The 142,535-nt window shown below is 51.9% G+C and overlaps 4 protein-coding genes across 19 annotated transcripts; 2 read left to right on the top strand and 2 right to left on the bottom strand.

The window, feature by feature from the left end:
• Nucleotides 1–2,870: 2,870 nt before the first annotated feature.
• Nucleotides 2,871–6,647, bottom strand: LOC122365484. Its single transcript, XM_043336742.1, has 2 exons — nucleotides 5,775–6,647; nucleotides 2,871–3,382 (listed from the first exon to the last, which is right to left on the bottom strand). Exons 1-2 carry the CDS (start codon nucleotides 6,292–6,294, stop codon nucleotides 3,294–3,296), a joined length of 609 nt encoding a protein of 202 aa, XP_043192677.1. The 5' UTR covers nucleotides 6,295–6,647; the 3' UTR covers nucleotides 2,871–3,293.
• A 7,384-nt stretch (nucleotides 6,648–14,031) lies between these two features.
• LOC122365483 lies at nucleotides 14,032–16,897 on the top strand. Its single transcript, XM_043336741.1, has 2 exons — nucleotides 14,032–16,712; nucleotides 16,806–16,897. Exon 1 carries the CDS (start codon nucleotides 14,037–14,039, stop codon nucleotides 16,554–16,556), a length of 2,520 nt encoding a protein of 839 aa, XP_043192676.1. The 5' UTR covers nucleotides 14,032–14,036; the 3' UTR covers nucleotides 16,557–16,712; nucleotides 16,806–16,897.
• Nucleotides 16,898–51,336: 34,439 nt separating this feature from the next.
• Nucleotides 51,337–129,840, top strand: LOC122365481 (active breakpoint cluster region-related protein-like). Its single transcript, XM_043336722.1, has 16 exons — nucleotides 51,337–53,432; nucleotides 70,570–70,736; nucleotides 98,733–98,818; nucleotides 103,291–103,386; nucleotides 115,219–115,404; nucleotides 118,984–119,190; nucleotides 119,755–119,874; nucleotides 120,579–120,701; nucleotides 121,058–121,258; nucleotides 122,614–122,799; nucleotides 123,546–123,738; nucleotides 124,428–124,624; nucleotides 124,911–125,077; nucleotides 127,239–127,378; nucleotides 127,678–127,918; nucleotides 128,691–129,840. The coding sequence occupies exons 1-16, from the start codon at nucleotides 51,676–51,678 to the stop codon at nucleotides 128,917–128,919; spliced, it is 4,296 nt and encodes a 1,431-aa protein (XP_043192657.1). The 5' UTR covers nucleotides 51,337–51,675; the 3' UTR covers nucleotides 128,920–129,840.
• Nucleotides 129,841–130,870: 1,030 nt separating this feature from the next.
• On the bottom strand, nucleotides 130,871–142,136 carry LOC122365482 (DNA-binding protein Ewg-like). Of its 16 annotated transcripts, none has more exons than XM_043336727.1 (12): nucleotides 142,037–142,089; nucleotides 140,927–141,106; nucleotides 140,167–140,375; nucleotides 139,553–139,677; nucleotides 138,786–138,902; nucleotides 138,232–138,427; nucleotides 136,153–136,265; nucleotides 135,208–135,420; nucleotides 134,722–134,865; nucleotides 133,960–134,095; nucleotides 133,469–133,575; nucleotides 130,871–131,762 (listed from the first exon to the last, which is right to left on the bottom strand). In XM_043336727.1, the coding sequence occupies exons 3-12, from the start codon at nucleotides 140,342–140,344 to the stop codon at nucleotides 131,667–131,669; spliced, it is 1,425 nt and encodes a 474-aa protein (XP_043192662.1). In that variant the 5' UTR covers nucleotides 140,345–140,375; nucleotides 140,927–141,106; nucleotides 142,037–142,089; the 3' UTR covers nucleotides 130,871–131,666. The 16 variants fall into 16 exon arrangements, with proteins under 16 accessions (XP_043192662.1, XP_043192658.1, XP_043192663.1 ...); XM_043336723.1 differs by lacking the exons at nucleotides 136,153–136,265; nucleotides 142,037–142,089 and adding exons at nucleotides 136,409–136,521; nucleotides 141,618–141,705; XM_043336728.1 differs by lacking the exon at nucleotides 142,037–142,089 and adding an exon at nucleotides 141,618–141,702.
• Nucleotides 142,137–142,535: the final 399 nt, after the last annotated feature.

Genomic DNA, 142,535 nt, shown 5'->3' with positions numbered 1-142,535 from the left:
TATTGGCCAACAATGAATGAAGAAAACATGTCACTGTTCAAATGGCCAGCCTTGAGTCAGGTTCACTCACACCAAATAACGGCTCCGAAGGCCACTGCTGGTCAGTGCCCAGTGCGCCGTGCAAAACCTCCGGATAAAGAGAGACACGCTCAATGGCCTCGCAAACCGTTGGCAAAGGATTCCAGTTAGAGAGACGGCTCAATTTACCTTTTATAGACGGCTCTTATGCGGATCGCAGCGAATTTTACCCCTTAAATGGTAACAATTAGCGATGGCTAACAAGTGATTCTTCATATTCTTAGCGGAAGTTTGGTAGACAATCACTTAGTGGCATAGGTCAAGGCGCGGTACTGTTGGCCATTGGCTTTCCAATATCTGCACGGTACAATTCTGCAGTGGGATATGGGACTACCATACCTACGTTGTGCGGCGTTAATAGCATACCCACTGAATGTTCCTCCCCGCTTGAAACTGAAACGCATCTTATAATTAAGAGGATATCCGAACGGTGAAAACATTCCATCAAGCATATTTTAGAAGTCATTTTACAGCCCATCTGTGTGCTATTTTTTTCAGTCGTCCTGGCCTTGAGTGCTTTCTGGTTAATGGCGTAGGCCATAATTCATTGGATGCCGTTTTTTATATAGTTCCCCAATCAATGGGCCTATATAGCATTTGTCATTTACACGTTAGCACAACAATAACCTTCAGATCTCATTCATATATCCAGCCGCGCTTGTATAATTCAGGTCCTCTTCACAGGATCAGAACATTCTGGGACCCGCATGTCACGTTGTACGTGCATCATTTAAAGAGAACATTTTTTTCTGATAAGTTTAGCTTACCGAGAACACTGAAATGAAACACACTTAAAAATTGATACAGCAAGTCAACCTAAGCCTTTCAAAGCCTTTCAATCGAAGACTTCACAACCAAGCACTAGCCGAAGTACGACCAATTCTGGAAAGCCCATTTGCAATATTAGTTAGATGAATACAGCAGGGGAGCTGTATGGGTGGGTTTGGCCTTGTCGAGACATCACACACTCGTCAAACATGACGTTTTGGAAAGGATAAGCGTCTCATAGACACCATGGTCGATACAACGTGTATAAATCAAATACTGTTGAGCCGCCAGGCGTGTAACGCCAGGCTGAAGTTCTTACTCGGTCCTTTTATTCATTGCGTATAAAACAGCAAACTCTCATACACATCTTATGCAAAGCATATATTCCAGAGGAAGGGGTAAATAATGTAGATAAGGATGAAAATAAGTGCTTAGTACAATTCTTTTCAAAGTTTTAAAGTAAAATGATCACACCCAAAGTCTGCACATGGCCAAATCTAGGCAGCCGTGACAATAGTAAGGACCAAAATCCACACGCATCATTTACAACCTCACCCCGACCGACCAGGAAGCCAGCGCATAATCTTTGCCGCAACATATCTCCCTCCTATATCTCACAGCAGCACGGCTTAGGGGCGAGTCCGGTTGGCGCACACGGTCCGGGGGTACCGGGAGGACAGGCTTAGCCAGCGGCGGACTGAGCCGATCAGCCCGTCTGTGCAGTGGTCTGATCCCCCGACTCGACCGGCTCACACCTGAGCACACCGCGGCGACCGGATCTCCTGAACCCTGAATGGCCCATCGAGCTGCGCGTAGGTGTCACAGACAGGTGCCGAGCGCCGTAAAACGCGCATAATCAGTTCCCAGAGTGACGACAAAGGTGAGAGCCGGGCCTTTGGCAGTCAAATCAGAGGTGCAGGACAAAGCTGCACTTGTACGGACTTGGGGAGCGAATGTGCGTACGCTTCCAGTATCCGGGAGAAGAGTCGTGGGGCGTACTTACATAGAGTCTCAGAGGTTGAGATAGGTCCTCAGGGTTTCTTGCTTTTGAAAAATCCGGGTCCGTGATTAATATCAAATGCATTGTTTTAGTTGCGCTCAATTTGACGTTCAAATTTGAGGGAATATTCAAAAAGCTCATTAAATTAAAAATGTCGAAAGGCCAGCATAAAGTAACTGACAAAGGATGACATGCTTTGGAGTTCGTAAAATTGGGTACCTAACTACTCAATAGGTCAATGGAGTAGTAATTAGGCACTGATGCAGATTGCAGGACAAATCGACTGCACCCAACAAAGAGGCTTAACCCGCGAGTTGCTGGGGGGGGCGTTAAACGCCCCCACTTTTTTCGCCGGGCCATAGCATAAAAACGGCGCGCCGCAGGCGCGCCAAATTTTGGGTACCTGTAGAGAATTGATTGAAGTTTATTGTGACAAAGTTTCAAAAAAAAAAACGGTCGGAAAATTTTTGAGATATCGAGGTTTTAGTGACGTCATGATTTCTGAGTTTTCGACCAAAAACGGCATATGTTCAAAAAATCATATAAAATCACAGAATAGACATACAGACATGCCGTAAACGCCATTAGACTGCCAATACCTTGAACAATCAAATGGCTATCTTCGATTATTGATTATCGTTCCGAATTTTCCAAAATCTTGAACTGAATCTTGGCAATTTCTCGTGACTTCTTCACGACCATGATACATGCATTTCTTAAATTGAACTTTTTTAGCCAAACACGTACACATATGATAAAATGAATGTCACCATCGTGTTCTACGCCCCAAAATACTCATAAAACATGTGTCACAGGCTGCGAATATCAGTTTTGATTTTCGGGGATATGTGCCTACCCGGTTGACCTGACCTTGATCCTGACCTATGCTTGACTGACCCCTACAAGGAGCTGACACTCTTGTAGGCCTTATATGATGGATTGTGCACCGTTTTGACAGAGTTTATGACGAGAGGCGCCCATTGCGAAGTTCTGAAATCCATGCTACTTGTTATAGACGCGGTGGTGCGGTTCAAACTGTGTATTCGAGACTGCGCAGAGCCAGCGTGACCGCCAGCTGCCTCCAGGCGGTCACGTGGTATAACGGAGCGGGGCCTCGCCATATAACGTAAATACGTAGCTACGCCCCACGTAGTACACAGGCCAGCAAGTAGAAACTACGCCAACCGCCAAACTACATGTGAACCTATCACATTCCTCCACCTCGGATAACAAAAGCAAACCGATCAGACGAGCAACAAACGACAACAAACACTGTCAACGATACATGAGTCGATTGGGCTTCTGTAAACCACTCCTGTCGCGGAGACTATATCGGGGCGACACAGCTGCCCTCACTGGGCTCGGGCCCGCCGCCCCAGCCCGCCCCAGACCATCGGTGCAGCTTGTGTGACCGGCTGAGTGATCTGCCGGGGCGTCCGGGAGCGGCTCAGCCTCGGGCGACCGGACCGGCAGCTGCGTCGCCTCCGTCACAGGAGTCTCCGGACTCGCAGCCGTCTCTCGCACGGGAGTTGGCTCCTGCGGGCGACGGTTGACATCATGAGACACGGACACAGCACAATATCGCTTCCTGACACGATCCGCATGCCTCACAATAATTCTTCCATCCGACAGTTGGACAGTGAGTTTTAGACCGTCACGACACACCACATGACCCGGGGCCCACCGACATTTGTCCAATCCTCGGAGATTGTCTACCGCAGACACAAACACTTTGTCACCGACTGACACAGCCCTATCCTGACTGCCCTGATCCTTGTACCTCTTTTGAGACTCCTGTTTTTCCCGCACTCTAACCTCTCTACCTGGGATGAGAGAATCCAGATGCGTACGAGGGACTCTGCCTAAAAACAGCTCCGCCGGGGTGCACTGTGTCGTGCTCTGGGGAGTCGTGCGGTACCGGAACAAAAAACGGGATACCTTTGTCTGAACAGACCCAGTCCTCTGCTTATAGAGACCTCTCTTGAAAATGTCTACCGCTTTTTCAGCCGCGCCATTGGACTTCGGTGACAGACAAGGCGTTGTCAAATGACGTATGCCATTTACCTTACAGAATGTTTCGAACTCTGTTGACACAAACCCCTGGGCATTATCTGACACCAGAACCTCGGGCACGCCCCAGGCTGCAAACGAAATACGTAACTTCTCGAGCGTGGTACCAGTGTCAGCTGAGTGCACTGGAAAAACATCAATCCACTTCGAGTGAGCGCACACCAGCACTAAGAAAAGTGCGCCGTTGACAGTGCAGTGATCTATATGAATGCGCTGCCAGGGACGTGTGGGCCACACCCACGGGTGCAGCGGAACATCGGGAGCGCGACCCCGACACTCCTGACATTTTTCACACGCTCTCACCAGCTCTTTTACATCGTCATCGAGGCGCGGCCACCAAATATACATGCGTGCTAACATTTTAGTCCTCGTCTCCCCAGGGTGGCCTTCATGCAACATCTTCAGCACCCCGGCCGACCCTGAGGAGGCACCACGACACGTGCACCCCACAGAACGCACCCATCTTCGATACTGAGCTCACCAATTCTAGACTTGTACGGTTGGAGCTCTAACCCGAGAGACTCGTCAGCTGGTGGCCAGCCGTCACGCACATACCGGTACACCCGCGACAAAACAGGGTCCACGCTGGTCCAGCGACGGATCTGGGCCACACTGACAGGGGACGAGTCTAGAAACTCCATTAAATGGAGCGTCTCCGCCGGCAGAGGCACGGTCTCTGGCGCGGCAGCTCCTACTGGGAGCCTACTAAGCGCATCACAGTGCACCTGCTTTGAGGCCGGCCGGTACTCAAGACGGTAATCGTACGCGCCGAGCATCATAGCCCAGCGAACCATCCGGGGCGAGGCCATCACCGGTAAGGGTTTTTGCTCACCAATGATCCCCAGCAGTGGTTTGTGATCCGTGTGAATTTTGAACGAACGACCGGCGAGGTAATAATGCCATTTCTTAACGGCCGTGATCACTGCCAGTGCCTCCCGGTCAGTCTGAGAGTACCGAGCTTCCGTCTGACTGAGTGTGCGCGAATGGAATGCCACGGGCCGCTCGCCCTCTGGAGTCAACTGGCTCAGCACGCAACCGACAGCCTGCGGCCCGGCGTCACATGCTACTACGACCGGCAGAGTCGTGTCAAAATGACACAGAACGGGTGGGTGCACCAACAGCGACTTCGCCCGCTGGAAAGCGTCACTTTCCTTCGCCGTCCATCTCCACCGCTGCCCAGAACGGAGCAGCCGATACAGAGGAGACAGGTGAGTGGCCAGGTGCTGCAAAAACCTACTGTAGTAGTTTATCAGTCCTAACCACATACGCAGCTCCTTGACGTTACGAGGCTCTGGGGCATTCAAAATCACGTCTACTTTCTCGGATGTCGTCTGCACGCCCTGACTACTGACTTTGAAGCCCAGGTAAGTGATTTCACTCACCGAGAACCGGCACTTAGCCCGGTTCACACGGAGGCCTGCCTCCTGCAACCTGTGCAGAACCTGACGGAGCGCTGAGTCATGCGCCTGCTGGTCCCGCCCGCCACACACGATGTCGTCCAAAAACACACCCACCCCGGGCACACCCGCCAACACGGACTCCAGAGTGCGCTGGAACAGAGAGACAGCGCTAGCATAGCCAAAACTCAGGCGACAGGGCCGCAGTAGGCCCCTCGGTGTGTTTACCGTGAGAAACACGCGGGAACGCTCATCTAACACCAGCTGGTTATAGGCGTTTTTTAAGTCTATTTTTGAGAACACGGTGCAGCCAGATATTTTGGAACACAGCTCCTCGATGCGAGGAAGAGGGTACTGTTCAACATGAGCTGCTTTGTTAACAGTCAAGCGGTAATCCCCACAGATGCGGACTGAAGACCCGCCATCTTTAGGTACGACTACCAAGGGCGCCGCCCACTTACTGTGTCTGACCGGTTCCCATAGGCCGTCCTTGATCCCCTTCTCCAGCTGGGCGTCCACCTCCTCCCGGTAGGCCAGGGGAACGGTGCGTGGCTTGAAGAATCTCGGCTGCACCCCCGGGTCCACGTCGATGCTGACTTCTCCGCCGGTGTAGCAGCCCAGTTCTTCCTTGAAGACGTCCGGAAACTCCCGTAAGATGTCGTCCACTCTGCGGGTCTGCTGCCCGTCGAGCGACTGCGAACGAACCTGGCAGATGGCCGGCCAGTCCAGACGAATGTACTCCAGCCAGTTCCTCCCGAAGAGGCACGGGCCAGATCCGTCGACCACGACGAGAGGAAGACGGGCCGACTGGCCCGCGTAGTCGATGTCGACCTCCACCTGGCCCAGGACTGCGATCGGTTCCTCGCTGTACGTCTTGAGCTGCACCGAGCAGGGCTGCAGCACAGGACCACGGTCCGGCCACAGTCGATCGAAGTCTGCCACAGAGCAAACCGAGACGGCGGCCCCCGTGTCGACCTCCATCTTCACGGGCTGTCCATCCAGAGTCAGGTCCACCAGCAGCGGAGGTCGTCGCTTCCCGAGCCCCGTCTGCAGATGAAACAGGGAGTAGACCTCATCCTCCGGAACTCTGGTGGTTTCCCGCCGGTCGTCACCGCCGTGCTCGTGCCCCAGAGTCTCGACATCGACGGCCGGCTCGACGTCGCCCTCCAGCTGATGCAGCTGCTGCTGGGTCCACCTGCTGCACACGGCCCTGATGTGCCCCGTCCGACCGCACCGGAAGCACTGCTTCGTACGGAACGGGCACGACTCGGGCCGATGGCGCCGCAAACACCGAGTGCAGGCACCGGCCCGGCCGCCGCCGCCGCCGCCGCCGCCGCCGCCGCCGCCGCCGCCGCCGTCGCCGCTGCCGCTGCCGCTGCCGCCACGAGCGGCCGGCTGCTGCCGCTGTGCTGGACGGCTGACGCTCTCCACTCGATGAACTGCAGATGTGTCGGTGCTGTCCGCGGCCAGAGCGGTGCTCAGCTCCGCAGCGCTCGCAGCAGCCGACTCCTGCGCCATAGCCAGGTCTACCGCCGACTGGAGTGTCAAGTTGGACTCGCTGAGAAGCCGGGACTGCAGCTGCTCATGTCGGGTGCCACAGACGAGACGATCACGCAGCAGCTCGTCCAACAGCTCCGCTGGAAACCGGCATGGTTTGGCGAGCTTCCTGAGACGGGCCAGAAAAACACTCACCCGCTCCTCTTCACCCCGTACACAGGTGTGAAAACGGAAGCGTGCGACTATCGCCGATGTCCCAGGCTCAAAATGCTTTTTGAGCACCTCCACCAGATTTTCATAGCTGTCGTCTTCCACTGAGCAGGGCGCGATCAGATCCTCTAAAAGACCAAAAGTTCTCGCACCGATAGCGCACAGAAACACGGCTCGCTTCTTCGCGGGATCACTGACATCACTCGACACAAAGTATTGTTGAAGCCGCCGAGAATACGCACTAAAATCCTCTAGCGCCGCGTCGAATTCCGGCACTCGCCCCGCCATCTCCGCGTTCGAGAGCCCTCGTCGCCAATGTTATAGACGCGGTGGTGCGGTTCAAACTGTGTATTCGAGACTGCGCAGAGCCAGCGTGACCGCCAGCTGCCTCCAGGCGGTCACGTGGTATAACGGAGCGGGGCCTCGCCATATAACGTAAATACGTAGCTACGCCCCACGTAGTACACAGGCCAGCAAGTAGAAACTACGCCAACCGCCAAACTACATGTGAACCTATCACACTACTGAAAGCCCGATTTCAGGTGTTTGACCTGACCTTGACCCGACCTGTGACCTCAAAATTCAACTTTAAAGTACTCATCTGAAGCGTCTCGTCGCGTTCTTTCGTTTGCCGCCTCGTGCGTTTCGCTGCGCCTATTGGTTCTCGAGTTATCGGCTGGGGGCGTCTAACGCCCCCCCCCCCCCCCCAGCAAACGGTGGGTGGCGAAATACCCCAGCAACGGGTGCGTATTATTTAGGCCATGGTTCATAATGTCCAAGGCACAATGTGTCCAGTGCTCGAAATGGCCAGTGCCTTGAATTGGCCCGTGCTCACATTGTCCAGGGATTACATGGTCCAAATGTGGCCAACTGGCTGCAGATAGGGTATATTCAAAGAGGCCAGGGTTCATAATGTCCAGGGCACGATGTGTCCAGTGTTCGAAATGGCCAGGGTTCATAATGTCCTGGGTACGATGTGTCCAGTGTTCGAAATGGCCAGGGTTCATAATGTCCAGGGCACGATGTGTCCAGTGTTCAAAATGGCCAGTGCCTTGAATGGGCCAGAGTTCATAGTGTCCAGGGATTACATAGTCAACCCAACCCAACCAAACCTAACCTAACCTAACCTAACCTAACCTAACATAACCTAACCTAACCTAACCTAACCTAACCTTACCTAACCTAACCTAACCTAAGGTAATGATGTTTGCCTACCGGGGATAAGGAAATAGTTTCTCGCATGAATAGATTGCAAGCAATAGTAAATCAAATATTTTTAGGTTAAGTGGTTATGCATCAGGCTTCAGGCCTTCGGCCTGAAGCCAGATACATAACCACTTAACCTAAAATATTTGATTTACTATTGCCTGTAATCTCTCCTAAGGCATTGCCTTCGGCACTGCACTGCTTCGCATTGAGCTGGTTCCGTGCTTTTTACATAATGACGTCACTATCAGTGACTATGTAATCCCTGGACATTATGCACTCTGGCCCATTCAAGGCACTGGCCATTTTGAACACTGGACATATCGTGCCCTGGACATTATGAACCCTGGCCATTTCGAACACTGGACACATCGTGTCCTGGACATTATGAACCCTGGCCATTTCGAACACTGGACACATCGTGCCCTGGACATTATGAACCCTGGCCTCTTTGAATATACCCTATCTGCAGCCAGTTGGCCGCATTTGGACTATGCAATCCCTGGACATTATGAACTCTGGCTCATTCAAGGCACTGGCCATATCGACACTGGGCATATCGTACCCTGGACATTATGAACCCTGGCCAGAATGAATGCTCCCCCCAGCAACTGCCGGGTTAACCAGCGCCCCAGTGGCGGTCTCAGCCAACTTCGCCCTAGTGGGGGGAGGCATATGTTACCACCCACCTCTAACTCAAAAGCTAAGAGGGCTAGAAAGACGCAGTAAATAGCAGTCGATAGCTCTCAATGAGTACGTTTAAAATTATTTCAGTCATTTTTCATCTTAGAGCAATATTGGGGTCACCAGAGGTCAGCAAGGGTCAAAATTTGCCAATTGCCGTTATATTTTTCAGAAAACATGCCGTTATCTCAGGAACTATGGTAGCTAGAAAAGCGCATGGAAAAGCAATCGATAACTTTTAAACTCTTCTTTTTATAAGGTCATCATCAAAATTGGCCTCAGGTCAACGGTTTAGCCTCCAGAGGGCAAAAACTTTAAAAATAGCTGCTTTAGTACGGAAAGCGTTTTTCGACAACAACTTTCGACTTAAAAAAGCCACGACATTTCTGTTGCCAGAATCGTATTCCTCTCGCCGAGACAAGTCGAATGAACTATAATTTGACCTTGAAAGGTCAACTTGAAAATTTGACCTCAGGTCAAGGTCATGACCTGACCGGAAAAGGTCATGTTGCATATCAATCGATGCGTCTCAACAAGACAAACACAACGAGGTCATCCCCAGCGTTCTATCTCTTTCCAATCGAGAGTTATTGGCAAAAATCTGTTTATAGCCTCAAATGACCTCGGATGAGCTTTCTAAGAGGCTATCAGCAAAACAGACACCTTGGTCGTCACGGGTGGTCCAAATCATTGTGATTCTGAAATATTTGGACTGTTCATATGCTACACACGGATCTAGAGGCATTTTCATTTTTCTCCATTGACTTATGATGGAAAGGTCACGCCACTGGCCTGGCCTTAGTCACGAATATAAAAAATCCGAGATATATCAATTGTAGGCGCCCATAACATCATGCAATCCACCAACTTTAACCCGGCAGTTGCTGGGGTATTTCGCCACCCCGCCGTTTGCTGGGGGGGGGGGGCGTTAAACGCCCCCAGCCGATAACTCGAGAACCAATAGGCGCAGCGAAACGCACGAGGCGGCAAACGAAAGAACGCGACGAGACGCTTTAAATGAGTACTTTAAAGTTGAATTTTGAGGTCACAGGTCGGGTCAAGGTCAGGTCAAACACCTGAAATCGGGCTTTCAGTAGCATGGACCTCAGGACTTCGCAATGGGCGCCTCTCGTCATAAACTCTGTCAAAACGGTGCACAATCCATCATATAAGGCTTACAAGAGTGTTAGCTCCATGTAGGGTCAGTCAAGCATAGGTCAGGGTCAAGGTCAGGTCAACCGGGTAGGCACATATCCCCGAAAATCAAAACTGATATTCGCAGCCTGTGACACATGTTATATGGGTAATTTTGGGCGTAGAATACGATGGTGACATTCATTTTATCATATGTGTACGCGTTTGGCTCAAAAAGCTCAATTTAAGAAATGCATATCCGAAGGTTGGGACTTTTCAATTAGACAATCACTATTCTTTAGAATTGTGATTTTCTATTGAAAATCCCAACCTGAGCTACCTCTCTAGGGGGGTGTTTAGCGTTTCTGCCGCGATTTGGGTCATTTTGAATCCCTCAAAAACGGCACGGTAGATTTTTTTGCCATTTTCAGCGTTTGGTCCCGTATGGGGGAGCTACCGGCTGGTACCGGTCGCTTGAAATATAATTAACCCGTTTTGGGGTAATCCGCACGTGCATTTTCCCATAGGGTTAACCCGCGAGTTGCTGGGGGGGGGTGTATTGCAAGAACTGCAATAGCGAAAAGCGAATGAAGAGTATCGCACGAGAATATCATGTTTGAATTTTTACGCAAGATTTGTCGTGACTTCTTGGTCCACATATTTTGAATTTTGGCTGCAATGAAGTAAGGATTATTTTGGTGAATATGTGTCATTTAAATTTTCTGGCTATATTAATTTCCATTATTTGTGCTGATCAATGTCTCGTCTTGTTTCAGGATGAAATTTGTTACATAGCAAGAACTTTGATCCGAAGACAATTTGTTCTGTTTCTTACTTTGTGTTGATACAAATTCTACATCACATTGCAGTTTTATTTTGAGTTTATACACGAATATTACATTTCATCTTCAATGTCATAACGACTTCTTTGAAACTTGAACAAACCTTGATTAAGAATAACGTAATTTGAGTAAAGTAACTTAAAATTACCAAAAATGAACAAGAAGGAAGAGGAGGAACCACGATCATCGGATACAACGAAGGACATACGAACAGCGAAACAAGAACGAGGAAACGCAAAAAGGAAGTTTACTAGGAAAATGTTGGGCTTCCGCGACATGATTGAAAAGGATGGTCCACTAATGGCGATCCAAGAAAAATTTGAAGACATAAAGGACTCGTACCGCCAACTCGAAAAGTGTAACGACTTTGTCAACGCAGCAATTAATGAAACTGGGCCACATCATTTGATTGATAAATTATTGGAAGAAAGTGACGAATATATGACTGATATTGAAGCAAACATGGATGAAGTCAGAATGCAATTTGCAACTAAAAATCAAAAGGAACATGCTAAATTTTCAGAAATAAAAGTCAAACCTCTAAATGCGCCGCAGTTCTCTGGCAATATCCGGCAATATTCCAGTTTCAAGAAAGATTTTGATAGGCTAATGAAAAAACAGTTTGGAAAAGACGCGTATGCCTTACGACAATGTTTAACGGACGACGCATTGGAGACGATCAGAGGAATAGAAGACGATTTTGACGAAATGTTTCGGCGACTAGACGCGAAGTACGGGGAGCCACGAAAATTAGTTGATTCAATCATACACGAAATTAAAGTGTTAAGACCTATCGCTGAAGGAGACCACGTTAAATTTATTCACATGGTGGATATAGTAGAGAAGAACTGGTTGGAGCTGAACAGAATGGGAATGGGAAATGAGATGGACACAACAACAATGGTAACGATGATAGAAAGGCTACTTCCGATGACGCAGAAACGGGAATGGGTCACATTACTGGACCGGCGAGAACATTTAGATGCACCAGGCGGTTCGATATTTCTAAAACTTTTATCATATTTACTTCAGGAAAAAAGGGTAATAGAATATATGGAAAATGACGTACGAAATCCAACCGCTTCTAAATCGAAATTCACCAGCAAAACAGTACATAACGTTGAAGTCGATACTGCGAAGCGGAACAGCGAAACGAACGACGATTCCAAGGAACCAAACGAAATGAAAACGAACGATTCTCAGAACAACATGATTCAACTATGTAATCAAGTTCAAAACATGACCGAACGCATTGAACATTTATTTAACGATCGAACGAAACGAAACCACGAACCCAATCAAAAGAAACAACTCTCCAGTGCCGACAACAAGATTTGTTGGATACACAAGACAGACGCACATCCAATTTATAAGTGTAACGCATTTTTAAAATCAAGTCATGAAGAGAAACTTTGCAGTCTAAAACAAAATGGAGTATGTTTTAATTGTTTGAAGCAAGGACATATAGCCATGGCATGTCCTTTTGTCAATCAATGTGACAAACTAAATCATCTGCGACAAAAATGCGGCAAGCGCCATCATCCCTATCTACATCTTGACAGAGCTCAAGCCAATGATAACACAAATCACAATGCGATTCACATGGCTAGAAGGAAAACACAAGAGCCATTACTTGCAGTTAGCCATGTCATATGCAACGAGAGAAAAATTGCGGTGTTATGGGATTCCGGAGCGAATGTGTCACTTATCGATCGGAAAACTGCAGCTACATTAAATCTCAATGGTATAGAGGTTGAATTATCGATCACGAAAATTGGCAATCAATCTCAGGTATTGACCACTAAACGATACGTCGTTCCTCTATATGACGAAGACGGAAAATGTTGGAAAATCCATGCATATGGAATAGAAGAGATTACAGCAGAATTAAAGGAAATCGACATGACCAATATTGCAAACATGTTTCATATTCGACCAGATGACATCCAAAGACCACACGGTAAAGTTGATATGCTTGTTGGGACGGATTGCTGCGTCCTTCTACCAGAAGTTGTCAAAACGATAGAAAATATCCAATTACTGAGAAACCAATTTGGGTTTTGTATACGTGGTTGCGTCCACTCTGATGCAGGAAACACGTCATCTGACATGAAGAATGATGAATCCAACACTGTCATGAATTTTTGCGATGTCAATAATATTCGTATTGACTCAATCACCACTTTGAAGAAGAAATTAGATGAGTACTTCACAGTAGAAAATCTCGGGACGTGCTGCACACCCAGGTGTGGCGGATGTAAGTGTGGAAAATGCGCCACGGGCAACGGAAATTACAGTTTACAGGAAGAAAGAGAACTATTACTTATCAAGAAAGGCCTAACATATGATCAAGATCAAAGAAAATTCATTGCTCACTATCCGTGGATAAAAGATCCAATGCAACTTCCTAACAATTTCACAGCTACATACGCGAGATTGAAAGCTACCGAAAGAAGACTAAGCAAAATGGGAGAAGAACATGCAAATGATTATGCCAAGCAAATGGAAGATATGATTACACGAGGAATAGCTCGAAAATTATCAGATGAAGAGATAGCAAATTTCACGGGTCCCGTACATTACTTACAACATCATGAAGTGATCAAACCAGATTCTTCATCGACTCCACTGCGCATTGTTTTTAATTCATCGGCATCATTCATGGGCCACGTTTTAAACGACTACTGGGCAAAGGGTCCGGATTTTATCAACAATCTGTTTGGCATATTACTGCGATTCAGGGAAGAGCGCATTGGTTTGGTAGCGGACATTAGCAAGATGTTCAATTCCATTCTATTAGCTGAAATGGATCAGCACGTGCATCGTTTCTTGTGGCGAGATATGGATTGCAGTCGAGAACCGTCTCATTACATTTTATTAGCCGTTACCTTCGGCGACAGACCAAGCGGGACGATATCAATGGTAGCTTTGAAAACAATTGCGGAACTGAACAGGAACACACACGAAAAAGCCGCTGATATGATAATAAGAAATAGTTATGTTGACGATTTGATTCAGTCAGTCCCTCAGGAGAAAGATGCTTTTAGTTTGGCCGAAAATGTGCAAAGCATATTGAAGAAAGGTGGTTTCAACATAAAGCACTGGATCATGTCCGGTGATGACAGCCTAGCGTCAACTTCAAGTGTCAAGATGGTAACCGTTCATGAAGAAAAGATATTAGGAATGCGTTGGCTTCCAAAGGATGATTATTTTGCTTTTCAAGTCAAAATAAATTTTTCTCCGAAACGCAACAAAATTCCAACAGGACCAGATTTGACCGAAGAAAGCTTTGATAAAGAATTTCCAGAAATTCTTACAAGGCGAATGGTTCTTAGCCAAGCAGCGCGCATTTATGACCCTTTCGGGTTCATAACACCGGTAACTCTATCTGCTAAGATCTTACTGAGAAATCTGGTGTCACAACCTACTGAAGGTCGCACGGAAGCAACGTCAATAAGATGGGATGATCCAATACCAGATGGTTGCAAACAAGCATGGAAACAGTTTTTCAAAGAATTATACAAGTTAAAGGAAACAACATTTGCTCGGTGTCTGAGACCGGAGAATGCTGTTGGTGAACCTATACTGATTATTTTCTCTGATGCAAGTATTCAAGCATACGGAGCTTGCGCGTATGTACAATGGAAACTGAATACCGGTGAATATGAAACTCGCCTTATTGCGGCCAAGCAAAGAATAGCACCAACAAGACAACTCACTATCCCCCGTCTTGAACTTTGTGGTGCAGTACTAGGGTGCCGACTGAGAAAAACAATCCAGCAAGAAATGAATTTCATTTACAAAACTGTTATTCATGTCGTGGATTCTGCTATCGTGAGGGCTCAAATTCAAAAGGAATCGTATGGATTTGGCTCGTTTGTCGCGACGAAAGTTGCAGAAATTCAAAATCACTCGGAACCAAATGAATGGTGGTGGATAGCAACTGCTGACAACCCAGCGGACATGTTGACCAGGCCCACCCGACCATGTCAAATCGGCCCGGAATCTGTATGGCAAAGAGGACCAGCTTTCCTGTCGCTACCTATCGAGCAATGGCCTATCAGCCAGGCTCTGCAAGTGCAAGAACGGGATTTACCTGATCGTATCGGGGTGCATATCGCTCAAGTGACAAACCTGTTCGAAAATTATGATATTGGAGACGTAGTGAAGCTCGAAAATTTTAACGGCTACATCAAGTTACTCAGAGTCACGGCACGCATCATTCGAGTCAAGAAGCAAAAGACGTTTGGAGCAACTTTGGAATCTCCGACAGCTATAGAGTTACTGGAAGCAGAAATACATTGGGTGAAGCATGCCCAAAGAGAATTGGTTACCACCGATTGGGAAAACCGATATAAACGCTTGGGACCCAGTCTCAATAGTGATGGTTTGCTGGTTGTTGGCCAGCGGATGAAGAAATGGTTAAAGGATGATTGGAACCAAGAGTTGTTCATCCTCCTACCTGCAAACCACCGGTTCACGGAACTCTATATACGATATATACACGCGACGGACCATGCCGGCATAGAAGTTACAATGGCTAAAGTTCAAAGAAAATTTTGGGTACCAGGGGCACGAAGAGTCATCAAACAAGTAAAATACCAGTGCGTCACATGCCGAAAGCTTGACAAAAAGTTACAAACGCAAATGATGGGAGAGCTGGGACCAGAGAGACTACAGTCGTCGCCTCCCTTTCATCATACAGCACTAGACCTTTTTGGGCCCTTTGTGATCCGCGATACGGTGAAGAAAAGGACGAAAACAAAAGCATATGGGATCATTTTCAATTGCTTGGCGACAAGAGCAGTCTATTTGGACTTGGTTGATGGCTATGGAACAAATGACTTCCTTGTTACTTTCAGACGCTTTGTCACTATTCGTGGATTCCCAGCGACAATTCATTCAGACAGAGGATCGCAGCTGACAGCCGCAAGCAAAGAACTGAGAGAGATGACAAAATCTCTACATTGGGAAGACATTTGTCAATTCGGTGTATCAGAGGGCGTGAAGTGGACATTCAATAGGTCAGCCGATGCACCATGGCAAAACGGATGTAGTGAAGCCTTGATACGATTGGTCAAAAGAGCGCTAGTTTGTGCCGTTGGAGACAGCGTGTTAACGGCCGGAGAGCTACAAACTGCATTATTTGAAGCTGCCAATTTGCTGAACCAAAGGCCCATAGGACACAAACCTGGAGCCGACCCAATGCTAGGTACCTATCTGTGTCCTAATGACCTACTGTTGGGACGATCGGACATAGCTGTTCCCCAGGGCAACTGGGATGAGTCCAAAGGGTTCACCAAAAGGATACGAACAATACAGCAAATAGTGACAGTGTTTTGGAAGAAATGGCAGCGTGACTACTTTTCGACGTTATTAGTACGACAGAGATGGCATGTTGCCAGAAGAAATTTGAAGATCGGAGACATTGTGCTGATCCAAGATACAAATGCTCTCAAAGGAAATTGGAAATTTGCAGAAGTATTAGAAGTGCACGTCGATCAAGATGGCAAAGTCAGGAACGTCACTCTGCGATACAAAAGCCAAGCACCTCCCCGAAATGCTACCGATGCAAGGAAGTACAATGGCCAGCCCGATGTCATAGTCAAACGTTCTGTGCATCGTCTTGTACTTCTACTTGAATCACATGAAGATGACGATGTCGAATGATGATGACGATGACGATTCGTGGGGGGAGTGTATTGCAAGAACTGCAATAGCGAAAAGCGAATGAAGAGTATCGCACGAGAATATCATGTTTGAATTTTTACGCAAGATTTGTCGTGACTTCTTGGTCCACATATTTTGAATTTTGGCTGCAATGAAGTAAGGATTATTTTGGTGAATATGTGTCATTTAAATTTTCTGGCTATATTAATTTCCATTATTTGTGCTGATCAATGTCTCGTCTTGTTTCAGGATGAAATTTGTTACATAGCAAGAACTTTGATCCGAAGACAATTTGTTCTGTTTCTTACTTTGTGTTGATACAAATTCTACATCACATTGCAGTTTTATTTTGAGTTTATACACGAATATTACAGGGGGCGTTAAACGCCCCCACTTTTTTCGCCGGGCCATAGCATAAAAACGGCGCGCCGCAGGCGCGCCAAATTTTGGGTACCTGTAGGGAATTGATTGAAGTTTATTGTGACAAAGTTTCAAAAAAATCGGTCTGAAAATTTTTGAGATATCGAGGTTTTAGTGACGTCATGATTTCTGAGTTTTCGACCAAAAACGGCATATGTTCAAAAAATCATATAAAATCACAGAATAGACATACAGACATGCCGTAAACGCCATTAGACTGCCAATACCATGGTCAATCAAATGGCCATCTTCGATTATTGATTATCGTTCCGCATTTTCCAAAATCTTGAACTGAATCTTGGCAATTTTTCGTGACTACTTCACGACCATGATACATGAATTTCTTAAATTGAACTTTTTGAGTCAAACACGTACACATATGATAAAATGAATGTCACCATCGTGTTCTACGCCCCAAATTACCTATAAAACATGTGTCACAGGCTGCGAATATCAGTTTTGATTTTCGGGGATATGTGCCTACCCGGTTGACCTGACCTCGACCCTGACCTATGCTTGACTGACCCCTATATGGAGCTGACACTCTTGTAGGCCTTATAAGATGGATTGTGCACCGTTTTGACAGAGTTTATGGCGAGAGGCGCCCATTGCGAAGCCCTGAAGTCCATGCTACTGAAAGCCCGATTTCAGGTGTTTGACCTGACCTTGACCCGACCTGTGACCTCAAAATTCAACTTTAAAGTACTCATCTGAAGCGTCTCGTCGCGCTCTTTCGTTTGCCGCCTCGTGCGTTTCGCTGCGCCTATTGGTTCTCGAGTTATCGGCTGGGGGCGTTTAACGCCCCCCCCCCCAGCAAACGGTGGGTGGCGAAATACCCCAGCAACTGCCGGGTTAACATGGGGGAAAATTGGAAATTCGATTTGCGAAAAATTTCGTCAATTATATTTGCTGATATTTTTAGGATCGGATCTCGGGCAGGCACCCCAACTGACGGTGGTAATTATTTAAAATATAATTGACAAAATTTCGGGTAATCGTCACGAACAGTTACCCCATGTTGAGCCTATGGCGAATTTGAAAAATTATTTTCAAATCGATTTTGCAAAAAATTTCCACGTTAGATTTTGAAAATGTTCCAATATGTTGTGCCCCGGGGTGTCGGCTACCACATGGTATGGGTCAGATATGGGGCGATTGAAAAGCACGTGCCACGTGCAAACGTGTTTGATGGGGTAACCTCCGGGAAAATCCGACATTGGCCAACTGGGGGTCCTATGGCGTGGAAACCACTCCACCTAGCGACACCAAATCAACGCAGCCGGTGAGCAGATGAGTCCAGCTTGTCGCACTAGTGGTCACGTGGCGCACGTGCTATTGCACGTGCCGTGGCACGGGGTCAATTTTGGTGCTTAAATATACTAGCATTGTGAAATGCAAGGAATGGGGGAAATAGCCGTCAGGCCGTCAGTTTTTATGATAGGGTCGAGCTGAAAACGGGTATAGGCACAGAATGAAGGGGGCTAAAAAACTGCTATCTCGGATTTTTTGTAAAATGAAAAATTCAAAATTCTGGGGAAATTATATATTCGAAAGGTGAAATTTCCCTAAATTTTCCCGTTTTTCGAGTTTAGCCGTCCACTGTTCAGGGACGTTGACACCGGCCGGGGTCATCTTTTACATGCTGATGGCCACGTCGATGGGTCATCACGTGGCGTGAACGGTGAAGCTATCAAAGGTCCGGCACGTGCCACGTAGCCACGTGTTTGAGTCGCGTACCTCCCAGATTATCGTGTGTTTGCCGATTTGTGGCCTTATAGCACGAAAACAGCACAAGCCAGGAACACTGAAATGGTGCAATCAGTGAGGGGACAAGTCCTGCTTGCACCACCGGTGGTCACGTGGCACACGTGCAAATCTGGGCACCTCCGTTGCGGAGATATTTTATAGTGAAATATTCAAATGTACGTAACTTTTTCAGTTTAAGTCCGATTGGGCTAGAATTTGGTGGGTGGATGAATTGTTAAGCGACACGAACGAATGCGCAATGTTTGTTGCAGTGCGCCACGTTTGTCTCAAAGCGTCATTTTTGCCGCAAATCACAGAATGTGCGCAGCTTTATCGAACATGGGACGATTAGGATGCTCTTTGGTTGAGGGATTGCTAAACGGCAGATATGAATGCACCACACTTGCCGCAAGGCGCCATATTTGTCTTAATGCGTCAGTGTTTACGTTTAACGGACGGCGTGCGTTTTGCGGCGGTGTTTGCGTTTTTTCGGTGTTTGCGTTTGGCGGCGGGCGGCCGATTTTGCGTTTTTTTGTGGTGTTTGCGTTTGCCGGCGGGCGGCCGTTTTTTTGCGGCGTTTTGCGGTTGGCGGCGGGCGTGCGTGCGTTGCGGGCGTTTTTTTGCGGCGGTGTTTGCGTTTTTTGCGGTTTTTGTGTTTGGCGGCGGGCGGGCGGGCTATGCGGGTGTTTTTGCGGTGTTTGCATTTGGCGGCGGGCGGCCGTTTTAGCGGCGGTTGGCGGCGGGCGGCCGTTTTTTGCGGCGTTTTGCGATTTGCGGCGGGTGGCCGTTTTTTGCGGCGTTTTGCGATTTGCGGCGGGCGGCCGTTTTTTGTGGCGTTTTGCAGTTTGCGGTGGGCGGCCGTTTTTTGCGGCGATCTTGTGGTTTGCGGCGGGCGGCCGTTTTTTGCGGCGTTTCGCCGTTGGCGGCGGGCGATGCGGTTTGTTTTTGCGGCGGCGGTGTTTGCGTTGTTGCGGTGTTTGCGTTTTGCGGCGGACGGGCGGTTTTTGGCGGCGTTGTTTTGCGTTTTTTTTCTGCGGTTTTCGGCGGGCGGGCGATTGTTTTTTTTTTGCGGAGTTTGCGTTGACGTTTTGGTCGTGCGTTTTGCGCGTTTTGCGGTTTTGCGGCGGGCGGGCGGTTTTTCACAATTAAAGTCCCAACCTTCGGATCCGCAGTGCTGTTCGACAAGCGCTGCCCGGGTATCCGAAGGTTGGGACTTTTCAATTAGACAATCACTATTCTTTAGAATTGTGATTTTCTATTGAAAATCCCAACCTGAGCTACCTCTCTAGGGGGGTGTTTAGCGTTTCTGCCGCGATTTAGGACATTTTGACTCCCGCAAAAACGGCACGGTCAACTTTCTTGCCATTTTCACCGTTTGGTCCCCTATGGGGGAGCTACCTTGTGGCAAAGTTGCATAAAATATAATGGGCCCGTTTTGGGGTAATCGGCACGTGCATTTTCCCATAGGGTTAACATGGGGAAAAATTGGAAATTCGATTTGCGAAAAATTTCGTCAATTATATTTGCTGATATTTTTAGGGTCGGATCTAGGGCTGGCACCTCAACTTTTGGTGTTAATTATTTAAAAATCATAGGATACAATTTCGGGTAATTGGAACGGATAGTTACCCCATGCTGAGCCTATGGCGATTTCAAAAAATTATTTTCAAATCAATTTTGCCAAAAATTTCCACGTTAGATTTTGAAAAAGTTCCAATATGTTGTGCACCGGGGTGTCGGCTACCACGTGGTATGGGTCAGATATGGGGCGATTGAAAAGCACGTGCCACGTGCAAACGTGTTTGATGGGGTAACCTCCGGGAAAATCCGACATTGGCCAACTGGGGGTCCTATGGCGTGGAAACCACTCCACTTAGCGACACCAAATCAACGCAGCCGGTGAGCAGATGAGTCCAGCTTGTCGCACTAGTGGTCACGTGGCGCACGTGCTATTGCACGTGCCGTGGCACGGGGCCAATTTTGGTGCTTAAATATACTAGCACTGTGAAATGCAAGGAATGGGGGAAATAGCCGCCAGGCCGACAGATTTTATGATAGGGTCGATCTGAAAACGGGTGTAGGCACAGAATGAAGGGGGCTAAAAAACTGCTATCTCGGATTTTTTTGTAAAATGAAAAATTCAAAATTCTGGGGAAATTATATATTCGAAAGGTGAAATTTCCCTAAATTTTCCCGTTTTTTGACTTAAGCCGTCCACTGTTCAGGGACGGTGACACCGGCCGGGGTCATCTTTTATATGCTGATGGCCACGTCGATGGGTCATCACGTGGTGTGAGCGGTGAAGCTATCAAAGGTCCGGCACGTGCCACGTGGCCACGTGTTTGAATCGAGCACCTCCCAGATTATCGTGTGTTTGCCGATTTGTGGCGTTATAGCACGAAAACAGCACCAGTCAGGAAGCCTAAAATAGTTCAATCGGCGAGGGGACAAGTCCTGCTTACACCACCAGTGGTCACGTGGCACACGTGCGAAGATGGGCACCTTCGTGGCGGAGATATTTTATAGTGAAATATTCAAATGTACATAACTTTGTCAGTTTAAGTCCGATTGGGCTAAAATTTGGTGGCTGGATGCATTGTTAAGCGGCAGGAACAAGTGCGCCACGTTTGTTGCAGTGCGCCACGTTTGTCTCAAAGCGCCATTTTTGCCGCAAATCGCAGAATGTGCGTATCTTTGTCGAACATGGGACGATTAGGATGCGCTGTGATTGAGGTATGGCTGCCTTAACGGCAGATATGAATGCATCACATTTGCCGCAAGGCGTCATATTTGTCTTAATGCGTCAGTGTTTGCGTTTTGCCCACGGCGGGCGTTTTTTGCGGCGGTGTTTGCGTTTTTTCGGTGTTTGCGTTTGGCGGCGGGCGGCCGTTTTTTTTGCGGCGTTTTGCGGTTGGCGGCGGGCGGGCGGGCGGACCACTCCACCTAGCGACACCAAATCAACGCAGCCGGTGAGCAGATGAGTCCAGCTTGTCGCACTAGTGGTCACGTGGCGCACGTGCTATTGCACGTGCCGTGGCACGGGGTCAATTTTTGTGCCTAAATACACCAACAATGTGAAATGCAAGGAATTGGGGAAATCGCCATCAGGCCGTCAGATTTTATGATAGCATCGATCTGAAAACGGGTGTAGGCACAGAATGAAGGGGGCTAAAAAACTGCTATCTCGGATTTTTTGTAAAATGAAAAATTCAAAATTCTGGGGAAATTATATATTCGAAAGGTGAAATTTCCCTAAATTTTCCCGTTTTTCGAGTTTAGCCGTCCACTGTTCAGGGACGGTGACACCGGCCGGGGTCATCTTTTATATGCTGATGGCCACGTCGATGGGTCATCACGTGGCGTGAACGGTGAAGCTATCAAAGGTCCGGCACGTGCCACGTGGCCACGTGTTTGAGTCGCGTACCTCCCAGATTATCGTGTGTTTGCCGATTTGTGGCCTTAGAGCACCAAAACAGCACAAGCCAGGAACACTGAAATGGTGCAATCGGTGAGAGGACAAGTCCTGCTTTCACCACTGGTGCTCACGTGGCACACGTGCAAAATTGGGCACCTCCGTTGCGGAGATATTTTATAGTGAAATATTCAAATGTACAAAACTTTGTCAGTTTAAGTCCGATTGGGCTAGAATTTGGTGGGTGGATGAATTGTTAAGGAACATGAACAAATGCGCCACGTTTATTGCAGTGCGTCACGTTTGTCTCAAAGCGCCATTTTTGCCGCAAATCGCAGAATGTGCCTAACTTTGTCGAACATGGGACGATTAGGATGCGCTTTGATTGAGAGATGGCTGCTTAAACGGCAGATATGAATGCACCACATTTGCCGCAGGGCGCCATATTTGTCTTAATGCGTCAGTGTTAGCGTTTTCCCTACGGCGGGCGTTTTTTGCGGCGGTTTTTTAGTTTTTTTTCGGTGTTTGCGGTTGACGGCGGGCGGCCGTTTTTGCGTTTTTGGCGGTGTTTGCGTTTGGCGGCGGGCGGCCGTTTTATTGCGGCGGTTGGTGGCGGGCGGGCGTGCGTTGCGGGCGTTTTTTGTGGTGGTGTTTGCGGTTTTTGTGTTTGGCGGCGGGCGGGCGGGCGATGCGGGTGTTTTTGCGGTGTTTGCGTTTGGCGGCGGGCGGCCGTTTTAGCGGCGGTTTGCGGTGGGCGGCCGTTTTTTTTTGCGGCGTTTTGCGGTTTGCGGCGGGCGGCCGTTTTTTTGCGGCGTTTCGCCGTTGGCGGCGGGCGATGCGAGCGTTTTTTTTGTGGCGGCGTTGTTTGCGTTTTTTGCGGTGTTTGCGTTTTGCGGCGGAGGACGTTTTTGCGGCGTTTTTTTTGCGTTTTTCTGCGGTTTTCGGCGGGCGGGCGATTGTTTTTTTTTTTTGCAAAATTTGCGTTTGCGTTTTGGGCGTTTGTTTTGCGGTGTTTGCGTTTGGCGGCGGGCGGGCGGTTTTTCACAATTAAAGTCCCAACCTTCGGATCCGCAGAGCTGTTCGACAAGCGCTGCCCGGGCTATCCGAAGGTTGGGACTTTTCAATTAGACAATCACTATTCTTTAGAATTGTGATTTTCTATTGAAAATCCCAACCTGAGCTACCTCTCTAGGGGGGTGTTTAGCGTTTCTGCCGCGATTTAGGACATCTTGATACCCTCGAAAACGGCTCGTTAGATTTTCTTGCCATTTTCAGCGTTTGGTCCCCTATGGGGGAGCTACCGGCTGGTACCGGTTGCTTGAAATATAATTAACCCGTTTTGGGGTAATCGGCACGTGCATTTTCCCATAGGGTTAACATGGGGAAAAATTGAAAATGCGATTTGCGCAAAATCTGTTCAGTAATATTTGTCCACATTTTTAGGGTCAGTTCTTTGGCTGGCACCTCACCTTCTGGGGGTAATTATTTAAAATATAAATGACAAAATTTCGGGTAATCGACGCCGACAGTTACCCCATGTTGAGCCTACGGCATTTTCGAAAAATTATTTTCAAATCGATTTTGCCAAAAATTTCCACGTTAGATTTTGAAAATGTTCGAATATGTTGTGTCCCGGGGTGTCGGCTACCACGTGGTATGGGTCAGATATGGGGCGATTGAAAAGCACGTGCCACGTGCAAACGTGTTTGATGGGGTAACCTCGTGGTAAATGCGACATTGGCCAACTGGGGGTCCTATGGCGTGGAAACCACTCCACCTAGCGACACCAAATCAGTGCAGCCGGTGAGCAGATGAGTCCAGCTTGTCGCACTAGTGGTCACGTGGCCCACGTGCTATTGCACGTGCCGTGGCACGGGGTCAATTTTGGTGCTTAAATATACTAGCATTGTGAAATGCAAGGAATGGGGGAAATAGCCGTCAGGCCGTCAGGTTTTATGATAGGGTCGATCTGAAAACGGGTATAGGCACAGAATGAAGGGGGCTAAAAAACTGCTATCTCGGATTTTTTGTAAAATGAAAAATTCAAAATTCTGGGGAAATTATATATTCAAAGGTGAAATTTCCCTAAATTTTCCCGTTTTTCGAGTTTAGCCGTCCACTGTTCAGAGACGGTGACACCGGCCGGGGTCATCTTTTACATGCTGATGGCCACGTCGATGGGTCATCACGTGGCGTGAGCGGTGAAGCTATCAGAGGTCCGGCACGTGCCACGTGGCCACGTGTTTGAGTCGCGTACCTCCCAGATTATCGTGTGTTTGCCGATTTGTGGCCTTATAGCACGAAAACAGCACAAGCCAGGAACACTGAAATGGTGCAATCAGTGAGGGGACAAGTCCTGCTTACACCACCGGCGGTCACATGGCACACGTGCAAATTTGGGCACCTCCTTTGCGGAGATATCTTACAGTGAAATATTCAAATGTGCATAACATTGTCAGTTTAAGTCCGATTAGGCTAGAATTTGGTGGGTGGATGAAATGTTAAGCGACAGGAACAAATGCGCCACGTTTGACTCAGTGCGCCACGTTTGTCTCAAAGCGCCATTTTTGCCGCAAATCGCAGAATGTGCGTATCTTTGTCGAACATTGGACGATTAGGATGCGCTGTAATTAAGGGATGGCTGCTTAAACGGCAGATATGAATGCACCACATTTGCCGCAGAGCGCCATATTTGTCTTAATGCGTCAGTCATTGACCTCTATAATACCTAATAGAGGTCAATAGAGGTCAATGGCGTCAGTGTTTGCGTTTAACGGACGGCGGTCGTTTTTTTGTGGCGGTGTTTGCGTTTTTCCGGTGTTAGGCGGTGGGCGGCCGTTTTTGCGTTTTTTTTTTGCGGTGTTTGCGTTTGGCGGCGGGCGGCCGTTTTTTTGCGGCGTTTTGCGGTTGGCGGCGGGCGTTGCGGGCGTTTTTTTGCGGCGGTGTTTGCGTTTTTTGCGGTTTTTGTGTTTGGCGGCGGGCGGGCGGGCGATGCGGGTGTTTTTGCGGTGTTTGCGTTTGGCGGCGGGCGGCCGTTTTTGCGGCGGTGTGTGGCGGTTGGCCGTTTCTTTTGCGGCGTTTTGCGGTTTGCGGCGGGCGGCTTTCTGCAGCGTTTTGCGGTCGCCGGCGGCCGGCCGTTATTTGCGGTGTTGCGGTTTGCGGCGGGCGGTCGTTTTTTGCGGCGTTTCGCGGTTGGCGGCGGGCGATGCGGTTTTTTTTGCGGCGGCGGGGTTTGCGTTTTTTTGCGGTTTTCGCGTTTTGCGGCGGACGGGCGTTTTTTGGCGTTTGGGGTGCGTGCGATGCGGGCGGTTTTGATTTTTTTGCTGCGTTTTTTGAGTTTTTTTTTGCGGTTTTCGCGGGCGATTTTTTTGCGGCATTTGCGTTGGCGTTTTGGCGTCCGTTTTGCGCGTTTTGCGGTGTTTGCGTTTGGCGGCGGGCGGGCGGTTTTTCACAATTCAAGTCCCAACCTTCGGATCCGCAGTGCTGTTCGACAAGCGCTGCCCGGGTATCCGAAGGTTGGGACTTTTCAATTAGACAATCACTATTCTTTAGAATTGTGATTTTCTATTGAAAATCCCAACCTGAGCTACCTCTCTAGGGGGGTGTTTAGCGTTTCTGCCGCGATTTAGGACATTTTGACTCCCGCAAAAACGGCACGGTCAACTTTCTTGCCATTTTCACCGTTTGGTCCCCTATGGGGGAGCTACCTTGTGGCAAAGTTGCATAAAATATAATGGGCCCGTTTTGGGGTAATCGGCACGTGCATTTTCCCATAGGGTTAACATGGGGAAAAATTGGAAATTCGATTTGCGAAAAATTTCGTCAATTATATTTGCTGATATTTTTAGGGTCGGATCTAGGGCTGGCACCTCAACTTTTGGTGTTAATTATTTAAAAATCATAGGATACAATTTCGGGTAATTGGAACCAGGGATGCGGAGCCGGAGCCGGAGTCGGAGCCGGAGCCGCCGGAGCCGGCATATTTTGCCCGGAGCCGGAGCCGGAGCCGGAGCCGTGAAACAATATAGCCCGGAGCCGGAGCCGGAGCCGGAGCCGCCAAAAAAGGGGGCGACTCCGGCTCCTTTTTATTTTTTGAAGAGGAAAAAAATAATTGACCTAGTTCGGTTTGACAGTACAAGGCAGTAAAACATATGGTAAGTACGTCATGGGCCATCAAGTGAATGAAAAAAGCCGAATATCCCCAGTATCCCACAGTACGCAATCAACTTCCTGTCTGTTCCTCCCCCTCTCCCCCCCCCCCCCCCCCCACGTCTACTGCATCCCCAGAACATGAGGACCGGTCATCAGGTGACGGCCTTTGTTTTGAAGCCAGTGCAGTGGACTGCGACTCCTAGCACCGTCTCTTCCCCCCTCACCCCCCCCCCCCCCCCAATGCAGCCGAGACGGGTGTCAGCTTACGATGGTTCAGTGAACTCCGATTCGCGGCGACTGCGTTTCCAATGCCATCGCTTCCTAGTCCTTTGTTCTGCCAGTTCTCTCCGAGGTGCGTTTGCGCGGGGACGCGGTGAGCCGGTCATGGCAAAGAGTAACGCGTATAACCAATCCAATTTTTCTTCCACCCGTATTTAATTGATTGCATAGGGAATGTACTGAGTCGGAGCCGGAGCCGCTGGAGCCGGAGGCGCCGGAGCCGGACTATTTTACTCGGAGCCGGAGCCGGAGCCGGAGCCGCCATAACATTTCACCCGGAGCCGGAGCCGGAGCCGGAGCCGATTTTTTCTCCGGAGCCGGAGCCGGAGCCGGAGCCGTCTGAAAGTTCCACGGCTCCGCATCCCTGATTGGAACGGATAGTTACCCCATGCTGAGCCTATGGCGATTTCAAAAAATTATTTTCAAATCAATTTTGCCAAAAATTTCCACGTTAGATTTTGAAAAAGTTCCAATATGTTGTGCACCGGGGTGTCGGCTACCACGTGGTATGGGTCAGATATGGGGCGATTGAAAAGCACGTGCCACGTGCAAACGTGTTTGATGGGGTAACCTCCGGGAAAATCCGACATTGGCCAACTGGGGGTCCTATGGCGTGGAAACCACTCCACTTAGCGACACCAAATCAACGCAGCCGGTGAGCAGATGAGTCCAGCTTGTCGCACTAGTGGTCACGTGGCGCACGTGCTATTGCACGTGCCGTGGCACGGGGCCAATTTTGGTGCTTAAATATACTAGCACTGTGAAATGCAAGGAATGGGGGAAATAGCCGCCAGGCCGACAGATTTTATGATAGGGTCGATCTGAAAACGGGTGTAGGCACAGAATGAAGGGGGCTAAAAAACTGCTATCTCGGATTTTTTTGTAAAATGAAAAATTCAAAATTCTGGGGAAATTATATATTCGAAAGGTGAAATTTCCCTAAATTTTCCCGTTTTTTGACTTAAGCCGTCCACTGTTCAGGGACGGTGACACCGGCCGGGGTCATCTTTTATATGCTGATGGCCACGTCGATGGGTCATCACGTGGTGTGAGCGGTGAAGCTATCAAAGGTCCGGCACGTGCCACGTGGCCACGTGTTTGAATCGAGCACCTCCCAGATTATCGTGTGTTTGCCGATTTGTGGCGTTATAGCACGAAAACAGCACCAGTCAGGAAGCCTAAAATAGTTCAATCGGCGAGGGGACAAGTCCTGCTTACACCACCAGTGGTCACGTGGCACACGTGCGAAGATGGGCACCTTCGTGGCGGAGATATTTTATAGTGAAATATTCAAATGTACATAACTTTGTCAGTTTAAGTCCGATTGGGCTAAAATTTGGTGGCTGGATGCATTGTTAAGCGGCAGGAACAAGTGCGCCACGTTTGTTGCAGTGCGCCACGTTTGTCTCAAAGCGCCATTTTTGCCGCAAATCGCAGAATGTGCGTATCTTTGTCGAACATGGGACGATTAGGATGCGCTGTGATTGAGGTATGGCTGCCTTAACGGCAGATATGAATGCATCACATTTGCCGCAAGGCGTCATATTTGTCTTAATGCGTCAGTGTTTGCGTTTTGCCCACGGCGGGCGTTTTTTGCGGCGGTGTTTGCGTTTTTTCGGTGTTTGCGTTTGGCGGCGGGCGGCCGTTTTTTTTGCGGCGTTTTGCGGTTGGCGGCGGGCGGGCGGGCGGACCACTCCACCTAGCGACACCAAATCAACGCAGCCGGTGAGCAGATGAGTCCAGCTTGTCGCACTAGTGGTCACGTGGCGCACGTGCTATTGCACGTGCCGTGGCACGGGGTCAATTTTTGTGCCTAAATACACCAACAATGTGAAATGCAAGGAATTGGGGAAATCGCCATCAGGCCGTCAGATTTTATGATAGCATCGATCTGAAAACGGGTGTAGGCACAGAATGAAGGGGGCTAAAAAACTGCTATCTCGGATTTTTTGTAAAATGAAAAATTCAAAATTCTGGGGAAATTATATATTCGAAAGGTGAAATTTCCCTAAATTTTCCCGTTTTTCGAGTTTAGCCGTCCACTGTTCAGGGACGGTGACACCGGCCGGGGTCATCTTTTATATGCTGATGGCCACGTCGATGGGTCATCACGTGGCGTGAACGGTGAAGCTATCAAAGGTCCGGCACGTGCCACGTGGCCACGTGTTTGAGTCGCGTACCTCCCAGATTATCGTGTGTTTGCCGATTTGTGGCCTTAGAGCACCAAAACAGCACAAGCCAGGAACACTGAAATGGTGCAATCGGTGAGAGGACAAGTCCTGCTTTCACCACTGGTGCTCACGTGGCACACGTGCAAAATTGGGCACCTCCGTTGCGGAGATATTTTATAGTGAAATATTCAAATGTACAAAACTTTGTCAGTTTAAGTCCGATTGGGCTAGAATTTGGTGGGTGGATGAATTGTTAAGGAACATGAACAAATGCGCCACGTTTATTGCAGTGCGTCACGTTTGTCTCAAAGCGCCATTTTTGCCGCAAATCGCAGAATGTGCCTAACTTTGTCGAACATGGGACGATTAGGATGCGCTTTGATTGAGAGATGGCTGCTTAAACGGCAGATATGAATGCACCACATTTGCCGCAGGGCGCCATATTTGTCTTAATGCGTCAGTGTTAGCGTTTTCCCTACGGCGGGCGTTTTTTGCGGCGGTTTTTTAGTTTTTTTTCGGTGTTTGCGGTTGACGGCGGGCGGCCGTTTTTGCGTTTTTGGCGGTGTTTGCGTTTGGCGGCGGGCGGCCGTTTTATTGCGGCGGTTGGTGGCGGGCGGGCGTGCGTTGCGGGCGTTTTTTGTGGTGGTGTTTGCGGTTTTTGTGTTTGGCGGCGGGCGGGCGGGCGATGCGGGTGTTTTTGCGGTGTTTGCGTTTGGCGGCGGGCGGCCGTTTTAGCGGCGGTTTGCGGTGGGCGGCCGTTTTTTTTGCGGCGTTTTGCGGTTTGCGGCGGGCGGCCGTTTTTTTGCGGCGTTTCGCCGTTGGCGGCGGGCGATGCGAGCGTTTTTTTTGTGGCGGCGTTGTTTGCGTTTTTTGCGGTGTTTGCGTTTTGCGGCGGAGGACGTTTTTGCGGCGTTTTTTTTGCGTTTTTCTGCGGTTTTCGGCGGGCGGGCGATTGTTTTTTTTTTTTGCAAAATTTGCGTTTGCGTTTTGGGCGTTTGTTTTGCGGTGTTTGCGTTTGGCGGCGGGCGGGCGGTTTTTCACAATTAAAGTCCCAACCTTCGGATCCGCAGAGCTGTTCGACAAGCGCTGCCCGGGCCTATCCGAAGGTTGGGACTTTTCAATTAGACAATCACTATTCTTTAGAATTGTGATTTTCTATTGAAAATCCCAACCTGAGCTACCTCTCTAGGGGGGTGTTTAGCGTTTCTGCCGCGATTTAGGACATCTTGATACCCTCGAAAACGGCTCGTTAGATTTTCTTGCCATTTTCAGCGTTTGGTCCCCTATGGGGGAGCTACCGGCTGGTACCGGTTGCTTGAAATATAATTAACCCGTTTTGGGGTAATCGGCACGTGCATTTTCCCATAGGGTTAACATGGGGAAAAATTGAAAATGCGATTTGCGCAAAATCTGTTCAGTAATATTTGTCCACATTTTTAGGGTCAGTTCTTTGGCTGGCACCTCACCTTCTGGGGGTAATTATTTAAAATATAAATGACAAAATTTCGGGTAATCGACGCCGACAGTTACCCCATGTTGAGCCTATGGCATTTTCGAAAAATTATTTTCAAATCGATTTTGCCAAAAATTTCCACGTTAGATTTTGAAAATGTTCGAATATGTTGTGTCCCGGGGTGTCGGCTACCACGTGGTATGGGTCAGATATGGGGCGATTGAAAAGCACGTGCCACGTGCAAACGTGTTTGATGGGGTAACCTCGTGGTAAATGCGACATTGGCCAACTGGGGGTCCTATGGCGTGGAAACCACTCCACCTAGCGACACCAAATCAGTGCAGCCGGTGAGCAGATGAGTCCAGCTTGTCGCACTAGTGGTCACGTGGCCCACGTGCTATTGCACGTGCCGTGGCACGGGGTCAATTTTGGTGCTTAAATATACTAGCATTGTGAAATGCAAGGAATGGGGGAAATAGCCGTCAGGCCGTCAGGTTTTATGATAGGGTCGATCTGAAAACGGGTATAGGCACAGAATGAAGGGGGCTAAAAAACTGCTATCTCGGATTTTTTGTAAAATGAAAAATTCAAAATTCTGGGGAAATTATATATTCAAAGGTGAAATTTCCCTAAATTTTCCCGTTTTTCGAGTTTAGCCGTCCACTGTTCAGAGACGGTGACACCGGCCGGGGTCATCTTTTACATGCTGATGGCCACGTCGATGGGTCATCACGTGGCGTGAGCGGTGAAGCTATCAGAGGTCCGGCACGTGCCACGTGGCCACGTGTTTGAGTCGCGTACCTCCCAGATTATCGTGTGTTTGCCGATTTGTGGCCTTATAGCACGAAAACAGCACAAGCCAGGAACACTGAAATGGTGCAATCAGTGAGGGGACAAGTCCTGCTTACACCACCGGCGGTCACATGGCACACGTGCAAATTTGGGCACCTCCTTTGCGGAGATATCTTACAGTGAAATATTCAAATGTGCATAACATTGTCAGTTTAAGTCCGATTAGGCTAGAATTTGGTGGGTGGATGAAATGTTAAGCGACAGGAACAAATGCGCCACGTTTGACTCAGTGCGCCACGTTTGTCTCAAAGCGCCATTTTTGCCGCAAATCGCAGAATGTGCGTATCTTTGTCGAACATTGGACGATTAGGATGCGCTGTAATTAAGGGATGGCTGCTTAAACGGCAGATATGAATGCACCACATTTGCCGCAGAGCGCCATATTTGTCTTAATGCGTCAGTCATTGACCTCTATAATACCTAATAGAGGTCAATAGAGGTCAATGGCGTCAGTGTTTGCGTTTAACGGACGGCGGTCGTTTTTTTGTGGCGGTGTTTGCGTTTTTCCGGTGTTAGGCGGTGGGCGGCCGTTTTTGCGTTTTTTTTGCGGTGTTTGCGTTTGGCGGCGGGCGGCCGTTTTTTTGCGGCGTTTTGCGGTTGGCGGCGGGCGTTGCGGGCGTTTTTTTTGCGGCGGTGTTTGCGTTTTTTGCGGTTTTTGTGTTTGGCGGCGGGCGGGCGGGCGATGCGGGTGTTTTTGCGGTGTTTGCGTTTGGCGGCGGGCGGCCGTTTTTGCGGCGGTGTGTGGCGGTTGGCCGTTTCTTTTGCGGCGTTTTGCGGTTTGCGGCGGGCGGCTTTCTGCAGCGTTTTGCGGTCGCCGGCGGCCGGCCGTTATTTGCGGTGTTGCGGTTTGCGGCGGGCGGTCGTTTTTTGCGGCGTTTCGCGGTTGGCGGCGGGCGATGCGTTTTTTTTTTGCGGCGGCGGGGTTTGCGTTTTTTTGCGGTTTTCGCGTTTTGCGGCGGACGGGCGTTTTTTGGCGTTTGGGGTGCGTGCGATGCGGGCGGTTTTGATTTTTTTGCTGCGTTTTTTGAGTTTTTTTTTGCGGTTTTCGCGGGCGATTTTTTTGCGGCATTTGCGTTGGCGTTTTGGCGTCCGTTTTGCGCGTTTTGCGGTGTTTGCGTTTGGCGGCGGGCGGGCGGTTTTTCACAATTCAAGTCCCAACCTTCGGATCCGCAGTGCTGTTCGACAAGCGTATCCGAAGGTTGGGACTTTTCAATTAAGACAAATCACTATTCTTTAGAATTGTGATTTTCTATTGAAAATCCCAACCTGAGCTACCTCTCTAGGGGGACATTTGCGTTTCTGTCGGAAATTGGGTCATTTTGATCGCCGCCGAAACGGCACGGTAGAATTTCTTGCCATTTTCAGCGTTTGGTCCCGTATCGGGGAGCTACCTTCTGGCAAAGTTGCAAAAAATATAATTGACACGTTTTGGGGTAATCGGCACGTGCATTTTCCCATAGGGTTAACATGGGGGAAAATTGGAAATTCGATTTGCGCAAAAACTCCACGTTAGAAATGAATTATATTTTTAGGGTCGAATCTCGGGCCGGCACCCCACCTCATGGTGGTAATTATTTAAAATATAAATGACAAAATTTCGGGTAATCGGGACGGACAGTTACCCCATGTTGAGCCTATGGCGAATTCGAAAAATAATTTTCAAATCGATTTTGCAAAAAAATTCCACGTTAGATTATGAAAATGTTCCAATATGTTGTGCCCCGGGGTGTCGGCTACCACATGGTATGGGTCAGATATGGGGCGATTGAAAAGCACGTGCCACGTGCAAACGTGTTTGATGGGGTAACCTCCGGGAAAATCCGACATTGGCCAACTGGGGGTCCTATGGCGTGGAAACCACTCCACCTAGCGACACCAAATCAACGCAGCCGGTGAGCAGATGAGTCGAGCTTGTCGCACTAGTGGTCACGTGGCGCACGTGCTATTGCACGTGCCGTGGCACGGGGTCAATTTTGGTGCTTAGATATACTAGCATTGTGAAATGCAAGGAATGGGGGAAATAGCCGTCAGGCCGTCAGATTTTATGATAGGGTCGATCTGAAAACGGGTTTAGGCACACAATGAAGGGGGCTAAAAAACTGCTATCTCGGATTTTTTGTAAAATGAAAAATTCAAAATTCTGGGGAAATTATATATTCGAAAAGTGAAATTTCCCTAAATTTTCCCGTTTTCCAAGTTTAGCCGTCCACTGTTCAGTGACGGTGACACCAGCCGGGGTCATCTTTTACATGCTGATGGCCACGTCGATGGGTCATCACGTGGCGTGAACGGTGAAGCTATTAAAGGTCCGGCACGTGTCACGTGGCCACGTGTTTGAGTCGCGTACCTCCCAGATTATCGTGTGTTTGCCGATTTGTGGCCTTATAGCACCAAAACAGCACAAGCCAGGAACACTGAAATGGTGCAATCAGTGAGGGGACAAGTCCTGCTTGCACCACCGGTGGTCACGTGGCACACGTGCAAATCTGGGCACCTCCGTTGCGGAGATATTTTATAGTGAAATATTCAAATGTACATAACTTTTTCAGTTTAAGTCCGATTGGGCTAGAATTTGGTGGGTGGATGAATTGTTAAGCGACATGAACGAATGCGCCATGTTTGTTGCAGTGCGCCACGTTTGTCTCAAAGCGCCATTTTTGCCGCAAAGCGCACAATGTGCGCAACTTTGTCGAACATTGGACGATTAGGATGCGCTGTAATTAAGGGATGGCTGCTTACACGGCAGATATGAATGCACCACATATGCCGCAGGGCACCATATTTGTCTTAATGCGTCAGTGTTAGCGTTTTGCCTACGGTGGGCGTTTTTTTGCGGCGGTGTTTGCGTTTTTTTCGGGGTTTGCGTTTGATGGCGGGCGGCCGTTTTTGCGTTTTTGGCGGTGTTTGCGTTTCGCGGCGGGCGGCTGTTTTTTTGCGGCGTTTTGCGGTTGGCGGCGGGCGTGCGTGCGTTGCGGGTGTTTTTAGCGGCGGTGTTTGCGTTTTTTGCGGTTTTTGTGTTTTGCGGCGGGCGGGCGGGCGATGCGGGTGTTTTTGCTGTTTGCGTTTGGCGGCGGGCGGCCGTTTTAGCGGCGGTTTGCGGCGGGCGGCCGTTTTTTTTGCGGCGTTTTGCGGTTTGCAGCGGGCGGCCGTTTTTTTGCGGCGTTTTGTGGTTAGCGGCGGGCGGCCGTTTTTTACGGCGTTTTGCGGTTGCTGGCGGCCGGCCGTTATTTGCGGTTAGCGGCGGGCGGTCGTTTTTTGTGGCGTTTAGCGGTTTGCGGCGGGCGGCCGTTTTGCGGCGTTTTGCGGTTCGCGGCGTGCGGCCGTTTTTTTGCGGCGTTTCGCGGTTGGCGGCGGGCGATGCGGGCGTTTTTTGTGGCGGCGGTGTTTGCGTTTTTTGCGGTGTTTGTGTTTTGCGGCGGACGCGCGTTTTTTTGCGCATTTTGTGCGTTTTTTCTGCGGTTTTCGGCGCGTGCGTTTTGCGCGTTTTGCGGTGTTTGCGTTTGGCGGCGGGCGGGCGGTTTTTACAATTAAAGTCCCAACCTTCGGATCCGCAGTGCTGTTCGACAAGCGCTGCCCGGGTATATCATAGTCGTGAAGTAGTCACGAGAAATTGCCAAGATTCAGCTCAAGATTTTGGAACATGCAGAACGATAATCAATATCGAAGATAGCCATTTGACTGCTCATGGTATTGGTAGGTAGTCTAATGGCGTTTACGGCATGTCTGTATGTCTATTCTGAGATTTTATATGATTTTTTGAACATATGCTGTTTTTGGTCGAAAACTCAGAAATCATGACGTCACTAAAACCTCGTTATCTCAAAAATTTCCGACCGATTTTTTTTTTTTGAAACTTTGTCAAAATAAACTTCAATCAATTCCCTACAGGCACCCAAATTTTGGCGCGCCTGCGGCGCGCCGTTTTTATGCTATGGCCCGGCGAAAAAAGTGGGGGCGTTTAACGCCCCCCCCCCCCAGCAACTCGCGGGTTAACCCGGCAGTTGCTGGGGTATTTCGCCACCCACCGTTTGCTGGGGGGGGGGGGCGTTAAGCGCCCCCAGCCGATAACACGAGAACCAATAGGCGCAGCGAAACGCACGAGGCGGCAAACGAAAGAACGCGACAAGACGCTTCAGATGAGTACTTTAAAGTTGAATTTTGAGGTCACAGGTCGGGTCAAGGTCAGGTCAAACACCTGAAATCGGGCTTTCAGTAGCATGGACTTCAGGACTTCGCAATGGGCGCCTATCGTCAGAAACTCTGTCAAAACGGTGCACAATCCATCATATAAGGCCTACAAGAGTGTCAGTTTCATGTAGGGGTCAGTCAAGCATAGGTCAGGGTCAAGGTCATGTCAACCGGGTAGGCACATATCCCCGAAAATCAAAACTGTTATTCGCAGCCTATGACACATGTTTTATGGGTAATTTGGGCCGTAGAACACGATGGTGACATTTATTTTATCATATGTGTACGTGTTTGGCTCAAAAAGTTCAATTTAAGAAATTCATGTATCATGGTCGTGAAGTAGTCACGAGAAATTGTCAAGATTCAGTTCAAGATTTTGGAAAATGCGGAACGATAATCAATAATCGAAGATAGCCATTTGATTGTTCATGGTATTGGCATTCTAATGGCGTTTACGGCATGTCTGTATGTCTATTCTGTGATTTTATATGATTTTTTGAACCTATGCCGTTTTTGGTCGAAAACTCAGAAATCATGACGTCACTAAAGCCTCGATATCTCAAAAATTTTCCGACCGATTTTTTTTAAACTTCGTCACAATAAACTTCAATCCATTCCCTACAGGTACCCAAAATTTGGCGCGCCTGCGGCGCGCCATTTTTATGCTATGGCCCGGCGAAAAAAGTGGGGGCGTTTAACGCCCCCCCCCCCCAGCAACTCGCGGGTTAAAACCCCACTGACAACCACTGCAGGCTGGACATGATTGCAAACTTTTTTTAGGCTTGGTCAGTTAACTTGACCTGGTGACCTGACCTGGCATGACCTGGGGTAAAAAATTTCACACATTGTCCAAAATTGATGTACGGAAAGCTACTCCAAGCAGCGCGGCGCTACGCGCCGCGGTTATTTATTCACAATTTCACACGCAATAAACGCGACAGGTTGGTAGCATACATATTACATATGCCCCCCCCCCCCCACTGGGGCGAAGTAAGATTAGTACCTAATCGAGTATAGTAGGTCAGTATAATGAGGAAGGTAATCTCTGAAAACCAGATCTGACAAAGCAATCACTTCTCACTTACCTTGGATAGCTGAGCAGAGCATCGATGACAATGATCGACATTTCAAAATTGCGCGTCAGCGTCAGTCCGTCAGCGGTTGCCGTCACCACTGATTCACCTTCAACGCCTCACGGTCACCACTCCTAACCTCTTAAGGTTCCCTGTAAAACTGTGTGTATCACTGACCGACACTTCAACACTCGCGAAAACAAACAGCCACCGCCCACCGCCCACCACAATCCACCCCACGCACGACGCGAGCGACGCGGCTCGTAAACAGCTGACTGCCGTCTCGTTCCGCTCGGTCACGTGACCGGCACTCGGCACAGTCACGTGATACCCGTCTCGGTGGCAGCCAATCACAAAACAGAACACGGGACTGACGATCGCGATCGCCGTCGGTTCAAGGCCGTGGACCACATGGGAATATGCAGCAACCCGAACCGCCGGTATAGGTTGAAAAGAGTCGCTCTGTTTTGTCGGTTTTTTGTTGAGTTGATTCAGTTGCAGGCTGCTCTGGGGCGATATTTCATTCGATGACTGCAGTTAGAATAAGAAAGTCGTATGCAGAAAAAAAAAACAGGAAGAGTATTTCGTTGAGTGGCGTAATCGTCAATTCTGTTTCTGACTCGATCACTTACGATGTCTATGGACCCGAGGCCGCCAGAATATGGTGGTACCGTTGAAGTTTCGTGCCGTGAAATCCACTCAGAACATTGGTAGTAGATAGTAGCCGTTTTCACGACGGCCATTTGGTACACATTTGGTGCACATCTGGTGCAGATTTGGACTTAGGTCAAATTAGGTTCAGTGTGTCTCTTAGTAGCTATCAGCTAGGTTTGCACTAACTGCTTATATGCCTGCTTTGTCATATTATTAACTCTCGCCGGACCTATTGGTTTTCTACATACGCGCCGGCCGAGGGGGGGGGGGGGGCGGGTTAGACCTCCCTCACCGTTTCGCCCCTGGTGGAGCTAGCGCGTTGCGGAAAAAACGAACGTGTGCGCCGTTACGAGACGCAGAGATTGGTACCCGATTTTAAGGTCCTAGGTCAACCGGTGACCTCTGAGGTCAGGTCAAATGCCCCAAGGTACGGTTCAGTTTTTGGTGAATAACTTCGCAAAAAACGGCCGCAGAGCCGCGATTTTGGCAGCATCGTGTTCGCCTTGCTCAGGCGCGTCGAATGCTATACTTTTTGTTCGGGTCAGGTCAACTTAGGGTGTTGACCTCAGGTCAAGGTCAGGTCAGCACCCCCAGGTCACGAAGTTGGTCGAAAGAGGTCATGTCGCATATCATTCGATTCGGCAGGTCTTCCTGAGTCCATTGGTGGCTTTCTCGACTCGCTAGCTCAATTTGATCGGGAGTTATTGACGAAAAACTAAAATGGCCTTGATGACGTCATAAATGACGTCACGCAAGGTCAACATTGCAAAAGTAACGCATCTAACATTGCAAGGAGTGCATCAAATCATGATTTTGTGTGCTTGAGATAGTTGGAGATCGTTCCCGGCGCCAGAATAGCAGTTTTTATTTTTTCCCCATTGACTTATAATGGTGACTGGTGAGGTCACGAAAATGACCTGACCTCATATGACCTTTAGGAAAAATCCGAGATATACAAGTTGTGAGACTCATAATGGATACTAGATCCTAAGTTTCATTTCCCTGTGACATCTCCCCTGGCAGTGAGGGCGTTGCGAAGTTGCGATATCTGAAGACCGTGCAGAGGTTCACTTATGACGTCATAGGTCAGTGACCTGACCTGACCCAAAAATGCGGTTGAGGTCAAAAGATGCGGCTTGGATCAAAGGTCAGGTATGCCAAGTTTCAGCTCTCTATCGCCAGCGTGTTCGGAGCTATCGCGAAAAAAACCTAGGGGGCGGTACCCGCCGCCCCCCCCCCCCTCGGCCGGCGAGGGTTAGAGAGCATCATCGATTAAAACACTGAAATAAATTCATGAAATAACGACATTTGCTGTAAAAGAGATTAGGTGCAGATTTGGTCAAATTAGCCGTTTTCACGACGGCCCATCTGGTACACATCTGGTGCACATTTGGTGCCGATTAGGTTCAGATTTGGTCAAATCAGGTTCAGTGACTCTCTTACGCTCTATCAGCATATGTAGGGTTGCACTAATTGCTTATATGCCTGTTTTGTCATATTATCAGAGAGTATCATCGATGAAAACACTGAAAAATAAATTCATAACATGCAGGTATTTGCTGTAAAAGAGATTAGGTGCAGATTTGGTCAAATTAGGTGCAATCGCCGGATAGCCCGTCGTGAAAACGGCTTATAGATACTTATTAATTACCCTCCTCGGCTCTATTGAATCGCATGTGACAGTATGTGACCGGTGACGACAAATGCGCTTACGGCTCGCTAAACAATATAAAGAAGTTCAAATTAACAGAGTTCGACTATACCTGGCTCTTTAAAATCGCATGCGCTCAAAACATCGAACAGAGCACCGATTGAACTGACATCATCGCGTGGGCCGCGGCTATTCTGAGGTTCCACAATATCCCGGTTTGTTGGGCTGGTGGCGTCTGATGACAATAAATGCCAGACTAAAGTGGCAATATATTACTGCGGCGTCGAGTGGCCGCCTGTGCCGACCCGGACGCGAATCATCGTCCTACTGATGCCTGAGATAGCCTAAGTCCCAGAAAATGGGCCTCCCTTCGTGATACGAGTTTTGAGGCCATGCAGCCAGCTTTATTTTTGCGTTGAAATGAGATTGATATGTGGAATATTGTTCAAACACTTACATTCTCTTCCTCTCCCACGTTTTTGTGCAATTACCTCAGAATTATTAGCTCATCATGATTCCAATACCCATCAACTTAGTAACATTTGTCTTTCTCATAAGAAATACACTTGTCGTACCTATAAATGTGAAAATGATTGCAAAAAAGTTGATTTGCAACATCGTCTTGCAGTCGATGACGGACGGTTGATCTGACTATATAAATTGAAGTTGAGTATCTGAAGCCAACATTTTATTTTGGATCAAAATTGGATCGCAAAGAAATAGGTATGCGCTCCAACAGCACGCAATGGAGATGTTATATAGTATTGGATTATTAGGAAACCGAATACCGATTTCAAATCAAATAAAAAAAGAAAGTAAACAAAAAGTAATTTAAAGATGCAAAAACGATCAAACCGCCTTAAAATAAATGGGAAACTCAGGTTATGATGAACTTCAAAGTAATTTATGTTTGTTAGGATTCATAAGGCCCATGCACAATACCAAATGCATTAAACTTTAAAGACCAAATACCAAATCCATATTGTTTAGCATGAGTATGCCAAAGAGAAAAAGTTATCACCCCATTGATATATCATCTCCAGCACTGCAGCCCTGGCTCATAGAAATAGGTACTGGTGAGTTGGTCTGTTCAAAGCTGGTATAATTCAGAGCATACCAGTCTTCCTTCAGAAAAGATCGAGCATGAAAGGTCTGGAAAATCCAGAGGTCTTAGTTGGGGGCGCAGGCAGCCAAACTATGCATGGATTGTTTCACAAATCGCGTGCAAGAATAGGCCCAGGTAAGATCGCACGAGTGGTTCATGACATCCTAATTTGATTGATGCGTAATAAGACGGCATTGCTTTTTGGGGCCCTTCATGCTGTGAACGCTATTTTTTCATCAATTACACATACCTCGACGAAAACCGGTTTTTGTAACAGCCTTAACTAGCGTTAGATCTTGACCAGTGCAAAACAACTGGTTCTTAAAATGCAACATGTCAATACCGTGAACACTACATAGACGCGTCTACTGAGGCCCTTCTTTGATCCACCATCAGTCAAGGGAATCATTTAACATGTGTTTCATGTTTGGGGAAAAAATTAGAAAAGAAAATATTTAGAATAAAAAATCAAAGTGCAATCAATGCTTGGCATTGATTGACATTCGCGAACTTGCCATTTGCTAAAACTTGATCTTTTTAGGTGTATCGGACGGTGTGCGCCTTTGATGAGCACGGTAAACTCTGGCATCCGGATTCTTTCGAGCCCATCCGACAGTGTCTGGCCGCCGATGGGAAGGTAGGGTCGGAGTCAATGTAAGAAGTTCGGCTTAGCGAGCTTCGGGTCTGTTGATCCGTCCGTTTAAACAATTGTTCTTAATTTATTGGAAAAATATTAATTAACGATTGACTAATGATCTGAGAAATGTGTGATTTATATTTGCTAATTGCTAGCATGATGTTGTAAATGTTATATTGCAATCATGGGTAACAGTAGACCATCATATTAAGTATTGATGTTTATGGTGCAATAATGTCAGTTACTCTTCATATCTATTTCAAAGCTTAGCAAGTATGAGAAAAAGGTTGAAATATATCCATTCACGCGTCACAGTAGCAACAGGTTTAGCCAAGAATACGCTCGAAGACAAATTCACCATTCTATTTAATTAATAAATAAAAAAAACACTGCCGCCATCGCGCCGACTGGGCTGCGGTGATGCCAGCCATGCAATCCAGCCGTACAGCTTGGTGCAGGCTCGATCACGGAACCATCACCACGCCAGCAGCAGTATCGTGGTCAGTGGTGCAGTGGTGCACACCATGAAACAGTGACACAATCCTGGCAGACTGCAGGGAGATGTCGCCCAGACTCGAGACAAAGGAAGAAGACTTAATTCCGGCTTCCCAGACACGGAAGACGTCACCCCAGCCCCTTCCCTTGCCTCCGTGACACTCGGAGACATCCCCAGCCCCCGAGACACGGGAGACATCCCCAGCCTCCTGACACACGGAGCCGTCAACCCGGCCTGCGAGACACGGGAGAGGTCACCTCAGCCTCCCAGCCTCTTCCCCAGCCTCCGAGACACTCGAGACATCCCCAGCCTCCGAGACACGGGAGACATCCCCAGCCCCCGAGACATGGCCGTGAGACATCCCTAGCCTCCGAGACACGGGAGACATCCCCATCCCCCGAGACACGGGAAACATCACCCCCAGCCTCCGAGACACGGGAGACATCCCCCAGCCTCGGAGACACCTTTCCGAGAGTCGCCGACGGCACCGGACCTCGTCTCGGAGACGCGGCGACGGCAAAATTAATCGCCAGAGTTTATAAGTCACGCTGGCGGCCGCCGGAAGGGCGGAGACCGTTCCGGGAATGGGACCCGGAGGCGGTTGACTGGAGCTACTGCTGTAGACAGCGGAGGTGGCTCGGCCCGGGAACCTGTCTGAAGTGGACAGTTCTGGTCACTGCTGGTGGCGGAGCAGGGGTTCGAGGACTTCCTCTCCAGCATGGAGACCTGTCTGAGTGGTGTGGTTGGGTGGACGGAGGCGAGTATATTGAATTATGTGGGAGGATGAGTGGGATATTAATTTTTAAATAGAAAGAAAACCGTGCATGCAGATTTGATGACTAATGACCTGTATCGACGGCTTGATACATATGCACTTAGAATTTAGCACCGCAGCATTTTTAAACTTTTATTCATCCATAGTTTTATTTAGGTATAGTCGGTTTTCACACCTGTGTCTACTAAATTCGAATTAGGATGTGTCATGGGACACTTGCCGCCTACTCACCGTTAATACTATCTACCTATGGAGCTTAACAGCATGATTCGTGATTGGCTTGGCTGTAGCAAGTGTTACCTGCCTGTACTCAGTGAATAGGCACCGCTATCGCCGGTCCATCGGCGCCGCGGTCGGCTTTCGGCGAACGGCAGCCGCCCGACAAATAAGGAAGGCACGCAAACCAGACCCTCTTGGTCCTGTGAAGATTCCCCAGGAGGGACCGGCGGCGGCCGAAAAATGTCACTCAACCGCACGCGAGCCTGTGTTGACAGTGACGGGCCGACAACTTTCGCTGCAGGCCCCGCTGAGTGAAGGACAAGCTGCCGGCGGTCCGATGAACAACTAACTGTGATCGTTTGCATACGGCGCGTATTTACCGCTGGGAAATACTGCCGCGCGCAGCTTTGTCTTCCTTAGATCAACGAACCCGTAATGCATCACAAGCTTTGTCATGATTTTGTCCTTTGTTTTGTGGATAATCACAGTGGCTTCTGATTCCAAACATGCATGAAGACCCTTCATGGAATCATTTGTATACCTACGTGTGCAATCCCATGATGAGGTGGCAGCACGGGTGCTCCCCGTCACAAACAAGAAAAATCAATTTGCGGAGACGACAATGAGCGGTCGGTAGTCGGGGCAGTCGTGGATGGATGTCGGCAGCAGTCATCCCGCAGCCAGACAGGCTTATCGTGGAGTGGCGCAGCGGCCGATGTGGCAGCGGTGGCCCAAACAAGACGCCGGCCACTGGTAAGCTGGTGGCAGTCGCATCTCATCCGACTTCCAGCTCACGGATGAGCTCATCATCCCATGTTGGAGCCGGCGAGGTGATGGTGACTGTTTTTGGTGGGGCAGCCGAGTAGTCTCAGATATCTGGCAGAGTTGGTCATCTGTGTTACGATTTTAGGGGTTCTTCTTCTTCCTAACCATACCTCAGGAAGGGATATGAGTGTTTTTTTATCGTGTTTCCTTTTACCGATGCAGACGAATGAGTGCTTATTTCCGTATTTGATTTTGAAGCTCACAAAGAAAAGCTATGAGTATGACCTATGTGACATCAATCAAGTTACTATCGGCTTGTGTTTAGCCTAATGATGCGGCTCGGCTTGTTTGGGGCCTTTTTCCTGTCATATTTTCCTTCGCCCACCAATTCAGGTATCACGGTGTTTCGCTCTCTACCTTCCGGAGGATATCCGATTTCGCCGTCCACAACGGGACTTGATCGCCTAACACACGGACAAATATTCATCACTAAATCCGGCAAACTGTTATATTTACGTTATTTATAGTCACCGTGATAATTAACTAATAAGCCGCCGCCAAACTTGTCCTGCCGGCGAAAATTATAAAATCTTACAACGAATCGGCAACCGTCAGTGCGCTGTCATGTGATCCCGCTGCACATTTGTTCTGCAGCGTTATCTGGACAAATCACCTGCTAAAGGATCCCTCAGCGTACCCCCCCCCCCCTCCTGACGACCTCCCAGTGCCTCATCCCCCCTGGTGACCCGAATCCGGTGACCTCCGCGTCTGCCACCTGCCTCAGGAAGTGCCGACGCCGCCCGTCACCGAGGCGCCTTGCAGACACCTTGAGGCGGCATTAGTGTCCTCAGTACGTCCGTCACGGGAGGGATGGACTGCTCGGACCATTTCTCATGGCGCTCTCGTCACCCATGGAGCAGCAGAGTATATCCGGCAGACGTCTCAGCAATGTTAAACACACCTCCCACCGCCGCTGCCCAGACCTCTGGCAGCGGGATGTGCAGAGAAGGATGGTCTTCACCTCGACTATTCACCGGGTTTGCCTTTTGAGAGCTAACCAGGTCAGTCGCGGCTGGCTACCTGCTTCGTGTGCCACCTGCTTGGTGTGGCATTGTTCAATACACGTGTCGTTAATCCACGACGGAAGGCACCATGGCCGTTTTTAGCATCTGTTAACTTCCTCTGAACTGAATAAAAGACACGGCACACGGCCTAGACCTGGCATTGGACTCCACCCCGGTACTTACATGGCAGCGACGGTGGGCGTCGGTCGCCCCACGGCCCAAAACCTGCGCGCTCAGGGGCGGGGCGGACAGACTTCAACTGTCGGCCAGTTAAGACGTAGCGGTGCCTTTGAAACTCGCCCCGCTGACACCGACTCCGATTACGGCATGGGCAGAGCAGCTGGAGAGATGTCCCTGTCGCATTTGCATCCACCCTCCCCTTCGCCCTCTGGGAATCCGCCCCCCCCCCCGTCCCGCCGCCGCCCCTGCCGACAGGACACGCAGGACTGTCCCAGGACAGGACATGACAGGGCCGCGTGACAGGCGCGTCGAGGTCGTCCATGACACCCCTTTTCCCTGCAACCACGTCTGTCACACGCAACCACCCGTCTGAATATGGTGCTCGGCTGCTGATTTAGGACTGGCGCAGGCCATTGTGACGAATTTTGCGTCCTATACCCAAGGCCGTATAGGTGGGAGGGGTAAATACCAGACCATGAAATTGAGCAATGGTTATGCTTGTGAAACATGCATCGTGTGTTGCTGATGAGCGGAATGAACGTTAACTAACGTTTTGCTCGGATTAATTCATGTCTCCGAATGTCATGTTTAATCTATTCAGGAAATCTCCCATGGGCCTGGCAACGGCCGTGCATCCACTAAGGAATCTCCCCCAATGCTCTCACCGACGTGGAACGTGGACGGCGGTGGACTGGGGTCGTGAATGGCCGCTGAATCGACCACCTGCACCTGCGCGGACTCATGCAGCTGGACGTCTAGCGTCACGGGCGCTTACAGAAACATTCTTCAGGGACCGACGCTAGTCTGTGTTGTGAATACAAATCGGCAAAACCAGCGGTGCTCCGTCTAGAGGATTATGCTGTCGCCTTTTGTGGGAGAAGGGAGTTTTTGATATGCATGTATTTGTGCCGATACCATAAGTGAAGGTACTTTCTTTATTTTTCAACTAGTCTTCGATGATGAATGGTGGAAAAATTTAATTAAGGTTACTTGCTGCAGTCATCATTGACGTAACAGCGGTTAGTTGGCGGTAAATCAGTGTCTAGACAGCATTCTCGATAAAAACAGCCTACTTTTATCAACAATATTTTGTCTATGTGATCCTCATCGATGAATTTCAATTAACCAAATGATTACTTTAGCCTTGTCCCTGTCCAGTCCTGATGCCCACAACCGCCCTATCTTTATTGATGAGCGCTGGTTGATCCATCCTGTACTCTGCCATTTAGTGTTTAGGCACTAAAGGCTGCGCCATTCTATGCGGCGCCATTTTCGCGGAATTTCTGGAGAACCCGGAGACGGCGACCACCTGTGTTGCTGTCAGAATGTCAGTTACCGCTGCGTCTCGACTGTGATGGATGCCCTTTGGTCATCAGGATATTCACTGCGTACCTATAGGTACATGAAAGTCTCTTAAAGAATATCGTAAGCATTACAAATTACGACCGCATAAACGTAATACGTTACCTCAGCTAGAAATAGAAAACACGTTTCAACTGTAGGTGAGACATTGAAACCGATTCTCGCAGGTTCTTCCATCGTGACGTCAGTATCGTACTCCAGAACTCGGAACACACTGGAGCCGGCGTGACCTGACATTCAAACAGTGTGTGCTGACACGCCACCCCACGACATCACGTATACGCCATCCGCGCCAGCACGTATTCTAGACGTCACTCTCGCGTGTCTTCCGAGGTCCATGAGGACGCGGTAGAGGTTCATAGGAGCTGCGTCACAACTGTGCCCCAAAACGGCTAAACACTTGCTGTTTGACTCATTCCAGTTTTGCTTACCTGGCCTGATATCGGCACCATTAAAAGGCTGAGAGAGTGGTGACATTTCCTGTACCCAAGCCAGTCGGGTGATGTTTGGTATAAATGAAAATGTCTAGTGACGTCATTGTGGCGTGCTGTTATGATGAACTGGGTTTGTTGCACCATTTAACTAGTTGAGGCCAAAATGGCCGGTATTTGACGATATAGTATTTTATCCGTGCGTAAAATGTTGATAGTTTGCACATGCCGCTGGTTAGGATCAATGCTACCATAAAACAATCGCCTGGCTTTTCCGAACACTAAGTGCATATCTCTTCCTCGAACAACAAAAACCTACAATAATGGAAAGAGACAAATAAGGATGTGTTGCAAAGAGGGTTCAGTATTTTCTCAACTGTATAGTCGGTCAAATATGTATCTTTCCCGGCCGCCAAGTGGCGCTACGGTCTGGATTCGATAGTTGGCTGAGCCCACACCCCAGCTGCCCTGGCGGCTCTGGCGGCCCTGTGACGTCACGCGCGGGGGGCGGAGCTACACAGCGGCCGGCTGGAGAGTGACCGCAGACCAGCACTGGACGGCCTCGCCGCCGGGTGCTCCGGCGGGTCTGGCCGGGAGAGGCGAGCAAGCGGATGCGTTAGGAATCTAACGAATGTGAGGGCAGCGCGATGGTCTAATGATGGCTGTGCTTTCATGCGCCGTGTAAATTGTAGACTGAGTGCTATGAGCTATCAAAGGATTATCTGGTGTTTCAACAGGGGTCGCTGACCTAAAAATTAAGATGGTTGCTCTTGATACGATCGAATGCTTGGTGATATGATGATTAGCGCAAGAGAAATATTTAATCGAATTATGACCGGTTATTTTTTGATAAAGCAAAAACTTTTTTCATTTTTTTTTGGCATTAACGGGAAAGCGTTAAGCCATATCTACTGAAAATCTTAACCTGCGCCGGGCCGGGGGGGGGGGGGCGATTTGCGCCCCCCCCCCCAGGTTTTTCGCAGATAGCCGAAAAACGGCGGCGTGCAGCGCCACCAAATTTTGCATACCTGTTTTTCCATCTATTGCGCATACTGTGTGCGAATTTTGACCTTATATGACTTAAGGTCAGGTCAACAGGTCGGTTTGAGTGACCTAACGTCACAAAAAGTTTGAACTTGCACCAAAGCTACAACTGTTGACCGATCGATATGAAACTTTCAGGAGTTAGTAAGGGTGACAATATCCACAAAATGTATGTCTCGGATTTTTTTATCTATGACCTGAGGTCAGGTCAATCTCACAACCTCCCCATTATAAGTCAATGGGATAAATTTCAACTTCATCTGAATGCCACCCGATCCACACAATATATTCAGGATCATGGTGTTGCAGGTCCCTGGTCCCGGCATCTCAAACCTAGAGCGACTACACTCAAGTTCAAGCTAACGGTCTCCACTCTCCAATTCAGATACCTATCGAAACCTTTCCGCGACCCGGTGCTGTGGCTCAATCAGTGGGCCAGCTGGCCGCAGACCATACCCGCAGGGCATGAACCTTTGACCATATTAGGTCAACACGCCGTGGCCCCAGCCCGCTCGCCAGGTCCGCGCTCATTGGCCGACGCGGCAACCGCACAACCTGTCCCCTCCCCTCCGTAGTACTCGCAGCGGCCGGCGGATTCAGCCAAGTTACCGACCTGCCCAGCGAGGGGAGGGCCGGCCGGGAAAGATACATATTTGACCGACTATACATCTTACCATTCATTAACCGCTTACTTTTGAAAACCAAAGCACAACATTTTGTGTTTACCTACCGGATCATTGACAATTTCCTAAATTTGGTTAGTCCTTACTATACCTACTACCGTCCAAATGAAGAATATCATCACTAATCATCACTCTTGAACATCCTTTGAAAAAAAACACAACTGGTAGGTAGGTCTTGACAGGAATTCATCAAATATACGTACATACGTAAATATACGTACATCAAATATACGTGGAAGCAAAACTTGTTTATTTTTGTGCAACCAAAGACTTATGTGAAGTGTGAACCCTACGACGTTTTAGATTTTATTCGGACACTAACTCCACTGCTGTGAAAACTCTTAATCGTTTGCGTGACGGTTTTAAATATAATCAAGAGTAAGGACTGCACCTTAGAGGTGCAGTCCGCGCAAGGGATATCGATTCTGTCTCCGCACTTCTGCCATTTTATCCACAATTTGCTCTAAAGAACGCCTCTCGATCTGATCCGAAATAGATAAGTGAATCATATAACGATAGGAGATATTTTCAAGGAGGCTTCGATTTAGTTCATATTTCCACTAATTTCTGAATGATGGGATAACCGATCATTAGCACGGTAAGCTCACTCGTATTTTCTAATAAATTTGACTTCTGTCGCTCAAGCAATGAATCCACGGACTTCCAGAACCAGGCACCGAATACGGTCAATGTCCTTCCAGTCGCAATGTTTCTACATGCGGCTTCACATTCCTGCCACCGGTCTTTGGACGTTTGACATTTGCTCCGTCACCCAGTGCATCATGAAAATTAATGACATGGGCTTAAAACGGCATGGTTTATTCATGCAATGTGATGGTCCAATGATATTGATAGACTTGTTAAAATACCTATCTTATGCCAGTTAATTAACAAAAGGATGATTTGACCGAGCATAGATAACAGACGAAACGTATTTCCCAAGCCGTCACAGATTATGAATTGTGCATTGGCATAGTCTGCCAATCGTATGTTCTGCTAGGCAAAATGAACATAATGACTCTGATAGCCTGTAAAAAAGAATTGTTTTACATGATTCCACATATTTAGATTTATAAATAAGTAGGTCCATCAACACAAGTAGAGCCAAAGTATTGATTTCAGAACTTATTATGCCAGAGCCATTTGTCTGCTGCATGTGTTATCAATGTTCAAACACGACTATAATGGAGTCAGTGACATTGGTACGTCATGCAACGCACACATCTTCACATGCCTGCCTTCTTTTCTTCGATGGCGAAACATAATTGTTTCAGATTGTACAGATCGCTTCGATACAGATGTGTGACGAAAGATATAACTGCAAACATGCGGAACTTACCGCGAAACTTGCAGCAGTGCACTGTGCGTGTGAGTGGCAAGGTTACTAGTTACATTGCATAGTTGCACATGCAGCGCAATCATGTGCGTATAGGCTGTGCGGCAACGGGTGTGTAATGACGTCAGTGCTCGCATAACGGGCTCAGGTGTCAATGCTCGAAGGAAAGTGCATCTGTCACGTTCTCTCAAACGGCGTGAAGGTAGAGACATGGCATTAGATGCTTACTCATAGGTATGGGAGCCTTTGTCCAATGTGGGTATTAGACGGAGGTCTAAGAATCCCGCTGTGGATGCAAATTGAGATATTTTTTGTGGCTATAAAATGTCAGTACAATGTAAAAAAGATACCCCATGACACATTCGACACTTCTACATTTCTCTATGTGCCACTAGCCCTAACTATTATTTCTATTGATCCGTTCCGACTTCCGAGTGAAATTTTGCGACCTGATTGGATCTATTATCTCAGTTCCTTTTTTAGCGTGCATTCAGTAACATATGTGTAAAGAAAAACATATCCTTGGCACCTACCTAACTACAATTTAAAGACACTATCCCTTGCAAATTGCAATAGCTGAAAAAATAACTCTAGGCTATAGACTTATGACCGGTATTGCTAAAAACAAAACTGACTCAGCAGTGAGCAGCATCCCAAATATCATAAACGGTAAATAACTTATCGTGAAACGTGATAATCTGGTTCAGTAGTGACAGTACACTCGCAAGGTTGACAGCTAGCTCTGACCCGTATTGTCAATACGAGCACACCAGTAGCGTCGTGTGACCGCCGCCTGAATGGACTACTAAAGAACGTCAGCGTCGAAAACATCCGGAGCAAAAACAGACGTCCTTCACCCAAATATGTAACAACGCGGAATGCCCCACCGAAGTGATTGATTCTCTGCACAGCGATTGTCTGGTTTTGGACCGTAAACCGTCATTGTTCTACGTCATTCAGTTCAACTGGAGCCCCGAGTACCCAGCAAATCAGGTCACAGCATCGACCGAGGAGCACAACAACAATGACCGTGAGAATCGCCGGGCGGAATGACGGGTCCGAAAGGCGCTCCAGCTATGCAGGGTGACGTTGGTCTGACCGCTGACGGTCAAGAATCTGCCCGCTACCCTGCACGCACGGAGTACCTAATACGTTTATTCGACACAACTAGAAGCATCAAGTGGTTGATTTGCCAAAAACGTATACAACATCATGGATTTTTCGTTACAAGTAATGATCAATTTGCATTGAAACTAATAAGCATTGTCACACAACTTGGGACCGACCCGATCAGTGGGACGGCGCCCGTGTCCAGCCACCCCAGCCGGACCTTCCTTGGGTAATTTCCCAGCCTTACGGCATTCTTGGCTGAGCTGGATTGGGACAGATAAAAATGGATCTACTCGTTTACTTTAGTGAATCGACGTGGGCCGATACCTAATGCTCTTACACCTATACCAGTATACCATAGCAATCCGAATGTGTCTTGATTGTAAACAACATTAAACATTCATCAAAAACCTCGGGTGAACGGATCTGAAAAAAAAACTGGTAGATATGCAGGTGAGATCAAGGTGACCCCAAGCAGCACGGCTCACCCTGGGCCGGAGTCCCCCAGCGCTTTTGAGTGTACCTATCTATCGCCTGCGGGTCCACGCCTGTCATTCACCGCTGCATGCCCCAAACAGTTCCTCAATTTCACATTTCATTCATCCCACACTCAGCTGTGTCATTATTCCGCGATACCCGGCCCCGTCCGCATCCCCTTTGCTGATCTGAATCATCCTATCCACAACTGTCACCTGCAACCACCATTTAGACCACGGAGGAGTCATCGTCTCAGACCCCAGCGGGCGGCGTGAGCCCACCCCATGCAGTCCAACCTCAGTCCTCAGTCCTCAGACCCCGCTCCCTGCAGCGGCCGGCCGCCCGGCAGACGGTCTCCACGGCCGGTACGTGTGGCTCAGGCTCGACCACCGTGCAGATCCGGCTTCTTACTGATTGATGGCCCTCTCCCACCACCTCCGCACCTCACCGCCGGGCACCAGATTAACGATTTTTGTCCGCATGACGGATATTGAGTTGCATCAGACAGCTTAGCGGTTTCGTTCAAACCCGTTGTCGGCTATTTGGCGCTTTGGCTTCTGGTCGGTCGTGTTCCTCCATCACACTGAGTGATTTACGAGCGTTTTTTGTCAGAAGCGTGCTGACCATGGGCGAGAATCCGCACGCGTCGCTACTTTTCCGAATCCTGATGAGATGTGCCTGATAATGGCTGCTTAGGTTACGTTATACGAAGAGCGCGTCAAGCATGTGCTGGGAGGATAATATTGCTTTCATGGGACAAATATACGCTGGTGGCGTCATCTATAGCAGACATAACATGGCACTGAGCCTTGTCAACTCAAACCTGTCCAACGCTGGGATCACTGGCTCCGTAACTAGCGCCATCAGGCACCTCGCGACTCAGCTCGTGTGGCTATAGTTGCCAAAACACTCTCTAGGTGGCAGCACATGTATGACTCGTTCCCACGCCGCCTCCGGGCACAGCTGCGGTGAGTCGGCCGGTGCGGCGGCGGCGGCGGCGGCGGCGGCGGGGCCGCGGGCCGAGTACGGTTAGTTTCGCAGCCGGTGGGGTCGTCGGTGGGTGCTTGCGGCGCGTGGTGAGGGGAGGACGCGACGCGCCCGTCAGTGTTGATTGGACCGTCGGGGTAGACGGTGGGCGCGTGTCCTGTGAGAGCGGTGCTGTGTGACGGAAATTGTGATCGGGGTGTTTTGGTGAAGCGGTGGACGACAGACACACGCCAAGGTGACACAGGTGTGCCACGGAGCACGGTGTGGAGATACGCTGCCGCACCGGCTGCGCGCCGACAGAAGTGTGACTTTGACCTGTCCCGTCAGCCAGAACTGGGTCTCGTCTCCGTTTAGCCATCGTGCGTGACATGACCTAATCGCTGGTCTCTCCGATATCATGGGCGACTCGAGTGAGTTGAGTTCGGTGCCGGGCCCGGCCGCGGAGCTCCCGGAGGCATGGGAGGAGGATTTGGAGGCGAACATCGCCAAACATCGGGAGCGTGCCGAGCAGCTGAAGGCGCAGCTGAACAAGGAGAACGCCTACGTCCAGTCGCTGGAGAGACTGCTGGCCGACGCCAAGAAGAGGAAGGCCAGCCGCGATGAGACGGCTGACTTTGCCGACAGCTCTGTGACGGCCGAGTCGCAGATGATTCTGGACTCGGAGTCGGCGTCGGATAGTGACTCGAGGGACTCTGAGCCGGTCTCCCCTACTGAGTCGACCGACGGTAAGCCGCCGGCGGAGGCCAACAAACCCGGCTTCGTGACGGTGATTTCCGTGACGGCGGCCGTTACAGAGCAGCGTGGTGACGTGGCTCCTTCCGCGCCCGCCGCCGCGGAGTCCCCACAACCGGAGCCGGACACAGCCGAGGACAGGGAGCTGACTACTAATGACAAACCCGAGTCAAAGTCACCTGAAGCTCAGACGCCTGAAGCTGCAGCACCGGAGGTTACAGCTTCAGACCCGTCTCCCCCGGAGGCAGACGCCGGTGACGACTCGTCCCTCATCCGTAAGAAGGTGCCGCCCAAGCCTCCGCCGAAGACTTTCCGTCCCCGTCCGCGGTCGTTCCAGCCGGAGCCTCCGTCAGTCCCTCGGGTCGCTAAGTCACAGAGCTTCGGCTCTGGGCCGGCGCGACCCGAGCTGATTGTTGAGAAGCCAGAGAGGAAAACTCACACGGCGCCTGGCGTGCCCAAGTACTGGCGCACGGCATCTCTGGCTGAGGCGCTGGAGGCTGTGGAAGGACCCGAGACGCCATCACCGACCACGGAGAGGCCGAGCTTGCTTCAGAAGCTGCGGGAGGACCCGGAGACTTCTGCCGAACCGCCAGCGCCTGCGGCAGCTGATGGTGTCGACTCTCCGCCCTCGGCGTCGGCGGGGGCGGCGGCGCGAGAGGATGACGGCACAGACATTGACGCCGTGCCCGATGACGGGTACGGCAGCAAGGACCGGCCAACCCGCTCGAGCGACCGACGGCAGCGGGTGCCCCGGCGCATCGAGCCGCCCGTGGTGCCTGTGCAAAAGTCGTTCTCGCGCGATAGTATCGGCGTGCAGAAATCACACTCGCGAGAGAGTTTGGACCGTTTTGTGTCGACCAAGGACAATCTGGGCAAGTTCTCGTCTCGTGAGAGCCTCACCAACTTCCCCTCCAGGGAGAACCTGGGCAAGTATGCGTCCAAGGAGAGTCTCAAAGACTCCGGCACGTCCAGTCCGCGAAACGCCAGTCCCAAGTTCTTCGAGACGAAGATCAGCAGGTCTGCTTCTCAGAGTTCGTCGGGATCGCTGCCGGCCGCCAGCACCCCGCACCGGGACTACATGGAGGGTATTGAGGAGCCGCTGTATGACACGGTAGCTCCCGATCCTGACGGAGATGCTGACGCCGATGCTGATGCCGAACCTGACCTCAGCTCGGCCTCCGAGTATAACGGAGACACGTTCAAGTCTGCCAGCTCTGGCGAACTGGAGCTGAAGTCGGCTGCCAACGACACGATGCGTTCGGAGATGTCTCTGCGCTCGCAGGTGTCGCAAACGTCGGTGGCGTCGGCGGCTTCTCTTGCGTCGGTGGGCAGCGTCGAGAGCGGCAGGGGCGAGGGCAAGTCAGCGCGCTTCCAGCCGGCCGGCCGGCCGCCCAACTATGTCAACATCGACTTCTTCATCAAGTGAGTACCGAGCTGAATGACATCTCACAATACACACACTGACGGCGCGCAGTGCACCCCACAACCACATGCGCAGTTGCAGTTGTTCCTTCCTCCCTGCATTCCTAACTCAGTGGTCAGTCACCGGCCGGGTTGTGGCCCCTGGAGCTTTGCGCTGCAGCCTCCGCCGCCGCGGCCGGCCCCAGTACAGTATAGCGGAGCCGGGCGCAGCGCCGGCTGCGTGACCGCGGCCCGTGCATTACAATCGGTCGGACCACAGCACAACGGGACCGAACCGGGCCGGACCAAGATGGAGGCGGGACCGTGGTTGGTGGGTGGTGCGTGGCACGCTAGGCATGCCACCGCCCGTCTCGGCACAGAGCGCCTAGCCGCGGCCGCCTCCCCGATCAGAGGTCAATGGTCGGCGACTTTTTGTCCACTCCGATGGGGCGTAGCTCATCCCAAGTCGCGCCCCGTTTTTATAACGTCCCCAGATCGACGCCGATCGCGACAGGAGAACAGTTTTAGAGCCGGTTAATTACGCCCAAAGTGTCCCAGTCACGACTCTGAGATCGGGGCGGTGTTCAGTTCTGTATCGGCGGCACGGCGTGAGAAGCGGTCGGTGAGATATTGACGTCACGCATTGCCGTGACCGTGCCAAAACTGACCAGAATGGCCGACCAGATGACTTTCTCCCAATTTTTGTTGTGGAATCGAGGCATATCGGTTTGCAGATCACTCGACGGTGACAAAAATGATTGCGTTCGGGCGCTGGTGATGTAGAAATAAACCACAGCGCGGTCGACTCGGTTTGCAGCAGCGTTGCAGCGCTGCGGTAAAATTCCCCGTGTGTCGCCGCGGCTGCGTCACGGTCGGGATTTCGGAGCTGTGAGTGTGTCTGAGAGCTGGGCGGCGCTGCCCAGCCACTGCCTAGTCACCCAGGAAACTGACTGACCGGTCTGTGTCCCACATCCTTCTCCGGTCGTCGAGTGGGCTGTCCTGGATCCGTGTTTCTGCTGGAAACGGGACGCTCAGCTGCGTCAGTCGTGTCATCAGCTGTGTTAGTCGTGATATCAACTGAGTCGTCATTGGGCTAGCCAGTCGGGTTCAAACGCTTCACACGATCGTCTACGTTACTAGCTAGCTGATAGCACAGCTTCCAGTCCCTTTTATTCCGACTGGAATCCTATGTTGCGATAAGTCTCCCTCGCCGTCGGCAGACCTCAGGCACCCTACTCCTTATCCACTCCCTCTTTCATTCTACGAACTCCGCTCCTACATGCGAGTCTCCCCGCAGTCTCACGCAGCGAGGAAGTGGGGTCGCACGGTCGACCGAACGCCTAGCACCCAGAACCGAGGCCGCTCGCGCTGGGCTGGGCTGGCCCAAGAAGGCCGCTTTGTCCCGGACACTAGAACGGCCGCGGGCTGACGCGGGCTCCCAGCAGGGTGTGGGCGGTCGAGGTCGTAGCGAGGTCGCCCCGACCGCCCCGGCCGCCCCTCTCGGCCACCTGGAGAGTGGGCGTGGCTGGTCGGAATTCCGGCCTGTCAGCGGCAGTTGAATCCGTGAGATTGGTATTCGTGATCCGTGATTTTACGATGCCTCACGGTAGTGAGTAGTCTGTATGCTGTGCGGTATAGTCTCTTGTCGATGCTGGTTTCTGCGAAAATGATATGATGCCTGTTCTCACCGTGATATTTACCAAGCTCTCATAAGCATAATAGCATTGGTGATGGCACATCATCACTAACTGTGACCCACCTACGATCAATCGCTCATTACCACTCGTCTGTCAGCTCGTTTGTCTTTCTGCAACGCTTCTCGACCCATTCCGTGAACAGCCGTCCGCGCGAAGCGCAGACAAACGTCACTGTTCTACGAACACGTTATATCTGCACTCTGATCTCTATCAGTCACTGCCCAGCAGGTAGCTACCAGTGGCGGCGGATTCGATTTTGGCGTGGGGGGGCAAGATCCCAGTCGAGATGATGTCATAGGCGGATCCAGAAAGGCGTTTTCGACACTGTAGGGGACATACCCCCCCCCCAAAAAAAATGTCCCAAATCCAAAAACTCCTCGGATTTCGATTCCTTACGGACCTGCTGCTGAACAGTATAAAGCAAAAAATTACTGATGAAAGTTTTATTATTAGGAAACATAAGGTACCTACGTTTTGTCTATTTCGGGCGATGCAGGGGGGGGGGGGGGTATTTGCTTTAAATGCCCGCTCCCTGGATCCGCCAGTGGACTATGTAACGATTTTCGTATTGCTGTATTAGAAAAAAGCTCCAATGGGAAAAAATATGCCATAACCCGATCGCATATCAGATGTTGAAGAACGGTGCCAAACCTTTTGAAGTAGGCGAGCGCTATTCTTCAATGAGGTAACTCCTTACCTCATTGTTCGTTCCTCATTTCCTCTGCTCCTTTTACGTTCGATTTCCGTTTAACGTTCCCTTAAAAAGTATTTCTGAGACAGATATCAACTGAAACCAGCTCACAGCGGGAGGAGACCGCTTACCAAACATTCAGAGACAGTCAGTCGCATCTAAACCTATTTGGACAGCGATCCGCCAGAAACCCACCCCAAGGCAGTAGTTCGCCAACTAAGCTCACCGAGACGGGCTGTCTCGATGGGTTTATACAGTAAGCCTACAGCAAGGCTTAACTAAGGCCCAAACGCCCGTCAAGCTGGGAACGGCGGGCTGAGGCTAGGGTGAAGGAACGGTGGACTGGAACGAGGATCCAGAAGCTCTGGGTGGGGCATTTCTTTAGTAGGGCTTTATAGGTGCGCTGACTGCGGTAAGGTCCAAATTATCACACCAAATTTTGCCACGACATCTGCCGGTTCTGGCACTCAAGAATCACTGGGCCTAATGTGGGCCTACAATGCCGAATGACCTCATCCATTGACTTTACAACCAGGACTTTGGTGTGACCCAGGGAAGATTGAAACCTATAGAGGGCGTCTGTTTGTCGCATGATCGCGGAACGGTGAGCGTTTGATCTACAGATTGCAATCTGTAGATCAAACTGAAGCATGCTTCAGGAAAAGCGATCACGAGATCCATTCGTGTTTCCGAATGAGAGGGAGACCCACTAATGATCAGTGCCCTAACCCTCCAAAGTTTCCAACTTTAATTTTTACTTATTTAATAGTGAAAACTGAAATAAATCGGATACTGAACTGTGAACATCCAGTTTTTACACTGGCCCCACACAAGCCTCCGAATGCCCAAAGCAGATCTCTGATGACTGGCCTTTGGGTGTCATACCCGTGCATTGGTCAATGTGGTCAATGTGTACGACCTCGGCGTTTACCATTTTATGCATTGGAAACTGTTGCGCTCGAAAAAAAATCAGGGGTGTGGCTTATTATGAACGCTCATCAGTCCTAACTACCCGCAAGCGAATGGCTAGCCCTTCCGTCTCCGCTCGCTTGCGATTTGGCATTTATGTAGGTACAAAATCGCGGCAAACGACCAACTGAAGGTATGAGTTGGGTCTCTTGCACACTTAAAATATCTCTAAATCGAATCTGAAAAGACAAAAAAATGTTATAAAGCGGAAATGGTTAGCATTTACACATATTCAAAAGGCACCGTTGGACAAACTGTACGAGCGCATAGCTGCAATATCAGGTTATGAAAAAATTTCCCCATGTTTAGGGCACAAATTATGGAGGGGCAAGAATATACGTTTGCCCCTCCTCCAAAAGTTTATTAGGGGACGATGCCTCCTCTGCCGCCCCTGTAAGCGGTCACTGAAGGCCTGGGTTGCCGCTGCGTCACGTTGACGCTTATAATGCCTCCAAAACTAGGTTGAAGAGAGGAAAACTCCAATTGAACGCGAACGCTTGTCATTTAAGAAAGGCAACGTATGATAAAGTACATGGGCATCTGGTTACATCTTCAGATGATCGAACAGAATAATTAGGTATATGGTTTCTTGTCTAACTTTTATGTCACAAATTATGGGGGGGCAAAAAGATACTTTTGCCCCCCACGAGTTTGCCAGGGGGGGCAGCTGCCCCCCCTGCCCCCCCGAATCCGCCGCCCCTGAGCTAACCCGTGGTGTATGTGGTGTCAAGCGTCACTTTATAGCGGACTTCAGGAAATACCACGTGATATCCTGGGTCGGTTTAGTTAACAATCGATACAGCGTGCTTATTATTCTGCTTAATATTTCACAAGATTTTAACTATGTGATTTTTGTGTTTCAAAATTCCAGCTTACACTTCAAGTCATCCGACAGTGCAGCGTCACTCATTAGTCATTCCCCTCCTCCTCGCCCTACCCCTCAGCCCTGCCACCGTCATCTCACGTGGGGCCTCAGCCAGCGCCGCGCGGCGCGTTGGTCGTTGGCACAGTGCCTGTTTGACCAGTCCACAGCACGGTTCACCTGCGTCCGACCAGCACGGCCGTCCGGCCAGCACGACTCGGCCCGGCCCGGCCCGGCTCGATCCAGTGACCTATATCGCCCAGCGCTGTCCTCCTGTGTGTCGCCGAGACATCTGCGAGACGGGTGACGCCGCGGAAGGGACGAGATGATAGGGATGAGGGGAGGAGAGGGGAATGTAGCTGAGAGTGGAAGAGAAGATCGGAGGCATAAATTTAGACTGGCATTGTTTGCTACTTAGTGGATCGTTTTGTCGTTTTGTAGTTCTTCGCCGAAGGTCAAGTGAAATTGGACTACCGTTTTCCCGTCAGCATTGTAAACCACCCTCTCTGCCATATACAGACTCTTTTGCCGCCGTCCTCCATCCATCACCCACCGCCCACCGTCCCCCATCCATCACCCACCATCCACCGCCCACCGCCCACCGCCCACCGCCCACCGCCCACCGCCCACCGTTCACCATCCACCGCCCACCGCCCACCGCCCACCGCCCACCGCCCACCGCCCACCGTTCACCATCCACCACCCACCGCCCACCGCCCACCGTCCACCGCCCACCCGCCCACCGTCCACCATCCACCATCCACCGTCCACCATCCACCGTCCACCGTCCACCATCCACCTACCACCGCCCTCACCTCAGCGCCAGAAGCGGACCGACCGCTATCTCGCCCGTTCCTGAATGTAACACGGTCGGACATCTACATATTCACGCGTCGTCACCCAACATATGCCGGCATATGGCAGCATATGGCAGCGCTGACCGCCAGTCCCGCTATGCTGATGGCGCTCGTGTGGCGAATACAGCGGATCCGCCGCCACACAGCGGCTGGTCGCAGCGGTTCTGCGGTAGGGCTAACCAGCTCGGTTCGAAGGATAACTCGCCGATGTATGCACCGATCGATTGCGAATTATGGAGTGTGGTGGTTTTGCGGAGTACCGCTGTCACGACGATTTTCCATGATGTTGCGAGTGGTCAATGGTTGGTGACCAATGGTCAGTAGGCAGTGGTCAGTGGACACTGGAGAGTGGTCAGTGTTTAGCGCTAAGTGGTCAGTGGTCATTGACCGATCGTCAGTATGTAGTCAGTGGTCAGTGGTCAGTGGTCAGTGGTTAGCGATCAGTGGTCGATGGACAGTGGCCAGCCGACAGCGACCGCCGGTCAGTTGGTCAGTAGTCAGCACCACATGACTCTCAGCCGTTTATGCATGTCATCCCATTCTATCCCATCCGCATCCCATCTGCTCCACCACCCGTTCCTCCGAGCGGTCGCCGGGCGATCCAGCCTACTTTTCACGCCGGCCGCCCGGCCCGACCCGGCACTGGTGCATAAAGGAAGCACGCGCCGGCCTCGCACGTAACGGCCCGGCCGCGGCTCGGTTGTGCAGCGCCGGCGCTACCGCTGCCGCTGTGCCCGTCATCCTGTCCGACCTGGGGCCCGTCTCACGTAGATCGATCGACAAAAGTACGCGGCCGAAATGGATGTGTTGACGTTTCGCGCACGCGGGACTTGCATGTGGTGATGTGTAGATTCTAAAGAGTGGAAGATTCGTATGCGATCTGCGGTTTCAGGTCGGCGGAACTTCATATCTCGTGTATTTGTTGATCCAGCTTTATGAGACTGACTCGCCTCCGTATGACGAATGGGCTGTCTGGGCACTCAGTGGTCGTGCAACTCGGACGGCTTTGGCTGCAGCAGGACGCGCAATCTGACATCTCCGCCCTTAGACCTGTCATCCAGACGGGTACGTCTGTCGCCCTGCAAATATACTACTTCTCAGATGCGCGAACAAACCGGTATTTCTGGTGGGATTCGGCACCTGCCGTGTGGCGGTTTTGGTCTTCGGTGTCAAGGAGTAGAACGCTGTTGTTTTATCGGTGATTTAAGTTGAACGTACTGTACCTACGATGGTACGGTTCCAGCCTCCAGGAGTTGCTGCCGTCATGACTCCAGTTTTGGCGATGATTTTCGCTCAAATGTGTGGTATTTTGCACCCTTAATAAACCCTTTCTTCTTCCCTGGGTGATTCAGTGAATGTCGAAAGTGAATGGAGGAACAAACCTTGTGTCATTCAGCCGGATTTAAAACGCAACGGTGAGCATTACGGCTTACGCACCACTTTATTTCGACGGCAACAATCGTGTATTCAAGCATTTGGAAGTGCATCGGTGTGATCAAAGATAAGATACGAGTATCTACGCTACAGCCCAGGGTTACTTACGAGCCTTTCGAGTGAGTTGCCGCTATCAAAACTAGGGACATTTACTCACCGCTTTTCTGTTGAAGGCATTACGTAATAGGAAATATGAGCGATGAATAGGTATCATGCTTCCATTGAATGCTGTCACATTTTGTTTTATAGTCCTAGACTTCAGGATTGAATATTCATTTTTCAACTCAGAGCAGATATTTCGGTGCCATGCACAACCAGCACTGCACCACACTAATTGCAAACTGTATCAGTAAACTTTTTTTTTGCTGTAGGTACTCTGTTGTTTCATTGGGCCTGCTCCTCTCTCCTCTCTCCCTCTCGTTTCGTCTCGTCTCGTCTCACGTCATCTCGCCTCGTCTCTCCTCTCCTCTCCTCTCCTCTCCTCTCCTCTCCTCTCCTCTCCTCTCCTCTCCTCTCCTCTCCTCTCCTCTCCTCTCCTCTCCTCTCCTCTCCTCTCCTCTCCTCTCCTCTCCTCTCCCCTCCCCTATCCCTCCCCTCCCCTCCCCTCCCCTCCCCTCCCCTCCCCTCCTATCTCCTCTCCTCTCCTCTCCCTTTCCCTCCCCTCCCCCTCTTCTCTCTTCTCCTCTCCTCTCCTCTCCTCTCCGTCGCCCGGCAGTCGTTCCGGCAGCACCCTGCGACTCGCTCGGGGAGCTATCAGTCGTCTCAGACATGTTTGTCACATGGACTGACTGCAAATAAACACCCGGCATCCATTGTGTTTTCGTTGCACCAATACAGGCGAGGCTGGCTGGTGCCATTGTTGCATCAGCTCGCCCCAACAGATTCTTCTTCTTTCATCTGGGATGTTGTGAATGTAAGCTCTTCGTATTTTTGCATCCGTTCACTGCGCATGTTGCGATTGGTGCTGAACAAGCTTTGCAGCCCTCTGAGCTTGTCTTCCTGCGAAGCTCTCCGAGTGTTGAGTTGTTGACACAGGTGCCCACCCGACCAGTCTCCTCGACCGGCCGGTCTGACCGTTCTGACCGTCTGACCGTTCGCTGGGCCAGCGGGCTGGGCCGGCCCAGACCGCAACCAGCCTCAAACACAAACAATGGAACATCGCCAGTGCTGCAGCGTTGACCGCAAAGCTGCCACCGAGGCATTCGTCGGACTGCAGAGGTCGCTAAGACAGTCGGTGTGGGCGCCGAGGCGGGCTCTGAACGGGCTGTCAAGGCTGTCGATTGTCGAGTGTCGAGACTATCGAGCTGTGGAGCTGTCGAGGCTGCCGAGTGTCGAGTCTGAGGTTCAGGGGGTAGGCTTTGATGTGGGCGGGGGCTGACAGCTCGACGGGGCGCTATGCCGGTGCTCGCTGCCACGCACGCCGGCCGCATGACAGCGGGCCGGCCGGTATGCAATCTCAGGGTCACCGGTGGCAGGTGAAGCCGCGGCGGCGGGGCAAAAGTGCCCGACTGCAGTGCGCGGCAGCGGGCAGCTCGGCGTCGTGTTTTCCTCGCTGGCCGCCGACCGGTCCGACGAGGCGAGCAGCAACGCACCGAGGAAATGTCGCCACTAACTGGCGCAGAGGCGGCGTCAGTGACGCAGTGCCGGCCTGCCGACTCGGTACGGGTTTGTTGTTCCAAACGGATGACTGATGGCGTGTGTGGTGGGTGACGAGCGCTGTGTTTAAGCACCTGTCGGGTGGCGTGTCGAGGGTGACGGCTGACGGCCGAGCCGGTGCTGACAGCGGCGGGTTCATGGCCTGACGCATGACTCGGTACACCATTTCCTTGTTTCTCTCGCGGTGATAAGGTTGCCTCGTTAAGCGGCTTACCGCGTGCTCGAGATTCGATCTGCAGTCTTGGCAGCCTGTCTTGCCGACCTCCCCGCGGCATTGTCTGTGGCCGCCGCTGGCCGTCCAAAAGTCCAGCGCGGCGGAGGCCCAGTGACTCAGTGCCGCCGCCGGCGCCGCGCCGCCCGCAGTGCGATGACGCCCGGTGACGCGCGGCGCCTGCACCTCGCCGGCGTCATCACACCGCCTCGACCGCCCGACGGCTTCCTCGACGAGCTCCGGTCAGTGCCAGCCCTCCCTCCCTGCCCCACGCCGCCCCTGCCCCGCCGCCGCCCCTGCCCCGCCCGGCCCGGCCCGGCTTCGTCCGGCGACCCGTGCCGTCGGCTGGATCCCAGCGCTCTGAATCAGCGATACCCCGTATCCGCGTCCGCCGCTGGCACAGGAAATCCACAGCGCCTCGAGTGTCGCCACTGCTCGCGGTCGGCTGGCAGTCCTGGCGTCAGCGTTGGCGAGTAATCCAGTGCACGTCGCGCCCTCCGCGCCTTCGTCGTTCGTGGAGCTGCGTGTGTGCGTGTGTTCTCAGTACTGATATCTCCGAGTCTGCGGACTGTGTTTGATGGTGTTCCGTCGCGCCGCCATGTCCGAGGGCTCGTCAGCCTCTGTGAGTGCGCCGCTGCGCCACTCGCTTGGCTCCGTGGTGGACGTTACGGTGCGTCCTCTGTTCGTGGCCAGCCAGTCGTCGGTGGACGACCATGGGGATGAGGAGGTGGCGCTCTGGCTGGACGCCATCATCAGCCCCACCAGCAGGTAGACGGCGCGGCGTCTCTTATTTGTTTTTCTCCTTCCTCTGGTCGCTTTCTTCCCTCCTTCACCCTCGGCTAGCCGACTTGACGTTCTTTCGTTGCCCCTATCCTATCCCACTTCCTTTCCCAATCCACGTGTTTCTACTCACTTCTCATCCAAAGGTAGTCAGTGTGGCGTTTTCCGCCCCTCCCCTCCCTTTGAAGTAGCTTCTCCCTTCTCCCTTTCCTCCCTTACTAGCCTGCACGGCGCTCGTCCCTCTCCCTCCGACATCCCAAGCGCTCACTGCCGCTCCAGAGAGGCACGATAGCCCGAGTACTGGAGCGTGCAGCGGCCGGACGGCCCTCGGAGCCCGGCACGGTCTTGTTGACGTGATCAGGTCAAATGTCCGTGTCGGACAGAGCACGGGCCGGCTCGTCTGTCGGCCGACTGGCCTGGAGTCTGGTGTGATTGACTGACACGCCCCGCTGAAGATTCAAAGCAGGAACGTAGTTTGTATGCCGGTCTGTCAGGTCGGTGATAGGTGCATTAACATGCATTTGTATCGGGTCTTACATGATTTCATCATACATGGATAATAAGGTTTGGTCATGATGACCGTCTGGCTGCTTAGGGGCCGAATGGTCAATCATGCTAATTATTTGAGACTTGAGTTCAGTACGTGTGGAGTCTCTGTCTCAAGATATGAGTGTGGATATTGAATACTAACATACTACCACTGCACTGGCGTGTGTATAATCATCAGTGGTTTATTTTTTGTCACATACTGTTTATGACATCAATGACATCTATCCTCCTTTGCTTTATTTCGTCTCTGTTGCGTCCGTCTCTTCTCGCCTCCTCGCTTTTCCTCCTCCCTCTCGCCCTCCTCTTCCGTCTCCCCTCCTCTGCCGTGCCTGACGCCGCCTATTTCCAGCCTTACGCAGAGAGCGGACAATGACTCTGGCGGACAGTGCGTATCGCCCGCTGTCCCTGCAATGTGTCTCCTGCTGTCAACACTGCCGGCTGTCACTGTCAGCATCGCTCCGCTGTTGGTCGCAGCAGACACAGACGTACCAGCCAGCCACGCCCGAATAAACACTGCGACGCAGTTGGTCTGGAAATAATGACCCGCATTGGGCTGGTGTGGATGACAGGACCCGTAGTACCTTGTAATGACGCTTATTCAAAAGCTCTCAGTCTCAGCTCACCAGTCGATCGGTGTATTCTGTCCTTGACCTCGATCTATCAATTCTCCCATGCCCCTCAGTTTAACAGTTTCATCGCTACCGTCTAGTGTGCCTGACAGTGTATCGGATTCTCTTGAAGTTCTAGTGAAACGACCACTCAGTATCTCAGCATCTTATCTCGTAATAACCGTCATCCTCAGCCCGAAGTCTGGATACTGATGAATCGGAACCATCTCCAACCCTCCAGTCAATTCACACCCTGCTGCTCGATCCCTCATCACCTCAGTCCCTGAATCCCTCAGCCCCTAACTCCCTCAGACCTGCATGGAAGGGTATCACCTAACCCCGGTGCTCTCTCGTCGGACGGGGAGTGCCGACGGATGCGTCCCAGGGGACTGGGAAGACACGCGGCTCCGGCGCTGCGCCCGTCAACATCACTGACAGGGAGGCACGCAGACAGAAGCGGTACGCCGGGATGAATCCCAAGAGAGCTTTCCTGCCTTTGTGTGGGCGGACTTGAAGTGCTTTGTTATGCGAGTTTTTCCAACAAGTGATGAGCTTTATTTGAACTTTTTCAGCTGACTTCTGAGATAGATTTAATTATTTGCACACGAAGAGTCGCTTCCCTTGTTACTAAGGCAACAAACTAATTATTAAGACAATTAGTTATAATAAAACTAAGAAGTTATTTTTTTGTTTTCTCGCGGGCTGTCGGCTTCATGCACGGTATTATGTACTGCGGCACAGCATACCTTACGGCGCGTACTACTAGTGTCATCTAGCGGCTAAAAGTTAAATGATGCCCTTGCCCTCAAGCCAGCGCTCGCAGGTCGTTGCGCGCGGAGTGCGGACAGAGCAGGCTGTGTTTCTGTTCTGTGCACCCCTACACTAGCGCCCGCATGTGCCCTGCAGGCTGCAGGGGGATGTGTGCTTCGCAAATCCACGAGTTGTCGATTGACGACTGTCCTGGACTCATGCTGTGGATTGATGAATGTCCCGCTGCCGTCGGTGACATTCGTCTGTCCTCAGCCGTGATAGTAGCCTCCAAATATCACATCTGGCTGGTGACAGATTGGGGTTCTTATCATGTATGTAAACTTCACCGTCTGATCTCTTATAACAAGCGCCGTTTGGTAGACGATCCTCAGCCGCTCAAACCAGGATTTTGTCCAGTGGTTTTGGGGAGAAGGGCAACTTGGAAACGCCTTGTTGGATGTCGTCTGCTATTCTCCCCTTCCGAATCCCAAAGCTGCTGGAGCAGGGGCGAGATCTCTCAGTCACGGGTTGACAGCAGATACAGCTGCCCTGTTGGTCACCTCAGATCTGGCTTCTCCCCCTTCCCAGTTCTAGTGTCTCTCCCCGTCCCCAGCTCTGGCGTCTCCGTCCTTCCCCTGTCCTAGTGTCGCTGGCAGAGACGGATGTCATATCCGTCACCCCAGCTCTGGCGTCTCTCTCTGTCCCCGGCCCGCCGGTGTCGCCGGATATGGCATACGTCCGGTGCGACGTCTGTGGCGCGCTGCTGACGCCTGCGGCGCAGGTGGCGACAAACGCGGCGCAGCGGCGGCGCCGGGCAGGAGTGGAGGTCAGAGGTCACGCCCGGGTCAGCCCCGGAGGCGGGTGCCGCCGCTGACGACTCACCTGCTCGGGTTCAAGTGCGCCCGGTGAGTGGCAGAGGGTGTTTGATGTTATGGCCGGCCATCACGCAGCGCTGAGGCGGGCCATCGCGGAAACGAAACGGAGCTGTGCGGCACAGATTGCCTCGCGGAACTGGAGGCAAGGTCAATGGGCCAACTTTTACTATGGCGAAGACGTGAATTGATCCGGTTGTAAACGCATTTTATGTGCGTGATGACCTCTAACAAACCACAACGAGGAGGCTTCAGCCATTAGTTGGTTACTGAGGAAAGAAAACTTGTCAAGTCACCGTCTTACCTGACTTACTTAATGAAATGAAGGATATTTGAGCTTCCGCTAGTAATTAGGTCCGCATTACATATTATTTAACGACATCCTATAGAAAGCTGGCCACAAGCCCTTAACTCTGACGTTTTTATATCTAGCTGGCTTCAGCTGGGCAGGACACTACAATTCAAGCTGCTAGTTAGATTTTACGCACCGAGGCAGTTATGATTCATCCAACACAATCCGGCCTCCGGGCTAACTTGCCTATCGACGGAAGGATCACAGGATGACCTCAACACCAGTAGCCGGGTATTGCTTCACTCGCTAGTGACGTCATTTTATTCATATCCGTTAAAGAACATGCGATACCGTGCCTCCCTTATTGAAGCTTGTGTAGTTCCGTTAGGGAAGGCTTATCAGTTATCTTTTTCAGGCTGATAGCTACAAATACATATGCTCCTGATTGTATATATTCAAAGAAGTATCGGTGCGTCGGACTTTTTGTTTCTTTGTCATCAATCAGTCTCGCTTACCTCGCCATCTGGTGGCGTCGTGTCTCCGCCCTGCGGCAGGAACTGTGCGTTCCGGTGCTACCATTTGTGACACCTCCCCTCATCTCCCCTCTCTCCCCCTCCCCTCCCCGCATGGTGGTCTGACTCAGCCCGTTGGCACGTGCGGCGTCCCCCTCCCCCTCCCTCATAAATCAGTTGCTGGCAGCTGCGTGCCCCGACGCACCGCCGGAGGGGGATGGGGGGGTCTGGTGGTGACGGGGTCGCACCCCCCCCCCTCCCACACTTCCCGTCACATTGGTGCCAGCTGTCGCTTCAGAAAGTCATATGACAGCACGCAGTCGCTTCCTTCATTCAAACTCACACACGCGCGTGCGCTGTCGTCTCTCGCTGCCACTGCCGCGGGGCATGTCATCAGCTGATTGCGGGTCGCCCGATCAGCTGATCGCACAGGTCCTGTTGACCCAATGAAGCGGACATGACCCGGATCGTGTCCGGATGTGAAAGGCGTGAGTGGGGCTGCGTGGAGACATGCCGCGGACTAGGAGGGATTTATGGGGGTTCCGGACAAAGATTTATGGTGCTAGTTATGACGTAATGAATCACCACGACTGTGTGTTGAGGGTAAAGGTCTCGCTAGTGCTCTATTTTTAGATCTTGTCATCGGTGAAACGTTGAAGTTCATGATGAATGTCTCTTGAATGGGATGTTTCATAGCAATTAGATCTGAAAGCTGCAGGCTAATGTTGGGGTTAATTCCAATGCGAAGCTATCCCAAGTTTCTTTGGAAGGCTGGCTGCTCGGAAGGCTCGCCTCTTTGTGCTTGGTGTCTAGCAGAATGTAGATGACAGGCCTCTTACCACCGGCCTTCTCTGTAACGTATTGCGTGTAATTACACGTTAATTGTCCGCGATATGCGGGTTCGTATCTGGGTCGGCAGCGGCCCTCCCGGGCCACTGTATGGCCTCTCACGCCCGGTGCCAGCATTGGCGTTGTTTTCCGGCTCCGGCTGCGGCTCCGGCTCCGTTTTCAATTAGAGCTGCGTCGGCCGGCCTCCGACGCTGGCGGCGGTGACTGCGTCTCGTTAGCCTGGACCGCGTGCTGCGCGCGCTGCGCTGAGGCACGCGGCCGGCCCCGCCCTCTGCTCTGCTGCTGCTGGCTGACCCTTCGTTACCCCTCCCCCCTACCTGACCCAGCCCCGGCTACCTCCCCACTGACCGCGTCAGCTCTGGCCGATCCGACCCGGCAGATGCCGCTCGACTGTTTGGAGCCCGGCTTCATGTTTAATTCAGTGGGGTCGAAGCCGGGGTTGGAGGGTGTTAGTCTAGCGGCTGCCGGAGGAGCAGAGTCTGGGCGGTTCCTGGCACCCTCGGCTGGCGGAGGGTGGGGAGGGTGGAATGGGGACATAGGATGTTCCAGGAATTCGTGGAGCTCCAGGGTGTTATGCTTTCCTCCATTTTACTGCACATTTGTGCCTCCCCGGAACGTTCTTGTTCGTCCTTCAGCGTGTCCTCTGCTGACCTCCTCAGTATTCTGTTTCTCATCCTCCATTTTTCACCGCCTTCCCTCCATCCGCCGCTCCATCCCTCCCGTCCCTGCCATGTGCCGTCGTATGTATGTATGTATGTATTGACGTTCAAGAGCAATCCACAATCGGCGTGGCGATTACACACGTCGTCCCCCGTCTCATGGTTGGTTAGCCGCCAGCCACGTGTCCCGCTGTCGGGGAGGCCAGGAACTGGTGAGCTCGGTGGGACCGACCGATCTGGGACAGAGGGAGACAGTTGATATCAGCTCCTCGCGCTGTGATGATAGATGACGTCTCCAATCTTTTGTCGTGAGCTAGGACCTGTTGGACTCGTTCTACAGCTGGTGGGAACCCAAGGACCCATTTCTCATGACTTTTTTTATATTACTACTATCAGGCGGCTTTCTCTTTCTCAGGAGGCTTCCTATCGTTTGATTGTGGTCATTTGAGAACAATAAGAGTGTGTTGACTTTCACGACGGCGTTCACGGCTCACGGTTTGATTGGGACGTGACCGTGACTCTGTGGGCTCGCCGTGCCGCCGCGGTGCGGAGTACAATCGGTCGGGACGGCGCCGCCGGATCCGGCCCGGCACCTGGCCGGTGTTTTCTCTTCCTGCGCTCACGGACTTCCGTTGCTGGCACCGTCTGGTACCGCCGCGCCGCCCCTGTGCCGGTCGGGGTTCCCACGCCGGTTAGATGCGTGGTAGCGGGTCACCGCGGGTCAGCACTAACGGCAGTCCTGAGCCGACCTTCACCGGAATCCAGCGGCGCCGGCCTAGTTCCCCCGGCCGGACGTGCCCCGCTCTGCCGAGAAATGTCCGCCTCAGTGTGGTGGCATTGTGGGCTCCCAGCCGACTCAGAAGTCAGAGGCATTGGGACGGTTGACGAATGAATGGATGCTTGATGTGGGCTATGTCGGCAGGGTGTTCCCCTTCTTGATCATCCGTTTTATCGCTATCTAACGCTACGATGCATCAATGCTTTACGTCGAAGAAGCACACAATCACTATCTTACCCTCTTGATTGCCTCGTTGCCTGTGACATCATGAATTTCATGGCAATAGTGCCTACACCACAACCTTCACTACGTGCAGTCGGCTGATTCACAGGTCTGACGTCACGAACTCGGCTTCTGGTCTATTCCCATGGCGCTCAACACAACAGCAATGGTGTTTTCCTCGTCCGTGAACGTTCTGAGTAGGTATCCCTCCCGTATCGGTGGATTGAATATCCAGCTTGAGTCAGAGTCAATCAGAGGACATGTGATGTCATGAGTCAAAAATAGACATAACTGCGTATTTATTCATCAGATGAGTTTAAATAGTTCCATTGTATAGTGGATAACGTTGAATTAACGCACGTATAACTTTGGCCTTGGTTATATTGAATAGCCACATGCCTACGTATGTCTCCGATTTCGGTATACATGTGCTCTTACTTTGTCATTCATTGATCGGTCAATTGTTGCCCTCGCTGGGTGGATCCGATCCATATCGCCCCTCCCACCTCCGACTTCTTTGAACCGTCCGGAAGTGCCCTGCGAAATGACATCAGCAGTCTTTCTGGATGGCTTCTGTCGGTCTCGACGCCACCTTGCTATCGTCCTCGTGTGTTATCGATCGTTTCTAGGACGTACCGAGCTCGCTGGCGGAGCTGCGCAGGTGACTCTCCGTCTGCAGGCTCGGTGTTCTCTCCTCCGAAGTGTTTACAGTTCGGACACGGCAGGTTTGTTTGAGCTTTACCCAGAAGGTCGGGTTTATTTTCAGCCGCAGAGCTTTGTCTAACAAGTCACCGTCAGATCTAGGACTGAGGTGTGCTCGGGGATTGCACTGCCATGGTGGAAATGCATGTGAAACTGCCCGGATGTCATGTTTCTAATAAGGATCGTGGGGAACATGCTCCACCGTCGTTGAAAAATTTCGCACTGGTTTTCTGATCTGCTTGTGGTGCGCTATGACAGACAGTTGCCCGAAGAAAGTATTCCTGAAGTCGTTTCTGAGCTACTCTCTAAGTTTAACCCTGGGACTTGTGGCTGAATTTCCCTGGCATTAAGAACTTCGAATCAGCTAATGCATCTGCCTGTTCAATTTATTTGATGGCTTAGTGCTAACAACCTTCTGTCAGAGAAATCCATTTTACCACCGCGCCCTGTCTCATCACTTTAACTTTGTCTATTTTTATCAATCAACCTCTCCCCAAATCCCGATGCAGTGGCCATGGTAGCGCATATTTCCCCTGTCATCACGCCGTATGTTCGATCCGTCCTTCCGTCCGTCTGTCACTTTTTGCCGCCGCAGCGGCGCGTCATTGTGCGTCGGTCGCCGCGCGTGCGCCGTGCTCGTCACGCCCGTCACGCCTGACTCGGCGTCACGCTGAGTCACGCTCCGTGACCCTCTTCTGTGCGCGCTGCGCCGGCCTACCTCTAACGGGAGGCGGGCCGAGTCACTGGTATATCCGCGTCGCTTCCTCGGTTGTGAAATGGATAGGATACGGGATACCCCGAGTGCGTGGCGGATGGTGACTGGTCTGCCGTGTGGTTTGCGGGAGTTTGCGGGATTGTGACGGCTGTCACGGACCTACTTTGCCGCAAAATAACGGGAGCTTTTTGTTGTGCAGTGACGAGCCGTTTTCCTGATGTTTGGCTCGTGGTGTCAGGGGAAGCTGAATAACTCGCTAATCGTGTAATCACGGATTGATTCATCCACCGAGATGCATCGTGCGTCTCGTCTGCACTGTTCGTATTTCTTTTGTGACGTGTGTATTTATCTTCATCATATCGGCTAACGGGAATGTCTCTAAAAATGATCAATGATCAATGATCGCCCTTATTTGAAAACAACATCTTTATATATATTTATGTCACTTTTCATCGATTACCCCTGATCTAACCGGTGCTTCTCCTCTTCGCAGAAGGAAGACCCGTGAGAAGACTCGCGAGTCGTCGGGCGGCGACTCGGACGAAGATGTGGTGCCCCTGCTACGCACCATCTCGGTGGACGACACCCCTGAGCGTGAGCTCGACCCGCGGGCTCGCACCAACAGCATCGATCCAGACGAGGTGTTCACGGCCAGCTCAGGTCAGTTCCGGGGCGTGATGATAACTGGGAACAGGGGAAGCAGTGCGCACATGGCACATGAACAGGCACAAATAGTCCATTATTGAGAGGTAGGCTAAATGCATGCAATGCACGGTTGAATGATACAGTTACGCCTGCAGCTCAAGTGCGGTTTCTGCGCTACAGTCGTCGCAAGGGACGTTCTAACACAGTTTGATAGCTCGTGGTATGTCGTGGTTGATCACCACGGTATCTTAAAGATGCTAATTGTTTAGCCGGACTTTGTGATCAAAATTGTCAATGTCTGTCGTTCCAAAAGACCGACATCGAAATCGAGAACTTTGTTTAGTGCCTGAACGGACGTTTAAAATGTTCTGCGTAGGATAGATTTCAACGCCAGTTAATTATCGTGAGAGAAACTCGTGCTGCGGTTTTCTGTGGCGCGTTAATGGCTCTCTACCTGTCTTATCGTGCCGTGCCGTAGCCATTACCGCGTTGTTTAGAGATGTCGACGTCCTCTCCAATGAGCTATGTGGACCAAAACGCGATCATTACGTAATGGAGAGATCATTCGTTTTTAGAAACGTGTCCCCTGGTGAGTAAATATATTGGTAACACAGATAACGCAGTAACGCAAGATGACCCAACCGTCCAAAGTCTCCTTCTACTCCGTTTCGTCAGACTTTGACCGTTGTTTCCGTCGCCTTCGCTTCCCTTCTGAGGACTTATCTCCCATTGCGGTCTTATCCAACTCAGCAGCATCCCACTCCCCGCGGTAATCCCTGGCCATACCCGTCACCGTCACACCGACACACTCCATCCACTGATAGCAGCCTCAGTACACAGATGACTGTGTCACAGTGACGTCACGTTGACGTCACGATATTCGCGGTCACCGGGCCGGCTGCTGTGCGGGCGCCAGCTGCTGTTCCCCGATGTTTCCCGTCACGAGGCCAGATTAGATACAGAGAGACAGACCGCAGCTCTGTGGAGAGGCAGCTGACGGTGGACTCGCTGTGTGTGAGAGGCAGTAGATGGTCGCTTTGGCTTTTGACGTATAGTTTTAGAAATGTTAGGGACATGTTTTGAAGGATCGATTGTATGACAGCGAGAGGACATTTTCCTGTTAAAATATGCTAGTACGCCTATTCATGATATGAGATGACGGAGAGTTATAAGGAACTATATAGAACGGAAAGAAAGGTCAACGTCATAGATGCTTAGCACCGCGATACGACATAATTCTAGTGATTTGGAGTTATTGTACGTGGGTGTGGAATGCTGGTTAAGCCTTTAGGCTCTCGCGTTAGGAGGAAATGGCCAGCAGTTTACTCGGTGTCAAGTTCACGACCATTAGATAACAAGAGAACACGTCATGTAGTTTACTGCCATGCCAGTTAGTGATCAATGGCCTGCGCACTTTATCCCATACACTGTAAAAAAAAGTTTAGCACCCATGTCAAAAACCAGCACCCTATACCTGCTTATTTTAAGCAGGCTAAATGGGTACTAAATTTTAGCACCCTTTTCGAAAAACAGCTCCCTGTGCCGGCTTATTTTAAGCACCCTAAATGGCTGCAACCATTTAAGGTGCTTAAAATAAGCCGGCACAGGGAGCTATTTTTCGAAAGGGTGCTAAAATTTAGCACCCAGTTAGCCTGCTTAAAATAAGCAGGTACAGGGTGCTGGTTTTTGACATGGGTTTTTACAGTGTACAACGCAACTGATTGCTTCAGTGCACTCCTGGCATGCCGGCCTGCATGGACTGTGCACTGAGCAGTGCACGCACCTTGCACGCTCGCCGCAAGTACCGGGCAGTCGTGCACGGCATATCGTGCGGATAAGTGGATCACATAAGGTCACGATGCAAGAGCCGGCTCAAGACTCGATCCCGGCCGCCGCACCCTCTCGCTTCTTCGGCTGCCGGCTACCATTCGGTGATCTCATCTCGTGCAACTCCCAGTCCATCCCACGCCCCAGTCGCGCCGACCGTTCTCCCTCGTGGGCTGATCGTTTGTACCGCGCCCTTCCCAATTGGTCCGTCTCGACCGCCGGGGTCCAAAATCAGTCCTTATTTGCGGAGCACGCCGGTCCGCCTTGCACAATGCTGTTTTCGTCGGCGTTGGCTGGTGCTGAGTTGCCGGTGTTGTCGGTCGATGTTTGTCGCTGTTTTTGCCTGCCAGCCGTCACTTCCCTGTTGACGGGTCTCATTTGCACGCTAATTTGGCTCTCGGTCGGGTGCCTGGTAGACTATGTGCACGTGCGAACCTTGACGATCGGTGAGCGTGGGGGTGGTGAGGGCGACGGACCTGCGGTCTGCCCGGCCGGTCGGCGTTATCCGACGCCCCAGGTGCTGGCTGGGTATGGAGCAGCTGTCCGCCGGTCCGTGCCCCGCGCGTGCTCGCCGAGCACCACGTCCTGCACACCATGTGCACGGTGCAGAGTGCAGAGAGTGCAGCCGCCCGCCGTCCGGTGACCGGCTGAGGCGGACCTTGGGCGGCGGCTCGTCAGCCATGCGTTACCTCCGGCGCCCGCGGCCTCGCCGCTGTCGGCCCCCTCAGCCCCCGCCCCGTCTTGCTCAACTGGACAGCTTGACCGCGATCCGACCCCGGCCCCGTCCCGGCGGCGGCGGCGAGCTGGAGTACTTTCACAAGTGTTGGTCAGCTCTCCGGCTCGCTCGGCCCGCGGCAGACTGGGTCGCAGCCCCTGACCTTGGCTCGGGTGCCGGTGTGGGCGCCCGGCGCCGCTGGGAGTCATCCACCACTCGAGTCCCGCCCACGATCGCGCCCACGGTGGGAGGATCGGACAGATGATGGACCCCATGTGGGCTTCAGGCGAATGCCGTATAGGGGCTGGGTGTGTTAGATGGTTACCTATAGTAGTGGAGCCTCAAGTATGACCGGTTGGGAAACAATGCGTTCTGTCTTTCGAACGCTGTGTGAAATTGGCTGTTAGCATGCAGGGCGGCCACTAGTGTTGAATAATGGAGTATGTGGGGCCGTTTTGACCCGACTCAGGAAGAGAAGGGCGTGATTTTTACCCGGTCGCGTGTTCCGGTCACGGGCGGTTGGACCGACCCCCGACTCTGACTCCTTTCACTTCCCAAAGCGGGAGAACGTGGCGACCAACGAGCTGGTTATCAGCTGTTCGAAAACGCTCGAAATGCGAGGCACGGCGGACCGGACAAATGACCAGAGACATATATTTCTCAATTCTCCCTAGTGCCGCAATAGCCACACCACTAGGCAGGTCTGAAGCACCGTTATCTTCGCGGGATTTGTCAGTGAAGGCGAACCCATTCAAGCTGTATTGAGAGTGGATAGGTCCTCGTTTGATATAATCTTCGCCGTTTATCAGTGGATGTTTAAGGTTTATCCATTCCACGCACGGCTTCGATCAGTATCATATAGGCAGGCCATCTTTCGGAAATAGGAAATATCAGCGGAACAGGCTGCAATTCCCTATCCTGCCTTCATTGCTACTCAAGAGCGATTGAAGTCGCGCCTCGAATGCGATCATCACAATTGCAAAGCTGTGATATCTGATCCTAAAGCGGGCGGTGGAGCAATTTGCCTTGGTATTGTGCTATGGTTTGGTCGAACTCGTCCATGACAATACCGGTAGTTTTGGCGTCAAATGGTTTCAAGGAATAGTCTGCTCAATCGGATGGCGAAGGTCGAATGCATAAGAGCTATGAAGCGTAGGCCGATTCGTAATGCGATTTGTAGTTTGTTCACTTGGCCTTTCGAAGTTCGCGTGCTTAGGTGATAGATATGTATGTGTGCTGTTTAATATCTGCTGAAATCATGGCTCATTTTCAATGGTGAGTTCGAGTTGATGTATTTTTCCATGCATTGCATGTTTTAAAGTATCGGGTATTATTAATAATTCACCTGCGAAGGACATGCTGATTTTTTCTAAAGGATAAAGTACAGCTGGTTTTAATTTATGATCCACGGGATATCAGCCACCGCCACCAGATCAAAATGCAAATGAACCAGATGCTCCGTATACCTTACCTCTGGAGCTGATTTGCAGTGGACGAGCCGTGCTTTAATGTGAGTGGATCTCGGCTTTAATCAAACCGGTAAGGCGTTATCATTTTCCTGGGAAGGCTGGATTAACCCGGGCGGCGGTCTGACAGCTCTCAGCTGCCAGAGCCGCTGCTCAGGCGTCCTATCTCACTGCTGGGGTGTCTGGGCCTTCTGCTGGGTAGTTTGTGACACGATAGCGCTCGTCACTGAAAAGTGGTCGGGTCACTGAAAAGGGGTCAGCCGTCAGGAAGACAGTGCACCATTCTGTCTGAGTGTGGAAAAAATGTGCTCACACTCAAAACTTTTTTACTACCTCCTGGAGGGTTCATTTTCATCAAACCAGCAAGATAAGAGTATATTGAAAGGGTAACTCTTTGCTACCATTATGTGCATAGTAACGGTACGTGGTTAATATGACCTTATTCGCCAGCGAAGAGTATTATTACCATGTAAATATCAATATTACTCTCGCGATCCAGAACATCACGAAAATTCTTTCCTTCTGGGTATCGTGACTCGTGTACAGATAGTCGTTTCATGCGTGAATCTTGTTTACCCTCGTGAAGATGATATTTGAAATGGAATCACTCAGCCAATCAGAAACGAGATCGGCCGTTTGCGGTTTGAAGGCCGCGCGCATCTGTCAGTTTTCGGCCGTTGGTCTCCGAGAGAGGATGTGAGCAGTGTCGGTGCCGCGCGGCGTGGCCGTTGGTGATTGTGCTTGCGTGTTGTTCATCGCCTATAGAGCCTCTGTGGACATTTTATTGTAAGTACCGATGTGCTAGAGCATTGCATGCCGTTGAGTGGTGCTAATTTGACCTGGTTAACAGGACCCCGTGCACGGCCACGTGGCCTAGGTTGTGAGTACGTACATTAATTTTGTTGTGATGCTACAAGTTTATGCATTTTGTTGGTGACTTTGAAAAAGCCTTGCACTGTAGTGATCCAGTCTCATTATCTCACGCAGACGGGCGACCACCCAGGAACGCCGTCGCTCTCTTCAAATATTGTGCGCTGTGCCTTATCCAATATGAGGGCGCTGAATGTCTTGTATTCACATTCAAAGTGCATTCAAGTTGTATCGTGGTGTTTATTGACCGTTTGTGCATTGCTGAACGCTTCGTATAAATTCGTATGCATAAGTGAAGAGTCTCACAATGTTCATGGCTGGTGTGCCCCTCGTATTGTTTGTACGGAAGCCAAATATACATTGTTGCTCTTGAAGCATGTTTTTTTTTTAGTTGGTGAGCTCCGGTTAACAGAAGCTTCGTGAAGCTTCTGAAGCAAGCGTCTGTGAGTCTGTTACCATCCTCTGGGGGGTTTACACTAAAGGAAAGAGTAAACATTACCATGTGACAAAGGGTAGGCCAGAAGAATATACTCTCTGTAGGAGGGTAAAGCACAGAGTAGATGATGCGTTACTCCCTAGAAAAGGGTTCCGTTTAAGATTTACCCTTTCAAAGAGTGTAACCCAAAAAATGTTACACTCTAGACAAGAGTAAATCAAAAGAGTTAACCATTCAGAAGATGGTAAAAAACGTCTGTGTGTCATGTTACCCCTCCCTGGCGAGTTTACTCTTCATGAAAGAGTAAAATTTACCATCTGGAAGGTGGTAAAAAACGTCTGTGTGTCAAGCTACCATGCTATGGCGGGTTTACCCTTCAGGAAATGGTAAAAAAGTTTTCAGTGCAGCAGAGGGCTATCTAGTTCTACCCTTCGACATCCGATGCAGGCATAAGACGCGGGGGCATGGTAACAGTTATCGCACGGAGACGCTGTCACCGTTCATCGATGCCACCTCGCTGGCCGCCTAGCCGCTGATGGTCCATCTGTCGGGCCAGCCGGCGCGGCGTCTCCGGTACCGTCACCGTTACGTGAAGTGACGTGATGTGACCTGACGTGACGCCATGCCCGACGCGAGTAACGCTGTAAACAAAACGCCGCCCTGTCGGTGTTCCTCACATACCTACCTACAGGATCAGCGGCACCGGCAGCGCACGGTTGGTATTGGAACGTGTGACTTTTCAAACTCAGATAGCCGGTGTTGGTGCAGATAGTTACGAGCCAGCTGATTGATTTTGGCTCTGAATCAGAGCCGCCGCACAGGCTCAGATGCCCGCAGTGCTGCAAACGTCTCTCCTGGCGTCCGTATCTTGCTCTGGCTGGACCTGGCAGGACATGTGTTCGGTGTTTGGCTGTGGGTCGGCTGGCTGGCCGGCTGGCGCGAGCTCTAGCGGCTCGGCCCACCGCCGCTGCCGCGTTACCAGCACATTCCAGCGTGGTGCTCCCGGCGGTGGTGCGGTGGTGACCGAGCACCAGCCTCCGATAGTCGGTCGGCCGGCGCTGTCGGAGCAGTCACGACTATGACCGACTGAGGTCAGCCGGCGTCGAGCGGGCCAGCGGGCTGGGTCGGCGGGCGGGGCTGGGCGGTATAGCCGACTGGGTGGGAAGGAATTCGTCGCCGAGCATAGCTGACTGAACACTTGGCTTGGACTGCATTGGGCTGGCTCGCTTCACTGAAAACAGTTTAACCCAGGGCCGGCGAGTAAACCGGTGTTTCGCGGGTACCCCTATCCGCAACCATTTTTAACCACCCTCCCAGGAGTACAGTAAGGTCCCATTGCAGTGTAGCCGTATCTGCCTCAGCGGTTATATCCGCTCAGAGCATATGACTAAAAGGGGTTACCCTCCACGCCTACCCTTCGCCGACCAAGTCACGAGGACAAAAAAAAACTCCCACGCCTGACCATATTTGAGGGATATTATCTAATTATCTATATTATGACAATCTCATACCTAGAAAACATCGGTGAGAAAGTTTCACGTTGGTGGGAACGGTCCAATCGAATTCCCATAGAAAATTCGACATGACCCAGTCACAGGTAGTCGTACAGACCACCCGAGATCAAGAAGATGTGTCGCTGCTGCTTTCGTGACCTATATAAGAATCAAAATGGTCTCACTTGGTAGTTTCGGAAGAAAAAGCGTTGCCAATCGTCCCGTGATGAATATTGCAGAGGTTTTAAAGATGCACCCTAACAATTGTACTTTCGCCCCCACTTGAAACCGCCAAACAATGTGCCAACATATCATTGGTGCAAAAAAAAAGTTAAAAAATTGCTGTAATTCAAAACTGTATGAGACAACGCCATCTAGTTGTGCCAGTAGATCCAACTCCTTCAGGGCAGGTTATGTAAAGGTTCGCCATCCACGGATACGCGTTTACGATATCTCGAGTAGTTCCAACTCTTTCAGTGAGGGCTATGCCAATGACTCGACACCCGCGGGGACAATATCCGGTGCTGAGTAGCTACCTTACTGCAGACTGTGGGTACGGTGCATATTTACGAGTAATAAGACAGGCAAGTCTGCTTACCCTCTAGCTAGAATCTGGACATGGCGAGTTAATACACATATACCACCCGCAGAGCAACGCTTAATTCGCCAGCTTCGGGTAAAATTGTTTTCAGTGTTGAGCTCTGCGATGCCTGCTTGTCCGACATCCGTGCCGTCCTTCCGAGGGTTCGTAGCTCCGTATGATTGTTTCTCCCATGCCTATCAAGCATGTGGGAGATGGGCAGGGGAAGGGACGGAGTACGAGAGCTGAGAAAATTAGGGCTGTCAGTCTGACAAGCGAGGCGGTTGTAGGGGCGTCCCTCCCGAACAAACACCTCACCTCCTCACCAACCGGCCGCAGTGACGTCACCGACCACGTGACGTCACCCGCCAGCTGACGGCGACGGATGTGTTGTGGTCGCCGCAGCCGCCCGCGGGGCACTGTGTGTCCCTGCTGACGGCTCAGATGGATCGGTGGCAGCGCGAGCTACCTCCTCGAGTGCATCGCTCAGCTGAGAGGGGATGGGTGACACGGCTCTGGTCAGGTGTCCTAGGGGAGGGGTGGGTCGTAGGATGGTGTGAGAAAGAGTTATGGTGCTGCTCACGTTGTGCAATAAGAATATGGGAACTGCGAATGTTGTTCAAAAATTGAGCTATAATTACAAGCATTCTTTACCCTCGTCCATTATATTTTTCCTGCTGAGCAAACGTGTCTTATCTGGGTGACCTGGGTAGTGCGTACGTGGTCTTATACATACTTAGGCTTTCCAGTCCTTACCGTCCAAACAATCTAATTCGCTGTTTGGATGCCCGCCCCAACTTAACATCAGCTGTATGATCATTACCGTACCACCATCCGCATACATTGCGGGATTGCATTCCGGGCTCAGTTGAGTCAGAACTCGAGTCACGCACCGGTCGTTAGTGCCGTGGGCTCACCTCCGAAGCTCGCCAGGGGCCGGGCCGAACGGGGACGCCCTGCTGGACTCCCACGGGGGATCGGGACAGCGGCGAAAACAGTAATTTGGCGGTAATGAGAGCGTGGGCCGGATTCAGCGGATGGAGGCCAGAACGCTGCCTCTGGTACTCGAACAAAGAAGGGGTTAAACAGAGCAAGTGAGAGGTAAAGAGAATCGACAGATGAATGACAAGCTGAACGAAATGTTGCATTAGGTAAGACCAATTCGCTCGTTTGGTACTGTAATAGGATTGCTCGTGAAGTGGTGCTGTTGTGAAGGCTTAAATCTCTTTTCAGCTGCAGTCGTTGGATTGTAGGTGATTTGGTGTTCACTTAGCAGAAAGGTGACTATGGGTTTACGCTGCTCACCAACTATTTTGCTAAATATTAAATAATGTTACTATGAAGAACATAATAGTCTATGTGCATTAACCTCAATGGTGCGAACGATCGAAGATGGGCTTTAAACACCGTTTGTCGCTGGAATGGATCGGTAATGGTTACTTAGTCGCTAATGGATCCGTTCCTTTAATGGCAATCGATGTGTACTTTGAAACCGTTTTAGCGCCATTCGGGTCGAGATGAACTGCTCTTCGTGTGACCTGATTTCAATGGATTGTCGAGCGCGTTCGACTGTGTTAGGCAACGCATGCGGCGTCCTGGGGACTCTTTTTTGTCATTTTCGCAACGCGTGATGGCTCGCAAGGACGCGCTCGACGGTCTTGCTTTGTGTTTGATTTCTCCTCGTCACCTTCGTTCACCTTTCGCTCATGGCTCAAAATCCATTCTCAATGGCTTTTTGTCACCAGGCCTGAGGTTTATTGGCTCCAAGGCCGTCACTTGGAGCCTGTTTAATCTCTTAGCAAGCTGGAAAGTTCGATGATGATCCGATAGCTTTTTAATCCTGGGAACCCTAGAAACAATATTCTCATGTAATATTTCTGTCCCTTGATTTCATTGTGATAGGCTTGGACTTCTCAAAGCCCGCACCCATCATTGTTTCGCCTTTCTTTTCGGAACATGCATTTTATCTCGCTTTCTTTGGTTGTGTGCATCGAACTGCCCATTATTCCGTAAAAGAAACATGCTATACCACTTGTAATTTGCATATCAGCCTGCTAAGGTAAAAGCGTGACTGCTGACGAGGTGGAATACCAACGCAAAGACGGCGATTATTTTCACTTTCGGATCCCTCTTGAAATGTGCCTGTCAGCCTCGGTGTGACAGTTCATAAAATTTCAGAGCCATTGGGAATTATCTTGGGGCGACGCATTTCGATTTACCAATCAATCCAGGCGCGCTGAAGCGTATCATTATGGGACATGTCTTCTCGCTTTCATTCCGGGTCTAGTTTGGGGCGACTTTCCCGCCTGACCGGGTCTGTTGGGACGGGGTACAAGTCACCTAGCGATACGAGAGAGAGAGAGGACCAAAGGCCGCAGAGGCGTCACAGTTCGGGGAATAAGTGAGAGTAAGCTGCAGCCAGCGGTGGCTGCGGTCAAATGCTCTTACGTGGTCCTGTTGAACCCAAGCTTTAGCGCTGGTCTGCTGCACGTGACCGGAACGATCTCTCGTCCGCGACCCGACACCTCCGCGCTGTGTCAACCCGGGACTGACGGCGGGTCGACCGCAACAGCACCGCGTCACATGCACTCGCTGTCACACTGTCACCGACCGGGCGTCACGGCACCCGTCACACTGTCACCAGCCGGGCGTCACGGCGCCTGTCACACCGAGATCCGCGCTGCCGAGCCGTCACAGTGTTACGTCGATAGTCACGACCCGTTACACGGAGGTGTAACAGAAGCCGGACCAGAAAGCTGTCTGATTTCAAGCCGCCTTCATGGCCTGTTCGATCGCTCACCAAGCTGACGGTCGGGACGAGGTGGTGAAGAAAAGAAGCGAAACAAAGCCTCTTCATTTACGGTGGAATATTTAACTATAGCTAAGTGGCTTTCACCGTACTTCATCACCTGTTGACCTATTTCGGCGCTACCTGGCTTGTTAGCCGGTCGCGGGCATGTTCTTATGGAAGCCTCCACCTGTTCCAAACACTGATCCAGCCTGTTTTGTCTTCGGTCGGCTCCTCGCAGGCGTTGATCGGCTGGTCAGAGGAGAGCGCGTCGTTTTTGCCTCGGAGCTGGGAGCGCCGCCCGCATCCTTGGCATATGCTAAACGAGCGACCAGCCTGTTTGCTGGCCCAGGATCGGGACGGATGATGGGATGAAAAATGGAAATTCTCGGATGTTTGGGATGGCCGACTGGGACTGTACGCATAAGAGTCAGCTCTGGCATCGCGTCGGGTGGACGACCTTCGAAGTGCGGCTGTAGAAAAACCAACACATTGATATGCGTTCCATGTTATGGAAGCGCATCAAGGCTTCTTCAGACGGGCATGGCTTCACTGAAAGGCATGTTACCATGAGTTACAAGGCCATGCGTTGTTTTGTCAGTCCACGGTTCTGTGATTTGCCCTGAGTCGTGACGGTCCCATTGCTGTGATTTGACTGGGCTTGGACAGAGAATCGTGACTCTGTTATGCTAGTGTAGCTCGGATATAACCTGGAACCTGCAGAGCTGAGTTGGGGCTCTGCGATCCGCCTGGTTTCACCCAGAGCTACCGTGTGGTGAGTGGACTCACAGTTCGTGGCTCAGATTCATTACGGCGAAAAGATGCCGGTCTCACGCTATGCGAGCTGGTATCAGCTGTGGTTGGGAAACATGAGACTGAGAGGAATGTGCGGCCTCTAGACCAGTTCTTAGCGTAAGAATGAACAATGTGAAAACGATTTCGGTGGCTGCTGCTATTAGTCCACAAGAAGTTGTTACATACGAACACCGTTATAATTGTAGCGTGGAATAATACGTTCGGCTCGAGCTTGGGCGATTTCTCAGCTACATTTGGGTGCGCACGCTGATGGTCGTGGTCCCCATTTTATTGGTAATTTATTCAGTTCCGTGTGAGTTTGCGGCTCACCACAGGAAGTCGTTGCGGTCAGTCGGGCAAGTCGAACCGAGTGTCGGCCTCAGCGCTGAACGACAGAAGCAAAAACCGGTAATCGCCCCTCAGTGCATTTGTAACCAGTTATAATGTAATTGCTTGTGGGCTATCGCGTGTTGCTCCATAGCAAAAACTAATGCTAGCTTAACTGATGTCAAATGAGCTATCTCTTATGTCTCTGAAAGCACTATGCCTTTTTACAGTCCATCAAACTGTCTTCTTCTTTCTTTTTTTTTGCCATTTCAATACCCAAAGCTCCTGTCAAACACACTACGTCAATGTGCTCCTAAATAAGCACAGCTCTATTACCGCATACATTCTCGACGCTTGACGGACGAGCAATTATGGTCCTACGATCAGTCTCTTAGACAGTTTGCCCGGTGACCGGTCACTCCGGCCTAGAGCTGCCATTAATTTCGTCCTACGAGCACGCCGTCGCGCGCGGCACTCGAAGCTAGACCGTCACCTCTACCTCTCTAGCCAGCGGGCCGGGGTGCGACCTGTGACCCCAGAACAGGAACTGTTGGCCGCATAATTAATGACGTGCCCTGCCAGTAGGCTTCTTCGGGTCATTGCGCTAGATGGTCGGATGGACGGGGGGGGGGGTGGAATGGAGGTGGCGGTGACGGTAACGTAAGTGACGGCAATGTTGATGGTGACAGTAAATGATAGTATGAGTGGCTGTGGTCGCCGTGAATTTCTGGATGATGAATGAAGACCGCACCATTTAAATACAAAGCTCCACTGTTACATCTTGGTCTGTTTCTGTTCGGCGGCTAGGTCCTGTGTACCCGCCGCTGCGTGTCGACATGTGCAGATGGCTCCGTATGCGAGTCGTGTTCAGTGACTGTGGTTGCGCCCCTCATCCGTCCATCTTCCCATCGACCGCTCACGAGCGCTTACATCTTCTTTCCACGCGTCGTGAGCACTTCTCCGACCTCTCCACGCACGCCGCCGGGCGCTTTGTGTGAATAGGTGAGAAATTGAAGGGCCCTGGAACATCCTCTTCCATGTCGGATTATCTTGATGGGCTACTTGTTACCGCGGCTGTGTTGTGAGGCGGCAGATGGTCTGAATAGAAGCGGCGAGTGTCTGTAAGTACGCAGCAGGCCAGACTGGGGATTGAGGCAGACGAACTACGTGTAATCTTCTGCCCCATCGCGGGCGACGAACGGTGCTAAAGGTTTTCATGACGTGTCCTAAAATGTAGCAGAGATGTAGCCTACTTTTAGGGTGAATTGATGGATATTATTTTGACGGCGCCAGTCACCAACAATGGTGACCCCGCCACGCTGTGTGTAGCTGTCTCGGCAGCTCACGTCACGTAGTCTGACTCGACCTGCTCTGGGCTGTCGCCGACTGATCCGTCCCACTCTGATCTGTCACTATCTAACCCTCCTACTCTCAGCTGTCGGCGCCTGTCAGCTGATCCTACCGCCCCTGCAGACTGAAGTCAGCAGCAAGCTGAGCACCGAACACTGAGCAGGTTAGCACAGCGCTGGCTGAATCAGCTCCTCAGCAGCTCAGCACTCAGCAGCCCCTGCACGCTGCCGGCGCGCCCCTCCCCGGCCCTCCAGATTTGGCCGACCTCAGCGCCGTACAATGCTCCCTAATGGCGCCTGTCATCAGCGCTGTAGCACTGACTCGGTGGTGCAGGACTGCAGAGTGCAGAGAGCTCTGTGATGCCGCTGTCTCGGAGGGATTGTAAGGCTTCCGAGCGTGTGTCATGTGCACCGTGATCCTCGCAACAGCGGTAGGCCTGGTGGTGTTTGGAAGTCGGGTGTCGATCCCAGACTTCCTGAGACTCGAAATAGACTCAGTTGTACTCGGGTAATGAGACTAGTAAATAAATTCAGACACAGACTCCGGATGGCCACCCTTTCCAAGCTTGAATAACATACTTCCTGCACTTCCTAGCGTCGAGGAAAACAAACGACGCTATTGAGGTCATTGAGCTATGGGCCGGGGTCACTGAGCCTTCGAGCTGAGGTCGAGACTCAGACGTGGCGACCCGGCGCCACTCGTGTGACCTTTGGTGGCATGCGGGGAATGTTTGTCCCAGCGCGACTTGTGCCACTTGACACGCTGCAGCGATTGGGGAACGCGTGTGTTCGTGTGTTTGAGTATGTTTTCTCACCTTCCAGCCGCTAGTTTCGTTCGCTCACTTCCGTTGTAAGTAGGACGAATAGTAAAAGGTTGAACTCCCCGAACGCCCTTTGATTGGAATTGGCTCGATCGAATCGTTCCCGATAAGTCATTCCAGTCTTGAACTGTGTCGATCGAATGGAGGCTGGCCGACTGAATTATAGAGGGAAATCGTGAGCTTCTTCTAAATTATGAAATCACTCATATCCTGAGTCCTGACCTTCTTCGTTTACGAATCATGAAAATTGTTTCTAGATACAGTTGTCACACAAGCAAGAAATCATCATGTAATTTGCTTTGAGACGCTGAGCTTGTTCCTCGCCCGCGAAACCCGGCGGCTGCGCTCCATAAGCTTCTGTGAGCTCCTATCGTGTGGTTCGTGCTACCAGACCTCATCGCTTCCGCGCAATCGCACTTCGGCAGCTTGTGGCCGTTTGTGGATTATGATGAACGTTGTATATGATTCACTCCGACCACACTTCGTTCTTGCTGGTGACGTGTCCGTGGCGAGGCCTCATATGGTTACTGCTCATGATAAGGTGTAAATATACGTGAAGAAGTGGCCTGCGGCTGATAACGGCTGCTATAAAGGATAAGGATTATTTTATTAAGCATTTCTACAGGAAAGATTTTCATAACGTTTTGACGCGGTTACTTTATCGTTTAGTCATTTTGCTTGATCTCACCAGACTTGGTTCTCAATTGACATAAAGTGTTCCTCGAAGTGAAGTCAATGGGAGCTTCATTTATTATAACTTATTATAACTTCATTTATATAACTTAAAATCCATGGGAGCCAAGACCATCAGCACTGCTGATGCTGCTTCAATGGGAGCTTCATTTATTATAACTTATTATAACTTCATTTATATAACTTAAAATCCATGGGAGCCAAGACCATCAGCACTGCTGATGGTCTTGGCCCCAACGTTAGTATTGCCCTGTCATGGCTTAAGTCAAACCCTACCAAGCTCAATTCAGACCACATCGGGCGACGATATGATCCATCCAGGTCACATTTAGCAGTGATCCGGCCGGCTGAGGTCACGCCAGGCGGCTCTGTCGGCTCGGGTGTCGCCGGATCGTGACCGGTGCTCTACCGCTGGTCCATGTAATAAGGTTCGTGATTCAGGTAGTCACCGCTCTGACTAATGTGTGATTGATGACGTGAAAGCGTGCCGTGACATAATACAAGGCTCGTGTTCCGGGCATGGCTGGTCAACTGACTCAGCCAGGACGGACGATGGATGGCGGGGCTAGGTCTGTGAGGCTTTTGGTGCAATTGAGTATGTGGAATAAAAGGCTCACTAAATCCACATGGATCAGAAAGTACACACTGAAGCCGTTAGAGCTATCGTGCGAGTGATAATCAACAGCAGAGCTGAGTTCTTTCTCCCCATCTAACTATCGCAAAAAGTCGGGCTACCTGCGCAGTGCGCATGGTGCCTGCAGTTGTTTGACTTCGGAAGCCGAAGTGTTATCGTGTATGCTGGATTGTCAAAGTTTGACGACCGGTTGACGGGCGGGCGGACATTGCCCTGTGGGCGGCGATATGTATTATTATTAGGGTGACTGGGCGCTGGCGTGTGTGTTTGCGGACCGCTCTGCCTGTCGGCGGTATCTATAGTGGCGTTATCGCGGTGGACAAACGGCCTCTGTTCGTGTGGCCTCGCAGCAACACCCGACCATATGGCTCCCCGGCTGTGCCGTGCGCAGAACAAGGGTCACGTCACACCGAGCGGGGAACGCTGCAAGGGAAGCTGCAGCCCCCTCACAGTGAGGCTGCAGCCGCCCTCCCCTCCCAACGAGGCTGCAGGATGTGTCCGGAAACTCCGGAGATACACAACTGGCAGTTGGAACAAGATGTTCGGACAGACACAGACAGCTGTCGAGGCATCCTGCAAGTCGGATTGGGTCTGTCTGAGTTTAAGAGTGTCTTAGCTCCAGTTGCTTAGTAAGCTCCGTGGAGATCTTGAGATGCCATTGGGCGGCTGCTGGTTCAGTCAGATACCTGGGTAGTGGGTATGGGATGCAAATAGTCACCTTGTCCGTTTGCTTTCGCCTGACAGGGCCGTCGACCCACGGACAGCGGCCTCCACCGCCCCTGAAATCGATTGCCAGGTGTTCATCTGTGCTGGACGGAGATCACCCGAGATAAACCACGGACTACTGGGGTAGCACCTGGTTTGCACAGTGCCAGACTAATCTGCATCGCCACTCTGGACTTCCCACGCTCGACGAAACCCTCTGTGAATGAAGACAGATTGAAGAAAAACATCGCTGCCGCTAAAAGGCAAGAGTGAACTGGCAAACTGAATGGACCTTTCCCATCGTCGCTTTGCACCTGAGCGTTACTTGTCACCAGCAGGCGAGGCGCCCATGAAGCCAGTTTCCATCAGGCACGCGACAACCAGGAAGTGGTTGTCGGACGTCGATGGTTTCCAGCACATTGGCTAACATTTGCTGGTGGTTATTCTGGTGGCTATCCAGTGGCCACTGGTGGTTTCTCGAAGATGAGCCACCTGTCGTCGCCGTGTGCAGTCGCCGACCACCTCCCCCAACCACCACGGCATCCAGCACGTTTTCCTCCTCCTCTCGGCTTCCGTGCGTCGGCGTCGACCACGTACTGACGCTTTTTCGCGTGTTTTTCGACACACTCCGACTGTCCGTTTTTCTTCTTCACACGCGGTAGCGGGTTTCCGCCACCATGAAACGGAGAACGTGCGAGTGTGCAGACTCGGCACCCCGCAGCCGCCGTGGGAACGTCTCCCTGTCGCAGGCTAACCGCCCGCGGCGCGTTGCATCACGGCTCTGCGAGTTGCGCGGCTGTCCGTGACGAACGAGCACGTCACATTAGTCTCATTCACTGGGCGCCACTTGCTGACTGCGGGTGGGACTTGGGGTCCCACGGATGAACGAAGATTGAGGAGGGATTCGCGAACGGGCGGACAGTTGGATGGACTAGCGGTGGTCGTGGTGGCGATGAAGTTCAGTGAAGACGATTTTCTTTGTCGTGGACTCGTGGGGGCTGAATGTTACTTGAATGAATGCTGCTGTTACTTGATTGCGGTACGTCACTGGTAGCGCCCATTGGAGTTGTGAATGGCTGTATCAGTATTTGGCTGTGTGAGGTACGGATAGGTGTATGGTGACAGGCATGTTATGCTTCGCTGACCCGCGGCCCGGCTGTGTTACAACCGGTGTCAATGAATGCGGTGTGTCAAACGGTGTGACAGGGTGTGTCTGAAAGCCCATTATGTTGCAAAACTCTGCCGGAACTCTTGCACTCTTCGCCACTCGTGATTGCAGCAGCATGGCCGAGCTCCTCTGCAATCACGGCGCTTTTTTAGAGCGCCCTGTGACAGTCACGACTGTGGCCCAGCGACGCCTGGGGTCGGCACTTTATGGCGACGACGCCTCCCGCTAGTGTCGTCAGTGCACGGTGCGCCGTGGAGGGTCGGAGGGGAGACGTTTGGAGGAGACTGCAGCAGATGTCGGCTTTGGAGGGAAGGTTTTATTTGTTGGTTCTGTAGCGGGATTCTCCAAGGCGTGGTGTTGTGCTCTAGTAACTTAAGTAGATGTCGAGGTCGCAAACTTTGCGAGTGGCAGGAGCATAGCTGCTTTGTTCTCCGATGCCGATAGATGTTAGTACGTTGCAACTGATTGGTTTTGCACTTCTTATTCCAATGTCGCCCCTTAAACATAGTTCTGATGGCGGCACGCTCATCGGCCTCCATGCCACAATCGTTTCTGGTCTGAAACTAGAGGGGTGATGGCAGCTGCTCGCCCTCCGTCGGAAGTCTTCTCACATGCTAATGAAGTGCAAATATTGGGGAAGAACCGCTTGAATGACTACTGTTGGTTTCCCCCTTTTCTTTGGTAGTCTTTAACCTTGGAGATTTGAAATACCGCAGCGGATGCTCTTTCGTTTGCCTTTCTATTGATAAAAGACTCCCTCGTAGGAGCTAGGGCGATCCCAAGCGACGCATAATCGCCCCAAGGGTTCTCCATACACTTTGTCAGAATAATAGATACCGTAGTAAACCGTAAACTCTGCGTAGGAGGAGTCAGTTGGAATTTGGATGTGTGTATGCACACATTTCATAACTTCGGTTCGTTAGTTATTCATGACTGAAATTACCTCGCCGTCACTCCAAACTGTTGAGATAATAACTCCTGTTTCGCAAGCCGTCTGTTCCCATGACAGTTTGCACGAAGTTAAAGCACCGTTCCACTTTTCTCCACGGCATTGTCACGAGATGGACGCGCAGGTTTGCGTCATCGCTTCATTTGAACCTAAGTGGTTAAGTTATCAGCCTTTTCTTGATCGAGGCTAAAGGGTGCAGTTAACCTTCTTATGTGCTCAGGCGCTGGCCTGCGGCAGTGCGTTGCTTCGCTGCGTTGATCATAAGAGCCTGATTTGGAGCGGTGCAGGCAGTGCTTTTTGCCGCATATGTTTCTATTGTGCCCGTCTGACATGCTGAAGAAGTGTGCTGAGCCGTGAGGTGGCCCGATTCTGCCCATCGGCTCTCGGTAGCGATGTTTTCATGCTCACGCACTATATCCCCCGAAAGTGAACATGCTGCATTACACGCCACTGTGATGACCGGGTGTGCGGCGGTGTTCTACGTAAATGCCGTGAACATGATGACATAATGGGAGGCGAGAATAGTGGCCTTTACTCAATCGGTCATTAGTCGCAATCGTGACCGTTGTCATAACGTTTGTAAGTGATAATGGTATGAAACACCGGAAAATTATATTGGCTTCTTTTTTATTACACAATGTGATGTGACGCAAGCCAATCACAAAAAGGAAAAAGACTTGCATGTGGCTGCAGTTGGTTGTTAGGTATAACTTATATGAAAGCATATACCTACCTTTTTATCATAATCATCGCAATCTCCTAATGCTGATGCTTTTGATTAATGTTTTGTGACTGATGTGAATATTTGAGGCCCGGCAAGTTATATCCATACAAGGAGTTAGTTCAACTGAATATTTACGGTAACGGATGGACAGAATAAAATTCTTATGACTCATCGCATCCGAGAAGCAGCGTTCATGTACGGCCACTTCTCCGAAATGTTAACATACAATTGCGGTCAAAGCCTGTTGTATGACACAGCCTGAACCTAGTAGTGGTGTAAACTTGGCCTGAACCCTCCGTCCCCTGGCATGGACACTGAAAGCGAATCCGTAAAGACTTCTCGGTGCACCGTTTCAGTACCGACCAGTCTTTCTCTCGCTGCCGGCCTCGTGTGTAGCCACAAATCACAACGGCCGCCTTTTCATCTGGCGCAGTCCCGTCATCATCATTCTGGCCACGTCGCGTCTCTGTCCTGTCCTCAGCTCCGGCGACTGCCCTCGTCTGGGCCAGTCACTGGGGACACCTGCCCCCCTGGCGACATCTGGCGTAGTCCCACACGCGCTGCGAAACCCGATCCGCGCACGGTGCGCGCCGCTCGGCTTTATTGTCCAATTAGAGAGGTGGCAGCTGTAGGCGGGTGCCCCGCGGCGGTTTACTGGTGGCAGCTGGAAGGCAGCCGGTTGGAAGGGAGAGAGGAGAGAGAGAGAGAGAGAGAGAGAGAGAGAGAGAGAGAGAGAGAGAGAGAGAGAGAGAGAGAGAGAGAGAGAGAGAGAGAGAGAGAGAGAGAGAGAGAGAGAGAGAGAGAGAGAGAGAGAGAGAGAGAGAGAGAGAGAGAGAGAGAGAGAGAGAGAGAGAGAGAGAGAGAGAGAGAGAGAGAGACGTGCCGAGAGCTTCCGACACAGCTGTGTCTTGCCACCCCTTCAGAGACAGGTCTGGTTCCGGCCCTCACACGGGCCCGTCGCACGCTCAGTGGCAGCACTGGTATCACCTTACGGAGGGCCTGTCGCTGGGAATATTTACACCGGAGATGGTGGGCAGGGGGACGGGCGTGCAGCCCTCCGCGCCGGTCCGCCCTCCCTCTCGGTCGAACGCTCGCCGAGGTGCGTCCACAGAGCGATCCGGCGACCCGGCGGTGGTTTTTGCGCCGTGGGACGATGGTTTTTGCGCCGGTAAAGATACGCCCCGACAGCGGGACTGACGATGGCGGCGGACGCTGGCCAGAGAGTCCCTGAGATACCTTCGGACTGCACGTCCGGCCCGCCCAGCTTGTAGACAGACTCGTGAGGCGAGTCATGGCTCTGACTCTGCTACGCCTTGAACAAATGACGCCCACGCCTAGGCCAGGTGACAAGGGAGCGTATCCGCTCACGTATGTTACATGAACTGTAACATGGAGGAAAATCCGGGAGGGTACTGGAGACGTGGGCGCTGAAACTGGTGATGGTGCGCCGTTGCGTAGCTCCAGCTCAGGGCGTGTCTGCGTTTGGGGAGTGTTGCGTGTGTGCAGGGTGAGTTCCGGACGCGTGCAGCAATGTTGCAGGAACTGGTGGCGTGAGGCGACGTTGACAGGGGCAGGCAGTCGCATCAGCTCGCAGGAGCATGGGCGGACAGGGCCATCGTCACCGCACAGCCCGTCATGTCGAGATTTGTGAGTTTTTCTCGCAACAGCACTCCTCAGTGGCACGCTGGGACACATTCCTGTCGGGCCCATCGTCCCCTCCCGACCTTCTCGGCAGGCTCGGTCTCCACCGCCCCATGGTCCGCCCGACCGTCGTACACGCGTCCTCCCCTGTCCGGCGCCGACTGCTCAGTAATGGCCCGTGAAATGGACAGCTCCGGCGACCCAGCGGATCGCTCACCGTCCTCCTGGAACAGATCGGACCAGATCTACCCGTCCCAGCCGTCTGATCCCGGTCGGATGGGGACGGGGGACGGCAAACAATAGCCTTGGAGAGACGCGAAGAATCCAGCGGTGATCGAGAAGCCCACTTGATAGTTCAGTCTGCGTGGCGGTTAGAAAATGGATGAGGGAAGTGTCTCCACGTTTCTTGCGGGGACGCTCGTGACCTTTTCGACTTTTTGATAAATACTGAGGTCTGTCTTATTTTTTGTGGAATAAAATAGGGTGTCTCACAATTTCCAGTGATTTTCCAAAGTGACCACTGGCCGGTGATTTCTAGCGATCCCGTTATGGTTTCATGATGATGGTGATATAAGTCTATTTTCCTCTGCTCAGTCTCGGTAGCAGTGGACGTCAGTTCCGCTCCGTGACTTCTGATAAGGGCGTGTGGTTTCTGCACCCATGTGGGTTTCGGTACGGTAATATACCGCCAACGCCTGGTCCATGGAGTTTCCGTCATTCACACTGATTCACACCATCACTGATAACTGTCCCACACTCGGCTATCTGCTGGAAATAGTACCTATCTCAAACCTGACCGGTCTCGCTGCAATGGGTTTCTCCCACCGTTTGGGACTTTGTGGGGAACAAGTAGACTCACTCATTCAACCGGGCTTGCTTCTGGCCTTCTGGGCATTAATGGCGATTAGCTGAAGCCTTACCACACATGGAACGAAATGGATCGGATTCTGACTCAGATAAGTTCGCCATTTGTCCATGATATACCGCTGTGTCTAATCCGATACGCAGGTCACGCCAACCGCTCGTCTGTTCTGATACAGAAGTCACGTCATGAATCCGGCATCAGCGCGGAGTCGCGACATGAATTCCTTCCACCACTTGTCCTTGTGTGTAGTTTGGGCCGTGTCCGTCCCGTCCCCAGTCCCCTTCTGTCGCGTCTTCTCCCATCTCAGCCCCATTACCACTCCGAGCCAGCGCCGTCGGTCGGTGGTGACGGTGACGCCAGCTGGAACTCGGTCACCGGTGGAGGCCGTCGTGTCTGGTGTCCGGGGAGTGGGACACAGCTGTGCGCCGCGGACACCTCTCAGCGGACACCCAGCGGACACACTGGCGTCCGCCGCCTGCTGTCCGGCTCTCAGAAATGGATGGACTGGCGCAGGGTGTCATTAGGAGGCCCAGATGGAACTCTGAAGACGGTGAATTGAATCGGCACCGCGCCCTGAGCGACTGCCTTGGCAGAGAGGTGATGTGTTTCGGTATGTGGAGCTCCTGTGTCGCGATCGATCAGATTTCTTTTCAGCGCTCTGGAGATTGTCCTTAGTATTCGGAGACGTACGCTCGTCAGAGCGGCGACGCTCGGAACGTTCTGAAGGTAACGAGAAAATAGTGGAGGCGAATTGGGAATTTAGAACCAATAACGCATCGAAGCGGGGGAATATTTGTTGGCTTTTGATCGCTTTGTGTTTTCAAACGCCTTGTGATTTTTTCTTAATTGTTTTGCAAGAAAGTCTGGTTTCAGAAAAACAGGAACGCGCTTCTCTAGATATTTTTTTTTTCAATTTCAAATCGTGGACGGCGCTGCATAGAAGCAAAATGCTACGCTACCTCAGAGTTCCTCCGAGTGCATGGGAACTAAACATTGGCGCTGTCAGACCGCGAGTGCATACAGCAGTCGCCCTCCACAATCGTCTCGGCGCCTTTCTGCATTATTTGCTGCGGTCTAATCAGCAACAATCGATGACACGGCTATGCCGGCCCTGGGGAGCGGCAATCTACACTCGTCGATAAATGCCGTCCATACGTGATCTCAGACCGGAAATAGGGTGGTGCTGGATCAGACGGACTGAGGCGTGAGATGACGGAAAGGGACGGGACCGGATGGGGTGGGGTTGGTGCTGTAGGTTCTGGTTGGTTCGATGGAGAAACGAGAGGGCTCTTGGGACGAATAGGCTTAGCGCTAAAGAAGCATCAGCACTGCTTGTGCCTGCGCCCAGTGGCGATGTGATTGGGACGAAAGAGTGCTTACGAGTGGGACTAGACCAGGTGGAGTGCGGCACCAATCTATTGGGAGTGTGGAGAACCTAACGATGCGTGCTCTTCACCTCAATGAACCTCTCTCTCCCTCCCACGGCTGTCACGCTCCGTCGCCCCGGTCGCACCGTCACGCTGCAGTCGCACCGTCACATCGTCACGCCGGGCCAGCTGAGCCGACAGCCGACACCGTCTCCTCGCCGCAGAACGGTCTCCGCGCCTTCTGTCGTATGGAGAGTAGCGCCTGTCGTATGGAGAGTAGCGCCGGGTGGCTGTCTGAAAGCCACAAACGGTCGGCTCGCAGCTGCCGGCCGGTCTCGGAGGAATGAAGTCGGTCGGTCGGTGGGCGTGGACGGAGCTTCTGTTTCTCCTCATTCTCGTGTTTCTCGGCCTCAATATTCCGGCAGTAGAGGCTGCGGGGGCGGCGGCAGCGGTGCGGGGGCGGCGGACTGTTCCTTTGTGCGGGCTGATCAGTAACGGGACCGGCCCGCTCCGACCGTCCTGCCATGGTTCAGCTGCGCGCGCGCGATGACTGATGAGCGACAAATGTGGCGCTGCGGCACGCCAACCGCGACGGGCACACACCTGGGCCGTCGGTGCAGATAAAGGAAAACCCGTCCCGGCTCGGCTGGGCCGGCGGTGGTGGTTCAGGTCGGCTTTGTTCTGAGACCGGTCGGCCAGGACCGGGCGCCGGATGACCGCCGGCCCGCTACCGGTCCTGGCAGCCGCTTCTGACGCCGCCGGCGCCGCGACCGCCGCCTGCGCCGGAACCCCGCGCCAGATTCGTCGCCATTAGTGCGTCGTTTAGGACGTCATTGAGGCCGCACAGCTCGTACGCCCACTTTCCTCTTGTTACGCAGGTTACATGCCGTCGTTAGCGGCACAGACGGGTCGCGATGTCACGACTGAACATGGTTGATGGTAGACGCATGAACCCATCGAGGGCCAACCTGGGGTGTCTGCTTCCTTCCTGTTGTCTCTATGATTGACAGAAAGCGTTAATTGAGGTCTGAAATGACCCAGCCCGGCGTAATACGGTCAGTAGCTGCTTGTTTTTCTTGTCATGTCGCCTGCCTCTGGCGTGTGTCGCGGCGGTGAGGCTGAGCTCTTATCTCACGACAAATTGGCCTCCTGTTGGGCAATGGCCGCGGTCGCACGTGCGGTAAACAGGCACCTGCTCTCACCGCCCGCTGGAGGTCTCTATCGGCCCGGCTGCGGTCGCGGACGGCGGCTCTGTCGTGACGGCGGTGGTGGGAGCTGCGCTCACGGGGTGTGACGAATGGCTGGTCAGTCAGCCACTGTGTCTGTCTGTCGACTCACGGTGCCTGTCCGTGTCTGACAGCCACTCGCTGCAGCGGCGGCCTTGGCGGCCCGTCAGCGGCTCTGATCTGGCAGTGATCGCATGACAATGGTCGGCTGGGACGACTGCTGAGCAGAGCTGCAGCTGTCGTCAACCAGAGACTATCATCTGGGCTGTGTCTATGCCCCTGGGGAAGCATGTGATGCTGTTAGTCTGTCAGTGACATCGCGCGTCAGCGCAGAGTGATATGGTAACTGGTAATGTACAGTCGCGGTCGCAGGAGAAAGATAATCTGTTCAGTGAGCGGTGACCGCGTCGAATTTTCAGTCACGAACGACTGGGTTGAGCCGCGCTCAGCCAGGATTCGGACTGGAGTAGATGGATCGGAACAACCGCCAGACACAGTGAAAGCGACAGTGACGCGCTGCTCACGCGAGTGACGGAACCGTAACGCGAAGCTGACCCGGATGCTGGCCGCCGGCTCTTGTCGTGTTCGGCGCAGGTGTCGGCTAAGCTTCGCCCCAGTTCCTGGTAGATGTAGCTGGCAGTGTCCGGTTAGGTTCGGCTAACATCGACAGCGTAGGTGTCTTCTTCCATACATTGTCCCTCCCATCCTCACCACTCCTTTTCCTGATGTTGACGTCTGATGTCTCTCCAGCCTGTCCGCTACCAGCCGGCAATAGGCGGAGGCGACTCTTCCATTCGGCTCAGTTTGACGTCATTGTGCCCGGTATAGCGGGCTGACCACTCCGCCCCGACCGGTCCAGGCCGGTCCAACTCCAGCTCAGCCGAACACGGCTCAGCACTGAGCAGCCAGAGTTGGGTCGCTGCGCCTCGCCCCGACCTGTCGTGTACCGTTTCAGCTAGCCGCAGCGCGGGCCCGGCTATATAGGGCCAGTCTAAAAATGGGCTAGTTGTGGGTGCAGAGATTGCTGTGTCAGGGATTGTCTAACTGATGTTTGGATACGGATGTTATTAACGTCTCGTTTGAAAAGCTCATTACAATGCGATGGAAATACGAGCATCATTCCTTTTACCCGGACGCTGGCTATGGCGATGGCAGCCTCCATCGCCCTGCTATTGCTCTGCATGTTCCGTCAGAACGGATGCTAATCAAGCCACCCCTTCTCGGGGGACGCGGCCCGCCATCTCCCTCTCCCACCTCCGGTTCTGACCGCCAGTCACCTCTGCGGCGGCCTCTGAGGATCGGTGAGCCGAGGTGTGGCCATTGTGGCGCTCCGGACCGGTTCTGCGGCGCGCCGGAAGCCCGGCCTGCCGCCCCATCTGGGAGTGGTACGGCCGGTGTAGCTGTGGTGCCGGTGAGGGTCCGTCCAAGGCTCCAGACCGGGCGGGGTAGCGGGTGTCTCGACAGGTTCTAGATGGAGCTGTGGATGGTCTGTTTGCAGTTGCACGCAGAAGTGTGAGGCGATAGATGATGGATCTGGTGAGCTCTGCTCACTACCTCACAGCTGAGTGAGCGAGATTGAGGAGAGGTTGTCTTGATGTTTGTATTTGAAACTGATGATAACCTCTCGTTCGTGCTGCGCTCTGCAGCACGGATTGCATGAATCACTGACGTCAGTCATGCACATCGTAGTCACTATTGTTACCTCCGGAAGGTTTTTAGATTCTTTTCCAGACAAGCCGTCTGGACAAACACACCGCAAGCCAAACACGGGACATTGTGTTCTCGGAATGCGGCGCCATTCAGTTGGCTACATCTCTGTTTGGTCGCCGGTGGCATTTCCTGCGCGAAACGTAAACACGGCTGCCGTACACAGTCAATGTCAGACGGCATACACCATACCTCGGAGCCACTGCTAGAGCACTAACACTGAAGCTCGGCGCCACTGCTAGAGCATCTACTAACACAGAACTGCGCCGCGCCATGCCGGTGGATGGTGCGGACAAGCTCGGTGGTCTCTGCGGCACGCCGGACGGCGCCTCGCAGGCTCTGTTTATCCACCGTCACCTTGAGATGCACGGAGGAAATAGACCTGTGTTGTCGCTCTGACTCTGGGGAGGTTAGCCCCGGAGGCGTGTGTGATCCCAGGGAGGGTGGTTCGAGCGACGTTGGCACGGCTAGATGCCAGGTCGGGTGCAAAAACTGTGCGTTGGGTGTGGACTGAAGAAGCTGCAGTGGATGTGTGCTTTGTTGATGTAGCACTGGGGTCTCGGGGCCGACAGGCGATACTGAAATCCCCGAGTGTCTCTGGTGTATGCGAATGTGTTCAGTGACGGCGAGTCGACCCGGTTCGATCCGCCGGCCGACAGTGAACCGTTAGCTGAAGGAGGATCGGTCTGATGGGTGATAAATGCACCGCAGCCCAGTGACGAACACGTGTGCTACAAATGGTGATGAGATGTTGATGATGCTCTTCTCGTTAAGTAATGGTTGGTCAGGATGACGAAAATCTCGCAGAACATCGCTGTTCAGACCGCTATCAGCCTTCGGAACGATCTGAGCCGGCTCTGGTCTGTAGATTCAGGACCGGCGGAGGTGATATATCATCGTAATAACAGGAATCGTACGGGTTCCATCACGACGCCGTCCTCCGCAGGCAATGCAGTCTAGCCTAACCGTTATAAATGTTTGATCTGGTCTAGCCTGTGCGTGGATTCCTTGAACGTGATACCCGACCAGCCGGCCTTGCTGCCCAAGTCAACAAATATCTATAGGAACTGTTGACCCCGCTGATGATGATGCTGCTGATCACCTCAACTTGCTGATCTCTCAGCCTGAGCTGGTCCCGCTAGCATCACGCCATGGCGTGACTTCAGCCTACCGTTCCCCTTCCAGTCCCCTGTGCGCTGCACGTGTCGTCTGCGGGTCCCAGGCTATCAGACCCACGGGCTGCATTGTTCCTTAGCTTCCATCATCGACCGCGCCGTACCCCGCACCCTGCTCTAATCATCACCCCGCATCCCGCTCAACCGAACTCGTCGGGAGGGGATGTGTGCGACCCTGTGCCCCATCTCCCGTAATCAGACTCGTGAGGCCCGTCCGCGCTACCCTCTGAGAGACGCTGCCGCTGGTGGAAAGGGGAGCGCAGATTGTCTATCTCGGGTGGAGGTCGTTAGCTCTGAATGTTGGCGTTTACGATGTTGCCCTGGCGGCGCGCGGACACCACGCGGCGCGGTTCATTGTAACTCTTTGTGGGGGCCGCTCCGCGCCGAGCTCCCCGCTGTAGCGTCATCTCCGCAGTCGGGATGGCCGAGTCACGTACGCCGGGCACGCCCACCTCTGCCGGGCAGGGCTGCCGATCGTCGACCCGCAGACAGACCTCTGGGATCGAAGGTCCCGTCAAGGTCAGGGCGAGCGCGACGAATCGTCGACAGCGCCCTACCCCGTATTCAGGCGGTGATTACGTGCGCTTTGATTTAGCGGCGGCGTCTCTCTGGTCTACCCCGGGAGTCCCGGTGTCAGTTAGCTCGCTGATGACTCGCAGAATAGCGGTGTGGAGGGGGTGAGTCGGGTACTCCTCAATCTTACCTACCGCTTGATGATCGCTAGTCCAAAGTGCCGAACCTCATCCCTGAATGTCGGGGTTGTGATCCACAAGTCTATCCCAAATTCAGAGACGATGCACTGGCGACGCGGCCTTCTCTCAGCTGCGCAGTGCGCAGCTGGACACGTGAAAAGCGGCGTGACCCGTGACTCAGGTCAGCCGAGGCAGGGATGCTCCAAATGCACCGTCAATGAGGACTGAATGCGGGTCGCATACGGAATGAGTCGAGCTTGCCGACACGACCGCGTTCAAGTGGCACGCAGTGGGCCAGCTGGTCGGTCGATATCCAATACCAGTCCGGTGGCCTTGTTTAGTTTGTTTGCCAACCGGAGAGAGGGTCCTTTCTGCCGGGCGTATCCTAATGCTGTTCTCTCTGCTTTGCATTTGTCTTTGGGAACGGCGAACAGCCGCTGGTAATTCTGTCAGTTGAACCAGCGGACTGCTGGCTACCTCTAGGGGATATGCTTCCTTTTTACGGGCACTAGCCGAGACTCTGCTCGGTCCCGGGACAGCTGTGCTCCGTTATGTCTTCATTTAGGAGTTACGACCCCGTTTTACCCCATGACCTGTCGTTTTTAGTGCCGCGCTAGTGACCTTGTTCTGGGGACAGGCTAGTTGGACGGGCTGGTTGTCCAGCGATCGTTACGTCTAAAAATGCCTCAAACAAACCTCGCTAGCTTCTGAAGCTGTCAGAATGTGTGTGAACTTTTTGGATTGATGTGAGAGCTGTGTATGGGAATTTCGTGACGGGCTTGGAAGTTTGTAATTCCTGCCGGTCAGAAAACTTACACATTATGAGTATGTATGTACAGGTCGCATTCCCTTAGCCTAGCGGACGTCTGGATATATAGCTGTGTCGTTATACGAGCTTTTAGACTGTTTTGTTTGGGCTGTGACCTGTCGCTGAGTCGCTAATTTCTGTTTTCCTGTGTCCGTTATACTGACCCAGTTTCTCCTCTGTGTGTTTCCAGGTGTTTATAGGAGCCCGTCGGACAGTCCCTCTGCGCCGCCGCTACCGTCGCCATCACGACGAGAGTCGAACGTCGGTCAGGGACAGGTGAGACACCGCCGACGTCGGAAGCGTTGTCACGGATCACGGGTCACGGTCACGGACCACATGGTTATGTGATTGTCATGGGTCACAGGGGGACGTTCACGGATCGCAGGTCACCGTCCTGGGTCACGACTCACAAAACAGTCCTGGCTCATGGGGCACGTGTCACGCTTATGGAATATAAATCACAGATCACGAACTTACAAATTATGAGTCACGGATCTCTGTTTCGCATGGTTTGGCTCCTCCCAGACGGGTAGAATCCCATGGCGCAGCGCTACGGCTGTCTCAGCCGCTCTGCAGTGACATTTCAGTCGCAGTGGTGCAATGCGACGCTAGAGCTGACACTCGGTCAATGTGAGACTTCTGCGGGCCGAGGCGGGTGGGGTCGTCCGCGCGGCAGCGAGCGGCGGGGTCACTGGCCCCGTGAGCGGCCGGCGAGCGACTCAGAGCCGTCAGTGCCGGTGGGCGACGTCCCCGGAGCTGACATCGTGTCCAGAGATAGCATCACTCCGACTTGACGCCCAGTGAAATTATTCAGTCCGCCTGCAACACTGTGCACTGTGCAGTTTCAGAGCAACAGCGATAAATAGGGTCGCTACGTATGTAAAACAATGTCTTACCTGCTCGCCAGATAGGATTTCAGGAAAAATACTTCCCTCCCATAATATTTTTTTCCTTTTTGCCAGCCGCTGTGCTCAGCTCCAGGCGACCAACACACTAAACCGGACCAACCCCCTCCCACCTCTCCCGCCCCACCCCCACTCACCCCGCGGTCGGCCTCATCAGATAGCTGCTATTGTCGGTCAGTGAGGGCCTGTCAGACGGGTTGTCCTCCTGGAGTCGTGTCTGGGCACCTGGTGGTGCAGCCGGACCGACCCGTCGAGGTGCACCGAGGCACGGGACGGGACACTCGACGTGGTGATTGTTTGGGGATCGGATGTGATGAGTCGACAATTTAAACTGGTGAATGCGAAATGTTATTCTTATGAACCTAGAGCCTTTTTAAATGAAACTAGCAATTGCATACTGTTTGCTACGAAATAATGATTTTTCTTTGATTGCGCCTATCCATATTATCGCACATGGTCTGGTCTAACCACTCTGCACGTTTAGCAACAATCGACAATCGACGGTGTCATTCGGGGAACCCTTGTAAGCATTTTACAAATATTTGAACAGCGATATGCGCGGATTACGTATAGCTACGTCCGGCTGACGTTGTCTCTGTTGACAATGCATGGTTATCAGCGGATACTCGACTAGACCTTGTCACACTGACGTGGGTTACAGCCGACCCTGGGGCCACCCCATGTGTGCTTTCACGGGAGAGCTGGGCCGAAATGAAACCGACCACAAACAGGCGGGCTTCCCCGGCAGTCTTTGGTCGGGTGGCATTCATTTAGCAGCGGTTAATCGTGGGTATCGCGTGTCCTGCTGTCCCATTTCAAAATCACAATTAAGTTGCCTTGAGCATGCAAATTGCTTATGCGATACAGATTTACTGGAATTTGTTGATTGAAATATGTCTGAACGTTCAGTCTTCAATTGCCTTGGTTTAGCTTGGCTTACTTTAACTTAAATGTTATTATATCTTTCAATAATGAAGTTGAATGCTGGCACGGCACATGTCGCGCGCCGAGTCGCCGACCACTGTGGTATCTCGAGCTGTTTCCGATTTTCGTCACTAGATGTCACTACGAACAAACGCCTGGATGTATGCTGTACCGCAAGACGCTCGACTGCTTGTGCGCTTGTATTGATGATAAGGGATATTGATTGCGGTACATGAAGCCTCAAAAAGCGGTAAATAAAGACGAGAGGAAAGAACTCAAATAGAAATAATGTGTGGCTTTGTGATTTTATGGGTAAAGTGCTGGGCTTGAGATCATTTAACCCTCGCCGGCCGAGGGGGGGGGGCGGGTGCCCCCCCCCCATAGGGTTTTTTCGCGATAGCTCCGAACACGCTGGCGATAGAGAGCTGAAACTTGGCATACCTGACCTTTGATCCAAGCCGCATCTTTTGACACCAACCGCATTTTTGGGTCAGGTCAGGTCACTGACCTATGACGTCATAAGTGAACCTCTGCACGCTCTTCAGATGTCGCAACTTCGCAACGCCCTCACTGCCAGAGGAGATGTCACAGGGAAATGAAACTTGCAGGATCTAGTATCCATTATGAGTCCCACAACTTGTATATCTCGGATTTTTCCTAAAGGTCATATGAGGTCAGGTCATTTTCGTGACCTCACCATTATAAGTCAATGGGGAAAAATTCAAACTGCTATTCTGGCGCCGGGAACGATCTCCAACTATCTCAAGCACACAGAATCGTGATTTTATGCACTCCTTGCAAGGTTAGATGCGTCACTTTTGCAATGTTGACCTTGCGTGACGTCATTTATGACGTCATCAAGGTCATATTAGTTTTTCGTCAATAACTCTTGATCAAATTGAGCTAGCGAGTCGGAAAAGCCACCAATGGACTCAGGAAGACCTGCCGAATCGAATGATATGCGACATGACCTCTTTCGACCAACTTCGTGACCTGGGGGTGCTGACCTGACCTTGACCTGAGGTCAACACCCCAAGTTGACCTGACCCGGACAAAAAGTATACCATTCGACGCGCCTGAGCGAGACGAACACGATGCTGCCAAAATCGGCGCTCTGCGGCCGACTTTTGCGAAGTTATTCACCAAAAACTGAACCGTACCTTGGGGCACTTGACCTGACCTCAGAGGTCACCGGTTGACCTAGGACCTTAAAATCGGGTACCAATCTCTGCGTCTCGTAACGGCGCACACGCTCGTTTTTTCCGCGACGCGCTAGCTCCACCAGGGGCGAAACGGCGAGGGGGGGGGTCGTACCCGCCCCCCCCCCCTCGGCCGGCGCGTATGTAGAAAACCAATAGGTCCGGCGAGGGTTAAATCTACAGAAAGCGTTTCTATGCATCGGTATGCAAACGTCCAGAAATGGCTGCGTTGATAATTCATTTTAGGGAATATCCGAGAGATTTGTGGCTTAGCATGTTGATTGTTGGAATAAAATATCAGAAAGTTATCTGTTATATATCATAGGCAAAAGCTCGTTCCCAGTATAAACGCCAGATGGTAATCAGTAGACTGTCAACGTTTCTATACATAAAATAGGCACAAATGCGCTACCAGCTGCGTTCCAGTCGACCTTTCATCGTGCCTATTTCGCTTCTTGCGCGGCATGTTCAGTGAAAGGAGGGATTATCTTTCAGCTTTGAGCAGGGGATTGTGACATTGATTTGCATATTGGTTTGGTCTAAAAGTGAGCGGTGTTAAATCCATAGGTCAGTAAGTACTTAACCTTGAGTGTGACAAAAGGTGTGCTATTTTGATATTATTTCGCTGCGTAAATGGGCTCGTGTTCCAAATGACTGTAGCGAAATATATCATTTTCTAAGGTTATAAGTTATTAAGTTAATGGCAGCATCCGTTTTTAGTTTTGTGATTGAGCTTTGCTACTCAGGAAAGTCAGGATTGGGGCCCGGCACGTGCCTCCTCACCCCCCCCCCCCAAACACGCATCTACCTTTCTCACCATCCGTCCCCCACTGAGACCTTCTCACCCATTCCATGCACGACCCAGTGCACTCCGGCCGATCACCGTCGAGTGCCTTCGTGCACAGCACACGGCTCACGCACAGTCAAACCGTGCACAGTACAGTTAGACCGGTACCTATAAAACCGGCCGGCACGGCGGCGACCTAGCCGCGCAGCTCCCGGCTTACCCACGCGCGGCGGTGCGCCGTTTGATCTCTCTGTGGAGGGGCGTCACTCCGGGGAGGGGGAGTGTGCTCAGAGCTGAGTTTGCAGTCAGAAGAGGGCAGGTCTGAGGAGTGAGTCACTGATTCAACCGCCTCGGATTGCAGCAGAGAGGCTCCGGCTCCGGGCCCCTGCCTTTGTGGCGGCCGCAAATCTGTGACTTCCCGACCACTCCTGAAGCTTAGCTGTGCTTAGTGATATGGCTAAAACCGACTATTGTTTTGTACGGATGAAATTAATCACTGGACTGTTCTGAGAAGGCTTGAAAATATAAGTGCATCATACACGTCGGTATTGTTACCGTTTGCCTCCGGCGCAAAACCTACTTCACAACATTTTCCCTATGTATTATGCCATGCATTGTGTAGCACATTCTCACATATCTTTGCCTCTTATCACCTGAACAAAGGTCGGACTATAATCACATTGGCCACATTGTTGTTGGGCCCAAATGAATTGTTCTGCCTCACCAGCCGTGAAATGGCCGCTGCTTCGATGATTGCCTCACTGTCGACACGCATGTTTCGTAATGAATGTCACGGCCACGCCCTCTCTCTGCTGACCTGATTACCCTTTCTCCCTCCCCTCGTACCTGCTCGAGTCGTGCGCGTCAGTAATAACTCCCGATGACGTCACTGTAGTGCTCAGGCGATGACGTCACTGTACGTTGTGTTTGCAGTCGGAGAGTCAGAGGATCAGCACGTACAGGCGGGTGGTGAAGAACGTGCTGGACTCGGAGACGATGTACGTCGAGTGCCTCAACGTCACAACGCAGGTAAGACCTCAATATATCCCTCAGAGCTGGGTCTGGATAAAAAAGGTAGGTAAGTATTTGATGTTGCGAAGTACCTTTGCACTGTACCAAGGCGTAATATGCGGGTATGTTTACTATGTCAAATAGTTTGTGTAAATTTAACGGTATTAGTTTTTTTTATACTTAACATGATAGTATAGTTATAAAATAGATAATAATATAATACTTAATTATAATAGTTTCATATTTTTGTCATATGCTTGCTACAAATGGTCTCACAATCGAAGTACCAGTACTTGCCGGTTATATCCTCATATTTGAAGACAAACGTCATGTTCGAAGGTGCCCAATGACCATTGTCCATGTCCACTGCCGATGTCCATGTGATTCCCAGTCCCTGAACACTTTCCCCCACCACCGTCGCACTCCCCGACACCATATGATCGTTGCGTGCAGATTACCTCGACACCGTTACGCCGATGTCCGTGAAGTTAGCGTCAGCAACAGCAACGAATACAGCGTCGGATTCAGAATCGCTTAAAAAACTCATATTAGGTCAATTGGGGGACGGGGAGCAAGAATATGACCTTTATTTGGCCCTAGCTCTTACCCCTTACCCCTTAATCGGCCCTTAAAGGAAGGGGCGCGTCAAAAGTGCCTCAAGGGTTCGTCTGATCGCCAAAATAAGGGTCGCAATCGATTCCCCGGGTCAATATCTAGCCGCAGCCTCGGGTTCCAGATGTGTGCAACTTACCCCTTACCCCTTCATCGGCCCTTAAAGGAAGGGGCGCGTCAAAAGTGCCTCAAGGGTTCGTCTGATCGCCAAAATAAGGGTCGCAATCGATTCCTCGGGTCAATATCTAGCCGCAGCCTCGGGTTCCAGATGTGTGCAACTTACCCCTTACCCCTTAATCGGCCCTTAAAGGAAGGGGCGCGTCAAAAGTGCCTCAAGGGTTCGTCTGATCGCCGAAATAAGGGTCGCAATCGATTCCTCGGGTCAATATCTAGCCGCAGCCTCGGGTTCCAGATGTGTGCAACTTACCCCTTACCCCTTAATCGGCCCTTAAAGGAAGGGGCGCGTCAAAAGTGCCTCAAGGGTTCGTCTGATCGCCAAAATAAGGGTCGCAATCGATTCCTCGGGTCAATATCTAGCCGCAGCCTCGGGTTCCAGATGTGTGCAACTTACCCCTTACCCCTTAATCGGCCCTTAAAGGAAGGGGCGCGTCAAAAGTGCCTCAAGGGTTCCTCTGATCGCCAAAATAAGGGTCGCAATCGATTCCTCGGGTCAATATCTAGCCGCAGCCTTGGGTTCCAGATGTGTGCAACTTACCCCTTACCCCTTAATCGGCCCTTAAAGGAAGGGGCGCGTCAAAAGTGCCTCAAGGGTTCGTCTGATCGCCGAAATAAGGGTCGCAATCGATTCCTCGGGTCAATATCTAGCCGCAGCCTCGGGTTCCAGATGTGTGCAACTTACCCCTTACCCCTTAATCGGCCCTTAAAGGAAGGGGCGCGTCAAAAGTGCCTCAAGGGTTCGTCTGATCGCCAAAATAAGGGTCGCAATCGATTCCTCGGGTCAATATCTAGCCGCAGCCTCGGGTTCCAGATGTGTGCAACTTACCCCTTACCCCTTAATCGGCCCTTAAAGGAAGGGGCGCGTCAAAAGTGCCTCAAGGGTTCGTCTGATCGCCAAAATAAGGGTTGCAATCGATTCCTCGGGTCAATATCTAGCCGCAGCCTCGGGTTCCAGATGTGTGCAACTTACCCCTTACCCCTTAATCGGCCCTTAAAGGAAGGGGCGCGTCAAAAGTGCCTCAAGGGTTCGTCTGATCGCCAAAATAAGGGTCGCAATCGATTCCTCGGGTCAATATCTAGCCGCAGCCTCGGGTTCCAGATGTGTGCAACTTACCCCTTACCCCTTAATCAGCCCTTAAAGGAAGGGGCGCGTCAAAAGTGCCTCAAGGGTTCGTCTGATCGCCAAAATAAGGGTCGCAATCGATTCCTCGGGTCAATATCTAGCCGCAGCCTCGGGTTCCAGATGTGTGCAACTTACCCCTTACCCCTTAATCGGCCCTTAAAGGAAGGGGCGCGTCAAATGTGCCTCAAGGGTTCGTCTGATCGCCAAAATAAGGGTCGCAATTAGAGATGCCCTTTTTGAACCCGCGAACCCGCTTTCTGCGGGTTTTCAAAACCCGCAGGGTTTTTGGCGGGTTTGAGAAGCAAAACTTGTCGTGTGGCGGGTATTTGGCGGTCAGACTTAAGAACCTATAATTTTTTTTATTTTTTTTTTAGATGCAAAACACAATGCCAAGTGCATTTGCTCAGGTTAACAATACAACATTCATCAAAACAACTTTTAAAACAGAACCAAATATAAAAATATATCAAGGAAGCACATTTCAAATGCAAAACTGAAAACAACCAGCAATAGCATCCACAGTCTGGCAATGACCAAACCAGGGTACAAGCAATAAACTACTAAGCATAAATAAATGCTGATGAAAGCATTCCATAAAACATAAAAGACCCTGAAAGCAAACTTATAGGAAGCTGAACTGAAGTCTATGTGCACTGTGCAGTGTGCACTAGATATACATTATGGAAGAACCCAGACTTAAATGAGATGTTGAAAATCAGAGCAAATGCCACATGTTACTTTATTTGCGTCTGGTCGGCATAAAAAAGAGCTATCAGCTAAACAAAATTTGATGCAAATTCATTGATTACCTATCCTACTCTATGTTCTGTTCCACCCTATATTACGAAAATAACACACCAATCACCCTTACAAAAAATCAAAATATAGACTGGCCGGCCCAAACATAACGCAATACAATACTGGCGCACTTCCGACATTCTGACAAGGATGGGCATTTGACTGCGTCAATTTTGGTCTCTGAGGTGAAGGAAAGCTGTCATTGATGACGCAATAATTTTCAATCAGTTTTTCTGTCTTGGTTTTTGAATGCCTCAAAATAGCAGTTATACATGTTACAAAACCACGTAGCTGGTCGCATTTATTTCTTTTGTCTTTTTACGTCCTTATCATTTGTATGCCGACAGATGACCAGCCGGAGAGCATTACCAAGACCATCTATAAAATCATTAGGGGAGAGTGGGGCACATTCGTGCATGGGGCACATTCGTTTTCAGCAGTTTATGGGAACACGAGTGACTGCACGAGCTCAAGGTAAATTATGGAAATATGTCTATCATTGCCGCCCTTCGTTCACCGTAGAAGACAACACTGTACCTGCTGTCATGCTTGATAAAAACGCAAATTTGTAATATTCGTGAGCTTTCCAAACTTTTCTCATATTATCCATTTTCGTGATCCTGACTCGGAAATGTGGTTCAGCTTTTCAAAATTGGGGGTGAAGAAGCTCACTCTATTCACGGAACTGCTGCAAACTTGTTTGTTGAAAAAGTGTCATTTTTTCAAAAAGAAATTTTGAAATATATTACTAATAACGTTGTGGGGCAGGTTCGTGTACGCACTGCCTGGGGGCACATTCGTGCATATTTTTTTTAGTTTTTGCGATTTATGACTTTATCTGTAGTAGGTTTCTCTAATGACGCTCGCCTGACTCAGTCTCGACTGCTTGCGACGTCGTGACGAGCAATTCACGCGAACTTCGCGAGGTCACGGAGGCCGGCAGTTGGCACATTCTTGTTGGCCAGCCCATTCTTTCTACATATGTTGTGCAATGCATTCTTGTCGAAAGGAATCAAGTGAAATGACCCCCTGCCAATTTCCTTTGGTAAATTTCTGGTAATGCCCGGTAATTTCTCGAACTTTGCAGGGTGAACGGAAGTGCCCCACCTCTTGAACGAATGTGCCCCATAGGTGGGGCAGTTTCGTGCAAATGTTCAGAGTTATTAAAAGTCATTTTTTCTAATGGAAGCAATAATTTTAGAGGATAACTTTTAAAGAGGAAAACTATCTGCAATAGTTCCTTTCCATACTACAATCAACAATTTTGCCATTGCACTAACCAAAGAACAGATATATGGGTTTATCCATTTTTTGCACGAATGTGCCCCACTCTCCCCTACATTTAATTTAGTATTTACTGTCTCTTTATTTCTAAACCGGTGATTAACCTCTAAATTGTAAAACTTTAGCTGTTGTGTAAAATAATTTAATCAGAATGGCACATGAATATGCATTATACAACAGTGTTTTCGCAACAAGTTCGACTAACTACGGCCGCAATAATTTAGTCGCTGTAACATTCCTTCATCAGCTGTTGGTGACGCTTCTGACGCATGTTTCCAGAAATGCGTGGTTCATTGGTGGTTAGTTGCAAGGCCATATATGTTATTATAGTTGGTTTTTGCTGGGATTTTGCATGATTTGTTTTATGTGTAGATCGACTGGATACTCATTATTCACTGTGTCACTATTTATTTTTAACTGGAAATCGCATATCTTTTTATATCAACATTCATTTTGATAACAATATCATTCCAGAGGCCTAACATTGAGAGGGAGCCAGAGTGAAATTTTGATCCTCAGCCAATGCTGAAGGGTAAGGTGAGAGAAAGATTTTACTGAACTCTTCAGAAAGGAATTTCAAATGTATTGATGCATTATTCATTTTCCACTATCCAGTGTGCACTTCCTGAGGACTTAGCATAGCAATTTCAAGTCCTTACTATTTGTTTGGCTGTCTTTTTCTGCACAGCAATGAAGCAAGTAAGGTTTATATAGCTCTAGCATTGACTCAGCTGTATTTTTTTCTTGCAAAAGTATGTTTTTAAGATTGCGGGTTTTTTGCGGGTTCGGCTCAGACAAAATCAGCTTGCGGGTAGTTGTGGTTGGGCAAGGGGTAGCTGCGGGGCGGGGCGGGTAATGAAATTGCAAATTTGGGGCATCTCTAGTCGCAATCTATTCCCCGGGTCAATATCTAGCCGCAGCCTCGGGTTCCAGATGTGTGCAACTTACCCCTTACCCCTTAATCGGCCCTTAAAGGAAGGGGCGCGTCAAAAGTGCCTCAAGGGTTCGTCTGATCGCCAAAATAAGGGTCGCAATCGATTCCTCGGGTCAATATCTAGCCGCAGCCTCGGGTTCCAGATGTGTGCAACTTACCCCTTACCCCTTAATCGGCCCTTAAAGGAAGGGGCGCGTCAAAAGTGCCTCAAGGGTTCGTCTGATCGCCAAAATAAGGGTCGCAATCGATTCCTCGGGTCAATATCTAGCCGCAGCCTCGGGTTCCAGATGTGTGCAACTTACCCCTTACCCCTTAATCGGCCCTTAAAGGAAGGGGCGCGTCAAAAGTGCCTCAAGGGTTCGTCTGATCGCCAAAATAAGGGTCGCAATCGATTCCTCGGGTCAATATCTAGCCGCAGCCTCGGGTTCCAGATGTGTGCAGCTTACCCCTTACCCCTTAATCGGCCCTTAAAGGAAGGGGCGCGTCAAAAGTGCCTCAAGGGTTCGTCTGATCGCCAAAATAAGGGTCGCAATCGATTCCTCGGGTCAATATCTAGCCGCAGCCTCGGGTTCCAGATGTGTGCAACTTACCCCTTACCCCTTAATCGGCCCTTAAAGGAAGGGGCGCGTCAAAAGTGCCTCAAGGGTTCGTCTGATCGCCAAAATAAGGGTCGCAATCGATTCCTCGGGTCAATATCTAGCCGCAGCCTCGGGTTCCAGATGTGTGCAACTTACCCCTTATCCCTTAATCGGCCCTTAAAGGAAGGGGCGCGTCAAAAGTGCCTCAAGGGTTCGTCTGATCGCCAAAATAAGGGTCGCAATCGATTCCTCGGGTCAATATCTAGCCGCAACCTCGGGTTCCAGATGTGTGCAACTTACCCCTTACCCCTTAATCGGCCCTTAAAGGAAGGGGCGCGTCAAATGTGCCTCAAGGGTTCGTCTGATCGCCAAAATAAGGGTCGCAATCGATTCCTCGGGTCAATATCTAGCCGCAGCCTCGGGTTCCAGATGTGTGCAACTTACCCCTTACCCCTTAATCGGCCCTTAAAGGAAGGGGCGCGTCAAAAGTGCCTCAAGGGTTCGTCTGATCGCCAAAATAAGGGTCGCAATCGATTCCTCGGGTCAATATCTAGCCGCAGCCTCGGGTTCCAGATGTGTGCAACTTACCCCTTACCCCTTAATCGGCCCTTAAAGGAAGGGGCGCGTCAAAAGTGCCTCAAGGGTTCGTCTGATCGCCAAAATAAGGGTCGCAATCGATTCCTCGGGTCAATATCTAGCCGCAGCCTCGGGTTCCAGATGTGTGCAACTTACCCCTTACCCCTTAATCGGCCCTTAAAGGAAGGGGCGCGTCAAAAGTGCCTCAAGGGTTCGTCTGATCGCCAAAATAAGGGTCGCAATCGATTCCTCGGGTCAATATCTAGCCGCAGCCTCGGGTTCCAGATGTGTGCAACTTACCCCTTACCCCTTAATCGGCCCTTAAAGGAAGGGGCGCGTCAAAAGTGCCTCAAGGGTTCGTCTGATCGCCAAAATAAGGGTCGCAATCGATTCCTCGGGTCAATATCTAGCCGCAGCCTCGGGTTCCAGATGTGTGCAACTTACCCCTTACCCCTTAATCGGCCCTTAAAGGAAGGGGCGCGTCAAAAGTGCCTCAAGGGTTCGTCTGATCGCCAAAATAAGGGTCGCAATCGATTCCTCGGGTCAATATCTAGCCGCAGCCTCGGGTTCCAGATGTGTGCAACTTACCCCTTACCCCTTAATCGGCCCTTAAAGGAAGGGGCGCGTCAAAAGTGCCTCAAGGGTTCGTCTGATCGCCAAAATAAGGGTCGCAATCGATTCCTCGGGTCAATATCTAGCCGCAGCCTCGGGTTCCAGATGTGTGCAACTTACCCCTTACCCCTTAATCGGCCCTTAAAGGAAGGGGCGCGTCAAAAGTGCCTCAAGGGTTCGTCTGATCGCCAAAATAAGGGTCGCAATCGATTCCTCGGGTCAATATCTAGCCGCAGCCTCGGGTTCCAGATGTGTGCAACTTACCCCTTACCCCTTAATCGGCCCTTAAAGGAAGGGGCGCGTCAAAAGTGCCTCAAGGGTTCGTCTGATCGCCAAAATAAGGGTCGCAATCGATTCCTCGGGTCAATATCTAGCCGCAGCCTCGGGTTCCAGATGTGTGCAACTTACCCCTTACCCCTTAATCGGCCCTTAAAGGAAGGGGCGCGTCAAAAGTGCCTCAAGGGTTCGTCTGATCGCCAAAATAAGGGTCGCAATCGATTCCTCGGGTCAATATCTAGCCGCAGCCTCGGGTTCCAGATGTGTGCAACTTACCCCTTACCCCTTAATCGGCCCTTAAAGGAAGGGGCGCGTCAAAAGTGCCTCAAGGGTTCGTCTGATCGCCAAAATAAGGGTCGCAATCGATTCCTCGGGTCAATATCTAGCCGCAGCCTCGGGTTCCAGATGTGTGCAACTTACCCCTTACCCCTTAATCGGCCCTTAAAGGAAGGGGCGCGTCAAAAGTGCCTCAAGGGTTCGTCTGATCGCCAAAATAAGGGTCGCAATCGATTCCTCGGGTCAATATCTAGCCGCAGCCTCGGGTTCCAGATGTGTGCAACTTACCCCTTACCCCTTAATCGGCCCTTAAAGGAAGGGGCGCGTCAAAAGTGCCTCAAGGGTTCGTCTGATCGCCAAAATAAGGGTCGCAATCGATTCCTCGGGTCAATATCTAGCCGCAGCCTCGGGTTCCAGATGTGTGCAAGCTTACCCCTTACCCCTTAATCGGCCCTTAAAGGAAGGGGCGCGTCAAAAGTGCCTCAAGGGTTCGTCTGATCGCCAAAATAAGGGTCGCAATCGATTCCTCGGGTCAATATCTAGCCGCAGCCTCGGGTTCCAGATGTGTGCAAGCTTACCCCTTACCCCTTAATCGGCCCTTAAAGGAAGGGGCGCGTCAAAAGTGCCTCAAGGGTTCGTCTGATCGCCAAAATAAGGGTCGCAATCGATTCCTCGGGTCAATATCTAGCCGCAACCTCGGGTTCCAGATGTGTGCAACTTACCCCTTACCCCTTAATCGGCCCTTAAAGGAAGGGGCGCGTCAAAAGTGCCTCAAGGGTTCGTCTGATCGCCAAAATAAGGGTCGCAATCGATTCCTCGGGTCAATATCTAGCCGCAGCCTCGGGTTCCAGATGTGTGCAACTTACCCCTTACCCCTTAATCGGCCCTTAAAGGAAGGGGCGCGTCAAAAGTGCCTCAAGGGTTCGTCTGATCGCCAAAATAAGGGTCGCAATCGATTCCTCGGGTCAATATCTAGCCGCAACCTCGGGTTCCAGATGTGTGCAACTTACCCCTTACCCCTTAATCGGCCCTTAAAGGAAGGGGCGCGTCAAAAGTGCCTCAAGGGTTCGTCTGATCGCCGAAATAAGGGTCGCAATCGATTCCTCGGGTCAATATCTAGCCGCAGCCTCGGGTTTCAGATGTGTGCAACTTACCCCTTACCCCTTAATCGGCCCTTAAAGGAAGGGGCGCGTCAAAAGTGCCTCAAGGGTTCGTCTGATCGCCAAAATAAGGGTCGCAATCGATTCCTCGGGTCAATATCTAGCCGCAGCCTCGGGTTCCAGATGTGTGCAACTTACCCCTTACCCCTTAATCGGCCCTTAAAGGAAGGGGCGCGTCAAAAGTGCCTCAAGGGTTCGTCTGATCGCCAAAATAAGGGTCGCACTCGATTCCTCGGGTCAATATCTAGCCGCAGCCTCGGGTTTCAGATGTGTGCAACTTACCCCTTACCCCTTAATCGGCCCTTAAAGGAAGGGGCGCGTCAAAAGTGCCTCAAGGGTTCGTCTGAACGTCAAAATAAGGGTCGCAATCGATTCCTCGGGTCAATATCTAGCCGCAGCCTCGGGTTCCAGATGTGTGCAACTTACCCCTTACCCCTTAATCGGCCCTTAAAAGGGGCGCGTCAAATGTGCCTCAAGGGTTCGTCTGATCGCCAAAATAAGGGTCGCAATCGATTCCCCGGGTCAATATCTAGCCGCAGCCTCGGGTTCCAGATGTGTGCAACTTACCCCTTACCCCTTAATCGGCCCTTAAAGGAAGGGGCGCGTCAAAAGTGCCTCAAGGGTTCGTCTGATCGCCAAAATAAGGGTCGCAATCGATTCCCCGGGTCAATATCTAGCCGCAGCCTCGGGTTCCAGATGTGTGCAACTTACCCCTTACCCCTTAATCGGCCCTTAAAGGAAGGGGCGCGTCAAAAGTGCCTCAAGGGTTCGTCTGATCGCCAAAATAAGGGTCGCAATCGATTCCTCGGGTCAATATCTAGCCGCAGCCTCGGGTTCCAGATGTGTGCAACTTACCCCTTACCCCTTAATCGGCCCTTAAAGGAAGGGGCGCGTCAAAAGTGCCTCAAGGGTTCGTCTGATCGCCAAAATAAGGGTCGCAATCGATTCCTCGGGTCAATATCTAGCCGCAGCCTCGGGTTCCAGATGTGTGCAACTTACCCCTTACCCCTTAATCGGCCCTTAAAGGAAGGGGCGCGTCAAAAGTGCCTCAAGGGTTCGTCTGATCGCCAAAATAAGGGTCGCAATCGATTCCTCGGGTCAATATCTAGCCGCAGCCTCGGGTTCCAGATGTGTGCAACTTACCCCTTACCCCTTAATCGGCCCTTAAAGGAAGGGGCGCGTCAAAAGTGCCTCAAGGGTTCGTCTGATCGCCGAAATAAGGGTCGCAATCGATTCCTCGGGTCAATATCTAGCCGCAGCCTCGGGTTCCAGATGTGTGCAACTTACCCCTTACCCCTTAATCGGCCCTTAAAGGAAGGGGCGCGTCAAAAGTGCCTCAAGGGTTCGTCTGATCGCCAAAATAAGGGTCGCAATCGATTCCTCGGGTCAATATCTAGCCGCAGCCTCGGGTTCCAGATGTGTGCAACTTACCCCTTACCCCTTAATCGGCCCTTAAAGGAAGGGGCCGAGGAATCGATTGCGACCCTTATTTTGGCGATCAGACGAACCCTTGAGGCACTTTTGACGCGCCCCTTCCTTTAAGGGCCGATTAAGGGGTAAGGGGTAAGTTGCACACATCTGGAACCCGAGGCTGCGGCTAGATATTGACCCGAGGAATCGATTGCGACCCTTATTTTGGCGATCAGACGAACCCTTGAGGCACTTTTGACGCGCCCCTTCCTTTAAGGGCCGATTAAGGGGTAAGGGGTAAGTTGCACACATCTGGAACCCGAGGCTGCGGCTAGATATTGACCCGAGGAATCGATTGCGACCCTTATTTCGGCGATCAGACGAACCCTTGAGGCACTTTTGACGCGCCCCTTCCTTTAAGGGCCGATTAAGGGGTAAGGGGTAAGTTACACTTATCTGGAACCCGAGGTTGCGGCTAGATATTGACCCGAGGAATCGATTGCGACCCTTATTTTGGCGATCAGACGAACCCTTGAGGCACTTTTGACGCGCCCCTTCCTTTAAGGGCCGATTAAGGGGTAAGGGGTAAGTTGCACACATCTGGAACCCGAGGCTGCGGCTAGATATTGACCCGAGGAATCGATTGCGACCCTTATTTCGGCGATCAGACGAACTCTTGAGGCACTTTTGACGCGCCCCTTCCTTTAAGGGCCGATTAAGGGGTAAGGGGTAAGTTGCACACATCTGGAACCCGAGGCTGCGGCTAGATATTGACCCGGGGAATCGATTGCGACCCTTATTTTGGCGATCAGACGAACCCTTGAGGCACTTTTGACGCGCCCCTTCCTTTAAGGGCCGATTAAGGGGTAAGGGGTAAGTTGCACACATCTGGAACCCGAGGCTGCGGCTAGATATTGACCCGGGGAATCGATTGCGACCCTTATTTCGGCGATCAGACGAACTCTTGAGGCACTTTTGACGCCCCCCTTCCTTTAAGGGCCGATTAAGGGGTAAGGGGTAAGTTGCACACATCTGGAACCCGAGGCTGCGGCTAGATATTGACCCGGGGAATCGATTGCGACCCTTGTTTTGGCGATCAGACGAACCCTTGAGGCACTTTTGACGCGCCCCTTCCTTTAAGGGCCGATTAAGGGGTAAGGGGTAAGTTGCACACATCTGGAACCCGAGGCTGCGGCTAGATATTGACCCGAGGAATCGATTGCGACCCTTATTTTGGCGATCAGACGAACCCTTGAGGCACTTTTGACGCGCCCCTTCCTTTAAGGGCCGATTAAGGGGTAAGGGGTAAGTTGCACACATCTGGAACCCGAGGCTGCGGCTAGATATTGACCCGAGGAATCGATTGCGACCCTTATTTTGGCGATCAGACGAACCCTTGAGGCACTTTTGACGCGCCCCTTCCTTTAAGGGCCGATTAAGGGGTAAGGGGTAAGTTGCACACATCTGGAACTCAAGGCTGCGGCTAGATATTGACCCGAGGAATCGATTGCGACCCTTATTTTGGCGATCAGACGAACCCTTGAGGCACTTTTGACGCGCCCCTTCCTTTAAGGGCCGATTAAGGGGTAAGGGGTAAGAGCTAGGGCCAAATAAAGGTCATATTCGTGCTCCTCGTCCCCCAATTGACCTAATATGAGTTTTTTAAGCGATTCTGAATCCGACGCTGTATTCGTTGCTGTTGCTGACGCTAACTTCACGGACATGTTACGCCGTAGATTGGTCGGTGATATCATAATGACTTCCCATCCGTGCTGTGATTACGTTCTAAGGTATCCGCTTCTTTATCGGTAACGATGCAAGCAGGGCAGCGTTTTTTCACTCCGGATCCTCGATTCAGACCTGATTTTTCCTGGTCGATCTTAAAGTGTGTTATTGTGTCCAGCCTTCCCGTTACCGACATGTCCGTGTAATTTTCAGTGTTTTGTTTTATCGTAACCTTAAAAGCAGTTAATCCGACTGATGGGCGCCATGCTGGGATTAGCGTTCTGACCCTCGATCGTGTCCTGTCCACAGTATATGAAGGTGCTGAATGCGACGATTGGTACATCGCGGCCGGTCATATCCCAGGACGACTTCAACTCCATCTTCTTCAAGATCCCCGAGCTGTACAAACTCCATTCGGACTTCCTCGATGGACTCCGGGCGGCCACGACCAACTGGGACGGATACGCACCCATTGGGCCGCGGTTCAAACAACTGGTAAATATCGTAACGGAGAGATCGGGACGGTCCATGTGGGTAAACGGCGGGTTGCGTGATGCGGCAGTACTAAATACCAGTTAATATTCTTGAAAGGAGAGCGATTGCAATGCATTGTGCAGTGATAGTTGAACGGGAGAAAGAAAGACGGATGGAGAGAGGGGACAGGGAAAGTCGATTATTCCGGCGGACAGAAAGTGAGATACGGTGATGGAAAATGGGAAGATACAGAAGCGGAGAGGCGATTATTCCGAACTATGAGCTAATATGATCGGCTTCTGCCTTTGGTTCCCCATTTAAGCCGTTCGAGTGTCATTCACGTCACTATCCGGCTCTCAGCTGGGATCGGGCGCCGCCCACTGGGCCTCGGCCTCCTCTGTAGTCGAGTGAAGACCTCTCATCACCACCCCTGACTGACGGAGAGGACTCTGTAGATCAAAGACCGTCTGTGAGCGAAGGGTGGCCTTCAGTCACCGGTGGGCAGCTCTCGTCGCGGATTAAAGCCGCCCCTGAGCTTCACTGGGGAACGGATTAGAGCCGCGGCAGCTGTGTACACATCTCAGCCCTGGGAAAGGAAAGGCTGTGGTGGATGAACATTCAACTCGCGGTTGGAACTGCAAGACTTGCATTTGAGAAAAAACTGTCAGCCTGATGGTCGCCTTTAATCGCCGATGGCACAATGGCGTCTGATGTTTGCTGGCGAAAATGCGGTTTGTTGTCGTGGTGATCACATCATGCTGCGACTGAGGTCCATTTGTGGAATTTAGGTTAGCTGGCATTAGTAAATGACATTCCCTTTCACATTTTGCGACAAGGTCAATTCGGAAATGTTTCGCATTTGAACGACAAAGCCATTCGGAACTCGTTCCTACGATCTAGTCCATCGTGTTCTTGGCTTTTGGTGGATTCGAGCACGTGCCACTCCCGCGCTGCCTTTTCCACAAAGGAGCACTTCTCTGTTTCCGCTCTCCTCATCTTTCTCCCGCTGAACCGAGAAATAACTTACCGACGCCGTCGACCTCGTCCATTTCTGCGTACTCGTGTCGGCTACGAACGGCCGATGTCGACCTAGCCCGAGCAGCTCAGACCATCACAGTGCCTCGACTCAGCATAGCCACTGCCCATCTCTGGCCTCGGTAGCTCGGCATGGTGAAGGACCGGTTTATCGTGCCGCCCTGTCGACCATTGGTGGCGGCGGCGGCGGCGGCGCGTGCGGGGCTGGGGTAACGAACGCGACGAGCCGCCTCGGGATCGATCTCTCCTTGTCCGCGCGCTGCGATGGAGCTGTTTGTCCCCCAGCCGAGGACAAGGGACGCTGGCCCAGTCGGATGCGTGGTGTTTGAATTGACCGCTGGGTTGAGAAATTAGAGGATACTGTGAAGAGATAAATTTCTTCAGCTGGGTTTGTTTTGGTCTGTTTGGATTTTGATATAATGGTATCAGTTGCACACACGTGTGTACTTGTTCAATTAATTGCACGGTGATCGTGGTGTGCAAACCCACCCCTCTGTGAGCATTGCAGGCTTTGTAGATCGTTCGGTTCCATATTGCCCTCCCGGACCGGCCGAGGAGAACCTCCACTGCGCTGGCGTCCGTCCAGGCCGGTCCGAGTGACCCCCTCCCGAGCCGCGCGTGCCGTCCGGTGTGGCAAAAACGGCCGGCGACACAGCGGGGGTGCGCTGGACCGCCCGCGGCGGGGGTGTGCCGAGGACTGTGTGAACGGGCCTCTGAGCGCTTTACCCCGAACCGGAGACAGGGTGAACCATCAGTGCATGGCTGGCCCTGAGGAGCGCTGCTGCGGTTTGCGCTGATTGTCAAGACGTGACTGGCATCTGAGCGACCACGAGCATGGTGCTTCAGCGAGTAACGACCCCACCATGAGCTGACTGCTAGCTGCTCGTGGAGGCCACTGTCGAGCCGCGCCGCTTGGTATTTGAGTTTAGATCGTAGTCCTTTACCGACGACTGGGTGGGCAATCAGCATATCGTCAATCGTGTGGACTTTGGTGTTGATTGCAATCTACTCACCGTAACTCAACCACTTCGACAAACCAGTCGCGGCATTCAACGCCCAAGCAATCACCGGTCAGTGATAAATGCGCATTGCGATGGACGAACATATATGTGACGGCTTGATTTGTTTATCTAGCCCCGTGTTGTCATTTCACGGCGTCTGTCACTCGGCACATCTCTCTGCACACTGGACCGTAGTTGTTTCGCAGTGTCCCCGCGGGGCGGCGCTGGCGGCTGCTTTTGATCTGGATGCGCGAAATGCCACAAAGCTGCGCTATGACAAATCGTATAGCGCCCGTTATAAACAGAGGGCGACGGGTCGTGCCGTGTGAAGGCACCGCAGCGGCCGTCTTTAGTGTCGGCGGTGCAATCTTTCCGAGAGGAGCGTTTGTGACCGCGGCACTGGTCGAAGGGGTGTTCGTGCCGCGAGTATGGCACGCTGGTGTAAACGGCCTGGTTAGCAGTCCTATACTCATATCTAGATCCATCTTAGGGATTGGAGGTCAGTCGTAACCCCAACCGCTTAATAACGGAAGTGGTGCTTACAAGATGAGACGCAATTGGAGGCAAGTACTGAAAGTATCCAGGCTAAGAGAGGAAGAAGCGGTTCCCAGGTCGAGGAAGGTCATGCGCTTGTGTTTTCGGCTGCTGGATAACTGTATGGACAAGAATGTGGTTCAGTTAGTTGGTCATATCAGTCCATCGCAACTGTATACTTTGCTCTTGGCTACACTGCGTAGTGCGTACAGCCGCCACGAATTCCTGTCTGGCATTGTCTTCCCGGGAACAATTAGATTGTTCACGGTAGCCGCAGCAATGCGTGTAAAAACTGTCCGGTGTACAGCGGGGCGGTCCAGGGGCAGGGGACCAGTGGCCATCGCTCCTCCAACTCACCCTCTGAGAACAATGGCTGCCTGACACTGAGAGGACGCTAACGACTGGTGTCGGGTACCTGGGGGCCGGCGGCCGCGCGAGCCACCCCGGTGGTCACTGAGTCACCGCTGAGTCACCGAGTCACTGGCCGGGAGTCACTGGATCCGTGAGTCACCGGCCGCTGTAGGACCGGGCCGAGTCGCCGGTCTGGCGAGGGTGACCAGAGTGGCGTGACGGTCGGGTGCAGGGACCGTGTCGCCGTGGGCACTCGGGGCCCGCGTCGCGCGGCTCAGGGGTCCGGTCGTGCTTCACTGAGTGTGTCGCCTGGCCGTGACGGTAAACGGACATGGAACAGTGAGGCGTGAGCTACAGGAAGGGGGGGGCTGACTGACATGGACTGTCACAGTCTACTGATGTGGTTAACAGTCACGGTATGCCGATATACAACTGTGACAGAGTGTGTTGTGTTTGGTTATGAAAATGCAGGTTTTTCTAGTTTTCTCTTCCAAGTGTGCCGAGTGGAGTAGGTATATTCACGGCGCTGCTTGTGCATTGCTTCTGTTCTCTGCGAGTATGGCGCATGGTTGGCAATCTCTTTTCACTCGTATGTTCTTGTACTCTCATGTCCCATTTTCTCAAAACAGTGCACACCTACAACCCACCAACTCTTCTGACCCCACCGTCTCCCTTTCAGGCGGAGAACATGGGTGTGTACGGCGCCTACCTCCAAAACTACCAGCACGCACTGGAGACGGTGCGCCGGTGTTCGGCCAACAGTGCCGAGTTTGCCGAGATCACGCGCTGCATCAAACTGCGCTCGCTGCAGGGACAGACGCCCTCGCTCGAGGAGCTGTTGCACAAACCAGTGGCGCGCGTACAGCAGAATGCGCCCGTGCTACATGTGAGTAGGGAGACTGTGGGGTGCCTACATCCTGGTGTTTTAGATGTAAAGTTGATGATTTGTTGTTAGAGTTTGCTACGATTTGTGAGTGTAAATGCTTAAAAGCTGAGACTGGTTTTTGGTTCTAGTAAGGGTTAAAATACAGCAAGGCCTATAGGTTGCAATTGCTGATAGTACCGATTCACTGCCCTTATCTTCCGCATTACCTAGATCTTTTTGAATTGACCTCAAACTGCTATGACATTACACATTCACTGTAGTATTTCTGATTGCACTGGTGTGATAACTGAAGCGGAACTGATGGTCGGCATTGCAGGCACTTTCCGCCGAGTAAGGAAGCCCCGACTGCTATCACTAATGTCCTGCCGGTTGAGAGGCCTCCTGCTCAGGATGATAAACTGCCTCACGGTACCCGACTTTTGAGTGCTATCGTATCATTATAGTGGGTCTGAGTCGTGCGGAGCGCTCGTTAAGAGCCGTCACCGGCGGCACGACGGGAGATCAGGGCATGGTTCGGCTGCAGCGCGGCGTTATTAATGTCTCCGTGGCCTTGTGTCGTTGCAGGATTTGCTCAAATACCTGCCGCCCAGCCATCCGGACCACCGCACCATGGGGCTGGCGCACGCGCTCACTATGACTCAGTCGTTCATCAGCAAGTACAACGTGGCCGCCTCCAACCAGCCGGTGAGCCGGGAGATCTTCTCACTTTTTCCATAATCCATATATCGTCTGTTCCCTCCAGCTCACCAATCCGCGACGGTGCTGACCGCTGTCGCCCTGCTTAATGCTGTATCAACTCCCCGTTTTCTTACATTCCCACTTCTTTTGAGAACTGTCCTGAGATGCAATAGAAGTCTGAGGGTGCTCGAGGTCGTTTTAGTGGTATGGTTGGCAGTCAGGCCTCTTCTGAGTATCCTAGTCCACCTTGCTAACTCTTTCGGTCTCCTACCACGTCATATGTCGGTCACGTACCTGAGTGAGGTACCGTATGTTGACCGGACGTGCCTGCTGCCGTCCGTCAACACAACTACTGAGTGACAGCTCGTGTCAGCTCGTGTCAGCTTTTGTAGTTGCCCTGTGTGGGTCTGTGCAGCCCGGTGGCTTGTGTCAGCCCGTGTCCCTCCGTAGCCGAGCTATAGTGACTATAGTTCCTAGTCCGATAGTGAGCTATGTCGGACTAGGAATCCGCTATGTGCTGATTTCTGTTGTTTCCCGACCTGCCCACCACCTAATGAAGCCTCTGTAATGCCTCAGCGCGTCTCTGCGCTGACACCCGCACTAATACTTCCCCCTCCCTCCCCTCCCTCCGCGGGCGAGGTCGGACTAGCGGTCAGGAGGGAGAACCGAGAGGAGCCCGCAGTGTGACCGACCGCTCTGTGTCGTTTCAGCGTGCTGACAGGATGCAGCGACACGTGGTCAAAAACTCCTTCATCGTCGAGCTGGTGGATAATCACAGGAAGCTGCGACACCTGTTTCTGTTCAATGATGTCATAGTGTGCGCGAAGTATAAGGTGAGTCATACGCGGTAATAGTGGCTTATCGGTAGGTTTGATGATAATGCGTCAACAGAGTGGAATGTGGATAGCCAACGTTCATGGTTTAGGTGCTATTCGCTAGTCACATATCTGTAGTTGCTTTTGAGATTTTTTTTCATGAATGAGCTCCGGTTTTTTTTTTGCAAAGACACAACCTATAACACAATCAGTACCACTACCCAACCCTGTCAGTTACTACTTCTGTTCATCTAAACTGTGATCGCAAGCATGCACTGAACGCAATGCGACACACTGCTCTACAGTACTGTTCTTAGACTCACCCGCATAGCTTTAGAGTTTTACCCTCACTTCTCATCCCCTATCCCTTCCAGGCGTCGGGCCGGGGCGACAAATTCACATTCGAAGTCAAGTGGCTGATCCCGCTGGCGGAAATAGTGTGCAGCTGTGACGACCTTCCGGCCGACCCGCGCGCCGACCCGGCCGGCAACTCCAGCCTTGTGACGCTGAAGTCACAGGCCAGCACCGTGAGGGACCAGATCCGGGCACAGGAGCGCTACTACGGCCTCCAGGGGGTGAGTGAGCGGGCGTGCTGACCGGGCGGTGGGGAAAGACGAGCCTGGGCTGGTACTGTGACACGTGAGCAGCGTGTACCACTATGCAAAAGCGTGTACCGGCGAGTGCAAGCGTGTACCAGCTGGCGCAGAAGGTGTAGTGGGTAGTGCAACTGAATTGTGATCTTAGAATGGTTATAGTTAGGTCAATGCATGTGGTAAGATCAAGGATACGGCTGGTCCTTATCAAATGAGATTACTATGCTAGTAATGCGTATGTGGCGATTCCTGTAAGACCGTAGACTGATGAATCACGGGTGTATTTATAGCCCTTCATGTAATCCGTATATGTTGTGGTGCAGCCTTGTCAAAAGTCACCTCCTCTCTGACCCTGATAGCCGGCGAATTTCATGAGCTGAGTCACGTGTTGTGCCGCACCAAACTGGTTTGCAGAGACAGTAGTGCTGCCTCACGTGGCTGTTCAAGGCTCGACTTTACATACGGTCATCGTCTGCAAGTCAACAGCGTGTTATCTGAGAACCATTTGCCTATCGAGCAGCCAATGTAGGTCGTAAAACTGCATTTGCAAATAGGTTATCGGATAGCAGCATTGCAGTATTTTTTCACAGACTTCAGACTGGTTTGCTGGCCTGTTGGCGCTGATCTCACGATGCAAAATGAAACCAGTTCACGTATAGATGAGTGCACTAAGAGGACACTTTTATCGGAAATGTACTTAGTCTGAAATCTTAGTCATCGTTTTCCTGATGTCGTCCACTCCTTGTAACGGTTTGTGGCCAAAGAAACATATGTCTGTAGCGGTTCACGTTCAGCCCCTGGGTAGATGATGTTGCGCTGTGCAGTCCCATTCATAATGTGAGACCGGCATTAGACCAATGGCATTTCCTGGCTATCCAGTTCCGATTGTATGGGCGCAAAATGACCTCGCCGTCGGCGCGCCCCTAACCCCCAACAAACAAACAAACAAACAAACCAGTTCCGATTGTAATTCGCATGTCTCATGTCTCAATGTCTTTCGGCTCATTCGTGGGATGAGAGCGCAGCGTTGCTATGCATGAAATGCGTTTGAATGTATCTGAATGTGTCTCTAACCACGCCCCGCTCATGATGTTTATGTAAATACAACTGTGTAAATGTAAATATGTAAATGTAACTGTGGGAAGAACTGAATGTTGTCAATTCTTGGCAGTAACAATTTCGTAGGAAAAGAGTTGTCCGTCTGCATTAATGTTTGATATCTCTGCCGCACTCTCAGCTGCTGCTGAAGTTGAGTCACCTACCCCTTCTCCACCTCGGTTCATTCAGTTGATAAGAGTCATTTCTTGACACCCCACCCTCCCGCCTCGGCCCCTCAGAAGCGGTCCGACCAGAAGACGGAGAAGCAGCGGAAGAAGCTGGCAGAGCTGGAGTCGCAGCTGGTGACGGCCTCGCCGAACCTGCCGTTCCGCGTCTATAGCAGGAACGGCAAGCAGAACGCGCTCTTCTTCCTTTCCTCGGACTTTGACCGCACCCAGTGGCAAGAGGCCATCCACGTCCTGCAGGTATGGGAATAGGGAGAGAGGGAGAAGTAGGGAGGGTAGTTACGCTTCCAACTTGAACCATGTGGACTCACTGACACCAAGCTTTGGGCACTAGCACAAAAGCTCTGAATGTTCACCATTGTACTCGAAGGCTGTCGTAACCCAGTGGCCGCCATTTTTTAACTACCATTACGGATCCAGCTACCGTTGTGCCATTCGATCTATTGGTCAAAAATGGTAATAATCTCTCTTAGTTTGTGTCTGCGTGGCGGTGCTAGGTCTCCTTGGTATAATGTCTGACACTGAGTGTCCTTAATTGGCCGCCGTAAATACTTGGTGTGGCCCCGCGGCTGGTTTCTATTCTCGGTGTGGCCATCGTTACCTGAAATTAATGGTCCGAGCTGTGAGAGAGCCGAGTGGTCGACTCGTTAGCAGGTGTGCTGTTAGGGGAGAGGCGGCGATGGTTTGGGGGTGAGGGGAGTGTTTTGCTGCTGCGGTGGGGTTAATGAGTAGATGCGGTTGTCTGTATCAGCTAATGATGTTTGTCCTTGTAATGTAAATGAGAAATACCTTTCAGAATCGAGCCATTTGTTGTCATTTTGCTCCCCGGTTGTATGTTACGTAATACAGTTTATGTATTTATGACGTCATCTCCCCCCCAAAAACAAATCAAAAATAGCCACCGTTATACACTCCGCCGCTCCGCTGTCCCTCTTATGACGTCACGTCCTCCCACCTCTGACGTCACGCGGTATCTCCGTTCACAGACGAACACTCCGCCGAGTCTGCAGGCACAGCCAGTCTCGTTTGACGAGGTTCAGTCGTGGATCACGACATGCAGGAAGGACCTGCAGACCAACATGGGCTCGTACCTGATGCGAACCGGGAGGGATGAGTCCCTTCTGGTGGGCGATCTGCACATCAAGGTGCAGCAGCTGAGCGGGCTCGCGGAGGAGGCAGGTCAGTGGTCTGGGGCAAAGGGTTAGGTGTGGTGGATGAGGTGCCATGGTCGGTTCGGGATGGGTCTACCGAACCTAATGAATAGCATGATAAGGTTGAGTCAGGTCATGTTATGCTAGCATGATGTAATGTCAGCTGCGCTGTAGGGTTCGGTTGTAGATGCGTAGATTATGAGTTGACATCTATGTGAGTTTACACTAGACCTGTGTTTAAAAAAAATGTAACGTTTTCGAGCTCAGTATAGTACCCACATTCAGACTGGCGAAATCAGTTAACCGTACAAGTGGCGAAAGTCTCGGTATTATTGTTAAACACCTCCGGTTTGAACTGTAGGAGCACTGTGACAAATGCAGAAACCAAACTCATTGTTTCATTGTCCTGGAAATCCGGACATTCTTCTCTTAACCTTGACTGGGCATTGTGCACAATTGTTCCATTCACATATTCTAAGCACGGTTTTGCCGGAACAAGTGCGCATTTAAAAATATCACTGAGCTTCGCTGTGATGTCATGTTATGCAAACGACCATGATGCATTCACGCGAACACGTTTTCGACAAACGATACCATTGTTATGGTATCTATCACGTCATGATTGTCACCAAATATGTATCATAACATAAGCCTACTGCACGCCCTTTGCTACTCGGCTTAGCACGTCGTATAACTTTCCTGTTCGTCTTTCTTCAGATATGTTCATCTGCTTCGAGATCGACTCGTACGGCCACTTCTTCCGCAAGGCCAAGACGAAGCCGATGCGTGGTATAGCGCCGCAGTGGAACGAGGACTTTATTCTGGAGCTGGATGGATCTCACAGCCTGCGGATTCTCTGCTACGAAAACTGCCCGAGGGACGGACCCGTTCTGCGAGGGAGATCCCGAACAGAGGTGAGAGGGAGAGGGAGAGGGGAGGGGCGAGAGAGAGAGAGAGAGAGAGAGAGAGAGAGAGAGAGAGGGGGGGGGAGGGGCGAGAGAGAGAGAGAGAGAGAGAGAGAGAGAGAGAGAGGGAGAGTCCAATCGTTACCTTCAGTAATTAACTCGAGTGGGGAGTCGTGACCTTTCGTGAATCTTCAGATGGTCACCTGGCTGCTGCAGTTGCCGCTAACCTGTGTCAGTTCGTCTCCCCAGATTTCTCACTTCGATTCCCACCTATAACGGTGTTTTACACCCGCAGCTGAGCCGGACCTGGCTGACGACCAGCATGCAGGAGCGGACCATCAGTCTGGAGGGTCTCAGCCTCACCGTCTCCGTCAAATACGCCTCCTACGAGATGACCAAGCGGCGGCCGCCGGCCGGAAAGAGCAACCGGCTCTTCGGCAGCAAAATCCAGGACGTGTGCAGGTGAGATGCTTCATCCCTCTGCGGCTCTGTCTGTACCCCACACGGCAGACCTGGAGTGGCTCTGTAACCTGTGTCCCTCCTTAAAACACTGAACCACTCTCAATGGCGGTCCTATACTCCTCCTTCGGGCTCTAATTGTCTCCTTACGTTACGTACCCTCCCTGGAACTCTTACCTCTCGCCGCAGACGGGAAGGCCGCTCAATGTGGCTCTGTAGTCAGTATTTTCTACCCTCCGTCTGACTTTTACCCCTCGTTGCAGAGAGGAGGATCGCTCGATATGTGGCATTGTAATCATCCGTGTAACTCTTCTCTGACTCCTCGCCGCAGACGGGAAGACCGCTCTGTGTGGCTCTATCTATACTCTGTGCCCTTTCAGCAGATGTGCTACTTTGCCCATCCCGTAACCATCTCACCCCTCTCTGCAGACAGGAGGACCGTTCGGTGTGGCTGTGTACTCTCTACCCTCCGTGTAACTCTTCTCTGACTCCTCGCCGCAGACGGGAGGACCGCTCTGTGTGGCTGTGTACTCTCTACCCTCCGTGTAACTCTTCTCTGACTCCTCGCCGCAGACGGGAGGACCGCTCTGTGTGGCTGTGTACTCTCTACCCTCCGTGTAACTCTTCTCTGACTCCTCGCCGCAGACGGGAGGACCGCTCTGTGTGGCTGTGTACTCTCTACCCTCCGTGTAACTCTTCTCTGACTCCTTGCCGCAGACGGGAGGACCGCTCTGTGTGGCTGTGTACTCTCTACCCTCCGTGTAACTCTTCTCTGACTCCTCGCCGCAGACGGGAGGACCGCTCTGTGTGGCTGTGTACTCTCTACCCTCCGTGTAACTCTTCTCTGACTCCTCGCCGCAGACGGGAGGACCGCTCTGTGTGGCTGTGTACTCTCTACCCTCCGTGTAACTCTTCTCTGACTCCTCGCCGCAGACGGGAGGACCGCTCTGTGTGGCTGTGTACTCTCTACCCTCCGTGTAACTCTTCTCTGACTCCTCGCCGCAGACGGGAGGACCGCTCTGTGTGGCTGTGTACTCTCTACCCTCCGTGTAACTCTTCTCTGACTCCTCGCCGCAGACGGGAGGACCGCTCTGTGTGGCTGTGTACTCTCTACCCTCCGTGTAACTCTTCTCTGACTCCTCGCCGCAGACGGGAGGACCGCTCTGTGTGGCTGTGTACTCTCTACCCTCCGTGTAACTCTTCTCTGACTCCTCGCCGCAGACGGGAGGACCGCTCTGTGTGGCTGTGTACTCTCTACCCTCCGTGTAACTCTTCTCTGACTCCTCGCCGCAGACGGGAGGACCGCTCTGTGTGGCTGTGTACTCTCTACCCTCCGTGTAACTCTTCTCTGACTCCTCGCCGCAGACGGGAGGACCGCTCTGTGTGGCTGTGTACTCTCTACCCTCCGTGTAACTCTTCTCTGACTCCTCGCCGCAGACGGGAGGACCGCTCTGTGTGGCTGTGTACTCTCTACCCTCCGTGTAACTCTTCTCTGACTCCTCGCCGCAGACGGGAGGACCGCTCTGTGTGGCTGTGTACTCTCTACCCTCCGTGTAACTCTTCTCTGACTCCTCGCCGCAGACGGGAGGACCGCTCTGTGTGGCTGTGTACTCTCTACCCTCCGTGTAACTCTTCTCTGACTCCTCGCCGCAGACGGGAGGACCGCTCTGTGTGGCTGTGTACTCTCTACCCTCCGTGTAACTCTTCTCTGACTCCTCGCCGCAGACGGGAGGACCGCTCTGTGTGGCTGTGTACTCTCTACCCTCCGTGTAACTCTTCTCTGACTCCTCGCCGCAGACGGGAGGACCGCTCTGTGTGGCTGTGTACTCTCTACCCTCCGTGTAACTCTTCTCTGACTCCTCGCCGCAGACGGGAGGACCGCTCTGTGTGGCTGTGTACTCTCTACCCTCCGTGTAACTCTTCTCTGACTCCTCGCCGCAGACGGGAGGACCGCTCTGTGTGGCTGTGTACTCTCTACCCTCCGTGTAACTCTTCTCTGACTCCTCGCCGCAGACGGGAGGACCGCTCTGTGTGGCTGTGTAGTGTGTACTCTCTACCCTCCGTGTAACTCTTCTCTGACTCCTCGCCGCAGACGGGAGGACCGCTCTGTGTGGCTGTGTACTCTCTACCCTCCGTGTAACTCTTCTCTGACTCCTCGCCGCAGACGGGAGGACCGCTCTGTGCCGTTCATCATCACCAGCTGTCTGCGGGAGGTGGAGCGGCGCGGCACCAACGAGACGGGCGTCTATCGGGTCTCCGGGTCGGCCACCGACATCAACCGGCTCAAGAAACTGTATGAGACCAGTGAGTATCCACTAGTTACATACTGATGATGATGGTCAGTAGTTGTCGGACATTACATATAGGAACTCATCTTTGTACAGCCTTCAGTGCTTTGGAGTACATACTGAACTGCAGCAGAAGGTATTTCGATCTTAGGCACAAAGAAGCACTGTCTATTTTGCTTGTAATATTCGCGTCGGATGCAAGTCAATTGCTAGATAACAGAATGTTTATTTTCACGTTCTTTGCATGCATGTTTCACGCTGCCGTGTGCGTCTCTTGAATTTATCCCTAACGTTTCTTCTGTTTGTGTCCTGCAGACATCTACGAGGCCGAGCAGCTGATCAAGGAGGTGGACATCCACTCGGTGACCGGTCTGCTGAAGCTCTACCTGCGCGAACTCCCAGAGGCGCTCTTCACCGACGGGCTCTACGGCATGTTCTTCGACGCGTTCAGCAGCCCGGACCTGCCGCTGCGCCGGCGGCGGCTGCTGCAGCTGTTCTCGCAGCTGCCGCAGCTCAACCAGAGCATCATTGTCTACCTGATCGAGCACCTCATCAAGTGAGTGTGGAAAAGACAGCCTTGGTATGAGGTAGAGATTGGAGTGAATGAAATGGTTTCAACCCTATGGAGCATAACGTATATGTTTTGTAGAATGATGTCGTAGGTAATGAGGTAAATTTTAGGAGAGGGATGAAGCCCTGTCTCGCTAACCTTTCCGTGTTATGAGGCTTGAGAGTGAAGAGTCCTCACTCTCAAGCCTCATAACTAGACTCCTCTCAAACCAGGTCACCACACTTCTCTTTCCTCACTCACACTCTGATTATCCCCCCCCCCCCCTCCCTCGTCCCATGACCGCCACTATCGGCGACTGGCTCGTTATCGCAGTCAGACTGGCGCCGGCGCCGACGCCACCGGACGGAACACAACAGCCCTGACCTTGGCCGTCGGTACTGCGTCCGGCGAGCGAAATCGCCGGAACAAACTCCCAGCCCCCTTTCTGTGTGTGGGCCGTGGGAGCGGGTAGTGGTGCGAGCAGTATCAATGGGGTGCGGTGTGGGAGCGATTGGCTGAGACCTGCTATTGAGTGCAGAGTGCACACCACACACTGCACATTTATGACAAAAAGCGAAAAGAAGCCATTTGGTCGTGCATTAGGGAGGAAGGGAGCTGGTTAGGTGGTTGTTAGCTCCCTGGAGCGGTTACATAGCACGGTTTGTACTGAAAGCTAGCGAAGTGAGGTGGCATATCGACTTTTGTCATTTGTCCGAGCATTGCAGGCTCGTTTGTCTCCTATCTTTTATCTGTCACTGACCGACCGTTCCTTCCGCAGGGTGAACAAGGCCGAGGTGTTCAATAAGATGTCCCTACACAACCTGGCCACGGTTTTCGGTCCGACGTTGCTGCGGCCAGGTCCGCAGGCCGACTCTGCCGTCCAGCCGGACCTCCTGGCCGCCGGCACGGTGGACGTCATGGCTCAGGCCGGCATCCTCTACTTCTTTCTGCAGCGCCGCAGTAACGGCGAGCCCATCCAAGTGGGGGTGGACGGAGCCGACAGCTGACTGCAGCCGGACCAGGACAGAGGGGCGGGGAGGAGGGGAGAGGGTGGGAGCGCGCCAGGGACCAACACCGGCCGCCAGAGGGCCCGGCGAGTGTGAAACTGTGGCCTGAGAGTATTTTGAATGGACGAGTGTGTGTGTGAATGATGATGCCAACTGAAGAAAATGTCGCAATTTGAGCCGAGAGTCTAACCAAGAGTCGATTGGAGTACCGTATCTGTTGCGCTGGTGTCTGTATAGATGGCTCGTGTCGAGCGCTGCTCCGATCACGCAAACAGCGGCCCAGCGATGGACGTCACCTGGCGCTTCCTCTGCGGCTGGCCAGCCGGCTTCCCGAGTGTTTATTTTCTACGTTTGTGTTTGCAATGTGACGCCCCCGCTGGGGTTCGCTGGGGTCTGTCGAGGAGCTCCTGGGGCCCTGGAGGGGGAGCACGGGCCGTGCGTCCCTCCGGGGGATTCTTGGCGTACTCCGTGCTGCCGGAGCTGGGTCTAGGACGGGACCACGCGGGCAGGGGTGGGCCAGCGAACAACGATGGCGGACTGCCGCCGCCGACCGGCCGGCCTGCTCGGTCGGATTGGTTTAAGCGTTTAAACTAGTCACCGCTTGTGATGGGGGTCACCAAGATGTCGGCCCGCATAATGTGTATCAAGTGCATTTGTTACCCGTGTGCCAAGTGTATACCGATCAGTGTGTTCTGTGCTCTGTGCGGTTCGTGAGCGCAGTGTGAACTGTGTTCTACGTGGCTTGAGCTCAGAAAGCCCGAGAGGAGCCGTGTTGCGTCTCTCCTCGTTTTACATACGAATTGCGATGATGAAGAATAGGTTGTGTATTTCGAACAGGATTCGTTTGAAAGTGCTTCTGTGCGCATTGTTGTGCATATGTTAGCCATGCTACGGTTATCCGGAAATAAACATTTGCATGGCGCTGCTTTTTCGTGGAAAGAAATTCGTTGCATTTTTCTACTGCGCCGGCATAGTTCAAATGAGAGCTGTAAGCAGGGCCAGGCGCGCACCCAAAACTTAAGGGGACGCACAGGGCCCCCATGACGATGCCAGCCTGTGAATGCGTAAAAAGATTAGCACTGGTTTACGTTAACAGCCTCTCCGCGTGGAGGCCTTCAAAGGCCGGTGTGGAAGCTTCATAGGCCGATGTGGGGACCAATGAGTTGACGAGGCAGGAGCCGCCGTGAGGACTGAGGAGGGCCTTCAGCGCCTGGGCCCGCAAAGTTCGCTGTGGGGGCTTAAGAGACGCGTTGGGCCCCCAAAAGGCCGCATGTGAACCTCAACAATCCAGCGTAGCGGCCTCATTCCTCAAGAGCTTATGTGAGGTCCTCAGGACGAATGGATCCTTTAGAACGGCATAAGCCCCACGAGTCTACGCGGTGCCATCAAACTAATGCGAAGCCCCCCCCCCCCTTCCACGAGCCGGTGACCGGTGTAGGTTCCTAATTCCCTGTGTGGGGCCCTCTGAGGTCGGCGAGGGGACCCCGGTTGATGCATCGAGTAGCCGGCGTGGGACCGAGGAGCCCGCATGGGGGCCCCAGTGACGTGTGGGTCCATCAGACCTTCGAGAGGGTTACCAGAGATCGTCGTGAGGACCTTTAGAAGCCAATGTGAGGCCCCTGGGCCCAGCGAGGAGCCCTCAGAGGCCGGCGAGAGGCCTTAAAAGTCGGCGAGAGGGCTCAAGAACGGGCATGGTGCACCGAGAAGCCTGAATCGGGGCCCAAGAGACTGTAGGGCCTCAGGAGCTGGCATGGGCCAAAGAAGGCTTGCGTGGGGCCCTCGAAAGCCGTCTGGGGAGCGGGAGCTAAAGAATCTAGCGTGTGCCCCCAACCTCCATGTTGCACGAGCCCCCCCCCCCCCCCCTCCCCCTTGCGTGCGTCTTTAACTGCAAGGTAAATTCGTAGGAGCCAGGACTCTCAACCCCGTGCAACTCATTCCCTCACAGTCACACTAGAACGTCCACATATATTCGTTAATTCAAAGCACTCCTAGTTTAAGTACAACGGCAATATATGGCCAAGCTGTTTTTGGAGCCGTCACATCTGCCCGACAGTCAACAAATCCGCGGTGGGGGTCTGGCCGGTCCCGGGCAGACGTCCTGTCCCCTGGCGGCGACACTGACATCAACACAGCGCCGCCGCCCTCCGTTCGGCACATTGCACACGAAAAGCTACTCACCTAGCACGACCTAACACGGAAAGCTGGGAGGGTCGCCGGTCGACTGACCGTCGCCAGCGGTCTGTCTGCACAGTACAAATGGATGACGGCGACCACGCAGCGATGCCACGAGCGTTGAACACAGATGACTGTTGAAGGATGGGTGCGCGTGCGACCGTGAGAAGATGACGTGTGACGTCGGACGCACGATGGCGCCTCAGAGTGGCGCCAATGAGCGTAGAGAACGAGATGAGATTGGCCTCGGCGGCGCCGGGGGGCCGGGCGGCCGCCGGTGCCGGCACACAGTAAACGCACACATGCATAGACACGACAGGGCGCAGATCCGCCACGCACGCCAAATGACCCGAGAATGACACGATTAAGAATCTCGAAGTGACGCGCGACGACGCGTTGAACAGTCAACACTTCTGTCATGAACGTTGTCTTGGGGCCACCGCCACCACCGCCGCCGCCGTCGCCGTTTGACGTCGATGAGATGTAATGCCCAATGTGGCGGCCGGGCCGAGTGGGGCGGCGCCTGGATTTCTACTCTACAGCAGGTAACAAACGGAGTCCTAGAGTGGCCGGCCTCAATCGCCGCTGGGTGCTGACTTGACTACGACCGGCTTCACGTCCTGGGAGCACGCCTCCTCCGCCACGTGGACCGGGGAGCACCCGGAGGACACCTGCCGGCGGACGGAGAGGCGTTAGTTTTACGAGCTGCACACTGGGGGCAGAACAGTCGAGAGCTGGGACTAGGCAGCTTTAATGGGACATGAGACACCAGTCAGAAACTTCAGCAGTCATCAGAGGGCACTCCCCCGCACCAATAACACATGATAAGCGGCGATTAGATGATGGCTCTGGTAAATTGTGTCCTGCAACAGCTTTAGCTTCTGACATCAACACCTGAACTTCTTTCCACACATCTTCGGCGATCTACATGCAGTGTGAAGAATAATTACAAAATGCACGTTTGCTGAAACGCTCTGGGCGTCGCCGGAATTTCTTAACATTTAAGATGCGCTTCGTCAAGTGCTTGCACAAAAGGAATCAACAACGAATGCTTGGAGACCACAAACTGTAACAATGGAATGTAAAGAGCAGACGAATAATGAACAGAAAACATGTAAAAACAAATACGATGAAAGTGCAAATAAGATACACGATGCGAAATGCGTTAACTTAGGTTCCAATATGATGTTTGACCACGATGGCTTAAACATCCTACACAAGAGCACGACAAAATGAAGTAAACAATATGCTGTAAAGAAAACGGTGATCAACCAATAAATCAACAACATACAATACGACGAAACGGACAAATGTGAAACAACCATGCATGACGAAGTTGCCGCCACTTCCGAACATATTCTGAAGCTTTCCTGAAAAAAGAAAACTCCAGCAGCATGCCTGGACAGAGACCACAACGTTGCCGCGAACCACAGCAGCCATCACAGCTCGACATCGAAAGCATGCAGTGGCGGCGTGAGCCGGGCGGGCGGGCGGCCGCAGCGGTGCCAGGGGCGGGGGCGGGGGCGGGGGCGGCAGACAGGCAGCTCACTGCCGCCTGACCTGGCTGATCTCGTCGATTTCATCCGACTCGGCGATCATTTCGACCGTGATGGGCTCGGCATCGCCCTCCTCGGCCTCGGCCGTCTCAGAGGTCTCGTCCGACTCCAGTTTGGGTAGGTGCACCACTGGATGCACCACCTAGCAGTGGTGGTGGTGGTGGTGGGCTGGTTAGTCCCACCCTCTGGTACCCGAGGGTGCAGGAGAGAGGGTAGGACCGGCCGCGCACGGGTCACCCAAGTCCATTACCGAGACACATACTCACACACAGTAGCGAGGAAACGGAAGAGACTGGCCACACTGCTCATTAGAGTTGATTAGGCATCAAATATCTGAAAATTGTTCCCTAATTCACCTGGATGAGGCGGCACGCTGACTAGTGACCAGCCATTTTTATCTTCCACCAAGAGAGCATATATGTAGTCAGTTTCTCAAAGTGTTTCATTGCCTCCCAAACAAAACCACCACCAATATAAGCACAAAGTTAACCCGAAGCACCAACGGCAGCAACCGGCTTCCGGTTAGTGTAGGAAACCCCACCGTGCGGTGTGCTACCCCACAAACACACCCCCGCAAAAGCCAACGTTCCACTGGAGCTGGCACTCGTTCTGTTAGTGAAGGCAGACGTTCCATGGCAACAAATGCACATCCCATAAGAAGAAACGCACGTCTCGTTAGTAAACAAGCAACAGGTTAGTCAACATAGCACCAGAACCCACCACTACTATCAGTCGCGCAGTTCTCGCAGCCAGACTCGCTGCTAGCCTGTCAAGTAAAGGACCGGGTCAGGTCAGGGTGACGGGTCGGCGAGCCGTCCTACCTGCAGGGTCTGTCCGTCGGCGCTCTGAACGTGCTGTACGTTGGCCACCACCGTGTGGTACATGGACGAGCTGATGGGGATCGTCACCATGTTGCCCGCCGAGAACGCTGCGGAAGGCGAAACACGGGTTAGCTCGCTAGCGGACAAACGCACAGGCTAGTCTGTGAAAACATATAGGCAAGTCTCGAAAAAGAATACCCACGCCTTTCCGTAAAGACGCAACCCACGAAGCAACGACCATGCTACTAGTGAACTGAAGCACGTTGACGGGAAATGGCTCTAGTACACAATCAGACATAGTCCAGTAAAATTGGCTTCACTTATTCCACACCCAACCAAACCAGCACCCTGCACCAACCACCAAACGAGCTTCACGGTCCCTCACACGCCCACTCTCACGTTCCGTCATCCACCACACCCTTCATTATCCACACGCTTCCGTGTCCCGTCCCTTCCACTCTATCCCCATCCATCCGTACCGCTCCTCTCACCTGCGTCATCTCCGACACCGTTGAGTACCAGATGTCCCTCGGCATTGATGGTAGCCTCGGTGACAGAGCTCAGGTCGATGTTCATCGTCTGGCCCCCATCTCCGTCTAGGCCGTCCGCCTGAAGCATAGACGAAGGCTAGACACGGCCCGCGCAGCCGGTCAGGGTCAGGTCGGGGTGGGGTCAGACGTGGACACGGGAGTGACCAGTCACGGTATAGGTGACGCGCTGATGCCGGACAATCTGTGAAGGGGATGAGCTAGAAACTAGAATACTCAAATAAAGCACAGTCTTATGATGATTTCCTCCTGGAGATCACAGCAACAGTTTGGTGGGGGCATGCTACGAATACATGTGTTGCACATAACACTTATCTAATCGTCCTTGACAAATAGTATCTGGTCATTGGGCGGCTGGTGGCAGTCTGACATGAATTTCAAACGTTGGTTTGCGGCCTGGGGGCGTTTGCCCCGACAAAAGCTCGTAGACAGCCGGCGAGCAGTATACATGACAAAACAACATTGTACTCTACGGACTGGCTAACAGTCATCTCATCTGGGGCTTCCAGACAACTACACTCTAGCTTTCAACATCTAATCTTTCTACGTTCTAGCCACTGTGTAGCCTACTTCTAGCAGCACCAGCTGAACTACCTCACTACCATCCCCTACCCCTACCTCCCCAAAATCTACCGTCAGTCATACGACCCAATATAATTATTTTATCATCACGGCCCCTACGAGCGCCGCTGGCAGCTCCCTCACCGTGGTGACGCCCTGCACGTGCGCCTGTGTCCCGTCTGGCAGTGTGATGACAGGGTTGTTGGGGTCCACGTGGATGATGCTGACGGTGCCGTCGGGGTTGCTGATGGTCTGTACCACCGTATGGGAGTACTGGGAGGGCACGTTCTGCGGCAGACAGGTTAGCGAGCGAGTTGATAGTGTGGTCAGCGGGAGAGGGGGTGGTCTCAGCGACTGGTGGATGACCTTCTGGGACAGCAATCGAAGGCATGCTAGATTCATGGCAGTGGTAGGCATGAGAGAGCGTCCAGATAAGCTTTTTGTCAACACAGGATACACAACTCAGCGTTTATTAGATAGAACTCTAGCAATCGGCAATATTTATCGACAGAAGCAAGCGCTTGCGAGGCTCTACCCAAAAACAGCAGCGCGTAGTGACTACACTACTGCAAATTATCATCACTACATTACTACTCACTACCTCTACAGTACCATAACTGCGACACTCACCAGTCCCTGGAGGTTGAGTTTGGGCGGCGCAGTGCGTATGACGCCTCCCGGCGCGCCGCCTCCGCCTCCTCCCGCACTGCCGCCGGTGCCGCTGCCGCTCCCCGGCAGTGATTTGACCTCGTCATCGTCAGAGAAGGCCGGCAGCAAGTCGTCCCGGCCGTGGTACCGGTAGCAGTTGATGACGATCTGCCGCAGCGCGTGCGTCCACGACACCTGGTGTCCGCAGAGGCGGGTGGCGCTGGGTCAGCGGTGGCAGGACTGAGGGCTGGGGAGAGGGAGAGAACCAGGGGAGGAGAGGAGGGGAGAGGAGAGGAGAGGAGAGGAGAGGAGATGAGATGAGATGAGAGGAGAGGAGAGGAGAGGAGAGGAGAGGAGAGCAGAGGAGAGGAGAGCAGAGGAGAGGAAAGGAGAGAAGAGGCGAGAAGAGGTAAGCAGAAGACAGGGAAAAGGGAAAGTGATAAAGAGTGGAGGACACTGATCAAGAAGATGGAGAGGGAGATGTCATTACCTACGATGGACTGCTAAAGGGATTACATGGACAGAAAATCAACAGAAGGGAGGTTTGAAGCGAAGGTAAAGAGTGGTCACGTAAAGGGGGAACACATCAACTGAAATAACACTAATTATTATTGTACTAGCGCGGAGAGGATTTACTCTCTCGCGGCTCGAAGTCGGCACGTTTAGCGGATTGATTGAGTGAAGGACAATCAAAGCGACATCACATTAAGGCGGACACACATAATGGCGTTGCAGTAGAGTTAATGAGGCTGGCTGAACTGAATGCAGAACTATATAAATATAACGGTAACCGCTGCATGCCGGTATAACGATAAACATCACGCTATCTGTGCACGACACAACAACCAGACTAGTCAAAGGCAAACGGCAACGCTAAAACCAACAAAACGCGGCGCAAAACCAAAGAAACAAAAAAGGGGTGCGTACTTTGGCCTTATCCTCCTCGTTGCGGTTGTCCATTCTGACATTAGCCCACGGCACGCCTTTGGGCCACCAGTCGGGACGCGCAGACAGCTTGCCCCAGCCGGGCTTACCCTTGCCTAATGAGAACACATGCAAACGTAAGCCAATAAGTACAGAGAACGACACAGAGCCATGCGCGGTGCGCCGCCCCGGCCGGGGCCGGTGGGCCGGTCGGCCGGGGCGGGTGGGTGAGTGATGCCGCCGCCCGGCGGCCCGTCACCTTCTGCTTCTGTTCGTCAGTGCGCGCGTCCATGCGCACATTGGCCCAGGGCACGTCCTTGGGCCACCAGGGCGGCCGCGTGGCGTCCTTACCCCAGCCGGGCTTGCCGCGGCCTGGGGGTGAGCGGCGGCGGCCGCCGTGAGCCCGAGACAACACAACAGGACATGGTGCTAACAGAGGAACATCCTTCGGAAAGGTGGGGTAAGACGTCGCATAGTTACAGCACGGCATAGCATGACAAGCCACAGCCACGGCACAGCTCAGTGCATGTACCGTACGGCAGACGGCACTGGACGGTAAGGCACAGCACAGCCTGCAGGGCACGGCACAACTGGACTGACGTCACGGTGGATACTAGGCACAAATGATGGAACAGTGTGTCTTCTGCGACATTAGAAATGATACGGCCGGGACGCATATCTCGGACACGCGCTGTATGATACCAGGCACCAGACACTGCACAGACACGTACAAATAGAGCACGATATCAGATATGGTCCTCAGTCTGTGCACACTACACTGCAGTCCCCCAAACAGAGCGTAGATCCAGGCACACTCTGTAAAGGGCGCACACAACAGCTGGTGCACGGCACTACACACAGCCTCTCCCCACCCGCACTGAACACAGCTGCACACCACGGCACAGACAGAATCAGACACTCGTGCACTTCCCGCCCCTACATCACTAACGCATATACATCCCACGCAGGACACGTTGAATTAGGTAACGAAAGGGGGCTTTGATGGAGCAGCCTAAGTGTAAACAGTCTTCAGACTCAAACATCACGAGCGTGGAAAAGCGAACAAGGTACTGACTGCATGGCCCAGACTGGAGCCAACGGCTGTCGGACGCAACATCCATCCATGAAAACTGGCCTCCCTTACGTAAAATACACCAGCACATTTGTATGGTTAGACAGCAAATAGGCAAGCGACGGCAGCGGTTTTCCTGTAGCGTTACCCACACAGACTAAACCTGGCACCCCCTCCTTCGCCACACGCACACACGGGGACTTAACGAGGGCTCAGCCGTGCACGCAACTGGCCCTTCCCTCCGTTTAGCGGGTTCGTTACGTTAAAATCCCCACTTCCCCTCTCCCCTCCCCCGAATACGATCGACATATTCAATACCACAATTACCCTAATTCCCCGCCGCCCCTGTAACATGAAGCACGATCAATATCCACGCACAGTTACTAAATCCACGTCCCGGCCACATGCCGGCCCTGCCCGTTCCGGCCTCCCTGTTCCCTTCAACTCGTCCCACTACGGCATATTGTAACATATTCCGCGAGTCATGCACGGCACGAGTTATCGAGCCAATCAGTGTTTCTATCTTGTCAACACACAGCAGGCCCGGCAAGCTTACACAATACACGGGGCCGGGTAAGGTGGGAATAAAAACAGGCCTGCCATCATTGGCAGTCGCCTGGTCAGCAACCAACATCAACAAAGTGTCAGTAATGTCAATTAGTTTTTGTTTCAACTACGGTAGAACGTGGTAATGTGAATCTGTGGAGCTGATCGGTAGCACAACTCACCACATAAGGTGTACATTGATCAAGTTTGAAACTAAACACAATTCTCTGGTTTTGTTTTTGAACATCAAATAAGTAGTTACGTAAGCAAAGATAGTGAATCTGCCTATGTGATGCAATGACTTGAAGTTCGATTTATAAAACAGAATCAACAAAACCTATCTGAACACTGAGTTAAGTAACACCATAGCTTGTCTGAACTGAGGGTAAAATTTCAACTTAACTGCAGCTGATCTATTTCACAGCACAGGGGGGGAGGCATCTCCACATCCAGTGTCGACCTACCTGTCGAATACTTTAGCATGAGTGGTATGAACGCCCTCAGTTGTGCCTGGGTCATCTTTTCGACCGGCGTGGGGATGCCATCGATGACGAGAGGAGGCAGCTCGTGCCGCGACGGGTCGTCCTGGACGGGTGGCGGCGCGTGCCTCGACAGCGCCGCCTCCAGCTCCTGCATTACCGGTACACGCAGCGCGCGCATCTGGAAGGGGACGGAGACAGAGTGAGCGCCGTGAGAAGGTGGGGCAAAATTAGCAGAGGTTAGCAGTATTAACAAATACAGAGGTGGGCAAGAATGGAGCAGAATCAGCCGATCAGTGAGCATTGAGCTGGAAGACGTTATTCACCATACCTATTTGACTTCAAACACAACTCTTTTGATACAATGAAGCAATGCCAATTCTCAATGACGCTAATATTCCCAATTCGAGGATTTACTAAGCAGGGGCAACTTCTCCAAGACAAAATGAAACAACAGCCGTCTACTACCGACTCGGTAGTTACCAAGGCCCACACACACTAGCAGCCCACATTGACGGGTTCCACCATCGATCACTTACCACATCTTCCAGGGGTTTGGCACCGAACACCTTGTAGCTATTGTTGGGTTTTCCGGGCGTGACAAACATGACCACTGCCTGCTGGCCGACCCGTGTCGTGTACTCGTCAATCGTTTGCTGCGGCACGACGAGCGATCACCGGTCAGGGGGAGGCACGACGAGAGTTCATTGATAGAGGGTCGGGGGTGGGGCACGACGGAGAGGTCAACAACGATCGGGGAGAGGGGGCACGGCGAGCAGTCACCGGTCAGGGGGAGGCACGACGGACGGTCACTGATAGGGGAGCGAAGGAGCGTGCAAGGGAACAGAGTGGTGAGTGGTGACGGAAGTGCGGCGGTTGGGTCAGGGACATTAGGTCAGACGGTACACGGCAATCGAATACAGGGCTTGAAAGTTGTTCGCAAGCATCGGACTCGTGCCCATTCGTGATTTCCAACAAATTGAGGAAAAGTGAGAGAGGCTCTACGAAAAAAAAATACGGACGAAGTTCGGGTGTTGCTATTAAAATTTTTGATGGCAAACACCCCCTCCCCCTCCCCCCGGCCTCCACCAGTCGATAATAAGGGTTTATGGAGCCTTCAGCGTAGGAGCCATATGTCGCAAAGCGCCGTTTCTATTTTTCACATACAGTTGTCCGACTACCACACTACGATAAACAATATCGTCCTTGACAGAGTATTAAAACAGCATTCGGGCATGTGTAATAACATAAAAATGCCCCCATCAAAAACGTCGCACTGAACTGCATCATCCGGTAACTAACCCACCTTCAATTTTCGAATCAGCCGCGTCTGCTGTCGTTTTCGTATTGACGGATTAGTCTCGAAGGCGTGTGGTCGTTTCCGTTTTTTCGCCGACGCGATGGCGGCGGCTGCGGCCACCCCGACGGGGCCTGCGGCAGGGCGGGGCGGGGTGGGGCGGGGCGGGGTATGTTATTGGCCGTGAGCCAGAGCGAGGAGGAGTCGCAACCGGATACCAGCCGGCCGCCGGGGGACGGGTCTCGCGACTTCCTGCCGCTCGGAGAGGGTCACTGCGGGGCAGCGCCGGAGGCACCCGAGACGGCAGAGGGTGACCTTGAATCGGACACCAGTCACTCAGAGGATACCACAGCTGTTGTCGGAGCGTCCGAGCGAGCCAGACCGGGGCCTGCGCGGCGCAGAATCTCTGACATGGGCACGCGTCCAGTGCACATTGCACATTACACCTATACCACGTCACAGCTTCGACATCACAGTGCAGCATCGTCGGCTTACATCAATCCCCCCCCCCCCACACACACACACACCGATCAGCCGTCAACGCACACGTGCGCATCTGCACGACACAGTTGGCAGCTGGCCAGCGGGGATGATCCACCCCTCCCCCCTCCCACGAGCCCCACCTGCGGCAGCCAGCTGCGCCGTGACCTCGTCCTGGGTCATGCCCGAGGTCATCAGGCCGTCGTCGTCGTCGTACGATCCTGCCGATGAGAGCATGTCGTCGTCGTCGTCCTCGGAATCCATCCTGATGTCCTGGTGAATCGTCTCGGCAGCAATGTTCAGCGGGTTGTCAGAGTTCATGGCGATGCGCGGCCCGCCGCACGCCGCCGATCTGAAACGGTCAGAGCGATACAGTTAGACTGGACGATTCAAATTGTACACTGACTTGTCCTACAAGCGGGCACATGCGGTCAGACGAGTTGTAAGTGTTGGACAAAGGGCTTATCTGACACCCCACGTGATGACATAAGATACCCTCAGACGTCATGTACCGGAGAGGGCTCACTGAGCGGCACACGCGCGCACACAGCTCACCCACTCCAGACCGCCGCACACAAGTGAAACGGATCTCCGCAGCCGGCTGAGAACTCCCCTCCCCCCCCCCCCCCCCCCCCCGAGCCGTCAGTCGAACAACACCGGTGGGGGTACGCGCCGACTGATACCCCCTCCCCTCCCCCCGCCCAGCCGTGGTGTGGAACCGTCGTGCGGCCGACTTATAGTAATGCCCCTCTCCTTGACAGCCAGTCGGGCGTCACACGACCCCCCCCCCCGCCCTCCCCACAAGGTCCAGCATGTTCCAGAACCGTCATCTGCTCTGACCCATGCGGCATGCCGACAGAGGTCAGCCTGGAACCCTTCTCCAGTCCCATCACACAAACATACATTTGTCCAATCCGAAGAATGCGTCTCGATCCGAGTTAAAACAGCAGACTGAGACGGTCAACCGAATCACCGGAGCTAAGCCATCCCATCCGACGATACAACTGAATGCTGCGACGCAAGTTCCAAATGTCCCAAATCTCTTCTTATCTTTTAAATAAAACTAGGCTCCGCTCCGGTTCTCTGCAACAAATGGCAAGAGAAACGAATGACGTCAGCTCCATACGCACTGATCCGCTAGTTCCCCCCCCCCCCCCTCCCCAAATGTACCATTTTACCCTCCCAAATACTACGAGTACCGCATCTTATGGTTGGAACTTCTCATCGACCCGTTACCATAGTAACGAGAACGGCCCACGATTGGTGGCGGAGATGTCTGGAAAATCAATAATTCCAGCCAGTTTCCTTCACCGTGCGTTCAACCGTCGTAAACCATATGCCAAAATTGTGTCCTGAACAAAAATGGATTATATGCATCGAAAACCTCGTCAAATGTTGGATGAACTCCGATCACATCTTTAGACCATCAGGAATTGCTCAAAGAGCTCTACGTCCACATCGTATCTCCGCCGACTGCGGCGGACAACAAAACTGGGGACGAGATTCGTCGCCCTCCAAACCCCGAAGGGCATCGGGGCCCACTGGTCAGCAGGCCGCCCCCGACGGCGCCCCCGGATTGGGCACGGTTCCTCACATGCGTAGTACGATTTGCCGAGGAACGCAGGCCCAGCGAATTTTGGCTGTGTACGGCTGCGTGTGCACCTGCGTCCCGTCCTCATTTTGGTTCAGTTGGTGACCGACAGTCGCCCAGTGATCACTGTGACTTTGGTGGCAAAAGTAGCTCACTTTGACTTAATAACGCAGCAGTGCCCATTTGAAAACTTGTGCAACCACTCTGAGCAAGAAGATGTCCCGAAATTCCATAAAAATCGGTTCCGGGCGCGCGGACGCCATCAATCGCCCGAGGCGTTATGGCGGCCTGACACCATTTTTACTGAGTCTGCGCAGTAGAGTTCAGCAGAAGGCTTTACAAAAGCGACCACCGTGCGGAACGAAGACATCCAGGTATGGGCCCATACTGTATGCTATTCCAGTAACAACTATTCTACTTACCAACTTAATAGCTCCAGGCAGCCCCAGCACGTTTTCACCACTCGGTACCAAACTCCCAACGCAAATAAATGCAATTGTCGACCGTGTTTTATCTGCTGCCATCTATCGGGATTCCGAATAACTGAGTGATACAGCAAAGAATCTAAAATATTGCTTGATAAGATTAACAAAACTGTTAAGTCTCTTACTGATACGTAATAAATTTGAAAACTGTATTATAAAATTTCAGTTTTATTGCCTATTTTGACCTTTTTAGTAAATAGTAAACCATAAAGTTGTCACCGTCATGTACGGTTTATTTTGTACTCGACTGCGACCGCATTCCGTTGAGTGTTTTTATATACCTTGCGTTTTCGCCGGTGGAGAAAGGGAAGGTGGGCGGTGGGCGATTTTTGTTTTGTTTATTCCACGGTGACTATAAATAGTTTATTCAATATTTTTGTTGCAATTATTGACTGTGCTGCTATAATTCGTTTTCCGCGCCTTTTGGTGTTCTTGC

This window comes from Amphibalanus amphitrite, unplaced genomic scaffold (assembly GCF_019059575.1).
Source record: "Amphibalanus amphitrite isolate SeventyFive unplaced genomic scaffold, NRLGWU_Aamphi_draft 000743F_arrow, whole genome shotgun sequence".
Taxonomy (NCBI): Eukaryota; Metazoa; Arthropoda; class Thecostraca; order Balanomorpha; family Balanidae; genus Amphibalanus; species Amphibalanus amphitrite.
The sequence above is the reverse complement of the archived record's forward strand: the minus strand, read 5'-3'. Positions and strand labels throughout refer to the sequence as shown.

Excerpts from the sequence above, each read along its gene's own strand:
- LOC122365482 (XM_043336726.1), bottom strand. The coding sequence starts at position 140,344 with ATGAACTCTGACAACCCGCTGAACATTGCTGCCGAGACGATTCACCAG. Across the intron at positions 135,421-136,152 it reads ACGAGGAGGATAAGGCCAAA|GTGTCGTGGACGCACGCGCT; the intron begins GTACGCACCCCT and ends TGCGGACACCAG. Across the intron at positions 133,576-133,959 it reads CGGTGTCGGAGATGACGCAG|CGTTCTCGGCGGGCAACATG; the intron begins GTGAGAGGAGCG and ends CGCCTTCCGCAG.
- LOC122365484 (XM_043336742.1), bottom strand. The coding sequence starts at position 6,294 with ATGGAGGTCGACACGGGGGCCGCCGTCTCGGTTTGCTCTGTGGCAGAC. Across the intron at positions 3,383-5,774 it reads ATGGGAACCGGTCAGACACA|GAGCCAACTCCCGTGCGAGA; the intron begins GTAAGTGGGCGG and ends CGTCGCCCGCAG.
- LOC122365483 (XM_043336741.1), top strand. The coding sequence starts at position 14,037 with ATGGTAACCGTTCATGAAGAAAAGATATTAGGAATGCGTTGGCTTCCA.
- LOC122365481 (XM_043336722.1), top strand. The coding sequence starts at position 51,676 with ATGGGCGACTCGAGTGAGTTGAGTTCGGTGCCGGGCCCGGCCGCGGAG. Across the intron at positions 119,875-120,578 it reads TGGCCGCCTCCAACCAGCCG|CGTGCTGACAGGATGCAGCG; the intron begins GTGAGCCGGGAG and ends GTGTCGTTTCAG. Across the intron at positions 125,078-127,238 it reads AAAATCCAGGACGTGTGCAG|ACGGGAGGACCGCTCTGTGC; the intron begins GTGAGATGCTTC and ends TCCTCGCCGCAG.